General features: G+C 49.6%; 3 protein-coding genes across 14 annotated transcripts; 2 read left to right on the top strand and 1 right to left on the bottom strand.

Moving 5' to 3' along the window:
* Positions 1-635: 635 nt before the first annotated feature.
* Positions 636-23,094, top strand: SKP1 (S-phase kinase associated protein 1). The gene is made up of 6 exons (XM_003829280.4): positions 636-3,746; positions 6,582-6,678; positions 13,367-13,440; positions 19,432-19,575; positions 21,972-22,112; positions 22,799-23,094. Exons 2-6 carry the CDS (start codon positions 6,582-6,584, stop codon positions 22,832-22,834), a joined length of 492 nt encoding a protein of 163 aa, XP_003829328.1. The 5' UTR covers positions 636-3,746; the 3' UTR covers positions 22,835-23,094.
* A 9,235-nt stretch (positions 23,095-32,329) lies between these two features.
* Positions 32,330-71,917, bottom strand: TCF7 (transcription factor 7). 12 transcript variants are annotated; one of them, XM_055112684.2, is made up of 12 exons: positions 65,364-65,810; positions 65,132-65,198; positions 64,486-64,610; positions 42,334-42,439; positions 41,460-41,547; positions 39,610-39,702; positions 38,201-38,320; positions 37,622-37,784; positions 37,405-37,512; positions 36,865-36,913; positions 35,636-35,708; positions 32,330-34,332 (listed from the first exon to the last, which is right to left on the bottom strand). In XM_055112684.2, the coding sequence occupies exons 1-12, from the start codon at positions 65,610-65,612 to the stop codon at positions 34,035-34,037; spliced, it is 1,539 nt and encodes a 512-aa protein (XP_054968659.1). In that variant the 5' UTR covers positions 65,613-65,810; the 3' UTR covers positions 32,330-34,034. The 12 variants fall into 12 exon arrangements, with proteins under 12 accessions (XP_054968659.1, XP_063460296.1, XP_054968666.1 ...); XM_055112687.2 differs by having other exon boundaries at positions 34,190-34,355; positions 65,364-65,815; XM_063604226.1 differs by lacking the exons at positions 35,636-35,708; positions 65,364-65,810 and adding an exon at positions 66,166-71,917.
* Positions 71,918-98,287: 26,370 nt separating this feature from the next.
* LOC117980380 (short transmembrane mitochondrial protein 1) lies at positions 98,288-98,641 on the top strand. Its single transcript, XM_034960506.3, has one exon. It carries the CDS (start codon positions 98,480-98,482, stop codon positions 98,639-98,641), a length of 162 nt encoding a protein of 53 aa, XP_034816397.1. The 5' UTR covers positions 98,288-98,479.
* The last annotated feature ends 19,012 nt before the right edge of the window (positions 98,642-117,653 follow it).

The raw sequence follows: 117,653 nt of genomic DNA, 5'->3' as shown, positions 1-117,653 counted from the left end.
ATCTGGGGTCCTAATCCCTCCCTATCCCTGGGTTGAGGGGATGGGAGAATGAGAGAGAGTCCCTTCTCAGAGACCCACACTAGAAGCTAACAGCATGCAGTGTTCTCCTCCCCACTCCAGGCCTGGCATCATACCTTCTTTCCAACTCTTTCAACAGAGGAAGGTGAGGCCCAGAGAGGTGAAGTAAGTTACTCAAGATCACATAACAGAGGCAGGTGGTCTGACTTCAGAGTGGCTATGCTTACCCCTGTATTAGAGGACCAAGACTGAGAGAGTTGACACACAGCAGGATGCAGCCAGGGGACCCTTCACCATGTGGACTGAATACTTCTAGCTTACATGCTGTCCTATGGGATGGAACACATGTCTAAGTCCACAGTCTGTCCCATGGATGGGTGCATAAGAAATGGAATGAGAACTGAATTCTGGGCTGCAAAGTCTTGTTTGTTTGTTTACTTTGAGATGGACTCTTGCTCTGCCGCCCAGGCTGGAGTGTAGTGGCGTGATCTCCGCTCACTGCAGCCTCCACCTCCTGGGTTCAAGCAATTCTTCTGCCTCAGCCTCCCAAGTAGCTGGGATTACAGGCGCCCGCCACCATGCCTGGCTAATTTTTTTTTTTTTTGTATTTTTAGTAGAGACGGGGTTTCACCATGTTGGCCAGGCTGGTCTCAAACTCCTGACCTCAAGTGATCCTCCTGCCTTGGCCTCCCCAAGTGCTGAGATTACAGGCGTGAGCCACTGCGCCCAGCCGAGGGTCCCGTTTTAGATGCACTGACAGGGTTGCTCCTCATAGGAATCCTCCTGTGAATGCTTTATAGCAATGAAGACTCCAATGAAGACTTAAAAAGGGAGATCATTTCTGGAACTGAATTCATCATAAAAACTGGATTTTCCCATCTGGAATATTTGAATCCAAGGCTTTAGTTTCCCTGGAGGTAGTATGCTGGGAACAGTTGTAAAGTAGAAAATGTTCCTGCATTTGAGGAATGGGGCTAAGATTGACTGCCTGGCCTGTGATGGCAGATACGTAGCTGGGGCTGGAGTGACGGCTGGGAAAGTCTCTTTGGTTTTGTTTCCTTCCTCTGTAGGACAAGGGGTTCTGATTACCCCTTGGTGTGGAGCATGTGGAGTGATTGGAGTAAGGGTGGAGCCGCAGCTTCCTCAGGGCCAGCTCTGGAAACATAGGTACCCCTGCTCCTCACACCCACACATGTATCCACACGTACCAAGGGGACTCTGTGGGGGCCAGTCCTTTCTGACCTGGGGTGATCACTGTGGATAAATGAATGGAGAGGAGTCACTCCCAGCCTGTCCCACAGTGCTACAGCTACCTTGGCCCTCCCAAGTGGAGGTTTGAGAGAAGGTAGGGTTGATCCAGAAAGTATGGCGCTAAACTAGTCACCTCTGACGAACACTCTTGGCTCCTTCCTGGCAGTGCTTCACCACTGATACCCTACTACACAGGTTTATGCACTTACTCTGGGCTTGAGGATCACCTGGAGAACTGGTTTAAAGGGCAGAAAAACCTGCCCCCAGGGAGTTATTAGATTGAGAGTGGACCCAGGAATCTGCATTTTTCTTGAGCCAATTTATTTTTAAAGTTAAAAAATTTGAATATGTAATACATTCATGTGAATTGATACCCAAAAGATACAAAGGGGTATAAGGTGAAAAATTATTCTAACCCGTCCCTCAGTGACCTAGTTCCCTTCCTCTGAGGTGACCAATTTCTTGTGTATCTTTCCTGAGATAATCTATACATATAGCACCATATACAAGCAAATGAAATATGTTTTATTTATTTTTTTGAGACTGGGTCTCACTCTATCACCCAGGCTGGAGTGCAGTGACACCATCTTGGCTCACCGCAACCTCTGCCTCCTGGGCTCAGGTGATCCTCCCACCTTAACCTCCAGAGTAGCTGGGACCACACGCTCACACCACCACACCCACCTAATTTTTGTTTTTTTGTAGAGACGGGGTTTCACCATGTTGCCCAGGCTGGTCTCAAACTCCTGAGTTCAAGTGATCTGCCCACCTCGGCCTCCCAAAGTGCTGAGATTACAGGTGTGAGCCTCCACGCCCGGCCCCAAAATCTGTTTTAAAAGCAGACATTTCTTGGTGATTCTAATAAAGGGGGTTCTCAGACATATTTGGAAAAACATATCCCTACTTTTATGCCAGACCCTGTGCTGGGTCCCCGGGCTGTGTGACCTGACACTGCACAGTCCTGCTTAGAATGCTTAAGGAGAGTTAATAAGGTACCACCTTCTATGCCATAGGCGGGGAGCAAAGGGGCTCCAGTGGGCCCTGCCTAGGAGGCCTGAAGCTAGAGTTGCTGAGGGCAGGGCTGTGCTGCAGATAAAATGTCTGAGAGCTGCAGGCGTTTCATCTTCTGTCATCAGCTGTGGCACCTGGCAGACAATGGATAGTCTTGTAGACAAAGACCTGGTAACTCAAGGAGCTGCTTGGCCTTCCTGCCCAGTCCCATCCCAGAGGCACTGTACATCTCTGGTTTCTTCAGGGGGCCCTGTGTGGAAGTATCTTTTGTCTTCCTGGTGTCAGGGATATGATCACGTGCCTGTTGGCTAGGCGAGCCCGGCGCCCAGTCTCCTAGGATGGGGAGAGTAATGTTCCCGAGCAGAGCAGGGTGGGGCTTTCAGACTACTCCCTTTCCTTTACAGCTGGCTTCATTCCATCGACCTCATCAAAGCCTTCCTGGGAGCCCCCTAGAGAAGAGTTACGTCCAGGCCGGGCCCTGGCTGCCTGGTTCAAGGCGGAATCCCCAGCACCACGCCTCGCACGTCGGGCTCAAAGCATGTTTAGTGAAGGAGTGGGTACCTACTGCTAGATGGAGCCATCTCTCTAGACTTGGGGTTTCCCTATAACGATGGCTATGTTTGGCATGGAAGCCTCTTTAGAAGTCAATAGTAGGAAATAAGGACTAACAGCACCTAATTGTGGAGTAAGGTTCAAATCCTAGCTCTGCCACTTAACCGTTCCGAACCTGTTCCCTCACTGCAGAGGCGAAAAGGCTAACACTATTTCACCTCGGAGGGTTACCGTGGAGAATGGAAGCTGGACAAGCTGTATCAGTTCAGTAGTAAAACACACACACACAAGCGCCACCCCCCCACCCCCACCCTCACCCCAGGAATGAACACACACACCCGCGCGCGCACATACACCTCACGAATGAACACACGCGCGCACACACACACGCAGCCCCCCCAGGAGTGAACACACACACACACGCCCCGTTCTGTTGTTCCCAGGAACACACACAGAGACGCACACACACGCCCGGTTTTGTTTTTTTCCAGGCTTTTTAACTGGGGTCTTTCACTCGGCTTAGGGCACCGCTGCCTGAAAGACCTTTCTAGGCCAGTTGGGGTCCGGCACCCAGTTGACGAGACAGCGCGGCGCTTTCAGAGCTGGGGAGAGGCGAAAGCTCTTCCGGCCCCCCGATCCCCCGGCCAGCTGCCCCCGGCAGCTCCTTGCCGCCTCCCGGCCTGGGCCCGCCCAGCCGTTCTCGGCCTGCCGTCAGGCGATCTCGGCGGCCAGCCCAGCCGCGATGTGACGCCGCGCGCCCCGGGGTCCTCGGCGCCTGCGCCCTCTCCTATAAAGCAGACGCCGCGCCGCGTTGCGACGCTGTAGTGGCTTCGTCTTCTGTTTTTCTCTTCGTTCGCTAACGCCTCCCGGCTTTCGTCAGCCTCCCGCCGGCCGTCTCCTTAACACCGAACACCGTGAGTAGCCGCCCACTGAACTGGAAAGGGTCGTGGCTACCGGATTGCGTGCCGGCTGGCCTCACCGCTGCGGTTTGGGCCTGCCCGCGGCGGGCGGTGACTGGGCCTGGCCTTCTTTCGGGCCCGGTGGATCGCGTTGTCGACCCCGTTCTTCGGGAGACACTACCAGGTTCCGTTCACCCGCCCCGCCCCCGACTCAGCGAGGCCTCCTCTGGCCGGGCGTCCTCACGGCGCTCCATAAGTGAGCCGAACCCCGGGCTGGGCCTTCTCTGCACCGGCCGAGCGTTAGCCGGCGCGGAGCTCGGCTGCAAGGCCCAGGCTGCGGCCGGGGGCCTCTCTTGGTCTTAAGCCTGCTGTCCCGGGGACCAGGGCGGGGGTGGCGGCGGGGTTGTGAATGGGGGTCCCTTGGCTGTCGTGAGCGTGGGCGTGTGTCGGTGTCTGGCTTTTGTTGTGGTCGGGAGGGAGAGCTGCGGTGGTGGTCTGAGGCCGCCCGGTTCTTGGCTCCCATCCTTTCTCCACCGTGTCTGGCGTCACTAGCTACCGGTCGGTCCTGGCTAACCGTGTGCGGGCGCCGGCTTTCTGCACATAGCCGCCTGCTCCATCTGAATATTTCTTAGCGTTGTTTTGCCATGACTTGGAGTCGTTGAGCAGATACCATCGTCAGAGTGGTGTGACTTGTAGGAGCCTTAACTGTGTATAACTTAACTCTAGGTGTCTGGCTTTTAAAGAAATAGGACGTCCACCTGCTTCGATTCACTTTTAATGGAAACTTCACGTTTGGGTTTTAGGGACACGCATTTTTCCTTTAGAGCGTGACAGTAGAATGTATCCGTTTCATAGAACAATACCGTCTCCTCCACTGTGCAGTCTAAAAAGCAGTGTCAGAATTTCGGGTCACTTAAAAGCGCAGGGGTTTTTTTCCTATATGATGTGATAGAACCCGCTTTATGCTGGCCATGGAGAATTATTTACAAGTGCAGGAGCCTTTAGGCCTCTTTCTTTAGAATGGAATTGTTTTGAAAGCATTTCAAATAAATATTTCATCCATTATTACTTAAAAATTTTGCACTTTATTCTACTGTAACACTAAAACTTACCTTTGAGTTTAGTATTACCAAGTGCATCGAATTACAGATTAACCGATTGACCAGCTGCTATTTAGTAAGGTCTCAACTCCCTTAAGAGTAACCCAATCCACGAACTTGACTATGACTAAGCGCTTATCTTGAGTTATTTGAAAGAAATATGAAACGGTCGTCTTGCTTTTAGAGTAATTTAAATCAACTGCATTGTTAGATTTGTGATTCTGCACTGTTCATTTCAGTACTATCTAATATAAAAATTACATGTTTAAATGTTTTATAATTAAAAATTGGGCTCACGTTAAAATATTTTCTTTTGGAGATACCTTTTGTTGTGGTCTTGTCACAGGAAGGGTCCTCTACTCTGCATCCTTCTCCATTAAGCAGCGACAACTGCATTATTGGCAAGCGCTAAGCAACATGGAGAAGCAGACATGTTTGTGAATCGCAAAGTGAAATCTGATTCTCTCCAACTATGGATGAGTGAGAGTAGGATATTTCAGTGGCTGGTTTTAAAACATGCTTTACTTTTTTGCTTCCTTTGCCTAACAACCTGTTTGCTTTGGGGTTGGCGACAATTGTCTCAGAGCAGCTGAATGAATATTTTAACCGATGTAATGGGTCATAAGTCTTTGAACATAAAATGGGTGTGATGCATGTTTTAAATGCCAAATGATACACTTTTGGGAAAATATATGCGATTTGTAGTACAACACACCTAGAAAACTTCAGAGGTGCCGTAAGTTAATAGTGACATCACCGGATTATGAATACTTGAGAAGCATGGGCCTTTTAAAAGTTGTATGTGAGTTTTAAGAGGCCTTGAATTAATCTGTACCAGGTATTGCTATTCTTTTTGTTGTTGTTGTTTTCCTTGTTTGTATGTTTTCTTTTTTAAAAAAAGAATTTGAAGATGGTAAGAAATTGTTGGACTTTTAATTTTAAATGCCTTTTTTTTTTTTTTTTGCCAGAACTCAAGTCCTTTGAAATTAAATGCTTAACTTTTTATGTAAGATTATATCTTTTTCCTAACGACTCATAATTAATCCGAATTAATAAATGCGTTTTCAGAGCAAGTAATAGGTTATTATTATGGAGATCTTGCCAAGAGATCTCAAAGTTGGTCACCTGGACAGTCAGTACTGAAAGATAAAAAGGGCTCTGAAATGAAGCTTTTAACTAGATTTAGAGAATTGTACTCACATCTGCTTATCTTTAAATCATTTTATTCTCGTGTATATGGTCTTGCATTGCCTCAGACATAAATGAGCATATTCTGATGTACTCTTTGGATCTGAACTCATCTTCACAGGTAGGACTCAGCTGTGGGGAAAATTTCTATCTTATTTGGTAGCGTTGTTTGTTTTGGACTGACCTTCCTCAGGTTTGCATGTAGTTAATTGTGGCAGTTAACTGTTCAGATGGAGTCCAGTATTCAGTGGGAGACGAAAGGCAGGCAGAAAGCAAATACAAATATGTATGTTTTATTAAATTCATACCAATAGTGAGTTCAGTAGGGCAGGCCTTAAAAGCTTCTGTTCCTAGTAGTTATACTTTGAAAAAATTTTAATAGAAATACTCGGAGACTAACTTGTGAATAACTGCTTACAACAGTGCTTTACAGGGTTATGTATTGTAGGTTCTTAGAACTTTGTGGTCAATAAGTTAGAGCCTTCTGATGGACTGTAGTTGATGAAATGTCATGTAGAACTCTCTCTCTTAAATTTTACATTTAATGTCCTTTTTTTTTTAGATGCCTTCAATTAAGTTGCAGAGTTCTGATGGAGAGATATTTGAAGTTGATGTGGAAATTGCCAAACAATCTGTGACTATTAAGACCATGTTGGAAGGTAAGTTCATTGGAAAACCTGGGTGGGAGGAAATGTGTAATTTGAGATAGTTTGTGAATATCAAATTTATATGAGCAGCAGCCTGTCATAAGGTGCTTGAGAGTATGAAGAGGTAAAGTTTACATTTTTTTCTTTATAACTTACATTTTTCTGATACAGGTCATCCTTTCTGCATTGTCTGAATTAGTGAGGGTCGTTCTCTCATTAAATGGATAAAATCATAAGGTAAAATAAACATTGAAGTGATTGCCAAGCCTTAGGCAATGGTTAATTTCTGTTCAAGTAAATTTGGATTCATAAGTTCCAGTGATAGAAATTAAGGTCTTTGGAAAAGAGATACCATCCTATAATGGTGGCTGAATAGAACACCTTATTTCAGTGGAGGGAGTGAGCTCTGTGGATTGCTGTGTAGATTTTATTTATTGATTGATTTATTTGAGACAGAGTCTCACTCTTGCCCATGCTGGAGTGCAGTCTGATGCAGTCATGGCTCACTGCAGCCTCAACCTTCTGGGCTCAATCAGTCCTCCCACCTCAGCCTTCCGAATAACTGGGACTACAGGCACGTGCCACCACATCCAGCTGATTTTTTTTGAGACGGATTTTTTTGCTCTTGTTGCCCAACCTGAAGTGCGATGGTGCAGTCTTGGCTCACTGTAACCTCCATCTCCCTGGTTCAAGCGATTCTCCTGCCTCAGCCTCCCGAGTAGCTGGAATTAGAGGCATGTGCCACCAAGCCCGGCTAATTTTGTATTTTTGTTAGAGACGGGGTTTCTCCATGTTGGTCAGGCTGGTCTCGGACTCCCGACCTCAGGTGATCCGCCCACCTCAACCTCCCAAAGTGCTGGGATCACAGGCGTGAGCCACCGCGCCCTGCCCCAGCTGATTTTTTAATTTTTTTTTTTTTTTTTTGAGACGGGGTCTTGCTCTGTTGCCCAGGCTGGTGTGCAAGTGGCATGATCTCAGCTCACTGCAACCTCTGCCCCCCGGGTTCAAGTGATTCTCCTGCCTTAGCCTCCCGAGTAGCTGGGATTACAGGTGCATGCCACCATGCCTGGCTAATTTTTGTATTTTTTAGTAGAGATGGTTTTACCATGTTTGTCAGGCTGGTCTCGATCTTCTGACCTTGCGATCCACCCGCCTGAGGCTCCCAAAGTGCTGGGATTACAGGCGTGAGGCACCACGCCCAGCCTAAATGTTTTTATAGAGACAGGATCTCCCTATGTTACCCTGGTTGTTCTCGCACTCTTGGACTCAAGCCATCCTCCCACCTCGGCACCCCAAAGTACTGGGAAGAGCCACATTACAGGCATGAGCCACTGTGCCAGGCAGAATTTTTTTTTTTTTTTTTTAAAACAAGCTTTCTCTTTTGTCTGTTTTGTCTTTCCTCTGAAACTACTACAAAGTATATATGCAGCATAAGGAAGTGAGTTAGAAAACAGGTCTTGAAACTTTCACTAGTTAATGTGGATCTCTTTTTAGTATTACCAGTGGGGTGATACAAATCAGTGTCTGGAATTGATGAAAAAAACTTAGTAGTATTGAGTGTTCTTTAGTACTTAAATGTCAGAGGTTTTTTATGTAGGGAAAGATCAGTAGATTATAAATACTTGAACGAAGAGAAGGGTTATGTGCCAAGCTTTGGTGCTGGTGAAAAGAAGGTAAGTGAGACATGGCCTTTGCCCTTGAAGAATTTATAAACTAGGAGGGAAGTCAGACACAAACAAGGCAAACTTGTCACATGGTGTAATTAGTGCATTAATAAAGTTGCGCGCCAAGTGGCGCTGTGGGAACATCTTGGCTAGTGTTATTCTTGAGTCTTGAAGAGATTGCACTATGTAATACTGGTGAGGATATTTCTTTTATTTATTTATTTTTTTGAGACTGAGTTTTGCTCTTGTTGCCCAGCCTGGTGTGCAGTGGTACGATCTCAGCTCACTGCCACCTCTGCCTCCCGGGTTCAAGCACTTCTCCTGCCTCCGCCTCCCAAGTAGCTGGGATTACAGGCATGTGCCACCATGCCAGGCAAATTTTGTATTTTTAGTAGAGACGAGGTTTCTCCATGTTGGTCAGGCTGGTCTCAAACTCCTGACCTCAGGCGATCCGCCCACCTCAGCCTCCCAAAGTGCTGGAATTACAGGCGTGAGCCACTAAGCCCAGCCGAGGTGATATTTCAAATCTAGTAAAATTAGAATGTTTTGGGAGATCATTCTGAAGTAAAGTAGACAGGGTGTGCTAGGGAAAGTGAAAATACGGTTTTTAGTTGGGGTAGGATGGAATTGTGATACTGTAGTTGGTAGAGCTGAAAATGGGTTTGAGAGGAATGGAGAAGAAAATGACTTTGAGTTTAAACCATGTTTGAGATTCCTTCAGAAGATCTACTAGTAGCAGTCTACTAGGTGATTGAGTTTGTGGATATTGGCCCCAGAGTTAGACTGCTAGAGATAAGTAGACTTGTTTTATATATTGGGTTATGGGAGTTTAACTCTGGAAGATGATGATGTTGGGGCTGGGGTGCTAAGAGTATAGAAATCAGTAGTAGAGAATTAGTAGAGTAGGATTTGTGGAAGCCAAGGGAAAAGGGGACATTTCTAGGTGACTAGAGTGATTGCCAGATTTATATACTGTAGACTGGTCCTTAGGATTTCATAGTTAATAAGTTAGAGGACTTCTAGCAGCAGATACTTAGGTGTGGTAGAGGCAGAAGCTGAATTGCAGAGGATGTGTCTTCTGTTTTGTTTTCTAAGTGAGTGACTTCTGTTTTCTGATAAAAGCTTAGAATTCTCTTTAGTAATTGGTACCAATCATGGTGGCCCTTAAAGTCCTGTATTCTGGTAACTTAAGATAACTTCTATTAAGTTGTAAACTCCTTGGTACATCCCACAGTCACTGTTCATCAAGTACCTATTGAATGAAGAAGTATGTTGTGCTCACTAAAAAAAACTGAAAGCAATCCAAGTGTCCCTAAAAGGCAGGTGAGTAAGGTTTTATCCAGAAGATGTAGAAACTGATACCCGAATTGCTGCCTAAATACTTGCTTTGGCATTGAAAGTGTTCTTTATTTTATCTTGGTGCCTGACACACTAATCTGTCCTGTGCTGCTTCAAGGAAGCATTTGCCAATTTTAAGAACGTAGGGCATCTTGAAGACTTACCATGCCAGCTTTGATCACTGAAGTAAGTGGATGGATAGGCAGTTAGCAACAATTAAGTTATTCTTTTACTCCGTTGTCTTTGGGAATCAGAAGTGAATGGTTTTATCTTAAGTACCAATGGCTTACATAAGATTCTAGCCTCTTGAGGGCTGGAGTCTTTTGAATTTGGCAACTTTCTGCTTTTTTTGTTTTCCACCTGCAGTATCTCTGGTTATGGGTTTTATGTGACTTAGAAAACAAGAATAAAACCTTTTAATCCACAGGACAATCAGAAGTGAGACTCTTGGCACATTTACATGTGGATTGAATGATTAGTTCAGGTCCAGGGTACAGTATCAGGATACAAGTGTCTTTCAGAAGTCCCTGAAACTAAATAGCTTAAAGGAATGACTGTTGCTACTTGTGCATTTAGTCTGAAAGCAAAAAATATTGTACATCCTTACTTTAAATGCTAGAGGATTTAAAGAGGATTACTTGAGCCCAGGAGTTCAAAACCAGCCTGGACAACATAGCAGGACCCTGTCTTTACAAAAAATAAAAAATTAGCTTTACGATCCTTTACAGTCATAAAAGCCTTTATTTTATTTTATTTTATTTTATTTTTTTGAGATGGAGTTTCACTCTTGTTGCCCAGGCTGGAGTGCAATGGCGCAATCTCGGGCTCACTGCAATCTGTGCCTCCTGGGTTCAAGCAATTCCCCTGCCTCAGCCTCCCAAGTAGCTGGGATTACAGGCATGCGCCACCACACCCAGCTAATTTTTTTTTTTTTTTTTTTTTGAGATGGAGTCTCACTCTGTCACCCAGGCTGGAGTGCAATGGCACAATCTCGGCTCACTGCAGCCTCCACCTCCTGGGTTCAAGCGATTCTTCTGCCTCAGCCTCCTGAGTAGCTGGGACTACAGGCATGCGCCACCACACCCGGCTAGTTTTTTGTATTTTTATTAGAGATGGGTTTTCACCATGTTGGTCAGGCTGGTCTCGAGCCCCTGACCTTGTGATACGTCTGCCTCTGCCTCCCAAAGTGCTGGGATTACAGGCGTGACCCGCCATGCGTGGCCAATTTTTTTGTATTTTTAGTAGAAACGGGGTTTCACCATGTTAGCCAGGCTGGTCTCGAACTCCTGACTTCAGGTGATCTGCCTGCCTCGGCCTCCCAAAGTGCTAGGATTACATGCGTGAGCCACTGCACCCGGCCAAAAGCCTAATTTTTAATGTGAGTTAAGCCTCGTTCCAAATTACATTTGGATCTAAACAAGCTGGTCTTCTGTATGTTTCCTCTAATATCTTAGTTCTCAAGATAAAAGTATTTTACATTTTATAACTTCTTTCTCTCACCTGATTAAAAAGATTTCATATTTGTTCAGGAAAGACATAAGTGACTTGTTCCACATAGAGCTTTACATGAGACATTGTCATTTTACAGTTTCACTCTAAGCTGAGATAGGATCAGGGATAGGCATTGGTGGGAGGGAGAAGAGAGGGGAGATGAGTGAATCCATCCATGCAAGATAACATGAATTATTTTTGAATCTACTTTCATCTTTACCACTCCACTGGAACTGCTTATAAAGCTCAGTGAACCCCATGTCATCAAGTGCATTGTCTGTTTTCAGTTCTTATCTAGACCTGTTGACATCATTTGATGCTTGCTTATTCCCCTCTTGACTTGGTTCCCAAAATTCCACTTACTGCTTACCTCACACCCTTCTGTCTTCCAGTCTTTAAAGCCTGCAGTTCCCCAGGGCTTCATCCTTGGACCTCTTCGCTATATCTACACACAGCCATTTGCTTGATGATAGTCTCATAGCATGATAAACCATCTATACACCAGTTCCCAAACTTACCTGCAGTTGTGATTTCTTCTCTTGATTTCTGGACTTGAACATACAACTGCCCTTGGATATCTAGTATTTTACATTTATGAAACTAGAGCTCTTGATCCTCTCTTCCTAAAAATAGTTCTTCTGACAGCCTTCCCCTTACCAATTGGTGGCAACTTCATCCTTTTCATGCCATAAACCTTAGTGTACCCTGACTCTTTTCACATTCTACTTGCCATCTGTTGGCAAATTCTGCTGTCTGTACCTTCAAAATGCAGACAGAATTAGGTCATTTCTTACCACCTCCTTAGCTACAAACCTTGTCCAGGCTATCATCTTGTGCCTGGATTATTGATAGCCCCATAATTGTGTCCCTTAACCCATGTTCTTTAACTTCCTTACCCATAATATTGTTAACTGTTCCTCATATATCCTGTTGGAAAAAAGTGTATTTCTGTTTTTATTCGGATAATTTTCTTTTTTAACCTACTTTAAAAACTTTAATCTTAGGATCATACCATTATGTTTGGAGCTCCCTGCCTTGTTTTTGTCAGTGGCTGCATGATCTGTTTTGTGTGTGTGTGTGCGCATTTTTAGTATTTTTAGTGTGTATATGTATACACATCTCTAGGTTTCAGATTTGAATAGGTTGAGATTTTATTACCTGTAATAGTTTTCATTATTTTACTTTTTAAAATACAGTTCATCTGGAGAATTTGATATAAAGGGTAAGGAAAGGGTCCATCTTTAATTTTTTCAGATGGCTACCCAGTCATTCAAGCCCAACTTACTAAATCACTTTTCCTGCCAATTAAGAACTTATTTTATGTAATATTCCTTTATTTGTGTACTCACACAAGTTTATATAGTTTTGGGTGGTCATGGACTCCATCGTTAGGAGCCACCAATTTTTAAATGCTCCTAAGAGAGCTGTTCTAAGTAAAGTCCTTTTTATATTCTTTCAGACATGTCTTATAAGTTACAGTCGTCCCTTGGTATCCATGGGGGATTGGTTTCAGGACACCCCTGTGGATACCAAAATCCACCAATACTCAAGTCCCTTATAATAAAACAGTGTAGTATTGGCATATAACATATGCACATCACTGTGTATACTTAAAATCCTCTCTAGATGGCTGGACGCGGTGGCTCACGCCTGTAATCCCAGCACTTTGGGAGGCTGAAGCGGGCAGATCACGAGGTCAGGAGATCGAGACCATCCTGGCTAACACGGTGAAACCCCGTCTCTCCTAAAAAATACAAAAAATTAGCCGGGCGTGGTGGCGGGTGCCTGTAGTCCCAGCTACTCGGGGAGGCTGAGGCAGGAGAATGGTGTGAACCCGGGAGGCGGAGCTTGCAGTGAGCCGAGATGGCGCCCCTACACTCTAGCCTGGGCGACAGAGCAAGAATCTGTCTCAAAAAAAAAAAACGCTCTCTAGATTACTTACAATGCCGGATACAATGTAAATGCTATGCAAATAGTTTTTATACTGTATTGTTTAGGGAGTAATGACAAGGAAACAAGTCTACATGTTTCGTGCAAGACACAGCCATCCATTTTTTTTCCCAATATGTTTGATCTGTGGTTGGTTGAATCCACAGATGTAGAACTCATGGATATGGGGACTGACTCTTACGTTTTGAGACATAGCCTGGTTGGTATAAGTATTATAATGGAATTAGGAAATAGAAACTTTCTTCTGGTTTTCTTAGATTTGGGAATGGATGATGAAGGAGATGATGACCCAGTTCCTCTACCAAATGTGAATGCAGCAATATTAAAAAAGGTAAGGTCTTTAAAGAGTTTAAGTTTATTCTGCTTAATATATAACACCAATTGATTAATACAAGTAATTCAACAATCTATGTTAGAATTTTATAATTTACTGCTTAAAATTACATTTAAATTTGAATGTTCTTAAACACTTACTTGAGTGATGTTTGTATGTTCTTAAAATATACAGAAAAAAGTTCTGTCTGCTTTCTTGCCACAGTTGACTATTGTCATTTATGGGGCATCTGTACTGTGTCTACCTATGCAAACACTTCCCTAGGAAGGATGATCTACATGTAGAATATCTGGATCGCAGGTTGGCTTATATACCTAAATTTTGATAGATACTGTTAAATAGTCTTCTGTAAAGATACCACTTCTAGAGCATGGTGGAATTGAATCGTGACTGTCTTTCTTAGATTTATAATTTTGAAACGGCTAAAGTCAAAGGAATATGTAACACTTTGTTCCCATTTCTGTCCTTATCTATTCCAGTCCCCTTTCAGGTAGCAATTTATCCTTTCAGTATTTTGTAATACAGGTATTAACAAGTAAGTATATTTTTTTCCCACATTCTTTTTTTTTTTTTTTTTTGAGACCAGAGTCTTGCTCTGTCGCCAGGTTGGAGGGTAGTGGTATGATCTCGGCTCACTGCAACCTCTGCCTCCTGGGTTCAAGTGATTCTCCTGCCTCAGCCTCCTGAGTAGCTGGGACTACAGGCACATGCCACCATGCCCAGCTAATTTTTGTATTTTTAGTAGAGACAGGGTTTCACCATGTTGGCCAGGATGGTTTTGATCTCTTGACCTCATGATCTGCCCACCTCAGCCTCCCAAAGTGCTGGGATTACAGGCGTGAGCCACCGCGCCCGGCATTTTCCCCCATTCTTAAGGTAGCAAACTATACATTTCTATGTTTTTTTTTTTCCATATAACAAAATGAAAGGTGATATGTCTATGTTAGTTAATATATAGCATCTTTTTTTTTTTGAGATGGAGTCTCGCCCTGTCGCCCAGGCTGGAGTGCAGTGGTGTGATCTCAGCTCACTGCAGCCTCTGCCTTCCAGGTTCAAGTAATTTTCCCTGCCTCAGCCTCCCGAATAGCTAGGATTACAGACGCCCGCCACCACACTGGCTAATTTTTATATTAGACAGGTTTTCACCATGTTGGCCAGGCTGGTCTCCAACTCCTGACCTCAGACGATCTCCCTGCCTTGGCCTCCCAAAGTGCTGGGATTACAGGTGGAGCCACCATGCCTGGCTAACCTGAATTTTTTTGTGTTTGTTTTTTTGATCTCACTCTGTTGCCCAGGCTGGAGAGCAGTGGCACAGTCGCGGCTCACTGCAGCCTCCACTTTCCAGGTTCAAGCAATTCTCCTGCCTCAGCCTCCCAAGTAGCTGGGATTACAGGCACTCGCCACCACGCCTGGCTAATTTTTGTATTTTTTAGTAGAGATGGGGTTTCACCATGTTGGTCAGGCTGGTCTTGAATTCCTGACCTTGTGATCTGCCCACCTTGGCCTCCCAAAGTGCTGGGATTACAGGCATGAGCCACCGAGCCTGGCATTTTTTTTTTTTTTTTTTTTGAGACAGACACTCTGTCGCCTAGGCTGGAGTGCAGTGGCACGATCTCAGCTCACTGCAACCTCTGCCTCTTGGGTTCAAGTGATTCTCCCGCCTCATCCTCTCGAGTAGCTGGGATTACAGACACCCGCTACCATGCCCAGCTAATTTTTTTATTTTTGTAGAGATGAGGGTTTCACCATGTTGGCCAGGCTGGTCTTGAACTCCTCACCTCAGGCGATCTGCCTGCTTTGGCCTCCCAAAGTGTGAATGTTTTTACATGTGTTACTGGCCATTTACATTTTCTGCATTGTCTGTTTTCATTTCTCTGTTTTCCTAATGGTCTTAGAAAAATAGTGATAAAATATACATAACATTGATCATTTTCACTTTTTGAAAGTGCACCATTCAGTGACATTAATTACATTCACAGTGTTGTGCAGCTATCACCACTAAGCATTTTCAGAACTTTATCATCCCACACTGAAACTCTGTACCCATTAAACTGTAACTTCCAATTTCGGTACACCCTCCCCCCTCAAAAAAAAAATTACGCTAGGTAAACACTATTCTACTTTCTGTATCTGAATTTAGCTATCCTGGATACATAATATATGGAATCATACAATGTTAGTCCTTTTGTATCTGGCTTATTTCACTTAGCATAATGTTTTCAAGGTTCATCCATGTTGTTGTCTAATGAGCTTAAAAAATTGTGGTAAAATACACATAACAAAATTTACCACCTTAACCATTTTTAAGTGACAATTCAGTGGTATTATCTAATAGGCTTTTTATAAGAACTCTTTAAAAGTTTCTACCAGTTTGCTTGTCTTACGTTAATTCATGTTACGATTTAGAGGCTTTATTTTATCTAGTTAGATCTCATTCTTTATGACTTCTGAATATGTCTTGCAATTAACATATTCTATTTTATACTAATGAAAAATGTTTCTAAAAGGATCTTTGCTTGTAGTCGAATGTCCGGTACATTCAAATGCCATCCAAAAGCTGGGGGTATAGCAGTGAACCAAAGAGACAAAATCTCTGCCCTTATGGAGTTTATGATCTGAAGGGGTGGGGAATATGCAACATAAGAAATACATCAAATGGAAAAACTATGGAGAATAAAGAAGGGAATGGGGAATTTAAAGGGGTGAGTAGGTGAACAGTTAGCTGTTTTTAAAATAAAGATGGTCAGGAGATGTCTTACTGAGAAGATAATCTTTTTTTTTTTTTTTTTCCTTGAGATGGAGTTTTGCTCTTGTTACCCAGGCTGGAGTACAGTGGCACAACTTTGGCTCACCGCAGCCTCTGCCTCCGGGCTTTAAGCAGTTCTCCTGCTTCAGCCTCAGTAGCTGGGATTACAGGCGTGCGCCACCACGCCCGGCTAATTTTTTGTATTTTGAGTAGAGATGGGGTTTCACCATGTTGGCCAGGCTGGTCTCGAACTCTGGACCTCAGGTGATCCGCCTGCCTCAGTCTCTCAAAGTGCTGGGATTACAGGCTTGAGTCACCGTCCCTGGCCGAAGATAATCTTTTAAACAAAGACGTGAATATTTGGGGGGAAAGAATTCTGGGATTTGGGAGCAAGTACAGTGACCTTAAGACAAGAGCATGCCCTGCCTTTTTAGGAAAGGCAAGGAGTTTAGTGGAAGCTAGAGCAAGAAGGGAGTAGATAAGGTCAGAGTTAAAGGGTTGGGTGATGTAGGGCCTTCTGAGAATGAGAAGTGCTTGGTTTTTGGGGTTTTTTTGTTTGTTTGGTTTGTTTGTTTGAGATAGGGCCTCACTGTGTTGCCTGGGCTGGAGTGCAGTGGTGCAGTCATGGGTCACTGCACCTTCTACCTCCCGGCTTCAGGTGATCTTCTCACCTCAGCCCCCCGAGTAGCTGGGAGTACAAGCACATGCCACCACACTTGGCAAATTTTTGTATTTTTTGTAGAGATGGAGTTTCACCATGTTGCCGAGGCTAGTCCGGAACTCCTGGGCTCAAGCGATCTGTCTCCTTTGGCCTCCCAGGGTGCTGGGATTATAGGTGTGAGCCACCACACCCAGCCGAGAAGTTTTTTTTTTTTTTTTAAGCCTGTTTTTATTGAATATATATCATATTTTGAAGAATAATTACATGATGCCAAAACTATGGAAGTACAATAAAATCTCCTTTCCCTGTCTCTTATCTGATTGGAAACTGCTCCCCCCACAAAGTAATGTGGCATTTTTTTGTTTTTCTTTTTTACTGGCACCACCCGTTGTGAACCTAGGCATTAGTTTCTTTATATATCCTTTTAAGAGTTTTTTATTTTTAAATTTTTATTTTTTGTTAGTAGTGGTAGTGATTTTTTTTTTTTTTTTTGACAGAATCGCACTCTCTTGCTCAGGCTGGAGTGCAGTGGCACGATCATGGCTCACTACAGCCTCAGCCTCCTGGGCTCAAGTGATTCTCTTGCCTCAACCTTCTGAGTAGCTGGGACCATAGGTGTGCACCACCAGTCCCATCTCATTTTTGTATTTTTCATAGAGACAGGGTTTCACCATGTTACCCAGGCTGGTCTCAAACTTCTGGGCTCAAGTAAGTCACCCACCTTGGCCTCCCAAAGTGCTAGGATTACAGGTGTGAGCCACAGTGCCCAGCCTATTATTATTATCATCATTTTTTGTAGAGACGGGGTGTCTCTATATTGCCCAGGCTATTCTTGAACTTCCGGCCTTAAGCAGTCCTGCCTCAGCCTCCCAAAGTGCTGAGATTACAAGTATGAACCACTGTGCCCAGGTTTAGAGTTTTAAAAATGCCTGGATAAGCAAATATTGGCGTTTTTAAATTTTCTTATATAGTTGGAATACTTCTTAAAAAGCTATTATTTATTTCATTAAAAACCCTTAGCTGGGTGCAGTGGCTCACGCCTGTAATCCCAGCACTTTGGGAAGCCAAGGGGGGGGTGGATCATCTGAGGTCAGGAGTTCGAGACCAGCCTGGCCAACTAAAAATAAAAAAAAATTAGCTGGGTGTTGTGGCAGGCACCTATAATCCCAGCTACTCAGGAGGCTGAGGCAGGAGAATCGCTTGAACCCAGGAGGTGGAGGTTGCAGTGAGCTGAGATAGCGCCATTGCACTCCAGCCTGGGCAACAAGAGTGAAACTCAGTCTCAAAATTAAAACGAAAACAAAAACCTTTCGCTGGCCAGGCACGGTGGCTCATAGCTGTAATCCCAACACTTTGGGAGGGCAAGGTGGGTGAATTGCTTGAGTTCAGGAGTTTGCAACATGATGAAACCTTATCTCTACAAAAACAAAATACAAAAATGAGCCAGGTGTGGTGGCATGCACCTGTAGTTGCAGCTACTTGGGAGGCTGAGGTGGGAGGATCGCTTAAGCACAGGAGGTCGAGTGAGCCATGATCGCGGCACTGCATTCCAGCCTGGGTGACACAGTGAGATCTTGTCTCAAAAACAAACAAACAACCCTTTGCTTGGCTTTTCCTTATTGAAATTGTTCTTTCTTTCTTTTTTTTTTTGTATCCTGGCAATGTTTCTTGGCTCTGCCATTTTCTCTCAGCATTGTTTACTCCTCCAACATTTTGCTATGAAAAAGTTTTAGCCATACAGAAAAATGGAAAGAATTACACAGTAGACACCCATGTAGCCACTGCCTAGATTCTACAACTGAAAACACTTTCAGTATTGATTTTGGTCTTTATGCTGGTATGTATAGTCTAAGTAATCAGCTTCCTGAAACTTTATGGAGTAATTATTCTCCTATTAAGGGAATTTTGGGGCTTTTCCTGCTTTGTTCCTACACCAAATAGTCTCACACATGTGTCTGGGGTATTTGGAATTTGCTGGTTACAATATATGTACATATTCAGCTTTTCTGAGGAGTGCTGGATTAGCTTTCAAAGGGGTTATACCAATTTATACTCTCTAGAAGAGTTTGTGTTTCCTTTCTACTATTGCCCAACAATTAGTATCAGTTTCTTGATTTTTTTTCAATCTAGAGAAGTATCTGTAGTGTTAGTTTTGCTTCTAGTAAAGTTGAGCGTTCCTTATGTTTGGCTATTCAGATTTCATTTATTGGCTGTACATATCATTAACCCATTTCTCTTTAATGATTTTTGAAAGATTTTATATTCTCTCAGCTAATCATTGTTGTACATATTGCGGGTATCTTCCAGTCATTGTCCTAACTTTTCTTTTTGCATAGAAGCTTTTTAATGTAGTCAAGTACAGTACTCTGTCTGCATGGCTTGCTTTTATCTAATAAGATCTTCTCCCTTCTAGGGTTATAATGATTCTTCAAGCTTCATTTTTGTTTTTCAAGCTTGGCTGTTAATGGCTCAAGTCAACCTCTAGCTAGTTATTATTCCAATACAGGGATAAGTTTTCCCAGCAGTGGAGTGAGTACCTTGTGACAAAGTGCCACAGAGGAATGAACTTTTGTTGTTGTAGGTCATTCAGTGGTGCACCCACCACAAGGATGACCCTCCTCCTCCTGAAGATGATGAGAACAAAGAAAAGCGAACAGATGATATCCCTGTTTGGGACCAAGAATTCCTGAAAGTTGACCAAGGAACACTTTTTGAACTCATTCTGGTAAGTTTTTAATGTGTAAGATAGCTCTATTCTAGAGCCTTTAAACACTTCTTATAGATTTAAAATTTGCTAACTTCATTGACACTGAATTTTAATACTCTCTAAATTCAAATGTAACGCCATATTTAAATCCACATATCAGTAACACACTAAATGTAAATGGTCTAAACACAGTTAAAAGGCAGAAATTACCAGATCAGAAAAGCAAGCTTAGCTGTGCTGTCTGTAAGAAACCCGCTTTAAATATATAGACAGAACTAGTTTTAAAGAATGGAAGAAGATACAGTACACTAACACGAATCAAAAGAAAGCTGGAGTGACTATATTAAAATAGGTTTGGAGGCAAAGAATATTACCAGGGTTAAAGAGGATTATTTCATACTGATAAGGGGATCAGTTTTTTAAAAAGACATAACAATTATAAATTTTTATCTGGCTAGAAGCAGAACTTCCAAGAAGTGAAACAAAACCCAATAGAACTCAAAGAAGTCCACAAAGTGACAATCATAGAGATTTCAGCACCTCTCTCAATTAATATAACTAGACAGAAATCAGGATAACTTGATATAACACTATTGACCAAATTGTCTTAATGGACATTTATAAAATATTATATATATATATATTTTTGAGACAGAGTTTCACTCTTGTCACACAGGCTGTGGTGCAGTGGCATGATTTTGGCTCACTGCAACCTCCACCTCCTAGGTTCAAGCAATTCTCCTGCCTCAGCCTCCTGAGTAGCTGAGATTACAGGCATGAGCCACCATGCTCAGCTAAGTTTTTGTATTTTTAGTAGAGATGGGGTTTCACCATGTTGGCCAGGATGGTCTTGAACTCCTGACCTCAGGTGATCCACCTGCCTAGGCCTCCCAAAGTGTTGGGATTACAGGTGTGAGCCACCGCGCCTGGCCTAAAACATTATATGTAATGATAGCAGAATACATATTCTTTTCAAGTGTATATTACCAAGATAGACCATGTTCTGGGCCATAAAACAAGTCTCAGCTGGGTGCGGTGGCTCACGCCTGTGATCCCAACACTTTGGGAGGGCGAGGCGGGTGGATCACTTAAGGCTAGGAGTTCAAGACCAGCCTGGCCAGCATGATGAAACCCCATCTCTACTAAAAATACGAAAATTAGGCCGGGCGCGGTGGCTCACGCCTATAATCCCAGCACTTTGGGAGGCCAAGGTGGGTGGATCACAAGGTCAGGAAATCGAGACCATCCTGGCTAACATGGTGAAACCCCGTCTCTACTAAAAATACAGAAAATTAGCCGGGTGGGGTGGCAGGAACCTGTAGTCTCAGCTACTCGGGAGGCCGAGGCAGGAGAATGGCATGAACCCGGGAGGTGGAGCTTGCAGTGAGCCGATATCGCACCACTGCCCTCCAGCCTGGGCGACAGAGCGAGACTTCGTCTCAAAAAAAAAAAAAAAAATCAGCTGGGTGAGATGGCACCCACCTGTAATCCCAGCTACTTGGGAGACTGAAGCAAGAGAATTGGCTGAACCTGGGAGGTAGAGATTGCAGTGAGCCGAGATCACGCCACTGAATTCCAGCCTGGGTGACAGAGTGAGACGGTGTCTTAAAAAAAAAGTCTCCATTGTAAAAGGATTCAGGTCATACAAAGTATGTCTTCTGACTGCAGTGGAATTAGAAATCACAAACAGAAAGGTATCTGGAAAAATCTGCAACTACTTTTAAACTAACACATTTGCAAGTAACCTATGGGTCAGAGAAGAAATAAAAAGAAAGTATTTTGAGCTGAGTGGAAGTAAAACACATGAAAAATCGGTGAGATGCAGCTAAAGAAGTACTTAGAGGGAAATTGATGGAATGAAATACGTATATTATTAGAAAAGAAGAAAAGTTTCAAATCGGTGATCTAAGCTTCCACCTTAAACAAGTAAAAGATGAAATTAACTACAAAGTAAACAGAAGAATGAGAATATTAAAGGGCAGAAATCAATGAAATAGAAAACAGGTAAACAATAAAGTCAATGAAACCAAAACCTGTTTTTTAAAATGAGATCAATATAGTGCTATAACTGCTTACGTTTGAACTCTTTAAGTGTGGACAAATATTTTTGCCAAGACCTGATGTGGTATTTGTGTGCATGTGTACACACATACACAACAGTAGTGGCCGTTATTTCACATTTGAGCTAGTATAGTTTGGTTAAGGAAGCAGAAGGATTCAACATTATAGAGGTATAACAAAGAAGATCACATAAAAGTCTTTCACAGAAGAACTTAGGAGTGATTTATTCTTCTCCCTTTAATTTCTTAAAATTAGCATTTTAAGCTTTATTAGATACGGAGTGTCAATCATTAACTTTGGATTTAGTTTAAAACATCAAGTATACTTTAAGGAAAACAACTGTCTCTTTACAGGCTGCAAACTACTTAGACATCAAAGGTTTGCTTGATGTTACATGCAAGACTGTTGCCAATATGATCAAGGGGAAAACTCCTGAGGAGATTCGCAAGACCTTCAATATCAAAAATGACTTTACTGAAGAGGAGGAAGCCCAGGTAGGTAGCACACAGTTTTGTCTTTGATCACATGCTCTTAAAAAGGGACTAACACCTATAACATGCCAGGAAAAGAGGTGACTGTATCAAGTAGTCTTGATACTTTAGGGATAATATGTACTTTATGTGTCTTAAACATACTCTTACTGTTCTGTCTTTATGAATCTGAACACTTAGATGATACTGCATTTTAAGCATAAGAACAATTAGTTTTCAATGAGAAGAGCTCTTGTTAATGTATTAACAGTTACTAGTTTTGGCACCTGCAACTTTCTGTATAGACCATACATATCTGACATCAGAAAAGCAGGCCCTAGAGAGAAGTATATACTAGGGTACTTTAGAGCAACTTAATGAGGGGAGGAAATGAAAGAATAGATCAGAATGATTTTGTTGACATGACTACAGACTGAAATAATGTGAATGAATTAACTGAATTTGCTCTGTCAACTTTAGTAAATTGCCCATTGCCTTTGCTTTGTTCATAATTTCAGCAGGGCAGAATAAAAACCATGGGAGGCAAAGAAAGGAAATCCGGAAATATAGTCTTAACCTGGTGTTGTTCTAATTTTCCATCTGTTCTTCTGACTCAACTCACTGGCTATCGATGAATCAGTAGGTAGTATTTATAAGTCTTAGGAAAGACTACTCAAGTTAAGGTACTTCCCTATATCCATCTCTTTTAGGTACGCAAAGAGAACCAGTGGTGTGAAGAGAAGTGAAATGTTGTGCCTGACACTGTAACACTGTAAGGATTGTTCCAAATACTAGTTGCACTGCTCTGTTTATAATTGTTAATATTAGACAAACAGTAGACAAATGCAGCAGCAAGTCAATTGTATTAGCAGAATATTGTCCTCATTGCATGTGTAGTTTGAGCACAGATCCCAAACCTTATGGCCAAGTTTCTTCTAGTATGATGGAAAGTTTCTTTTTTCTTTGCTCTGAATAAAACTGAACTGTGGGTTCTCTATAAGTGGCATTTTGGGCTTTCCCTCTTTTTTGTAAACCAATGTCTGCCTAGTTTATTGTCCAGTTAACTTTAGTGACCTTTTAAAAGTTGGCATTGTAAATAAAACAACTTGCAAAAAAGTTTTCTGGAATAGAATTAACAAAATACTATCTTTATTCATGAGTTGGAAACTGGTAAAAGGCTTCTTGAAGTAAATGTTCTGAGTGGAGCTACTAGGATGTCTTCCAGCCTCCTGCAGTCAAGGAGTACCACTGTATTGATTAGCCTGTATGTAGCAGGGCTCCCTTCATTGCATCTGAGGACTTGTTTTCTTTTTCTTTATTTTTAATCCTCTTAGTTTTAAATATATTGCCTAGAGACTCAGTTACTACCCAGTTTGTGATTTTTTGGGAGAAATGTAACTGGACAGTTAGCTTTTCAATTAAAAAGACACTTAACCCATGTGGGATGTCATCTTTTTATAATTAGTGTTCCCATGTGGAGAAAATTATTCACACTACTTGCATGTAAAGAATAATTTAACTTTTAAAATATGTGGTAAAACCCAGAAAGCATCCATCATGAATGCAAGATACTTTCAATAAAAAGTAAGTTATATAGTAGGTAGTTAAGTTTGCTTTTGTGGACTTAAATGTGTCTCTTCACTTAAATGGGTTGAATGTGTATATATTTGTTCAGCTTGAAAAGACTTAGTTTATATCCTAGCTCACTGGAGGCTGCTGACATAACCATAACTTCTGTCCCTTCTAATTGTCATTTATATGCCTAACTGGAGCTAGTACTTTAATTCTTAACACAAAATTACTCTGCCATTGTTTCCAGCTTCCCTCCTACAATAGAATGAAGTTTTTTTGATGGCTTGAGATGGCTCACAAATTTTGATTTTTTTTTCTTCCTTGTGCTCCCTTTTTTTCTCCTTCCTTTTCCAGTTAACATCTATATTCACATGTAATCTTGTTTTCTCTTCACATTCACTGAGTTGTTCAGGCTCAGATCATCCCTTGACAGTAGTTTGCCTTCATCTCACCTTTCATTTGTCCCAAATTCACCTTATTTAATAAAGTCCCATATGTTGTCTCACTTAATTCCAATTTGTTGTCTGTACCAGAGATAGGAAACTATAACGTGTGGGTCAAATCAGGCCCATAGCCTGTTTTTGTAGTCTTTGAGCTAAAAATGGTTTTTACGTTGTAAAGAGTTATTTAAAATTCTCTCTCTCTCTCTCTCAGGAGATAAGCTTGTTTTCTGTTTGTCCTGGTTTTAGTGGGGAAGGTAGCGGTGTATAGTCCTGGCTGAATTGTGTCATCTACCAATTCCTGCTATTATAAGATCAACTTCTGCAAAAACCTTATCCACCTCAAGTATCCTTAGCAGCTGGGCATGGTGGCTTATGCCTGTAATCTCAACATTTTGGGAGGACAAGACAGGAGGATCGTTTGAGCCCAGGAGTTCAAGACCAGCCTGGGCAACACAGAAAGTCCCTGTCTCTCCAAAAAAAAAAAAAAAATTAGCAGTCATATGGTGCATGCCTATAATCCCAACTACTTGAGAGGCTGAGGTGGGAAGATTGCTTGAGCCTGAGAGGTCGAGGCTGCAGTGAGCTGGCATTGCACCACTGCACTCCAGTCTAGGCAGTAGAGCGAGACCTTGTCTCAAAAACAAACCAGAAGTATCCTTAGCAGTATTATGACAAACAAATCTTCACTGAAGGTCCAGGATTACTGCCATATGCCATGTTTAACTTGTAAAGGAAGTATCACCTTCTAAGAAACTGGAGCTTGTTATTACCACTTGATCTGTATAATACTCAGCAGTAGTTAGAATTATATGAGTAAATAACGTCACTATCCGTATTTGAAGGATAATGGGATCTTTCAGAAAGATTGGATGGACAGACAATATAGTAGTAATTTAAATTTTTGTTTCCTGACTTTCTGTAGTCCCTAAACAAACAACAAAAAATCCTAGTAATCGTAAACTTTTACATTAATAGAGATCCAAGAGAAAATAAGCCATTTTTCACCATTGTGGACCCAAATAAATCATAGACATGGTATTAAGAAGCCCTTTTCAGTCTGGTTGCAGTATTCTTTTCCTACCTTTCTTTTTCCTGTTCCCTGCTGTATGCCCACTATTCCTTTAATATATCTACTAGAACTTTTCTAGGCTTTCACCTGGAGTGAGTGGTCCTTTCTCATTATCACAGTAGCCAAACCTCAGTCTTCAAAACTCCACTCATTTCTGGCTACTCTCTTACTTCCCAACTATTCTTCTAAACTAATATTGTGGCATTAAGTCATACCTTGAGGCTGGAGTTTTAGTGTCTTCATGGCCTTGGGCAAGTTGGAAATAGGTACTACGGTTTTATAGATCTAGTGCAGTCTGCTTTATATTAGTTCCAGAACTTCATTGGAAGTCACTTGACAGCAGGATTTAACTTGTATTTAGCAGCACTACTCCATGAATTTCAGTATAAGTAACAGAAGTGAAAAGTCCTTGTGAAATGCAGGTACAGGGCATAATGAAAACAAGAAGAGTAGTTTTAATGCATGAGAGGGGAGAGCTTGATAATAGCTGATAATAGCCTTGGTTTGGAGAGTGGTTACTGATGAATTATGAAGACTTTCTCTAATTACTGTTATAGTAGTAAAGGAAAGAAAACCCTTGTTGATAAAGTAAACTTAGGGATTAATTAGGAAATGCCTTTTATTTCACCAGGAAAGAGAATGAGAGGAAGAAGGTATTTGGCAGATTTGGGTGACTGAAGGATGTTTGTCGGTTTCCTCTGTAAACAACATGCTGCTTTCTGCAGTGTGCTGCTTTTAATGATGAAGTCCTTTCAAGGACTCCATGGCAGTCCTTTGGCTTCTCACCTTTTCATTGATTATGTCACTTGTGATCTAAAAGTAAACCAAAACCTTCCTGAATATTAGCTTATTATTTTCTCCTTAACATTGTCATAGGCTAAAGATGTGCCCCCTCAAATTCTAATAATTTTTTTTTTTTTTTTTTTGAGACAGAGTCTCACTCTGTCGCCCAGGCTGGAATGCAGTGGTGCGATCTCAGCTCACTGCAACCTCCGCCTCCTGGGTTCAAGTGATTCTCCTGCCTCAGCCTCCCGAGTAGCTGGGATTACAGGCACATGCCACCATGCCTGGCTAATTTTTTTGTGTTTTTATTAGAGATGGAGTTTTACCATATTGGCCAGGCTGGTCTTGAACTCCTGACCTTGTGATCCGCCCGCCTTAGCCTCCGAAAGTGCTGAGGTTACACGTGTGACCCACCGCACACGGCCCTAATAATTCTTATGTTGTAGAAGCAAGTTACTCTTTTGAAGTGCCATGTGTTAGCTTGCCTTAATCTATTCTTGGTATACAAAATAGATACTGCTTTACAGTTCTTATATTTTCTCAAAGATTCACAAAATCATCCTGTAGCTCCTTGTGTGGGATTATAGCTGTGACTTTTTACTCTACAACTGTCAGAATACACCAGCTCCTGGAATTAAGCAAGAACTATATTGTGACTTGGTTGGACAGGTAACTGCAGCCTTGTAACATGACATCATAGTAATGCTGAGCTTATCTTAAAACTAGCTGGGGAGGGAGGATAGTAACAGTGAGTCACTGTGGGCATCTGACTTAGGGCAGGCAGATATTCCAAATCACATTGATTTTTCAGTTTACGTAAAAATTGACCAATCCTATGGGCCGTGTTCTGATCCCAACATAAATTTTGTTTAAATTAATTTGCCTAGGCTCTCAATAAGGCAGTTTGGGAATATAAAGTGATTTTCCACCAGAAAAGAGAAAATTGAGAGAGCAGCAGACCTCTTGCTCTAAGCACCCTTTACAAGCTTAACTTTTGCTTGCCACCATTAGCTTTTGAAGATTTTTTTTAACTGCTCCTTGCAGAGCAGGACTACCCCATAGGCAGTGTGCCCAGAGTAGCCCGAAGAGCTTTTTGATTCTTCTTTTAAGAGACAAGGTCTCACCTCTGCCCCCCAGGCTGGAGTGCAGTGATGGGATCACAGCTCATTGCAGCCTCGAACTCTTGGGCTCCAACAGTCCTCCTGCCTCAGCCTCCTGAATAGCTAGGACTACATGTGTGTGCTACCATGCCTTGCTAGTTTTTGTTTTTTTAAATTGATTTTTATAGAGATGAGGTGTTCTCATGTTGCCCAGGCTGTTTTCGAATTCCTGGGCTCAAGATCCTCCTGCCTCAACCTCCCAAAGTGCTGGGATTATAGATGTGAGCCACAGCACCCACCAATTTTTCCTTTTCTAAAGCTCAGTGTACATTCTGGTAGGAAGGAATCAACCAAGTAAATGTTCTCCCTACAAAGTTGTTTGAGGATTTGAAAAGTTATTCTTCAATTATCTGGATTTGAAACCAGTGTATAACTTTTTAAGCTAGGAAGAAGTCAAGAATAAGAAGATTGCAAGCAAAGGGAAAGCTTACAAAATGGCTGAATCCTTAAAGTGTAGCTCCTGGCTTCTCCTTGGTAGGAAGCATTAGACATGGTTTCCCTCTAGGGAGCTGGGAGCTTTTGGTGTAGTTCAGGAGAGAAGGCATAAATACTGCTGGGAGGGAGTGGATAACTCTAATAAAAATGTTCCTGGGCTGGGCACGGTGGCTCACGCCTGTAATCCCAACATTTTCAGAGGCTGAGGTGTGCAGATCACGAGGTCAAGAGATCGAGACCATCCTGGCCAACATGGTGAAACCTCGTCTCTACTAAAAATACAAAAATTAGCTGGGCGTGGTGGCACATGCCTGTAGTCCCAGCAACTCGGGAGGCTGAGGCAGGAGAACTGCTTGAACCCGGGAGGCGGAAGTTGCAGTGAGCCGAGATCACGCCACTGACTGCAATCCAGCCTGGCGACAGAGTGAGACTCCGTTTCAAACAAAAAAAAAGTTTCTGGACAGAACAGATTAATGAGCCAATGGGGGGCTACAGAGCTGAAAGGTGCTATGAAAGGTTTTGTAAAGTGAAACTAATTTGGTTTCAAGAATCGAGTTGGATTTGTTTGGGGGTGGACAGATGCCAAAGTGAGGAAAAAGCAGTGCACAGTCAGGAACTAACAGCAGAAGGTTGGGTGTTGGTACATTTCCCTGAGAATATAGACTTAAGAGAAATTAGGGCAGGATTAGTCACAGTACTTTGCTGACACTCAGTAGTATTTTATCAGCATTTATTCATCAGACCCACATTAGGCAGGGCAATTTTTGAGTGTTTGAGCTAAATTCTAATTTTTTTAATTTTAATTTTTATTTATTTATTTTTTTGCTGTTCAACTAAACCAGTCTTTTGAATGTTGGGGGTTTTACAGTTAAGAGTCCTGATGACTTTTTCTTGTTTACTGTTGTTAAAAATCACTACCTCCAGTGGTCACAGAGAATGAGTAAGAGAACTGGCTGTGCATATCAAGATGAAGTATGGTGTAAGAAATATTTCAGAGCATGTCCTTTGGCCCAAGATTGAGCCGTTTGGACACCTAAGCGGGATTGGCTGAATGTTATCCTTTCTGCTGAGGCATCAGTGGAGATGATCATTAGTGGTGGCCGAAAAGTGTTGTCGAAGGTGCTCTTGCTTGACACACTTCCAATGCGGGACATAGTTTGAGTGATAGATGGCTAATTCATTGATAATGTACTTGTTGCCTTGCAGTCTTGTGTACTGCTGGCTACCTCTGGTCTGTGTGCCAGTATTGAGCAGCATTCTATGGGAGGAATGTAGTTGCTCATAACAGTGTCTGCTTCCACATCTGTAGTTCTTGTGACCTTCTGATATCTGTCAACTTTAAATTTTCTGGAAGTATTTAAGTATATTCAGACCTTCTGATATCTCTTAACTTCAAATTTTCAACCTGCTATATAGCAGCCTCTTATTGCACACTGAGGATCAGCTTATTTCCTTAAAGTGCTCTCACTTTGAATACCTCCCACCTATCTGGTGAAAATTCTTATTTGTCCTTTCTTTCCTGAATGTACCATTTCACAACCTCTAACTGCCTTCTTCAGTTGCTTTGCAGATTTTTCTGTTCCAGGAAGCTTACGGAAAGGGGTGGGAAAATAGAGAAGCTGTACTCTATCCTCAAGTACTCAAGCAGGGTTTCCAGAGTGGCTTTTTAAAAATTTTTATTTATTTATTTATTTATTTTTGGTGAGTGGAACCTGGCTTTTCCTCTTCCCTCCCCAAGCCCCCAACCCCGCTTCCTGACATTGCACATGCCTGAAAGAACTAGGCTTCAGATAAAAGAATGAGAACACTTGAATGAAAAAGGAAGACTTGGTCCAGAGCCCCTGGTGAATATGAAAGAAGTGTCGGCCCGGACTATCTACCGCATAATTCACAGCTGCTATCTTGTCTTCAGAAGTGAAACATGCCTTACCAATAGTGACCTAACTTGTGAGGACTGCTTGTGATAGTATAGTTCCCACCCCCAGGACATAAGTTTTCCCTTTCCAGTTAACATGCCTAATCCCATGCTATCTTTAAGAGCTTGAAAATCCTTCCTGACCTGAGCTAGGCTTTTATTCTAAGGGACTGTGTATGTGAACATCCCCACCATCTATGTTTCCTGTTTTCAAACTCGGTGCTGTTTTGAGTATTTTCAGATGCTCACTGCCAGTAATGGTTTGTTAGTAGCTCCAAACCATTAGAGAAGAGCTCAGGAGTCAGAATTTGAAAGATGCCCACAGGGTGATTTGAGATTTGGAACAAGGTTATCACAATAAGTTGGGATTGGAGTTGACACAACCAGGGTCTGCTTGGGTGGGCAGCTGTTTCAGAAACCCTTGGTGAACTCTTAAAGCCCTGAAGAGCTTTAAAAATGCTCTGAAGAGATCTGAGAGTCGCAGTTAAGGACTCTCAAAGAACCTCAAAGAAAAGCCAACTTAGCCTTTTTATACAATTAACTAGATTTGGGTCTTAAATTCTACTTTGACATATAGGCCTAAGAAGTAGTTTAACATGGCCTTGTTACCCTTACCCCTTCTGTTCTGTGCTGTTTTCTGAGAAACGGATGCAGGAATTGATTCCCTTTCTTCCTCTCTGGAACAGGATATAAAGAACCCTTCCGCTTCCCTTTACTTGTGGCCTTCCTGGCCAGGCTTATGTATACTGAACAAAGCTAGGGTGCAGTGCTTCTGAGCTAGCTGTTGGGGGTCCACAGCCAGAAGGAATGGGAGACCACAGGAGCCATTCAAAAGATAATTACATGTCAGAAGAGAGTCCATCCATGGGGTTCTGTTAAAGTAGACACCTTCACGTTGGGAGACATAGGCTTTGTCTGCTTGCTGGGCTGAACCCTCACCATATCCACTGAGAACAAAATGGGGAGCAGCTGTACCAGGGGAGGGATGAACGTCTTTCACCCAAGTTGCCAGTCTGCTAGTTGTCTGGAAATGTTCAAGGGAGGCTAAGGTATCTTGTCTTATGATGTCTCAGGAAACAGGGTTGGTTCTCAGCTGGCAGTGAAGGGGGACTGGTGTGGTATTAGAAGTTGAACTTGAGGTTGCAATCTCAAGTCACCCTCTGGCCTCGCAGGAATGCACCAGGGTGATTTGGGAGGATCTGAGTTTCCTTTATGAAGTCAGATTAAAAAAAAAAAAAAAAAGCTGATCTGATTTAAACAGAGTTGCCAAAGACTTCCCCGCCAATACACAAAGACTGCATTGTTCAGGTACCCTGTGTACTCTAAGTGAGACACCAAATCAGATGCAGCAACCTGGTCTTGCATAAGCCCTGGTTAGAATGTAGGTTTTTTAAACAACTAGGCCAGTAGCCAGAACAGAATTCTTTAAAATGGGACAGATGTCCAGAGAATGGCTAGTGTCCTCTAGCACTCTCTCAGAAGCAAAAGCAAGTCTGGGGTTACAACTTCCAGTGGCCTACTTTAAATAGACGCTGCTCTGGAAAATGACTTTCTTTATACTTTAAACACAAAATCCAAAAAATAGAACTCAGTGGAGTGACAATGACAATGCATGATGGTGGCACAGTGGCTGTCCCATGTGAAATACTTCTTGCCTGATGTGTATCATCTACTTGTTGACTGACCTGTTGAGGTGCCTTCATGACACCTTTTACATTCATGATAGGTCTCAGGAAGACGGCAGTGTACTTGGTGGAAACTCATGTAAAAAGTGGGTTGTAGGGAGCTAAACAGTGAGTACACATGGTATATGGATACGGAATGGAATAATAGACATTGGAGACTTCAAAAGGTGGGAGATGAAAGGGGGATGAGGTATGAAATCCTACCTGTTGAGTACAATGTATACTATTTACGTGCACAGTACACTGTTTGGGTGAGAGGCACACTAAAAGCCCGGACCTCACCGCTACCCAATATGTTCATGTAACACAGCTGCACTTGTACCCCCTAAATGTATACAAATAATCTAAAAATAGCCCGGACCTCACCGCTACACAATATATTCATGTAACACAGCTGCATTTCTACCCCCTAAATGTATACAAATAATCTAAAAATAAAGTGGATATGGTGGCTGTCGTGTCCACCAACAGCGTATGTGACTTTTTAAAAAGTGGGTAATAGATTTATCAAACTTGAAGGCTTGTGTGAAAATATGAAAAATACTTTGTGTCTTAACAGATGCAGTCTTTGGGTGCAGCGCACCAGCATGGCACATGTATACATATGTAACTAACCTGCGCATTGTGCACATGTACCCTAAAACGTAAAGTATAATAATAATAATTTTTAAAGATGCAGTCTTTGGGAGGAAGGGGTGCTATTAAAAAATCCTCCTTTAGGATTTTGTGGTGCTAATAGGTTATAAAAGACTCCTGTTTGCTCTTGTTTTCCTTGAAGTAGGATATGCACTTGTGGAATGTTTTCTTTTCTCTCTGCCCTCAGAGGAAAATGGAGCCTAGTGGTCATGTGTACCTACTTCAGGTTGAATTGTCTTGTCAGCCTTTATGGACGGCAGTTGGCGACTCATTTATTCTCATATGAGCACTGGGGAGCAGGCTGGCCTGCATCATTGTGGGGTTAAGAGCAAAGCTTGGAATGGGAGTATAGGCATAGCTCTCAGGTGAGGCAGGCAGGGCCCACACCCCTTTAGGGGAGATGACAAGTGTAATCCCTGGTTTCTACAGGCTGGAGGTTTGGGAACATATGTACCATAGGAAACAAACTCCAAGTTTCCTGACTGTGGAGAAGAAAAGGAAAGAATATCATGCTCTGTTACTGAAACAGCTTATTCCTCAGGGTCAGGCTTTGAAAAACAAACCCAGTAAAAAGTATCTTTATTCTCATGTTTAAAACAGTTTTTCTATGATGATGCATTAACAATACAAAAATATTTTGAACACTACAATAATCTTTTTCTCAAGACTTCTTGCAGTGTTACACTAGAATATGTGATCTTTGGATTCTGAGAAACCAGTGGCTAAAGTAGGAACTAAAGGCTTTTTTTGAGGGGTGTGTGAGTACATGGACAGCCCTTTTTTTTTTTTTTTTTTGAGATGCAGTCTCCCTGTTACCCAGACTGGAGTGCAATAGCGCCATCTCGGCTCACTGGAACCTCCGCCTCCCGGGTTCAAGTGATTCTCCCGCCTCAGCCTCCCGAGTAGCTGGGATTACATGCGCGCACCACCACGTCCGGCTAATTTTTGTATTTTTAGTAGATACAGGGTTTCACCATGTTGGCCAGGCTGGTCTCAAACTACTGACGTCAGGTGATCCACCTGCCTCGGCCTGCCGAAGTGCTGGGATTACAGGCGTGAGCCACCGCGCCTGGCCCGACAGCCCTTTTTCTTTGGATTTAGGCAAAAAACAAAAATTAAATTTAAAAAGACTTGTTTTTCAAGGCTGAGGGTTGAAGCTTGGCTCAAAAATGGGTTAACGTAGGCTATGGTGAAAACCTGTTGTCCACTACTGGAGGTTTTCTGGGCTCCTTGATCTAGTTGTAATGGTCCTCTGTCCCGCAGCCCCATGGGGAAACTGGAGCCGGCCTGGACTGAATGCTGAAAGACAGGCTCTGGCTGTCGTGAGGTTTTGGGTTTGCCCTCTCAAGCTGCCCAGGAGCTGGCTGGACTGCCATAGATGAACTGGAAATGGAATTGTGAAAAAGGCTCTGTGAATGGGGAGGGGTGCACACTGGATTTGGGCCATGACTTCTTTGAACTATTGACTGTAGCTGCTAGTGACAAGCCTGGGGCCAGAGCTTCTTAGGCTGGTGGGTTTCTCAGGGAACACTTCCAAATTTGAACTAGAGCTAGATACACCCTCCCCTCCCCAATTTGCCTGATAAGGTAGTGTCAGATTATTTCTGTTGCTTAGGTTGATAGGCCTAAACTTAACCTATTCCATTCCCCTTCCTGCTTCTTGCAAGCTCCTGAGATCATAGTAAGGGGCTTCCTCTGGTCCAACTTATGAGTAGCAGCTGGTTTTGTTTTTGTTTTTATAAACAGAGCTTCTCCATTTCCTTAGAAGAACTGTCATCTTGAGCTTTGTGGTTGTGACCATGCTCACATGTTGTTTGACAAACCAGCTCATTCTTGGTCCATGAAGTGTCTGAATGGGGAGGGTGTGGCAGTGGGGGATGGGGGAGATGGGTAGAGAAGGTAGCTAGGCTCAGTTCAGCCCATCTCTGACCTACAGCAGAAAAGCTAGGGAGGCAGAGGCTTCTGGCTGGCAAGACAGATGGTACAAAGAATAGATGCAGGCAGCCATAGGTACAAGGGATTCCCTTAATTAGATGACACATCAAGACAGATCTGATTCCCACCACTTGGAGCAGTTTGAATCGATGACCCCAGGTTCAGGCAGAAGTTCTGCAGCCTCTGAAATCTTCAGGGTCTGGACCCTGAGATGACGTTAACAGGACCCCTGGCCAGTTTCCATGAGATCTGGGTCTCTGTCACTTTCTCTCAGGGGGTAGGCTCCTGGATGTGGCCAGGTGTCTTGTGCCTGCTAGGCCACCTGTCTCTGAGATTCCTGTTGCTGTACCTGTGTGCTCTGCAGGGTGCTGCGGGGGGCCTGTGGGGGCCCTGGGGTTGGGAGGCTGAGAGCAGTGGAGAGACCTGGGGATGTAGGTGCCGGCTCCGCAGGGCTAGTAAGCAGTTCTGTGGGGAAGCGGGGCAGCAGATGGTATGAGGGTGAGTCCTGGGGAGCTGGGGACCCGGGGCAGCCTAGAGCACTGTCATCGGAAGGAACGGGGCTGGGGCAGCGGCCTTCTCCGGGTAAGTACCGAATGCATTTCTTTTTCCTCCTAGGAATAGTGAAGAGAGTTATCTGTAAACAGAGGGTGAATTCATAGTCATACACCACAACCAAAAAATGCTGCCTTTGCACAGGCCTGGCTGATTCCTTGTCCTCTCTTCCTGGGACTTGGGTGGTAAGTCAGTGTCCTCAGACTGCCATTCTGCTTGGTCTGGCCCAGACCTAGGACAGGTGCAGTTCCCAGAACAGCCACAAGGTGGCAAAGGGGCCTTTTGTCACTAGGCCTATGGGCTGTCACCTGTCTTCCAAGGGAGTCATCTCCCAGTCCCGGCCTTTGAGCTTCTCCAGGTGTGTTTGTGGGACTCACATCTGCACCAAGGCAAGGGGCCGCAATGCCTATGGCTTCCTTGCCCAGCCATCCCAGTCCTCAGGCTGGGCTAGAGGAAGAAGACATGGACAGTGACTCTTGTCCATTACCATCCTTGAGTTCTCTGGGCCAGTTTGTCTCTGATGGAATGAATGGAATAGAACTTCCCCTGAAGACAGGGTTGTTTCCCACCGTGCATATGTATGTGGATACACAGACACACCCCAAACTCCTCCTTGCCCTTGGACAGGGAGTGTGGTGGGTACACTGAGAGGCTGGACAAGTGTTCCTTAGAGCCAGTGGCCTTACTGCCTGGAGTACCCTCTATCTTAGCCCTGCCAGGCCTGGCCTGAAACTGACTGAGGAAACTTTAACCACTTGTTGGGTAAACCTTGTCACACCCACAAGTATTTCTCTGTTGTATGGTGAAACGCATGAGCCCTTTCCCTCAGACAGCCCAGGGTACCCCCTGGGTCCTCTCCCCCAGCCTCTCCAGCCCTTTGGTATCAGTAGGTACAAGATAGCAAGTCATAAGGCTACCTGGCAACCAGATGGTTCTGTGTTGTTGTCACCTTGCTTTTTCAGATTAAGGGCTCAGGATGGTACAGGCAGGGATCCCATGGGCCATAATGACTTTGAGGCCTGGTAGAATGGGCTCCAGGCCCCCTTAGTGGTGGCTGAGCTGTCTGTTTGCTGAGGACCTGCTAGGCCCACTGGCATCAGAGCTACCTTCTTGAGTCTGTCCTTCCTTTCTGGAACATTCTGTGTCTTTCTCTCCAATCCTCCTGCACTTAGACCCAAGTGGTCTTCTCCACACGCTGTGTTCAGTATTTACTACTATTCTCAGGAGGCCTGGGCTCCCAATCTGCTGAGTATGCTAGTGGGCTGAGGGGCCAAAGGAGTGGGCTGCAGGCCCAGTGGAACATGTGCAGAGTCAGGGAAGTAGCTTAAAGCAAAGGGAGAACGATGGTGGGGACAAACCCACCTGCACGGACCACACCAATCCGTCTGCTGGTTGAGGCCAAAGCGAGCACGGCATTTCTTAGGCGAGCCAGGGTCTGCTCACAGCCATGCCAGAGGGGTAGAGCAGGGCAGAGGGCGAGCAGGCAGCGGGGCAGAGCAGGGCCCAGAAAGAAGAGGTAACATCAGTGTTAGCCAGTTATAGACACCCTACAGCCCCCATAGGCAGAGTGGGCCTCTCCATGGCACAGCCAGCCCCAGTGGGAGCCCAAGAGCCCAGAGCCAAGATATCAGGAAAGGTGGGCACCCAGGTACGCAGTAGAGGCAGTCGGAAGAATGGGAGGGAGGGAGTCCTGTCAATCTGGCTCATCTCTGTGGCTTGTGGGGCCCTTGCAGCATGGAGGCTGCAGAGGGGCCCAAGGAAGACCATGGAGATCCAGCCTTTTATGCCCTAGGGCCACCCACCTCCTCCCCACCTCCCTACCCATTTTATCCAGTTTTTCTTCATTCTTGACCTACATTCCTTCAAGGGATAAGGCTGAAGGCTATACCTTATGCTGTTCTACACACTTGCAGATGGAAGGAAGGGCCTATTCTTTGCCTTGGAAAAAGGGCTAGGAACTCTGCCCTGCTCTGTCCCAGTCCTAGCCTCCAGCTTCCCTGTGTGGGGACAGCACGGCTGAGGTGGTCAGGGATGTGGAGTCTAAGTTATCAGAGGGGCAGGAATTCACCCATAGGAAGGAGGCCTGCAGCAGGGTGTGGGCTTCTCTACATAGAGCACTTTGCACTGCCATGAAAAATGTTGAAGTGGGGGTGATAAATTGCCAGGCTCCAGCCAGTAGGCTGTGTGTCTACTGGGCCTAGTCATGGGGCCTAGCTCAGCCTCTCCCAGTCTCAGCAGAACTAGCCAGGACATTGTTTGGGCTAAGCATCAAACCATACAGTCAGTTCTTTGCTGGTTTCTCTGGTGAGTGGAGCTAGCAAAGGTAGTGGGTGCAAGGCAGAGGAACACACCATCTACTCCAATTCTACCCAGCAGAAGCCAGTTCTGCTGGGTTTCCCTGGGACTTAGTATAATATAGCTGTTTCTTGCATGGGAATTTGACTTGTGAGATGCAGGCCTTGTTTTCATAGGCCCCAGGCCCTGAAGGCTCCTGGCTGGGTACCGTGTTCCTCCCTTTGGGTCAGAGGAGGGCTGTTCTTGAAATGGGGACATGGAGAGGAGCCTCCACTGCTGCTGAGAGAAGGTCTCACCTGTGGTGGATTCTTGGTGCTTTTCCCTCGACCGCCTCTTCTTCTTCCCCTGCAGGGAACAAAAGGAGGGATGCTCAGATCTGGGAGGCAGACACTGGGATACCCACAGCCTGCTGCCTAGCTTGGGTAACTCTGGGATTCTGGGCGTACAGGCCCCTCCTACCTTGGGGTGCTGGTGTTTCTTGATTGCTGTTCTTGCTAGGCTGCTATGGAGTGCATTTAGAAGCTCTTCCCTCACCCCAATCTGGTCTCCAGTTTGAATGGAAGGAGGTGACTTCCAGACCCCTTTCTCCCCTTCTGCCCATGTGGCCCAATCAAATGTTGGGTAACAGCCCATGTGTGAGCATATTCTGGAGTGGAGAATAGGATGTGGGCTTGTCCTCTTCTGAGGCAGCCATGGGAGGCCTTGGACCCTCCGTGCCCTTCCTTATCGGTGCCTTCAGGACAGTAGTTCTGCGTTCCTTACTGAGATTGTGGCCTGGGGCATGGTATCTCGAAGGGTCCCCTGCCCACCCCTGCTGTGTGTCACTAGGCACTCACGTAGTTGTCCCGCGCTGACCAGCCTGGGTATAGCTGCATGTGCAGCTGCCTCTCTTTGCGGGCCAGCTCATAGTACTTGGCCTGCTCTTCTCGCGACAGCGCGTGCCACTGCAACAGGGAAGGGGGGCAGGTGGGGTGCATCAGGGAGTCAGCAGGCTGCACCAGGCTGAAGATGGTCGGGGAGCATCCCTGCCAGCCCACCTGCCCATGGTCTCACCCTGCGGCCCAGGATCTGGTTGATGGCAGCGCTCTCCTTAAGTGTGCACTCTGCAATGACCTTGGCTCTCATCTCCTTCATGTACAGCATGAAGGCATTGAGGGGCTTCTTGATGGTTGGCTTCTTGGCCTCCTTCTCTGCCTTGGACTCTGCTTGTGTCTTCCTGAGGGGCACAAATCCAGATTGTTCAGGAGCCCCCCGAGTGCCCACCTAATGGCAGCCTCCTCCTCTAGTGTGGGCCTAGAGTGTGTGTAAGTGTATGATACCAGAGTTTTCTAAGTGGAATCTTTCCTAGCTGCCCCCAAATGGGTGAGCAGACAGCTAAGTACCTGTTCCTTATAGGAACACTACAGACAAGTGGGAAAAGCATGTGTTAAGGACTTCTGAGCCCCTCCTCTGTTGGCTCAGAAAAATCCTTGTTCCCCATCCCACCCACCCCCTCCTACTTCTGAGGATCAAAAACATAGCCAGAGGCACAAAACAGCTTAGCCAGGGACCTCGTGGCAGTCCTCAGGCCTGGTGGGGAGGCATGTGTATCCTGACTGACACATCCCCTGCGATCATTGTCTTTTCACTCACAGGTTGCGGTCGAAGGGCTGCAGCTCCTGCTTCCCTGAGGGGGGCACAATGGCCGGGTGGGGGATGGCTGCTGGGTGACCAGGTACACCAGAACCTAGCATCAAGGATGGGTGGGTGAACCTGGAGGCAGGAAGAAAGTTAACACTGAGCCAAGAATTATGGGCCAGACCTTTGGACACACACGGAGGCCCCTGCATAATACATAACTTGAGGACACAGGTGAACAGATAGATACTCTATCCTACTGGCCTAGACATAAGTACACAGAGATAAATACAAATACCTGCTCCCAGCACACTACACAGACACACTGCAAAAATCTACATAGATTGCCATTCAGGTGGTTACTACATAGGTCCCAAGTAGCTTTTGAATCTGTCCCTTTTTCACGTCCTTCCCCTACCAACCCAGCCTCAGGAGCCTGTGGCTGCCCTGTGAGGCCTCATCCCTCTCCTGCTTGACCCTTCCAGGCCTCTCTCCACACAATAGCCAGAGTAACCATTAGAGACACCTGAATGTTCCTGGCCTGCTTCGGCTGAAATTCCCCCAGCGTCCAAAGAATAGAACCCAGGCTGCTCCCAAGGGCCTGCACAGCCCTGCATGAGCATCCTGCTGCTGTTGCTAGCCCCTTCTCTTCCCCTCTGCTTCCTGTCCCTCTCCGTTCCCCGTCAGCCCCAGTTATGGCTGTTCCCTTGTTTTCTTCTCGCAAAAGATCTTTCCGCGAAGCTCTCCCTGACCCATCAGGCCTGGTGAGGTCTCCCTGGGGCTTCCCCATCACTCAGCTGGCCCATTAAGCTGCCGGTGCCATGTCTACACTTGCTATACTGGGCTGTGAGCTCCAGTGGGCAGGAAATGTCTGTGGAATCCCCTGCCATTGCATATTTGGCACTGAGTCTGTCACTGAGGGAGTGACCTAAGTGAAGGGATCCATGTACACACACCTCCCACTTCACTTTCTTGCTATTCTGTGGAGACCATTCTGCCCCTTACTGCTTGCACAGGTATTGTCCCTGAGCCAGCAGCCCCTAAGGGTCAGAGGTTGGGGACTTAGGTAAAAGGTGCTGTCTCAGCTTGGGCAAAGCTCAGGGGATGCCCAGGAGAGTCCTTCTAAGTAGGGATGAAGAACAGAGGTGAGTGCACACACATCTGCACACGGGCTGAGCCACATATGCATGTACTGTCCTGGCCTCTGTGGTGCTCTGCTGCACGGTGTGGCCCAGGCTGAGGCCTCTTGGCACTTGCACTAGCTTCATTCTCAGGCACAGGACAGCAGGGGGCTGCAAAATGACAGACGGACAGATGGACAAACGACTAACACAGGGCAAGCACTGGCCCGGGCATGGCCTTGTGTGGGCTCTGAAGCCTGGGCAACAGGAAGCAGGAGCCTAGCTGCAGTGTAGGGGACTCACCTGGGGTAGGGGGCGCCAGGGGCTGCAGTGGGGGCAGGGAAGTGCTGTCTATATCCGCAGGAAGGGGACAGGGGGTAGAGAGGAGGGCTGGGCCTGTGGTTGGGAGAGATAGCTGTTAGCAGTCTGGCTGCTGGCCAGACACGAGGAAAGACTTCCCTACCTTGCTAGGCAGGCCTTGACCCATCCTGTGAGACAGATGGGCCTCCGCTGGAATTTCAAGCATCTGCCACCAGAGGGCAGCTTGTGCGGTTTCCCTCTATAAACTTGTATGGGTGCCTGAGGGATGGAAATGGTATCCTTCTCCTGGGACCCAGCTTAGCAGGCCCCTGGGCCCCTCCAGCCTGCTTCTGTTTCTTTGACGGTATAGGGCTGATATCTGTCCTGGGGCCATTGCAGCCACTGTTAACACTGGATTGTTTTGCACCACTTTGCCTGCTTCAACTCCTGGTCATCCTTCAGGTCTTCCTTGGCTAAGTGACCCTTCCTCCTCAAATCCCTGAGATTCCAAGCTGGATGAGGTACCTCTCTGGGCTCCTACAGTCCCTAACAAGAGCACTACCAACAGTGCCCTGTAACTGTCTGGTTTTTTGCCTGGGTTGCCCACGAGGTAGACTGAGTTCTGAGAGGGCAGGGACCTAACGATCAGTTGGCTTCAGCAGTGCCGACTTCCCTGGTGCCCAGAACCCTGCCCGGCACACAATAGGGCTCAGTGGAGAGATGGCTTAAATACCCCTACTTCTTTCCTCACAGCCAAGTGCCACCGGGTGGAAGCCGAGAGCACAGGGCTGCCTGAAGTCCCCTCCTTACAGCCTTGGTGGGTAAAATCTGCTGTAGGCTCAACTCTCTTGGTCTTCAGCACTGCTGGCCTAGGGGATGCTTTTGAAAGGCTGGCCTACAGATTTGCATCCACGGAACCCTGGTCTAGTCCAGTAAGGCTGGGCTCTTGAGCATCTTGCCACGCTTTGATCCTAGGGGTATTCATGGTAGTAGTCTTAATTTGTATTCAGAATGGATTGTCCAAGGAGAAGCTGGAACGGAGGAGGGTGCTGACCATGGGTAAAGGGCAAGTGGGCCACAGGTTGGGCCTCTGGCCTGCCCGATCTCCTTGGGGAGCCAAGTTTTCCTGCTGTTGGGTGACTGCCACAGCCCAGCTCTCTGAAATAGGCTAGAGACCTGCGCAGCTCAAACTATCGTTGATGAGTAAAGGGCCAAGTAGCCTGCCAAGGCCCAACTCCAGCTGAGGACAGGCCCTTTGGCCCATAGTCAGGCCTACTGGCTTAGGGGGCCAGGCTTCCTTTTCCTGGTCCAGCCTTAAGAATCTCCAAGCAGGCTGGTCAGAGGCTTGGGCTTAAGCAGGCACCACAGGGGCAGGGAGGGACACTGCCCCTCAAGCAGCTCAGCCAAGGAAAGGACCAAAAGCAGTAGGCACTGAGGCCAGTGAGCTGAGAAGCAGCAGCCTCTCTGGTAGCCACTCATGCTGTCCCCTCCCTGCTCGGGCCCACCTTTCTTCCTCAGTTACTCATATGGCCCTGGAGGTCCCTTAGCAGCCCAGAGTTCTCCCATCTAAGGGGATCTCTTGGACACTGAGGGAGACAGGGCTGGGACCAGGGACCAGCTCTCCTGCCTCTCCAAAGGGAGTATGTCAGGCTCCCTGGGGAATGCAGGCCGGGGTACATGAGGACCCCTAGCTCAGAGCCAGGTTAGGACAGAGTTGCTGGCCAGCCCCTGGCATCTAAACAGAGCTGGCAGCAGGGTGGCCAGCCAAGAGGGATGGAGGAGGAAATGGAAGGGCAGGCAGGTCTTGGTCTGACCAGCACACGGTACCCCTTTCCCATTGGGCCCACACTCACCAGCTCACAGTGTGGGGGAGCTGCCCCATGCTGCCTGAGGTCAGGGAGTAGAAGCCAGAGAGGTCAGGGGTCTGCAGAGGCCTGTGAACTGCAGAGGAGAGAAGCTGAGTGAGTGGGCTAGCCTGACCTGGCAGGCCACATCAGCAGTTACTGCATCCTAGAACCTCCTACAGGGGCCCTAAGATCCCACCAGCTTTGCTAGAGGACCAGACATAAACTAGTTTATTCAGGAGGATCCCAGTGTGATAATAGTGCCCCTTTGACAGACAAGGGAACCCAGGGCAGAGGGCTGGGGTGACTTGCCTAAGACATTAGGGGGCCAGTAGGCAGAGCTGAAGTCACTCAGGCATGGAGGCATTGGGGCATCTCTGCTCGGGGGACTCCAGCCTAGCTTTCTGGGCAGGAGGCAGGCCCCTGGTCTAGGGGAGCCCAGCCTGGGGAGCCAAGGCTCCACCTGCCCCCCAGGGTTGAGTCAGCAGGTTTCCCACAGCTGACAATGAGGGATTTCAGAATGACTTTGCCTGAGGCTGAGGTGAATCAGCCATCACAACCACCACTTTCCATTTTCTCACTGAGAGGAGGAAAGGCTACAGTTTTACAGTTCTCAGCAATGCTGCCATACTGGCAGCGGGGTCACCCATGGGATTTAGGCTTCAACCTGAAGCCTTCACATTTTGACCTAGCACCACCTTTTCCAGTTTTCTGATGCCCTTATACCCCCAGTCCATCTTTCTGGAATTTTCTTTGGGCACTTAGTTTGCACAGCCCCAGGTTCTCCAGTTATAAAATGGACCCAGCTACCTGGTCTCAGAAGCTGGGGTCTTGGCCCTTAGGCTCTGGTTTCACTGGGCCCCTCCCCATCCCAGGCTTGTACCTTGCTTCTGGCTGATGTCCGCAGGTGCAGGGGTGGGATGTGGGCTGTTGAAATGTTCGTAGAGAGAGAGTTGGGGGACACCGTGGGGGGGCTGATTGGCCTTGTGCTGAAAAATGAGGAGGAGGGTGGGTGAGTGTGGCGAGTCCTGAGGGAGGAAGGCACTGGGATGAGGGTATACAGGAAGCCCAGCTGTCAAAGAAAAGTGGTGGCCAAAACCACAGGCCTCAGCGAAGGGGGTACCACTCAAGTCACAGTGTCCAGTACCCCTGCCCACTAGCCCCCAAGACTTTGCCCAAGCAGTCCCACCCCCTAGAAAGCCTCTTGGTCTTTCTGGGCACTCAATTCCTGGAGGTGCGTCTCCCCTGTCCAGAAAACCCTTATTGGCCTCCTCATCTCAGGTTTGGCTCGTCTGGGAGGTTGCTTATAGCCTCCAGCCCCCTAAAGCAGGGTATGGCCTGAGGACCCAGGCCTACCCCAGCACACCCTGGAAGAAGCACAGCTATCTATCTTTCCTCATCTTCTAGCCCCCAGTCTGGGGATTCTGAGTCTGACCATTTGTCTTAGCTCAGGCCTAACAGGATTTTCTGACACAGGGAAGGGCCCTCCTCAATCCCCTAAATCAGGGGAGATGGGGCCTGGCTTCCTCCAGGGCCATCCTTGCCCAGCCCCCGTACTTCCTGTTTCCTCAGCACCGCAGGACTCTTACTTTTCTTTTTTCTCTGTTTTTTTTTTTTTTTTTTTTTTTTGAGACATTGTCTCACTCTGTGGCCCAGGCTGGAGTACAGTGGCGCGATCTCGGCTCACTGCAACCTCCGCCTCCTGGAAGTTTAAGCGATTCTCCTGACTCAGCCTCCCGAGTAGCTGGGATTACAGGCACCCGCCACCACACCCGGCTAATTTTTGTATTTTTAGTAGAGATGGGGTTTCGCCATGTTGACCAGGCTGGTCTCAAACTCCTGACCTCAAGTGATCCACCTGCCTCGGCCTCCCAAAGTGCTGGGATTACAGGCGTGAGCCAACTGCGCCCAGCCAAGACTCTTAACACTAGTTGCATTGCTCTATCAAGAGATGATTCAGTCAGCAGGCTGGAAGGAGGGGCTCCCCAGGAAGACCTGGCTGCAGGGAGTCACTGCCAGGGCCAAGGCCCAGCTCTATAGTATTCTCAGTGCACATCTGCACGGGTCAGGGCCCTGGAGACATCATCTGCAACCAAGGTTCAGCTTCCCACTTTGAAAAGCCCGTTTGCAAGGATGCTGTTGGCTGGGAGCATGGATGAGTGATCTCTGACTCCTGGCACAGAGGAAACGGGACATCTTTGGAGCAAGTCAGTAATGAGGGGCTGTGGCCTGGGTTCGTCCCCACTCTGTGAGTGCAATTCCTGACTGGGTGAATTTAGCCAGACTCCTTAAGAGCTTCAGGCATCTCTCCTAGTAGTGAATAGGGTTCATGGCCCCTTTATTACCAGGCCTGGAGAAGGGTGGCTCATGGTGAGGAGGCCTTGCACAGTCCCTCGGCACTTCGTTATTGGAAGCCCAGGGCAAGCCTAGATGGAAGGCTGGGTATAAGCCCTGCTGTAGCCAAGACACGAAGCTCCCAGCTGGGCACAGGCTCCCACACCTGCCAGCAACAGCCCTGTTGCTGGCATCTTTCCTCACATTCCTGCCTCCGGGCTACAGCCTTCACCCTTCCCCTCAGGTCTTGGGGAAGGTGCTGACACTGCCACCTGTCAGGGCCCTGCTCATCCATCTGCCCACCGGGAGGAGCCTTACATAACAGGGCTTCACAGGCTTCCTCCTTTCCTCAGGCAGACAGGGGCTGATGTCCCTATAGGTGGCTAGCAAGGAAGGAGAGAGGCTGGGGCAGCTGCAGGGTATGTGGACACATGTGCACTCCTTCAGGTATCTGGTACCTGCCACATGCCAGGGACTGTGTCATGCACTTTGTAAACCCTGTCTCATTCCCATCAGGGTACAAACAGGCTGCCATTTCTCCCATCTCTAAATCCTCCCCCAGCTACCACCTCCTGTCTCACTCCCTTTTACAGAAACCTCAGCAGACCTGTCCCCATTCACTGCCCCTAGTTCTCAGCCCTCATTCTCCCTTCAACCCAGCCAGACAGTCTCTTGCCCCATCCCTCCACTAGATGACTCTTGTCAAAGTCCCAGTGACTTCCACCATCCTGAACTCAATGGTCAATTCTCAGTCTTCATTTTACCCAACCTCTCTGCAGCATCAGACACAATTGGTTTCTCCCACTTCCTTGAAAGAGTTTCTTCACTTGGCTTCCAGAATGCCACACTGCCTGATATTCCTCCAGCTTCATGGGCCACTCCTTCCTGACCTTGTTTCTGGCTCCCATCTTCCTCTCATCTGGGTTTACAGCTTTAAACATCTTCATGTGATGACTCCACATTTCTTCTCCAGCCCCACTTCTAGGAACTCTACTTTCCAAATGCTTACTCAACTCTACTTGGTGGTCTGAAATGCCCCCTAAACTCAACATATCCAGATCGGAACCTCTGACTTCCTGCCCCAAACGCTCCTCCCTGTCTTCTTCCCCAGTTAGTGGTAACTCCATCCTTTCAGCTGCTCAGACTAAAGATCTTGGAGTCATCCTTGACTCCTTTTTCTCTGATACTCCATATCCAATTTGTCAGCAAATCCTAATGCTCTACCTTCAAAATGTATCTAGAATCCCACCACTTCCTCCTTGCCCCCACCCAGTCCAAGCCACCATCACTTTGCACCTGGATGACTGCAGCAGCTCCCTCCTTAGACCCATGCTTCTCTCCTGCCCCTCCGCCAGTCCTCAATCCAGCAGCAACAGGAATCAGATCGTGTCACTTCTGCCTAAAGCTTCCAGTGGCTTCCCACGGTATCTCCTGACCTGGGGCCTACAAAATTCTCTGTGGGCTGGGCGCAGTGGCTTCATGCCTGTAATCCCAGCACTTTGGGAGGCTGAGGGAGGACTGCTTTAGGTCAGGAGTTCAAGACCAGCCTGGGCAACATAGCGAGACCTTGTCTCTACTAAAAATAAAATAAAAATAACTAGCTGGGCATGGTGGTGCATGCCTGTAGCCCCAGCTACTCAGAAGGTTGAGGGAGGAGGATCATTGGAGCCCTGGAGATCGAGGCTGCAGTGAGCCGTGATTGTGCCACTGCACTCCAGCCTGGGTGACAGAGTGAGATGCTGTCTCAAATAAGTAAAGCTCTACGTGATCTGGCTCCTGCTCCCTCTGTAACCCCAGCACCTTCTACTCTCTTCCTTGTTCACAATGCCTGGGGCTTCCTATGGGTGCTTTAGCCTCCAGCATCCTTCTTCATTTACTCCAGTGATAATGCTGAAAGTGTGCCATGATGTGAGGTAGGTTGGGAAGCCTGGCTCTAGGCTTGCTGACCTTTTCACTGACCTTTTATTGGAGGATCCTGGGCCAGTCTCATCCTTCTCTGGGGCTGCATTTTCTCTCCTTGTAAAACGGAGATGAGAATACCAGTCCTACTCACCTCATTGGTCACAGATGCAAAAGTTCTGCTCTGTCCTAAAGTTCCAGGGAGAAGGAGCCAAGGGCCTGTTAAAGTAGGAAGTTTCCTGGAAACCCCTGGGGTGTTTTTATCCTAACAGGTTCCTAGAATAACACCAGCCAGCCAGACAACATCAGCCCTGACCAGGCCTCGTGACAGCTGAGGGCACAGAGACTGAGCCTCAGGGCCTACTCCTTCAGGAACATTGGATCCTGCCAGAAAGCATTCCACCATTCACCACCTTAGGGCACAAATGCCTGGAGCATGGGGGGCTTTCGAGTCTAAGCTCCTGCTTCAGAGGAGGCCTTGCCATCCAGCCTTGGCTCTGGCTCTTTGACCCTTGGGATGGACCGAGCGCCTGGCTAGCAGAATAGGCAGGGAAGCCTAAGGAGCTGAGCCAGGGGTCCACGGTGCCAGCTCTTGGAAGACAGTCCCAGAGTCTCTGCTCTGCCCAGAGTTGGGGCTCTGCCCCAAGGTAGTGAGAGCATGGCTCCATGGTGAGTTTCTCAGTAAACTACCCTTCCCCTGGGAGTAGGTGGTTTACTGAGAAGCTATCCACAGGAGTTTTGGCCAGGAAGCCATGGAGAGTCCTCCTGCCAGGAGCGGGGAGGCCAGAGCTGACCCTCCTTGGCCATGCTGGGCCTGGCCCAGGTCCAGCTTTGCCACCTGAGCCCCAGGTTGCAGCACAGCTCAGGCTGGGCCTAGGAAACCTCCAAAAGAATCCAGCCCAGTCTACAGCTGCTGGCCTGGTACATATGCATGTGATGGGCAGTGCTGCGGGGTGTTGCCTGGCAGGCTGTGGGCTCATTCTGTCTATCAGCCTTCCTTGGGAACTGGGAAAAAACGCACTAAACAGGAGTCTGCTGTCAGACCACAGGAGAAGTGCTGGATGGGCAGGGGTGGGGCAGAGAACTCACTGGCAGCTGGAGGTCCTGGGGTGGCCAGGGCTCCAGGGCAGAGCATCAAGGGCCTGGCCAGTCCCTCCCACATTCATGCAGGCTGCCTCTTAGCCTCAATCCCCAGCCCGCTTTGCGCCCGGTGGTAGGAGCCAGGGGAAACCGTCTAGCACAGGGCCTGGCACCCATGTCCCCCTCGCCCAGTGGAACGTCCCACTCCAGGGCCTCAGCACAAGGCTGTCTCAGGGCCAGGCTGCCTAGACAACAGGGTGGGGTCACCTGGGGCCTGGCATGTATATGGGGAGCCCGGTGACTGAAGCCCCCCTCCCCTGCTCTCCCTGATGGTGACTGTGCCCAGCCCTCAATGGAAAGAGGCAGGCCTAGGGTGATTGTCCCCACCAGGCCCTGAGCATTTCAATGGCACACCATCTCTCTTGCCCTCATCCTCTGAGGACAGAGTACCAAACCTAGAGCTGGGTGCACAGTAAGTGCTCAAAGCATGCTGGGATGTTTAAATGCATTGATGCCTCACCAGCAGTCCATACTGCTTGATCAGCAAACCCCAGACCCATGCTCTTTGCCTTTGCCCCTCTGTCTCCCCCACCATCCCAGACACCCCAGGGCTACCCTGAGAGTCATCTCTGTCCCACCAATGCCTGTCCAGCCTTCTACTGGATGCCTGGTGACAGGGCTCACTCCCAGCAAAAGTGGTCCTTCCTGCCACTGCATTGCTCTTACTGCTCAAAGACTTCCTCAGACCACTCCAGTCCACTGTCCCACAGGGGCTCCTCGCCCTTCTGGACTATTTCCTTAGCCCATGGCTAGGAATTCCTCATTCGGGTGCTCCAGCGTGCCTTCTTGTTTACCAGACAGGAGCCCAGAAGACAGCCAGGCAGGGCCAAGCAGGAGGAGATGGAAACGGAGACTCCTGAGGTAGTTCTCCTCTGTTCTGAAGTCAAGCTTGGGCCTGGCTTGGCATCCCCCTTCACCACCCCCCCAACCCGCCCCCCCCAACTTCCTGCAGGCTCAGGTGAAAAATAAACACAGTCGGCATTTTCCCTGCAGACCGCAGCGGTCTGCTCGCAGGCTGTGTGCACGCTGACAGCCTTTGCCACCGCCAGCAGAGAAACTCCCTCGCCTCTGACGGTTGACTCTGAAAACCCCCAAATGCTTGAGCCCCACAACACTTTCCCAGCGAAGAAAGTTGCTGTTTCCTCTGGCCTCAAGCCTGTGGGGGTAGGGGATAGGTGAGGCCTGTTCAGGCCCTCCCAAGAACGCCTCCCAGTGGCAGGGGACTGTGCCAGCAGAAACAGCCCCCCAAGAGATCAGGATGCTCAGCTGGTCGCTATTGGTACCATTTGGTCAGGGTGTATTTATGAGCTCCTATTATGTGCCAGGCAAAAAAATGCTTCAGGCCTAGAGAAAAGCATGTGCTAATGTGAGCGGAGTATTTCCCATGTGTGAGGCAGAGTTCTGAGCACCGTGCAGAGTTGAACTCAGATACTCCTAACACAGACCTATGATATTAGGTACAACTACTATGCCCACCTGACAGATGGGGAAGCTAAGGCACAAGGTCACACAGCTAGTAAGTGGCAGAGCTGGGATGACACCCACGACACTGCAAAGGGCGTATGGTTATTGTGCACAGGACACTGTCCCAGTTCTAAACACAGTCTCTCCCTTTCCCAGCCTGGCTGGTCAGGGTGACCTGAACCAGTGCTTCCCTAACCTGAAAAATGCTCCAAGTTTTAGGACCCCTGGGATGGGGGTTCTGGCTACACTGGCAGCCTGCCTGGTGGCAGTAGTTGAGCATGACCCCAAGGCCCCAGCCATGTCCCCTGCTCACCACGGCACAGCCATGTCAGCCTGCTCCTCCGGCCCAGGTGCCTTCCCTCTGCAATGTTCCATACTTCCTCCTGCTCTGGGCCAATCTGGCCCACTCTCATCCTGACCTCAGTCTAAGGGTCACTTTGTGGAAAGGCCTGTGGCCTGGCTTGGGGTGCCACCAGCCTAGCTGGCAGAGAGGTTGGCCTGGGGGTCCTGGATGGCAGGGTCTGCTGGTTAGTCATCTCTGTCTGGGCTCTGCACTCAGCAGGCTTGTTGCATGAAGGCCTCTAGAATCCCGGTGCCTCCAGAACCTCTGCATGCCTCCCTCCTCAGCCACAGGGCTGTGACTTCTTCTCTCAGGTCCCTCAAGCAGAGGGCTGCTCCTGAAGCCTGGTCTGGAGCTGGGAGAGGCCTTGGGGAAAAGCCCATGGAAGGAAGGGCAGATCTCCACCTTGAGCCTTGTGCTACCTCCAGAGCAGAGGCTGACCAGACAGAAAGGTGGGCTATTGCTATGGTTACTGTTCTGTTTGCCAAGCACACAGAGGTGACACTGAGTAACATAAATGCCACGTGTGACAACCCACTTGAGGTGGGCATGATATATTCTTCCCATTTCGCACATGTGGGAAGCAAGGCTCTGTAAGGTGAGAAAGTCAGTCGTGGCCCCACAGCCCTTCCTCCACCAGGTCAGTGCCAGGGCCCTTTATGGGCTCTCCAGGTCTTCAGTGGTGCCAGCCTCGTCCTCCCCTTCTCACTCTGTGCTCCAGCCACATCACTGGCTCTGAGGGTCATGATTCCCTCCGCTTGGAGCACTCTTCCACCACTTGGCTTGGCAAACTCCTATCCATCTTTCAGGACTCACATAAATGAGACTTCCTCCTAGAAGTCTATGCTACCCTCCTCATCTGAGGAGGAAGGGGTCCCTTGCCATGCTCACATCCCCAACTCCTTCTGTAGCACCGATCCACTGTGCTATAGTTGACTGTTATCTGTCCTGCCCTTCCTGTGGTCTGGGATTTTGCCCTGAGTTATTTATATTGAATGTATTAGAGCTGGGCCCTTGAAGTTGAGTCCAGTGCAGGTGGGGTGAGAGGCGTGTGTAAGCCAGTGTTTAGGGAAAATGTGGCTGCACTAAATAAGGCACCCTGGCTGGGGCTGGGCACAGGGTCACTGCAGCATACAGGTTAGGAAGGTGGGAGGAGCTGGGGCCACTACTTGGACTCAGGACATCCTACCTGGTACCTAAGACCCTTTGGCCTCCTCCTACCCCCGTCCTCTCCTGCCTGCAATACTTTGGGAGTCAGAATGACCAGTCAACATCAGGGCTGCCATTAATTCACATGGGGCATTTGTGCTAATTAGAAAAAGCACCCCTTCTTCTGGACAGACACCTGGGCCATGCCATGCCAGGGCAGTGGCTTGGGAAGCACAGTGCAGGCTGGTCTCAGCCCTTGGCCCAGCTCCCCTGGCACAGCCCCTCCGGTTCTCACTTTCCTTCTTTGCACTGCTAGGGCCCACCAGTCAGCCCCACAGCTCCCTAGGCGTCTGTGTCTAGAGCTAGAGCCCCACTGTCCAGCATCAATGGCGCTTTAGTGCCGAGGAGTCTGCCCAGTTGCTGAGCAGGATGCCCCTCAAGCCCTCAGACTATAAGAATCGACTTCCTGGGGGGCGGGACAGGGCTTGCCTGCAATATGGACCAGGCCTCGATTTGTGGACTTTCGCAGACCCCATCTCTGCAGATATACTCCAGTAGGGCTGAGAGTGCCAGCCAGGCTGGAGGCGCCCCTGCTCATGCCCTTTTATCCCTAGCCCCCGCTCCAGGCACCACTGCCCAGGACACGGTGCTCTCCAAAGGACGGCCCGCAAGCTCCCTGCCCACAGCGTGCTGGATGCCCTGTGCCAGACGCCCACCACAAAGCACAGAAAAGCACAGAGTGTGGCTGCGTGGCCACCTGAGCTGGAAGGGGTGGGGGATGGCAAGGCCACACCCTCCTGGACCAAAAGGCTTCAGTCTCCCCTGCTGGCACAAGGCTGTTGCCACAGTTGCACAGAGCTCTGCTAGGTGCGTGTGGCCAGTCCACCCACCGCCTGGCCTTGACATCAGATAAAGGGGCCTGCCACAGCGGAGGTGGGGACTGGAGTCCCTGCATGCCGCCTTGGCAAACCACAGGCCTGCTCTAGGCCCAACCCGGCCCGAGGCACCCTCGGAACTCACTGAGCCCCACTTAGCCGAGTGGCGAGTGGCGTGGCCCATGGCCTCCAGTGGTTTCTATGCATTCGTTTACTTGCATTTTCCTTCCTCCACTTTGAGGTGAACGCCCCTCAGGACAGGATGTTTTTAGAGGAAAATATAAGCTTCCGGGAGCTGCTGCAACTGAGCTGCTAGTTGATGCTACCAACACAGCCTGGAGACTACACAGCAGCCCTGAGACTGGGCAACCCCCAGCCCAGGCAGTTATTCATGCAGCTCCCCATCAGTGCCCAGCCATCCAGGAGCCCACCGTGGACCGAGGCAAGGCACAACCTCATAGCTCCGCTGTCTTTGGCAGTAGGGAATGGAAAACAGGGATCTGGGGAGGGAGGTGTTTGAGGAGTTCTGAGGCTGTTTCCCTGGGGGCTTTGCAGAAAAGGCAGGAAAATACCAGGTGCAGATTTAGAGATGGCAGCCCCCACTAGTAACAGCCAACTGAGTGTCTCAGTCTGCAGAGCTCCACCCCTGCCGGAATCCCACCAGTCTTCCCAATCACTTTGTGCTGTGCATACAGACTTCGCAGACGAGGAAAGTGAAGCACAGAGAAGCTAAGAATCTTGCCCGAGGTCTCACAGCAAGCAGTGATGGATCTGGATTAGAATCTGGCCCTTTGGGGTTCTTGGCCACAGATCTTTACCATTCAGTGACAGGCCTCAACAGGCAGCACTTCTGCTGGCAGCAGCCTACCAAGAATTTTTCTTGAAACAAATTGGCTAGCAGTGTGGCTCTGACCTCCCCCTGGCCCTAGGTGAGGGCACTCTGTCCTTGAAGGAGGTGATTTTGATTCTCAGTCATAAATGACCAAAAGAAAAGCAAGAGGTCATCCTTCCCACCGGGTCTGGCTGGTGCTCCCTGGCCCCATGTGTGAGGAGGGGTGGGACAGCCACCGGAGGCTGGGGTGCTCTCGCCACGGCTTGTCCAGCTCCAAGCCCGAGAGTGAGAGCTGAGAGCCCAGGCAAGGCCCAGAAAGGCAGGGGCTTAAGGGCAGAGGGAGAGAGCCTTGGAGATCACCTCCCCAGCCTTGGCCCTGCATTCTTGCCCCAATTTAATCTAGTAGCCTCTGAGGAGCAAAGACAAGACAGGGGTGTCCGAGTCATGTGTTCTGTCCCGCAGCCTGCACCAGCCCTAGGAGGACAGTCCTGCCCTGAGGCCGCCACGGTCATGAAGCGCTCACTCCCCCGGCTATAGCCAGTCAAGGCCCCTGGGGCTCTGTCTGGACTGTCTAGCCATTTATCCAAAGGGAAACAAGGCGTGGAAAGGAGCTCCTGGAGGCACCAGGCCCTGGGGTGCTGCTGCCCGAGCCCTCACACCCAGTGTGAGCAGAGGGAGGAGGCTGGGCAGTACCAACTGCATGGGAGCCTCAGGAGAGCCCTTCATGAGGCGAGTGAGGGAGGGTCACACAAAACTGCCCCAGACAACTCTCAGAAACACACCTGGGTGTAGCATTACGCAAACAGGGTAGAGAGTGAAATACCAAACTCCTGGGGTTGAGGAGTGGGAAGGGATGGGACGGGGGAGCCAGGCACCCAGCTGTGGCTGCAACACACGTGCGCAGCCAAAGACGCAATGGAGTGTAAGGGGAGGGACAGCGAACGCCGAGTCAGATGTCTGGGCTCAAATCCCTCCTCCAGTACCCACCAGGCGCAAGTCTCTCTATGCCTGGGGGTCTCCACTGTAAAACATCCAGGTCTCATGGGGTTGCTGTGAGGATTAGATGAACTAATATTTGTGTTTTTTTTTCTTAATATTCCTTTTTTACTTAAGAACAAAATGAAACAAAAGGAGAAAAATCAAAAGCAAGTATGTCCCAAGACAAAGGCTTTTCAGGAACGCCAGCATTGTGCCAGGTTGGGGCCGCCAGCCCTTGATTTCCTCTGGACCACTGCCTGATTCCTGTCAGGCCAGATCACTGAGCTCCTGGCTGGCCCGCGATGACCAGAGAGGATGGGAGGCGGCGGGGCAGCGAGAGAAGAAGAAACTGCCCTCAACGTGCCCCAGTGGGGCTGGCAGCGGCTCTGGTTCCTAAGTGGCTTTCCCATGGGGGAATAAGGTGGGCGGGCGCACCCATACCCTGAGACTCCCTCAGCTGCCTCAGTCCAGCCATTTCCCATGACTCAGAGCCTAGGAAACCCCCTAGCCCAGCCCGGGACCACACAGAGGAGGGTGCCTGGCCCAGGAGTCCAACAGCAGGCACTGAGCTGCATCAGGACCAACACTAGAAAGAGGAAGTGATCCACCTGTAGATAGGTCTTAACTGTCCTTCCATCAGGCACCAAATCGGAATCAATCCTAATGTCATTTACGGATACTTTTCCATATAACATTCCTTCTAGAAGCCCTGGGCACCTGCCTTTCAAGTAAGAAAGACAGCCCTTTTGGCCCTGGGAGCCCTGAACTTGCCAGGTGTCTGGGGAGGAAAGGGGTCATCCCTGACCCAGGCCCAGAGCTATGAGGTGCCCCTGGAGAGGGAGTGAGAGGACTATGGCCTTTCTCTGGGGCCAGAGGAATCCAGCTGGGTCCAGCTTATGAACCTGACAGTGTGCTGGGGGTACCACCCAGCTTCTTGGCCCGCAGTGCCCCCATCTCCACACATTGTACAGCAAATGGGATAGAGCAGGGAGGAGCATGGGTTTCAGGGTAAAACAGACCAAAGTTCAAATCCTGACTCTGCCAGGTATCAGCGCATTCCTTATCCTCTCTGAGCCTCAGTTTCCCCATCTGCAAAAAGGGAGGCCACAATAATACCTACTTTCTTGGCTTGTACAATCTTTTTTTTTTTTTTTGAGATAGAGTCTAGCTCTGTCGCCCAGGCTGGAGTGCAGTGGTGCAATCTTGGCTCACTGTGACCTCCACCTCCCAGGTTCATGCGATTCTCCTGCCTCAGCCTCCTGAGCAGCTGGGATTACAGGTGTGTGCCACCGCACCCGGCTAATTTTTGTATTTTTAGTAGAGACGGGGTTTCACCATGTTGGTCAGGCTGGTCTCGAACTCCTGACCTCGTGATCCGCCTGCCTTGGCCTCCCAAAGTGCTGGGATTACAGGCGTGAGGCACTGTGCCCTACCGACTTGTACAATCTTGATATGAGTAAAAGCCCCTGGCATAGGCCTGGCGCTTGGGAAGTGCTTGACACATGAACTACTGTAGTTGTTGTTACTCTTTCAACAACTGCTTACTGAGCACCTACTGTGTGCCAGGCCCTAGGGTGGGCACTGAGAGCCTAGTGGTGAAATGAACAGATGTGGCCTGGGCCCCACAGATCCTCTCCGGCCCTTTCTGATCCCAACTCCATCCCTAACACCACCCCCTGCAACATGGCCATCGACCCTGTGGCCTTGGCTCTCCCAGGTTCATCTGTCCCCACACCCCCGCCCATGGGGCTGCCCACTGCCTCAAAGGCTGCCAGCGAGCTCTGGGGTGGCTGCTGCAGCCAGGCACGCACTCGGTGGCCAGCCCGCCTGGACCTTGGCTGTACCCAGCCAGCAGAGACCTCACTGCTGCCACTGCCGCAAGGCTCTCCACAGGCTGCCTCTCAGCATCTCAGAGGGCCCACCCACCTCTGCCTGCCTGGCCACCACGCCAGCCACAGAGCCATCTGATTTGAATGAAACTTCAAACTTAATGACTTTCATGCTGGTTATTTAAAACACAATGTAATTTTCTAAAACACCCTATTATTTCCTTTGATAGCTACAAAGCTTCCCCCAGTCCCATAAGCATGTTTATTTTTAGGGAAAAGAGTGGTTTGCAGTTGGTCATAGAGACCATAAGGAGAGGGAACCCACACAGCAGGGCAAAGAGTCAACCTTAGCAGCTCAGAGGCCTGTGCTGCCCTGCCTCCTGCTTAGCGGGTTTTCCACCGGACACCGGGGTCTCCCGGGCAGGCCCTGCCCTACTCTCACAAACATGTTGGCAGTGACTCTCTCGTCCAGCATTGGACAGTGGCCAAGTAAACACCAGACTAGCACCCTCCCAGTGCTCCCCCTCCTTGGGGCCACTGTGTCCTCTTCTGTAAGATGGTTCCACTAGCTTTCCAATAAGGTTCCTACCAGCATTCCAGGCATGACAAGCCTGGGGAAGGGTCCTGAGACCACCACCTCAGCCTCAGCAGTCTCCTCCTGGCTCTCCCAGACATTCTGCCTTGGGTACAGCCACAGGGCCTGAAGCTTTCACCAGCTGAGTGAGACCTGTGCCCAGATAAATTGGCTCCAGGCAGTGGCTGCCCACACTGGGAGGGTGAGTGGGTGGGGCCCTGCCAGTCGGGGCTCCCTGGCAAGGGAGGTGGCCTGGTGGTGGGTGGGTGTGCGTGCAGAGGTCAGCTGAGCCCCACCAATGCGGGGCGTCCTCTGGGAGCAGCTATTTTTAAGTCCCAGGCTTTCATGTGGCCAAATGATGTGGAGTTTACAAAGCATCAGTAATGCGTTTCAGATGGCGGCCCAGCAGGCCAGGAGGCTGGGCCCGCTGCCACCAGAGCCAGGTCAGAGTTAGTCAGAATCCCTCGGCCTAGACTCCCATCACCTGTCCCTCCCTCCCCATGACCCCTTCTTGCCTGGTGGGGAGGCTGGCTCTGGAGCAATGCTTGCAAGGAGCTGCCCAGCAGACCCCGGCTGAGGCCCACCCAGCACACAGGCCTCTCCATGGCCAGGGATTCCTACCCCATTTAAGAAACTGAGACCTAGAGAGGTTCACAGATTTGCGTGAGGTCACACAGCAGGGGGAGGGATGGCTTCCTTCCCATCACAGCTCCCTGCCCTCATGGGAAAACTGGGTTTCCTGGGAGGAGGTGATTTGCCACCACTGGCACCCAAACCAGCTCAGACATGGTGGAGTGGGGGCAGCCCTAACCGTGTAAACCCCCAAAGTCCACACCCACTGTTCCCTGGGGCCACGTCCTGCCCATCCATGCCTGGAGCCTCTGCCGCACACTCATCATTTGGAAGCACATGGTGTGGGGCCCAGACAGCTTTCCTGCCCTTGAAGAGCAAGCTAGTGGTTTTAATGGGGGGCAGGGCGGGGGGGTTAGGAGGAAGCTTATTTGGCAGAGTGTCTGCTCCTCTGATCTCTAGGGAGTTCTAGCTATGGAGTCGGGGCTGCGGAGTGAGGGCTTTGTGTCCCCAGGCTTGCTCCGGCTCTAGCGTAGTCTGCTAGCAGAGCCCAGGCAGGTGACCTCCTCCCAGGAGAGGGCCAGACTCAGGCTCACCCCAGGCCAGAGTCCCTATCCAGCAAGGGACAGAGACCCTCTACTCCCTGGGGAACTGGCCAAGAGGAGCCCCATGTTCCAGCAGAAAGCAGGGGAAGGGGGAACCCTCTGAGGAGGACAAGCCCACCCAGGCTGTAGACAGCTTGTGTGCAGCAGCAGAAGCGGGCCACACATTTTTAAGGGAGGAAGGCGGTTTCCCAGGTCCAGACCCCAAGCATGACAGGTCTGCGAAACAGGACAGCAAACTGCCTGAACCAAGAAGCTGACAATGTCCTGGTTTCTCAGAGATGCCCACCCTCCACCCATGCCAAAGCCCCTGGGACCCTGGAGCTCTGCTAGAGACAGAGCTGGTCAGAGATGCTCTCCACACCCTGGCTGAGTCACCAATGGGCCTTGGGACCTGAGCGAGCCACTGACCTCTGGGGTAGAGTTCCCCTCAGTAATCAGGGGGCCAGACCCTAGGATCCCGAACCCCGAGAGAGCATGAGGGTCAAATGGAAGGATGGGAAAATGGAAAGTTCTCACCTCTGAGGTACCCCTGCCTTGCACTGCCCAACACCCTTGGGTCTTCTCCACCCAAAGCCTACCTCTCCCTTGGCTCTGTTCGAGTTCCTCCCATGATCCCCATGCCTCCTAGCATCCACCCTGCCCCAGAAGCTGGCTCTCCCCGCCTTTGTCCGCCATGTCCAATTCACACCATCTGCGGGTGGGTACCGCCTTGCCCTACCATGATGCCAACATGCTGCATGCGCCCATCAGCTTCTCCCAGGCTCTGGAACCAGCGCTGCCCCAGCACCAAGGTCACAAGCTGGGACCTTCTTCTCCAGCCTCACCGCACATCCTTCGTAGACCCTGGGCCTCTGTCTGCCCCTCTGCTGATGGAGCATGCCAGCCTCTGCCTCTCTCCTCCTTTGTTCCAGTGGGGCCCCCACCCAGAGTGTTCTCCCCCTCTCACCTGTGCAGGCCCCTCTCTCAGGAGCCTCCCCTGCTGCCCCCACTGGCCTCTCCCTCCTCTGTGCCCTTTTCCCAACTCCAGCAGAACCTCAGAGCCGACTTAGAGTCTCCCAGTGAAAGTCTCTTTGTCTCCCAGGACTGAGCTCTGGAAGGGCAGAGGGAGCCCGCCACATGCTGAGCCAGGCCAAGTATAGAGAAGGGGCTCGGTCGGGGTATGGACCCAAGATTACAGCAGAGAATGTGTAGTCTATCCACAGGCTGAGGGCCCAAGGGTAGGGTAGGCCAGAGGGCACTGCCCCAGGGGAGCTGGGAAAGGAAAGTGCAGCCAAGGCCCCAGTCCCACCTCAGCCTTTGGAGCACTCACACTCCTGGTAGAGGCCTTCCCTCTACCAACGCTGCCACTCAGGAGGCACCTACTGTGTGCTGGGTGTTTCACACACTGTCTCTTTCCATTCCACACTGACCCATACAGGTGAGAACCCTCGTTATCCTCAGTTTTAGATAAGGAAACTAAGGCCCAGAGGGCTAAGTAACTCACCCAGGGCCACCCAGCCAAAGAATGGCAGATACAGTGTCAGAGGGTGCATCGTGCAGACTCAACGCCTTCCCTCTGACCACTCCTCTAAGGGGCCTTGGATAAGTCCCTTCCCTGATCTGGCCTCCCTGTCCCCACCTGCAGCAGGAGGATCTGTGCACTGTACCATTGGGGGTGGGGGCCCCTGTGACCTGATAAAACACCTGTTTCCTCCACCAGAGCCTTGTTTGTACACAGCAGCAGGAAGCACCAGTCACAAGGTGTGAGGGGTGTGACTGTATGGCTTTGGGACCACAACAGCCTGCAGAGGCTCAGGGGGGCTGCGGCTTGCCTTGCACCTCCAGGAGGCTCTGGGCCCACCCCTGACCTGCCTGACCTCAGCAGTTAAGCGACTTTAAACCAGCACCCCCAGAGCCCTGCTTAAGCTCAGCTAAACCTCCCTCCTTGGAGGGGCTGGGGATGGGGTATGGTCTCCAGAGACCCAGAAAGGGGGCCACCCTCATCTGCTTCAGCCCCACTCACTTGAGTCTCAGAGTAGCTGAGGAGGTGGCAGTGCTGGTATGAATATTCCTGTGTGCTGCCGTGGAAACTGGCTTGGTGGAACCTGGTAGAGCCTGGGGGAAGGATCCCAGGTCTCAGCAACCAATCCAGGGCTCTTTGCCAGCCCTGGGCCTTGGGAAGGTCTTTCCTACCCTGCTGAGCTAGTACTCACCCCGACTTTCCAGAGGAGGGGCAAACCGCCCTAAATTCCCGGCCATCCCTCCCTGACCCCAGGACAGGGTGGGGCAGGAAGCCTGGCTCTAACCAGGGGTCTGCAGGATTGGCCCCCTTCATGGTGCTCTCCTGGCTTTGAAAGGCATCAAGGCTTTGAGGGAGCCACCCTCAAAGTCCCACCTTGGAAGCAGCAGAAAAGAGGCTGCAGATTTTCCAAATGTGATAGCCAATACTACGCAGCCTTCCAAGGAAAGAAAGGTAATTCAAAATAGCTCACAGTCGCACTGCCCACCACAAACCTATTCAATGCAGAGCAACAAAGGCAGAACTCCATATCAGCTGTGCTGAGCCACTGTAAGCATGGGACTCTCACAGCTCAGAACCTACAGCGCACTGGGGCACCAGGGAAGCAAAACGCCTCGACTCTTCCTGCCTCTTGACCCCATAATTCTGTCTGGGTATTATGCTTCAGGAAAATAGTCAAGGTGGAAACGAAAGAGTGATGTGTACAGAACATCATTCACACTGGGAAAGAAGGCAGCCTGGGAGCAAGCCAGAGCCACAGGGGAGGCTGCAAGCAAGGAGGCTGCCCACACCTGTGGCATCGTGGCAAGAATGAGGGGCACGCACAGGGTGGCCATGGCTTCCCAGGCTGATGGCCATGAGGGTTTTTTGCATTTTTTTTTTTTTTTTGAGGAGTCTGGTTCTGTTGCCCAGGCTGGAGTGCAGTGGCGCAATCTTGGTTCACTGCAACCTCTACCTCCCGGGTTCAAGCGATTCTCCTGCCTCAGCCTCCTGAGTAGAGTAGCTGGGATTACAGGCGTGTGCCACCATGCCCGGCTAATTTTTGTATTTTTAGTAGAGACCCGGTTTTACCGTGTTGGCCAGGCTGGTCTTGAACTCCTAACCTCAAATGATCCACCCACCTTGACCTCCCAAAGCGCTGGGATTACAGGCATGAGCCACCGCGCCCAGCCAATCTTTTTTTTTTTTTTTTTTTTTTTTGAAACAAAACAGCTTAAGCTTCTAACATCTCATGTAAAGGACTTCTACATGACTGAGGAAGGGGAGTCTCTTTCAGGTCAATCTTTGGGGTGGTAGGATAGAATTCTGAGAATGCAGTGAGTGGCTGTGGCTCCCTGCCTGGCCCCAGGGATAGCACTTTCCCCTCCTAAGAATCCTGGGTCAGGCAGGGCAGTGAGTAGGTGGCCTGTACACCTGAGTCCCCAGTCCCAGGGTTCAGACCTCCAGACCCCTCCGTGCCCAAGTCCACGTGGGGCCCACAACTGAGCAACCACTGGCCCCAGGGGAGCCAGGCCAGCAAGGGACAAGGGTTCAGTCATGGCTGACTCCCCCTGGCCAGGCCGCACTGGCACCTCCCTGGGCCCCTCCCTGGCACTGCTGCTGGTCCTCACTCCAAATCTGGGAGGAGGGCTCACCACTCCCATTGTGCAGAGGAGGAAATGAACAGCCAGGCTTTCTTAGGGTTAAGCATGGTGAGTGCATTGTAAAGCAGTGCCAACCGTTTGAGCCCGAAGAGTTGCCAGGGCTGGCAAGGCAGCTGGAGCCAAGGGATGAGGAGGGTCCTACTGGGAATGGTCAGAGGAGGCTCCCTGAGGCAGAGACATCTGACTTGAGCCCTGAGTGAGGAACGAGAAGGTGGCGGCTATGTGCAGGGCTGGGGAAGAGACTTCCGAGTGGAGGGAAGCAGTGCAAGAGTCCTGGGGTGGAAAGAAGTTGCTGGCTGTAAGACCCCCTAGGACAGGGAGGGGACTGCTGTCAGGGAGACAGCAAGAGGCTGGTGCAGGTGATGAGGGGCGGCTGGCGGGGGTCCACCCAGGCACTCGGCTGTGATGAGTGGCTTGGACTTTACTGCAAGAGCAATGGGAAGCGAATGTGGGGTCTAATCAGGTGAGAGATGTGATCTGACTCTGTTTTTAAAGGACCCCTGTGGCTGCTACGTGAAGCCTGGACTGTGATTTAGGATGGGGGTTGGGGTGAGGGAGGGGTCCCCTGGAGGCTGTTGCTGCTGTCTGGGTGAGAGATGGCGATGACTGGGGCTTTGGGTGCTGACTGCAGAGTAGTGGGGAGGTTTGGGATGTGTTCAGAGGGAAGCCTGGGGCCTGCCAGTCCCTCCTCTGTCTTCATCTGTTGGACACCCTGTGGCCTTCAGAGTGCTCCTCAGTGGGCCCCCCCTTACAGCCAGGGCTGGGGCCGGCTCTGCCCGGGACACCTCAGTGACAGCGCTCCTCTCGCCAGCTCTGCTTCAGGTCTCTATCTGTCTCCTCGGCTCAGCTGGGCACTCCCGGGGTAGAGCCTGGTTCCAGTCTGGGGGCCCAGTACCTGGTACCAAGCTTGGTGCCAAATTCCCTCCTAATAGGCTTCACTGCAGCCAGGGCTGGTGCTCAACACCAATAACTGACGCTTCCCAGCAAGGCCCACAGCTCGCTCTGGGGCGTGTGGAGGCCGGTGGGTGCTCCTGCACCTACTCATCTCTGCAAAGCTCCTCGGACAGGCTGGCCGTGCATGAGCAGCACTTCCTTCCTCTGCTGGAGCCTTGCTCATACCCTCACCTCCTGCTCCCCCAGGCACGCTCTGGACCTGCCGGGAGCCCCAACATGAGTCCACTGCCTCAGTGAGGCTCCTTCTGCTGGACCTGACACCTGATGCCTGACCCCCTGGCTTGGGGCATCCCCAGGCACCTGGACAACTGTGGAGATCAGGGACAGGGACACATGGCCCCAAGTCTGCAACAGCCAAAGGCCTCAGCCTTTTTATTTAATTTGAGATGTAATTCACATATCATAAAATACACTGTTTTAAAGGGTATATAATTCAGTGGCTTTTAGTATATTCATAAGATTGTGCAGCTGCCACCATGATCTAATTCCAGAACCTATTCATCACCCCAGAAAGTATCTCCATACCCATTAGCAGTCGCTCCCTGGGCCCCTCTTCTGTCAGCCCCTGGCAAGCACTAATCCTCTTTCTGTCTCTATGGATGTGTCTATTCTGGATATTTCATCAAAATGGCAAAAGGCTCGGCATCTGTCTAAGCTACAGACTCCAAGTAGAGCTCATAGAAGAAGCCACAGCTCAATGCGGCCTCATATCAATTTTGGATATGACAAGACTGACTACACTGAGTCTGAGCCTGAGTTTGCCTAAGGAATGATGCCTTACCCATCCCAGAATCCCCCCAAAGTACAGCCTAAGATCAGCTCACTATCTCCCCACTCACCACCTCCACCTACTTTCAGGTCTCAGAGCAGAGCAGAGAAAACCAAACCAAAGTCCGGGCAACACAGTGAGACCCATTGCTACAGAAAGAAAAACAAACTTAGCCGGACATTGTAGTGCATACCTGTAGTCCCAGCTACTCAGAAGGCTGAGGTGGGAGGATGGCTTGAGCCCAGGAGTTTGAGGCTGCAGTGAGCCAAGATCACACCACTGCACTCCAGCCTGGGCAACAGAGTGAGACCTTGTGTCTAAAAAAACACAAACAAACACAAACACAAAACAAAACAAAAAAAACCCTGGTTACTGGTCTAGGCCAGTAACTGCCTGCAAGCCTACATCAATCAGGTGCCTGACAGTGTTCATGGAATAAACTTTGACCTAATTTTTTCTTCCTCAAACAAGCTTAAAAGAAGCCAACTACCAAAAAGAAGGAATCTTTTTGGAAGAAAAAAAAAATGTGTCCCGTGGCAGTTGGCTGTGGGGTGGTCATTCAGCCTATTGCTCCAGGCAAGGTTCGAGCTGGCCTGTTTTGAGGTCTCTAACACAGTAGCCACATGGGCATCCTATCCACACATGGGCAGAGCAGGTCCCTGGTATAGGCTTTCCCTGCTCTTGAGGGAGGTGCAATGACTGGCCTCAAGCCTCTCAGCATAAGTGTTGACCACATAGGTGCCCTCAGAGAGGGCCGGGCAAAGGGCAAGGGGGCCTGGATCTAAGGCCTCTGGCAGGGCCTGAGCAGCAAGCTGTCTGTCCTTTAAAGATGGGCTTGGGAAAGTGACCAGCTTTGGAAAAATCTTCCAAAGGCAGTTTTTCCTCAGGGCCCTTGCAAGGGGCTCCTGACCCAAGAAAAGAAGATCATTCCTGGTTCCAGACACATGAACCTTGAATCCAATAATAAATATGCTTCTAAAATGTGGGGGTGGATTCACTTTGCTTGGTAAAACCCAACCACATTTTCAATGCCCACACGTCTTCAGGTAATGCAAGCAAATGCTCTGACTTGCTATGTGTTTATAACTGGCAGGTTTGCTTAAAAGAGGTTCTCCTACATTCACATACAGCTTCCTCACCGAGTGTCACTCCAACTTACACCTCTGCCTCTGTCCTTTTCTGCAGCCCCACAGAGCAGCTGAGGCCAGGGCACAGAGAGCCAGTCTCACAGCCCGTCCTTTTCCTCCTCCTGTGTGGCCAGAAGCCAGACAGTGGAGACTGTGGCTGCGCGGGGAGGAGGACAAGGGGATTTGTACCTATAGGAGCAGGTGCGATACATAGAAATGTATCTGCTGTAGCTTGAGAAAGACTGAAAGGTGAAAAATAAATGACCCAAGCCAGTGGTGGTGTGCCTCCTCCACTGTCCTGTTAGAGCCTACTCTTGACCCATGTGGCCCAAAGGACACCAAATGGTCCCATCACCCATACCCTGACAGCAGAACGAAGCCCTCCCTGCTCCAGATACTCTCCCAGCACTTGCCCACACCATGAGATGACCTCTGAAAGGAAGCCTTTTCCCTGTGCTGCTGTGGAGCCCCGGGAGGCTGGAGTAGAGCCTTGGGCCTAGGCCTTTTGTCTAATCATGGTTCCACGGTGACCCCAGCCCCTATGCAAGTGGCACACCTGTTGGAAGTTTGGCACTGGTGGGTTATGTCAACCTAGTCCCAAATCTAAGGGTTTATTTACATCTTGCAGGGATCCAAAATGCATCTTTGTTAAGCATGGGCTCACACAGGGTGAGTTCTCTGGATATCACTACATCAGCGGGGGAATGCTGGGGGGGCACACCCCCCATCTCACAGACTTGGAAGGAAGTGAACCACCTCATATACCAAGCCACCCCAGAGCAGAAAGTCGGATACAGAGACTACTCGGAAAACATACTCATTTTACAGATAGGGGCCCAAACGGCAAGGAGCTCATTTCTAGAGCTGGCCATAGAATAGGTTTTCCAGCCTAGGCTTCTGGAAAGAAGCCTATATGTCTTCTCATTCCCACTGGCTTGGCATGCAGCAGCTCTCAGAACTACCCTCTTCACTCCTGGTCTGAAACAGCCTAGCACTTAACTCTCCTCCCTCTGGTGACCCCACTGTAGCCATGTGAGCCTCCAGCCTGCCAGCCCCACCCGCACTGGGCTTACATTCACACCCAACACTCGCTTACCACAGTCCTCCAAACCTTCCACGTACCTTCACCCCAACTTGGACCAACTGAGAAGAGTGTGAAACACGAATTTCTTTAAAAGCGCAGCTGTACTGCTCCAAAGCACTCAGAATAGGTTCTTCACACTTTAGGTCATCTGTACCAATGGGCATGGTTTGTAAAGATCACGAAATCTTTTCAAAGCACTGGGACTTAAAAATATTTAATTCACGAATTAATTAAACTGGTCCCTTCTCAACATCACTGATTTGTAGCACCTTTGCCAACCCTTCCTGGTATGTCTGAGACCAAGCCAGTTTCCTAAGAACCCACTTTCCACACATGGTGTTCAGGGTCCTTCTTTGGCAACGGTACACTCACGCCCGTAAGGACACAGCCGACCGAACACAGCACGTTTCTCCTGCACAACCAGGGGACCTGAACAGATCAGCTTTCCTGCCCATTCCTCCAAGCGCCAAGGAGGCTCAGGGTTTCCTGGGCTAGTTAGAAAGTTAATTGCAAAGCTCTGAACTCAGATCAGAGCAGCGAGGAGCAAGGGTGGTCTCGGCTCAAAAGTTCTCTAAGAAGACCCCCACCCTGGCATCACCCAGCACCAGGACAGAGCCTGCACCTGCTTATGAGCAAGCTGGGAAGACAAAAGCCAAGAGCCAGAGGGCAGGGGGGTGCCCCAGGGCGGCCCCTCCTTCCTTCAGCAAAGTTCTCCTTTTGGTTCAGATCCCACCGGGTGTGTATGGGAAAAAAGACCAGCACAGGAGTCTCGTCTATTTTGTTCCAGGCAGAAGTCTCTTGCCGGTGCCTCACCTACCTGGTCAAGGAGGCTGCAAGCACAGGGCGACACTGGCTGCGGGGTCCACTTACCAGCGGGGGCTGCGGCTGGGGGTGCTGCCCTGCTCCCGAGGGGGGTGGGTAGTGCATGAGCAGATTGAAGGCGGAGTAGACGGTCTCTTTGTACATGCCGCTGGTGCACTCCGGGGCCTTCAGGCCTGGAAAAACCACAGCTGGGTCAGACACACCAGCCCTGGCAGCGGCTGGGACTGAAGGCTGTCTGCTCTTGAGAGAAAAAGAATTGCCAAGGGGTCCCCTGCAAGTTCCTGACTTGGGAAGGAACGGGCTGGGAGTATCGGCAGTGCCAAGTTTTAGGGGAAGGACCTGGAGTGCAGGCCTCCCCGAGGTGGCCCCTACTTGACCTCCCACCCCCCGCCCTCCAACCAAGAAACCTTGGCCAATTCTGTCTCCTGAAGACGGCGGATTAGTCAGTCACCTGGGCAGGAGGGGAGGCGGGGATGGCGGGGGTCTGTTTACTCCTATAAAGGTCAGGGCACCGGAAGTGACTCGACCCGGCGGCGCCCGGGAAGCCCGCCCCCCACTCCCCACCCCTGGGTTCTGCCGCCTCTTGAGCTGCGGTGGGGGAGGCACCCGGCTCCCCGCGGTCCTCGGCGTCCCCGTCCCACCGAGGCCAGGGCCTGAGCGCGACGAAGGGAAGCCGGGCAGGGCAGAAACTCACCGTCCTCCAGGGGCTCTGGAAGTTTGTCCGGGAAGAGTCTCTGCGCAGCGTGTTCCCGCCCGAGAGCCTGGAGGGAGAACCGGAGGGGAGTGAGGGGCGGTGGGACCGCGGGGGTCGGGGCCGACGCCGGGGCAGGGACGCTCTGCGCGCTGGAGACCCCGAGGGCCGCGCGCAACTGGGGCGGCGGGGCGCGGCGACCGCGGGGGAGGAGCCGGCGCCGGCGGGGGCTCACCTCGGCCTCGCCGCGGGCCCCGGCGCCGGCCCCCGGGACCCCCGGGATCCCTGCGCCGCCGGCCGCGCCCTCGGACTCGTTCACGAGCGACGACTTGAGCTCGGCCAGGTCGCGCTCGGGACCGGCGGCGCTGTCGCGGCTCTTGTCGTCCTGCTCCTCGCCCTCATCCTGGAAGGCCAGCAGCTCGTCCGGCGCGCCGAGGTCGTCGCCGCCGCCCGCGCCGCCCCCGCCTGAGTCCAGCTGCGGCATGGTGCACTCCGCCCGCCGGGGCGCGGGGCGCTGGGCGCCGGGAGTGCGGGGCGCGGAGCCGGCCCGGGGGGCGGCGAGCCCGGAGTCCGAACCTCCGAGCCCGGATCGCAGCGGGCGGAGCGCGGGCTGACTCCGCCTGGGCGGGCTGCAGGCGCGGGCTAGGGCGCGGGGCAGAGCGGCTCCGCGAGCTGGCGGGTCGGAACATCAAAGGCGCCGCCGGCCGAGTGCCGGGGGCGGGGCGGGCACTGGGGGCGGGCCCGGCCGGGGGCGGGACACAGGTCCGCCCCGCCTCTCCTCTCCCGGGAGAGGCCGGGACGCGCCCACTCGGCATAGCCTTAAAGGGCTCGCTCTTCCGGAGCGCACCCTGAGCGAGACGTCGGACAAGCCTGGGAATGATCACCTTTCTCCCGAAACGCAGAGACTCTAAAGGGAACTCCTGACCCCGCTTACTCACCTACAACCAGATATTCCCCCTGCTTCCTGCGCCCAGGTTTCTCCTCCGGCTGTGGAGGGCGGGGGTCCCCTAGGCCCTTGGGACTTGGGCGTGGCTTACCATCGCGGCCGTGGTGTGAACTGTATCGTGCCCAGGCTCCAATGCGCCCTGTGCTTTGAACTGGGGGCTTCCTAGGGCTTGAGGCTGCTTGAGGCTGTGCTCGTACCCCAGGGAACCGGCAGCGTTGGAACTCCGCGGCGCTGTTGCGGCTCTTGCCCCATCCTCCATCCCTGTGCCAATCAGGGACTTCCTTCTAGGCCGCCTGCATACAGTGCGAACATAAGTATACCCCCCTTCGCACATTTATTGAGCTCCTGTTGCGTGCAGAGCTTATACATCACACATCTGTGACGGGCCTCTCAGTCAGGCGACGGCTCCGAGCCGCGAACACAGCCAAGAGCACCAGACCTCAGCCGATCCTCCAAGTCCCAGCCCCTATGACTCTCCCAACTCGGTTCCGTGACTAGAACCTGCAGCCCGGAGACTCGGAACTTTGGGCAGCCACGTGGGCGCGGGATTCCGACATGGGTCGCTCGTCCACAGCAACTCAACCCTAGAAGTCGCATTTAGGGAGCCCATGACTCTGAAGTTGACCCTGGCCTGACTAACCCTCTAACCCTCGCTCGATCCAGGCTGAAACATCTAGATTTGCGGAGCGCGGGAAAGTGCCTGGATTCCAGCACATCTGTATGGCACCCGGGTCTGCGTCCACGCGGGCCTCCACGGCACGCTTGGCCTGGCTCAGCCCCTGCATCTACAAAAGACGCCGGTCCTTTGGATCGCGATGCAGTCAACAGCAGCCCCCCTAGCAGGTTTCTGTGCTGGGTTCACTGTAGACGCTCACGCCTCTTCTGAGAGCAGTTGGGATAGAGGGTATTTGGGGGAGGGCCGGGTATTGGACGCCTCTCCCTCTGAGGGCCCCACAGGACCCCTGGCAGCGGTGCAAAGCCGGGCCGGAAGACAGCCGTGCCTCCCTCCGGGTCCAGGCCCAGCGTGGCTGGCTGTGGATCAAAGAGCTAGGCCATGCTTCCCTGTGTTCAGATCCTATCTGTGCCCGCCCAGCCGGGTGTCTCGGACACCAGCCCCCACACCCCCCTCCGCTGCCACCTCCGGGCTAGGGTGCCCACTTTTCCTCCTTTCCCCAGGCTGGGGCTGGGGGGTGGCATGGGCACGAGTGCTCAGCTTGGTGATGGAGATGAGGGGGACCCTGCCCATTAGGTCTCCCCAGCCTCTTCCCAGGGTGGGCTTGCCGCTCAGTCTCGCCTCATCTGCTCCGGATTGGCGGGGAAGGGGGGGCTCGGCCCTGCCCGGAGGGGAGAGGTACAGGGACGGGAGTTCAGAGCCTCCGCCACCTCAACTCCTGAGGTTATAGGTAGGGTCTGGCTTAGGGTGAGCCTCCTCTGGGACAGCTGAAAGGGAATCCGGATCTGCCCAACCCAATGGCTTTAGGGGTCCTCATGTGTTTGTAGGGAACCCTGGTTCAGCAGGAACCTCCTCCAGAATAGCTGTCCCCAGACCCATGAGTTCCGCCGACACAGATCAGTGGAGGCTGAAGTGTTCTCCAGTCCTTGGAGAAAGGAGAAAAGTCAGAACAACAGTGAGGTTCTTTTTGTTTTGTTTTGTTTTCTCAGTAAGGTTAAAACTTTCCAGCTTCGTATTAGCCTTTAATCAAGGATTATGCCCTTACTGCTTTATTGGTGTGAAAACATCCTTTCTTTACTAAAATGGTGGTGGGACAAGTGTTTTTTTTCATGTCTTTATTTGGTGAAAGAACATAAGGAACATTTTTTTCCCCATCTGTTAACTCCCCCACTCTCAAGTTTCTTTGGACATTTTATAGTCTGGGAACAACTGTCCTATGGGGTCATAGCTCCAACTCCCCACCCTGCTGGCTGGAACCAGAGGAGAGGGTGGGTGAGTAGGGAGAGTGGGACTGTGAGGAGGCGTGAGGGAGAGAAGGGCTGAGTCACAGGCATCCACAGCCACACTGAAATCAGTCTGAAGGCTTGCTAAGGGATCATCTACTGTGTACCTAGCCCTGGCTTGGGCTGTGGAGAGGGAAGGGCTAGAGGTGTCTGCCTTCCAGGAGCCATTGGCTGCTTTGAGAAGCTGAAGAGTTATTAGAGCCGATTTAGGTGCTAGAGTAGTCTATACAGATAATGGACAGAAAGAGCTCAGATATGGTGAGATCAATGTGGACTAGAGTAGTCAGGGTGGCTTCCTGAAGGAGGTAGATTTCATGTGGGCCTGGATGGCTTAGGAGGGTTTGGAAAGCTGGAAAGGAACAAGAGCTCTGATTTGTTCCCCAGAAGTTGGTGCGGCCCCACAGGAGTCCCTGGTCTAGTCAGCACTGATTCCTTCACCATCGTCTACACAACGACCAACCTCATATACTGAGTGATTACTATGTGCCAGGCATCCTGTCAAGAGCTTCACACACATTATCTCATTTAATCATCACACCAACCCTGTGACATAGGGACTCGTATCCCCATTTGACTAATGAGGAAACTGAAGCTCAGAGAGATGAAGTCACCTAAGTTCTCACAGCTTGAAAATGAAGGTGTCAGAATTCGAAACCCAAGCAGTCTGACTCCTGAGCCCACATCCTAACTATCACACTCTAGTGTTCCATTATAAAATTCCAGAGGGAGTCCTTATTTGCTTTGTGGTCTTGGCAGACAAATGCTGACAAATAAGCTGTCACTAATCTGGAGCCCTGACTTTCTGGGTGGCTCATGTTGCATGAAAGGGGCCATCAACAGGATTAGGGAATCATCTTGGTGGTCTGTATAGGGGGCCCAAGACCTTTGCTGGCAGAGAGGGCCTAGAACCTCTCCCTTGAACCAGACAGATCTCAGTGTGTACCATCTCTCTCCTGAGCCCACCCGAGGCCACCTGTTCTGGGAATTGGCTCAGATCACATACACAGATGATAGACACTGGGGTTCTTCCACAGGGTAGTGAGTGCAATCTGCTGTGGTTGCCCCCCTGGAGGTGACCGGGGAGTTTCAGGACCAGGACCAGCTGCAAGGAGGCCCCAAAGTCTTCTGGATTCATCCAGACCAGGCCAGGGCTGGTGATTTAATAAGGCTTCATCTTCACGCAAATGAGCTTGCACTAGTCAGATGCTGCAAACAGGACTAAGTCAGGACTCCCAAGGCTTGAGGGTTGTTGGAGCAGATGAGCTCCAGCTTTAGATTTGGGCAGTCTTAAGTTTCCATCTCTGCCGTGCCACTTACTAGCTGTGGGACCCCAGGCAGATTGCTGACCCTCTCTGAGCCTCAGTCTCCCCATAGGTTAAATGGGTGTCATACGCAGGCCTGCCCTGCTCTGTTGGAGTGCAGTCGAGATGAACCACAGTACCCTAGTGAAGAGCTTAGAACAGCAGCCTGGTGCATTCCAAGTGTCTAATGGGTGCTCTTGAATGAGATATTTTTCGGAAGCTGTTAGGCTAATTGGCTCTTCATGTAACGTCATGTAAATCATCTGAATGTTCTCATGGCCTGAGCCCACTTAATCATGGCTAAAGCTGAAAATATACATTTCCTTTCCTTTTCTTTCAAGCTCCTTTAACATGAAAGGCCCACGTGAACTCTGACCTTTTCTAACAGGGAGACCCTTGAAATGTGGCATTTCCAGAAAACGTCTCAAAGGAGCCCCAGATGGATTTAGTAAATTACAGCAAGGAGAGGTTGTGAGCGGCGTCTCTTCCTGCTCACCAGCCCGCCTGGCATCCTGTTGGGGCTTGCCCAAAGCCGCCGGGAGGCTGGGCTGCTGGCTCTGGGCAGGAGCACTTCCCATGGAGCATCCTCTCAGGGCAAAACCCGGTCACAGGTCCTAGAGGTAGACTGTGGTTTGTTACTAGAAACACGGTTTGCTTTCTGGAAACTCTGTGTAGTTTCACTGTTTGTTGGGGCGTGTGTGTCCATGTGTGTGCATGTAGGTGGTTGTGACCTACAGAAAGGCAAGCACACACAATTGCTGGGATGCTGCTACTCTGCATCAGGTACCAGGCAGCTGCCCTTAAAATGAAGCAAGGGGGCTTTGGGGTCAGTTCTTTCTTCATAAGGAAGGAAGGACTCTTCTGTGGGTTCTCCCCTCCTGCTCCATCCCTCGGACTTCATACAATAACCAAGAATTGTTATTAAAATAAAGACTTAATAACAAAATTGGCAGTTCATATTTCCTGATGAAATCCTAAGGAAACCTGGCCAAATTGGCTTGAGAGGTGATGGGCAAATTATGAGAAGAGCTGCCCCAGAGCTTCACAGGGCTTGTTAGGACTATTCCCATGGGTTATTTTTCCCACATTGTGCCAGCCATTGTTCCTGATGAATGGGTTTGGGGTTCCCTCACCAGAAGGAAACATTAGGCTTGAATTTCCCCAGGAAGGGGTCTAGAGTCAGAGACACCAAGGTGGCGACAGCGAAGGCAAACGTGGAGTGGCCACTGTGTGCCAGGTCCTAGGCTGCCAGGTGTACCAGTTGTCCAAGGGGTCGGGAGTGCCAACCTATGTCCTAGTCCCTGACCCAACACTGGCTTGCCGAGTGAAGTCAAGTCAGTCCTCTGCCTTCTTTGGGCCCAAATTCACCTGGAAGCTGCAGATGCCTCTAAGTTCTTTTTTTTTTTTTTTTGAGATGCAGCCTTGCTCTTATTGCCTAGGCTGGAGGGCAGTGGCACGATCTCGGCTCACTGCAACCTCTGCCTCCCAGGTTCAAGCAATTCTCCTACCTCAGCCTACCCAGTAGCTGGGATTACAGGCACCTGCCACCACGCTCGGCTAATTTTTGTATTTTTGGTAGAGATGGAGTTTCACCATGTTGGCCATGCTGGTCTCGAACTCCTGACCTCAGCTGATTCAACCACCTTGGCCTCCCAAAGTGCTGGGATTACAGGCGTGAGCCACCGCACCTGGCCAGGTGCCTCTAAGTTCTAAGGATGCCATGAAGAGGTTATGGCCTTGAGACCAGAGGTGAGAGACAAGCGGCATCACAAATGCAGCAGAAGGTGGAGCACACCAAGTCCTGGTGTTCACGTGGGAGTCACCTGCAGCTTCACAGAGGAATACGCCTGCACTAAATCCTATGTGGCCTGGGGAGACAGCCTCAGACACACTGAGAGAGGAATGTCTTATTGAGAAAGAACTATTCAATATCGCTTTTTAAGACATGGCTATACAGGGCTTTGTTGCTTATCCCTAGGGCCTGGCACAGAACTGGCAACCTGCAGTGCTCAGAAGTTTTTGGATGGATGGCTGAATGGAAGGATGGATCATCCATAGCAGTGATCACTTAGAATCCAGGAAGTAGTTAGCAGGCCCCGTACCTGCCGTCAGGCAACTCACCATCTTGTGGAAGACATCAGGCGCTAAAGAGGCTCTGGGAGCCAGGGGTTCAGAAACCCTCCTGGCTGTTTTATGCATGTCATGGCACACAACATGGCAGTTAGGGAGGGCTTCCTGGAGGAAGGAGGTCCTAGGTCAGCCTAGGAGAGAAGAGGGATTAAAGAGGATGTGGCCTTTTCCAGGTGGGGCAGTAAGCCACACTCTGGGTGATGGTGGACTTTGACCCCATAGGGTCCCTGGGACCTAGGTGAACTAGGCCCTGGGGGAGAGTTTGGCCATCCATTGAACCTTGCCTAGAATGGCACCTTATCATGTCTCAGTTCCTGCAGTCCTCCAACCCTTGCCACCTAGGACAATTCCTCCAAGTATTCCCTCCCCAGGACACTGGCTCTCCCTGTCTGCCCTCTCTCCTAGAATAGACTACCTCCCAGTATATGACCCACTGCCTTGCATGGGGCTTCAAGACTTTCCTGGCTCAGTGCCCCGAGGAAAGCTCACCCTCTTATTCCATATTCACCCCTCTCCAGTCCAGGACAACAGGGGTAGTAGGGGAAGGAGCAACGGGATGTGGTGGGCAGGGTAAATTTGAAGAGGACCTGTACCAGATCCTGTAGTCACTGCTCACCACAGCTCTAACCAGGCCTCCCGCCTGCCCAAATGGATTCTCACTTCTTGGGATCATGGCACCTTCATCTGTGGCCTTGCTGGATACTAACATGGGCCAAGCATACTGTGGCACTTAATAAATGCTTTCTGCCCAGGGGATGGGGCTGTTGCATAATGGTCCAATGTGTTTCCTCAGGCTCCCAGGGTGGGGGTTGGGAGTGGGGACGGACGGGTTTCCAGTTCCTTTGTTAGCTGGGCATTCTGCAGTCTGAGGCGTCTTTTTCTTTTTAAGGCCATTCCTGGTCTCTTCCTAATCCAGGAAGCCTCCCCGCCTCCCCAGGTCTGCAGAGATACTTTCTCCTTTCAGGAGTCCCATTGCCTTTAGAATTGAAGCCACCATCATATCCTGAGCTGTTGGCCTCTGTTTCCTGTGAGTGAGTCTCCTGTCCCTCTGCTACTGTGTCTTTGTTTTCTGTTGGTCAAGAGCTGAGCTTGAAACTCACAGCCTGGGTGTGAAATCAGCTTCTCCACTTACTCAGTGTGAGCGGGACCTTGGGCAAGCCACCCGCTTCCTGGAGCCTTCTTTTTCTCATCTGTTAAGTGGGGGTAAGAGTAATATTTGTCTCAAAGAGCTGGGAAGAAGTGGGGGTAAGAGTAATATTTGTCTCAAAGAGCTGGGAAGATGGGATGAGTTCCTGCTTGTAGAGTACTTAGCCCAATGTCTAGGGCAGAGTAGATACTTGCTGAGTGGTGACTGTTGTCACTTATTGTTCCCAGGCAGCAGGGCTGAGCTCAGGACCAGGCCTGTCATGGTGCTTAGCATCTGTTGCCTGAGCAAGCAGCTGCCTTTGCAATCCTGCAATCTTGCAGGGGTCATGGGTGGAGAGTGGGGACCAGGGTGGGGAGGGCACCAGGAATCCTGCTTTCTGAGGCCAGGCTGAGGCTGCCAGGACGTTCAGCCTGAGTGGTGACTCCTCTTGCCAAGAGATGGCCATCTCCAGATGTCTGCAGGTTGGAGGAGCCGGCTGGCCATGTAGGGGCCTGGGGGCAGAGACAGGACTAATGGGAGGAAATTACACAGAGAGATTTCATCTTGGCTTGAGGAAGCACGTCTAGCAGTCAGAGCTGGCCAGCCATGGCCCAGCCGGGCTGCAGCAGAGGCAGCGAGCTCCCTGTCACCAGAGGTGTATGAGCAGAGGCTGGGGGCTCTCTAGGAAGGGAAGCCACGGAGGGGCTGTCTGCCCTCCTGGCCCCTCTGAGGCTGTGAGCAGTCCCTTCTACTTCCTGTGCGGCTCTGCCCATCGCTTGGCCCGGTTGAGCCTACTGCAGGCATCTGACCAGCTGCAGGCTCTGAGGTGAGTGTGAGGGCAAAGGTTTGGACACCTCTGGCTCCAAAGTGGGGCTGGAGGCTGGAGCAGGGGTGGTCTCTGTAAGAGTCTGATCTCGAGGGGGCCTCATACCAACAACATCACCTTCTTTTTGGAGAGGCAGCCTAGTGGAGTGGCTGGTAGCCTTAGGCCTTCTGGGGCCAGGGAGGACAGAGACCAGAGGGAGGGATTATTCTTAAGCCAGCCACCCCTCACAGGCTTCAACTTTTTCTAAAACCAGGAACTGGAAGGAGAAAGATGGGAAGAAATAGGAGAGAAGAGAGCCTGGGTTTCCATTTTGCTCCCACCACTTGGTAGCTCTGTGGCTTTGGCAGGTCACTTACCCTTTTTTGGTTCGTAAGTCACTTACCCTCTTTGTCACTTACCCTCTTTGGTATCATCTGTAAGATAGGATGACGGGCCAGGCGCGGTGGCTCACGCCTGTAATCCCAGCACTTTGTGAGGCTGAGGCGGGTGGATCACGAGGTCAGGAGTTGGAGACCAGCCTGGCCAACATGGTGAAACTCCATCTCTACTAAAAATACAAAAATTAGCTGGGTGTGGAGGCGCGCACCTGTAATCCCAGATACTCGGGAGGCTGAGGCAGGAGAATCGCTTGAACTCAGGAGGCAGAGGTTGCAGTGAGCTGAGATCATGCCACTGCACTCCAGCCTGGGTGACAGGATGAGACTCCATTTAAAAAAAAAAAAAAAAAAAAAGATAGGATGACAACACTGCCTGTCTCACTGGAATCTTGTAAGGATTAAATGGTTACTGTTTTTAACGTAGTTGGAAGAGTTTGTGGTCCTGTGTTTGTTAAATATACACAAATTAACTTCCCAGCTCACCCATGCCTAGTATTATGCAAGGGGCTTCACATCAATTACCTTGTTTGGTCTTCACCACAGCCACATGAGCTTGGAATGACTATTATTAGGGAAAGTGGACCCAAGAAGGTCAAGTTCCTTGCCTGAGGTCACACAGCTAGTAAAAGGCAGAGCAAAGGTTGAAACTCAGGATGGTCTGTCTCCAGGACCGGGGCTCTCCACCACTCGGCCCTGCCTATTCCAGGGCTGGCAGCCTCTCTACGGAGGTGAAGCGTCTACTGCATCACTTTTGACCAACAACACATCAGCCGGCAGAGGAAGGAGGGGTGGGCCAAGAAGGGCTCCTTCCCTCTCAGGCTGGAGAGATTCCTCTGACTAATTTGCTGAGTGACTTCGATGGCAAACTGCAGCCCTGTTCCCTCCAGCTGAGTAAGCTCCATCATGGGGTCCTAGAAAGAGGGAGTTTCTAGTGTGGGCACCTCCCAAAGTCAGATGAGGGGTTGGCTGTGTTTGCCTGGGCAGGGGCACTGCCAAGGGAGCAGGGCCACCCCAGATGGCCTCCAGGAGCAAGGCACAGGAGCTGGGAGACCCGGGTCCCCATGCAGCTTCCCTGGGTGTGGGTGGTGGCTGCAGCCTAGGGTGTTTTGCTCACTCTCATTTTCTGTTTTGTCCCAGCAGGACTCCTCCGTCTTGCTCATGACTGGGTCCCCTGGGCAGAGCCAGGTCCTGGCAGAGAGCAGATATCCAGTAAATACCTCTTGGCCCTAAGAATGACTGGGAACACTCATGTAGCGAGAACACCTTCCTGTGTGTTATCTCATCTCATCCTCACAGCAGCCCAGAGAGGTAGGTCTTTTAACCCCATTTTACAGACGTGGAAACTGCGGCTCAGAGAGCGGAAGTGACTCGCCCAGGTCATAAAACTCAAACTTTTGGGCTCCAAAGTTTTGGGGCTCCAAACTGACTGTAGTTCTGCAGCCTACAGAGAGCTCGCCCTGTTCCTTTTGTGAGGATAGTGGGGGGCAGCAGGAACCCCAAGTTATTGGAGGCCTCCCCTGGCCTCCTTTAACACAGAGGAGCTCCTGGGATATCAATGGGGGTGGTGTTATCAGCCAGCAGGGGAACAGAGCCTGGGGCTGCAGAGCTTCTGGTGGAGGTGGGGCATCTCAGGGTTGCTGATGGTCATCCATTCACGGAGCAAGTTCTTTCCCAGCCTCTGCTGGGTACCAGGGCTAGACAGGGCCATGCTCTCAGGAGCTCTCGGGAGGTAGGCTAGATGGGTCCAAGTCACTGTCCCAAGGCGGGGGCGTCAGAGTGCCGCCTCACTTGCAGGGAATAGCATGCTGTTTACGGGAGACAGTATCAAGGAACCGCTTGGGACCCCCTGCCCCCATGACTGCAGCCTTCAGAGCTGTCTGGGATTGGGCGTGGCAGGGCAGCTCCTCCGAGTGCATCCGTTGTGAGTGGTGAAAGTATATCCCCTCGCTTTGGGGTCACTGGTGGGCCCCTGTGGTTTTCCTTGTCAGCTTTGCTGTTTTTAGTCTTTGTTCACTGCTCTGTTATTACCGACATCTTAAAGGGTTTCCCCATCGTGGTCAAGTTGGTCTTTTGTTTTTAGAATTTTAGAATTTCTCTCCTTTTCTCCCCTTTCTCCTCCTGGCCCATGGTTTTGGAAAAAACTGAAGCAGGAGGTAGGTGGGGGAGGGAGGTTAAAAGCAACCCCACCCTGCATCCCTTGCCTCCCTCTCCCTACCCCCAGCAGGCCTGAGGGGCCCCCAGGGTGGACCTAGCTCAGAGGGCAGCATCTCGGGCAGAGGGCACCCTTATAAACTGGAGATTCTTGTTCCTGTTCTAAGCGGAGCTTTGGTGCCTCTAGCCCTGCACGTACAAGACCCTTTGTGCAGTGATCCAGCCACTCTCCCTCCCTCCGGGATTCTCACCCGCTCAGGGATGCCCACCCACTGTGGGCAGCCGCCAGCACCCCTGCACCCACTGAGTGTGAGCAAGTCACCTCCCTTCTTGGGGCTTGTAGTGGCCTGGGAAAATGGGTACATGGCAGAGACAGATGAGGGATGAGGGGAAGGGCTTTCATGGGGCCTCTCTGCTCATCCCTGATTCATTGTGGGACTGGTTCTGTGGCCAAAAACTCCCCTTCTGAAATTCACAGCCCCTTGGTTGGGGCGGGGGTTTCCTCATTTGCAGCAGGCTGGGCCCTAGTGACGTAACTTGCCCATCGTGGTGGATTTCGGGACCCAGGCCAGGGCTCAGGGTGGGCCGGGTGGGTCCCTCCAATCTGCCCCTGGGGCTGGTGCCTGGCATCTGGTTCTGAGAAGGTGGGAACTGAGGAGCTGAGGAAGCCCCAGGTCCTCAGAGATGAGCCTGCCTTTCTACTTCCACCTAGGAGCCGAGCAGCGCTCCTAGTGCCCCTTGCTCAGCCCTGCTCCTAGGACCTCAAACTGGGGAGGGACAGAAGTCCCAAGGCTTTTTGCCCCCGCTCCTCCTGCTACAAGATAGTGTGGTGTTCTGGCCTGTGCCTGAACTACTCACGCTTGTGTGGCGGCGCTGGTAAACATTTCGTTTTATGTTTGAGGATGAGATTCAAATCTGCAGGGGGGAAGCACTTAAAAACAACCCTTTGGCTGCTGGGACTCATACCTGAGACAGGCTCACAGTGTGTCTGCATTTCCAAGCGTGAGAAATGCTGTCTGGGCCTTTCCTTTGCGCCCACAGAAAGTCTCGAAGTACTCAGGGCACCAGCTTGAAGGCTGGCGGAGAGCTAAACTATGAGGCCCTTGCAGAGGGGAGTCGATCTCTCCTGCCATGGGAGGTGCCAGAGCACCCAGAGAAACAACGGTGTCAGTTGGTGTGAAGTTAAAGAATGACACCAGCCTGGCACAGTGGCTCATGCTTGTAATACCAGCACTTTGGGAGGCCGAGGTGGCCGGATCACTTGGAGCCCAGGAGTTTGAGACCAGCCTGGGCAACATGGCAAAACCCCATCTCTAGAAAAAATACAAAAGTTAGCCAGGTGTGATGGTACATGCCTGTAGTCCCAGCTACTCGGGAGGCTGAGGTGGGCGGATGGCTTGAGCCTGGGAGGTGGAGGCTACAGTTAGCTGAGATTGCACCACTGCACTCCAGCCTGGGTGACAGAGCCAGACCCTGTCTCAAATAAATAAATAAATAAAAGAATGACACCGTCTGGACAGGGCGTGGGGTCATGACATGCCCCAAATAGCAGAGACTCTGAGCTGAGCCGGCCCTCAGAGGGGAGGGAGGACAGTGAGGGCTCCTGCGGGAGGGGCAGAGGTCTTGGGAGCAGAGGCTGAGGTTTGGTCCTCCCTGTCCCACCTTCTCTGGGACCAGCTTTGAACACCAAAGAAAGAGACTCTAACAACTCCCTGAGAACTCAGGGAGACTCAGGAGAACACTAGGACCTCCAGACATGCACCCAGGGGAAACTGAGGCCCAGAGGCAGGGACCCTCCTCTGCCCCATAGCCCAAACTCAGGAAATCTTGAAGCATGCAGCTAAGTAAAACAAACCAGAAAACCTAGAGCACCCATGTCATGAATTGACCATGAATTGCTTTTGTAATTAAAAAAATATTATTTAATGTTTTTATTTTATTTTATTTTTTTGAGACAGAGTTTCACTTTTGTTGCCCAAGCTAGAGTGCAACAGCATGATCTCGGCTCACCACAACCTCCACCTCCCGGGTTCAAGCGATTCTCCTGCCTCAGCCTCCCGAGTAGCTGGGATTACAGGTGTGCGCCACCACGCCTGGCTAATTTTGTATTTTTAGTAGAGACGGGGTTTCTCCATGTTGGTCAGGCTGGTCTCGAACTCCCGACCTCAGGTGATCCGCCCACCTCAGCCTCCCAAAGTGCTGGGATTACAGGCTTGAGCCACCGCGCCAGGCCTAATATTATTTTTAAAATGCAGGTGGAAATAAAAGCTTTGGGGTGGGGGGGTAGAGGGTGGGGGGATGGGCTGGGGAGTCTGCTCCATTCAGACCACGAGTGCACTCACTGCACTGGCCCCGATGACCCTGTGGCCCGTTCCTCAGCCTCCTCCCCTCTCAGCCCAGGCGAGGCCCAGAGTCCCCCCAGAGCAGCGGGGGCTGCTCACAGACCCCCCCTGGTGGCTGGATTTGGAAGGGGCCGTGCCTCTCAACTGCAGGAGTGGGAAGTAACCAGGGTGATGTTTGGACCCGGGACCCTCAAAAGGAAACCGCTCCCCTGTGCCTCCCATCACAGCTGCTGCCGCTGAATAGTGGAGGATGGGCATGCGGTCTCGTTCCAGTCACCAGGGAGCTGCGACAGCGTTCTCGCCTGGACTCCGAAGCTGGCCTAGTGGCCAGCATGTTGGTTCCCATGACTCCTAGAAGGGTGTCTCTTGGAATGTAGTCGCTAACACGGGGCCTAATGGGAGGGTCAGGCTGCATCTGAGCCCTGGCAGCTGCTCAGCAGTTCTGAAACTCCTGCTGGAGCCCCACATCAGTGTTGGTGACAGCTGTGACACCCAGCTGACGAGGACCCCAGTGAGGGATGGCACAAGGTGTCCCTGAGAGTGATCCAGCAGTCAGGAGTCCCGACCCTACCCTGACTCAGCTACTCAGGCTGGTGGGATAATAGCAATAACAAAGGTGACAGGAACAATGTTAACTCACATTTACGGATTACCTCCTGTGCCGACACCAGTGAAGCTCACAACAGCTCACAGGCCAGGACTCTTTTTTTTTTTTTTGAGACAGAGTCTCGCTCGGTCACCCAGGCTGGAGTGCGGTGGTGGATCTCGGCTCACTGCAACGTCAGCCTCCTAAGTAGCTGGGACCACAGGCATGCACCACCACGCCCGGCTAATTTTTTTGTATTTTTAATAGACATGGGGTTTCACCATGTTGGCCAGGCTGGTCTCGAACTACTGACCTCGGGTGATCTGCCTGCCTCAGCCTCCCAAAGTGCTGGGATTACAGGCGTGAGCCACCGCGCCCGGCCAATCCTGTGTTTCTTAATTAACAGCATCATCTTCTAGGTGAGAGAATTAGGGGCTCGGAGAAAGGAAGTGCCCAAGTTCAGGCCCCTGGAAACTGAGAGGAGCAGGATTTGAAGCCATGCTGGTCCCTTGAGGGTGGCAGAAAATCCAGACATGTGTCAGGAGCTGAAGGTGGCCTTTGTCAAGGACTTCAGGGCATCCTGCCATCACACAGAATGTCTGGTTTCTGTTGGGATTACTCCTTGCAAGCAACAGAAATCAGCTCTGGTGGTCTTGCAGAATAGTTTGCTGCATGTGTATGGGTAGCTCAGAGAATGGATCAGAAGGAGGAAGCCAGGCCAAGAAAAATATGAGCATGGAGCCCTGGGGCCTGCAAGGCAGCAACTGCTCCCAGGTCCAGTTCCAGCTCTGCCCCTGGGATGAATCCACTTCTGCCTCTTTCTCTGCTTAGATGTAATTTCTGAGCCCAAGAACCCAGAGAGAAAGTCAAGGGGCCTGGCTGAAGTGCCATGGCCCCTGCCCATCCTGGATGGGAGGCACAGCACTTTCTTGGAGGGTTCTAGAGTGCTGGGCCATGGCCAGGGCTTTTTAAAGGAGTGAAACAGAGAGGGAGCTGGAGGGGATTCCCCGATGGAGTCTCGGCCGGCTCTGGTTTTTCACACTGTAATTCTGCTTCTGGTCCTTGGTGTGAGTCACATGTGAAAGTACCTTGTTTTGCTAGGCCTGCGTCTGGTGCTGCCACCCCCTTCACAGGAGCTGCTACCTCTAGGCAGGAGGCTGCAGGCTGGGTCCCAGGCTGCAGGGAGCCCAGATCTAGATCACAGGCAGGACCCCCTGTCTGTCACGGGGTGCCGCGGTTGTGGGAATAAAGTATTAGAGACTGTAATCTTGGGGCTAAGCACTGGGGGAATTTTCCATTCTTTGCATCGTATGCAAATCAAATGTGAATGTATGTAAATGAGGGGGATACTCTCAAAGCTTAATGCCTGGGTAAGATTAGAAAGGAAGGTAGCTCTGGCTGGTTTGTGTCTCCTCTGCCCTAAAAATATTTAACCCCAGCTTGCTTTCAGGGAGAGCCCTGACTGCCTCCTCCTCCTGGAGACCAGCCCAGGCCACTGCTAGGGTCTATACTCCTGGCACTTAGTACGCCCTGAGGGGCCTCCACTCCTTGTGAGAAGGAGGTGGGGCATCAAAGCTAGATTAACAAGTAAAAAGCATCCTGCTGCTTCTGTTTTCTCTGCCTGTGCCTATGCACAGGGCCAGCCACATAAGGCTGGGCTCACAGGGCGTGTTTGGATTGACCCCATACCAACCAAGGGGCCAGGCTGTACCAGCGAGGCCTGGGAAATGTGGGATGGACCCCTTCCCACTCTGTCTCAACCCTGGGCCTGGACAATAGGTTCTGGGGAGATAAAGAAGGTAGTTGGGGCCAGGCGTGGTGGCTCACACCCACAATCCCAGCACTTTGAGAGGCCGAGACTGGAGGATTACTTGAGTCCAGGAGTTTGAGACCGGCCTGGGCAACTTAGGGAGACCATGTCTCTACAAAAAATAAAAACAAAATTAGCTGGGGATGATGGCATGCGCCTGTAGTCCAGCTACTTGGGAGGCTGAGCTGGGAGGATTGCTTAAGCCAAAGAGGTCAAGGCTGCTGCGTGTTGTGATTGCACCACTGCCCTCTAGCCTGGGTGACAGAGCAAGATCCTGTCTCAAAAAGTAAAAGTTAAAAAAAGAAGGTGGTTGAGAAAGGTGAGAAAGGCTGCCTCCAGGAGGCCGTGCAGCATGTTCATTATGACTCCCCAGACGTGATGCTCTGACCCTCTGCAGCTGTGCCGGACTGCGCCAGGCTGGTCAGATAAGGAGCATGAGCCAGAGGAGGAAGTGGAAAGGAAGGGGGTGAGAGGGACCCCATGGGCTCCAGCCCCCTCTAGCATCCCCAAACGGCACCTTTAGGGCCCTGAGAAGCAGAGGGGCTTTCTGGGAATGTAAAAGGCTGGTCCCATTGAAGAGCAGTTCTGCAGTGACAGAGGGTAAGCCGGAGCCACCCTCCCCAAGCCAGACCCAACCAGATGCTGGCTTTTTTTGACGGCCTAAATCACAGTCCACCGAAAGCCCTACTTCTAAGAGTCTGTGCTCGACCTGAAGCACACAGGCTGTGAGCTGGTAAGTTTCAATGAGTCCTGCCTTTCCTGCCTGTCCACCTCTCTGCCCACCTTCCTTCTCTCCTACAGTGTCTCTCTATGAGTCTCCGTTTCTCCTCTGTGTCAGAATTTTACCCAGTATTTGTGCAGCCCCAGCAGCGCCTGGTCTCCCTTCTCATTGCTCCTTCAGGATCAGAGCCTGGAGTCCAGCCTGGCTTGCCCACTGCTCCTGAACAGGTTCGGCCTTCAAAATTACAGGCCTTCAAACATGACTTTGGATCTGGTGCAGCTGAGCTGGTTTGTTTTCCTACCCATTGTGGACTAGAACTTGGACCTTTTGCACTTTGCTCCCTCCCCAGGTGACTCAACCCTCTGGGAGGGCCCCTCAGGGTAAGAGTAGGAGCTGGACTTGCCCTGGTCACCGTGGCCTTAGTCCCCTCACTTGTGCAGGCTGCAGACAGCCCCAAGGAAAAGATCAGGCCCAGCTCATGCAGAAGGCCTCAGAGGCCTGGGGCCAAGGGTCTTCATGTTATAAAGATGGAGCTGGTGGTCAGGGCCACCAGGACACCACCACCTGTCCAGGAGGTTGAGAGGGGAGCATTGTCAGAGGTTAGCAGAGGACTGGTCTGAAAGAAAGGAATCCTTGGCCGGGTGCGGTGGCTCACGCCTGTAATCCCAGCACTTTGGGAGGCTGAGGCAGGCAGATCACCCGAAGTCAGGAGTTTGAGACCAGCCTGGCCAATATGGTGAAACCCTGTCTCTACCAAAAATACAAAAATTAGCCAGTCATGGTGGTGGGTGCCTGTAATCCCAGCATGGTGGTGGGTGCCTGTAATCCCAGCTATTTGGGAGGCTGAGGCAGGAGAATTGCTTGAACCTGAGAGGTAATGGAGGTTGCAATGAGCTGACATCGTGCCACTGCACTGCGGCCTGGGTGACAGAGCAAGACTCTGTCTCAAAATAATAATAATAATAATAATAATAATAATAATAATAAGCAGGGCATGGTAGCTCACACCTGTAATCCCAGCATTTTGGGAGGCTGAGGCTAGTGGATCACCTGAGGTCAGGAGTTTGAGACCAGCCTAGGCAAAATGGTCAAACCCCGTTCTCTACTAAAAATACAAAAATTAGCCAGGCATGCTGGTAGGCGCCTGTAATCCCAGCTACTCGGGAAGTTGAGGCTGGAGAATTGCTTAAACCTGGGAGGCAGAGGTTGCAGTGAGCCGAGATCTTGCCGTTGCACTCCAGCTAGGCAACTAGAGCGAAACTCTATCTCAAAAAAAAAAAAGAAAGAAAGAAAAAGAAAAAGAAAGGAATCCTTGTGTTGGCAAGACTTGTACTGTGAGGGTCCCAGTGGAAAAACCTTCAGAACCTTGAGCTGCAGTTGCAGGCAAAATTAGACGTCTGGCTCCTTCTATGTCTGTGGGCCTCATTTTGAGAAAACACACACTCTTCTATTCTCCCCGCCACGTCCAGAGGAGCATTTTCACCACCTTCACCAGCAGCCCCTCCACCGTGGGTGAGGGCTGCGGGACCAAGCACCTTCCAGCCATTGAAATGACCTCTACAGGGTGAACCGAGGTGGCCGAGGGCTTCCAGGAAGAGGCTCCCCTACGCCTGTGCTCATCTGTGATCAGGAAACATGCCCTCACCATTTCAACAACCAAAGGCTTTTTGAAAGAGTTTTGTGTTGTGGCTGTTCTGGATGAAGTTCTTGATGATCTAATTTTAAAAACCTTTTTTTCCCTGGACCCTCTGTGAGTTGCCATAGAGATAAGTTAGAGGCAAACAGAGCTAATGAGCTTGGTTGGGTCTTTTGTGTTCCTGAATGTTTTCCATTCTGAGTCCTTAACATGTAATTAGACAGATTATTTAGTGAGGAGTTTTTCTTTTATTGTAAATTAATTTCAAAACCAAGTTCTGAGGTTAAATATTGATTGTATTTGTTAATCAATCCAACCTGGGTTTCCTTCCAAAAGAAAACAGGGTGCTATTATCAAAATGTTGGAAACAGGATGTTTGAGACTGTGGGGTTCATTAATTGCAGTGATGTGAAGGGTCCTGACAGCACTAATGCTGATATCTTTTTATGAGACAGGCATGTGCTTTGAGAGAGGCAACACTGGAGACGCTGGTAGGGATGTGCGCCGGGACCACGAGTCTCTAGCAATAGGCTAAGTCCCAGGAAATCCACGGCTTCCCCAGAGGGGGCTGCAAGCCCCTTAGCTAGGCCTTCGTTTGCCTGCTGGAGAGCCCATAACTGTCCATCTAAAGATGGGGCTGGTGCGGTGGCGTATGCCTGTAATTCCAGCACTTTAGGAGGCGGAGGCAGGCAGATTGAACTCAGGAGTTCAAAACCAGCCTGGGCAACATGAAAAACCCTCTCTCTACATAAAATACAAAAATTAGCCAGGTGTGGTGGCACACACCTGTAATCCCAGCTACTTGGGAGGCTGAGGTGGGAGGATCACTTGAGCTCAAGAGGTGAAGGTTGATCACGCCACTGCACTCCAGCCTGGGTGACAGAGTGAGAACCTGTCTCAAAAAAACTAAAAAATAAAAAAAGAAGAAGAGAAAAGAAAAGAAAATATAGATAAGCATAGAAAGGGGGAAGGCAGGGGTGTGAGAGCAGATCATCCTTAGTTGGCTAGATAAAGGAGAGATCGTGTGGCCCACAGCCCCCTTCCCCAAGACTGGGATTGGATAATGCTGAGAGCCCTGGCAGAGACAGCTCCTAGAAGCTGCCCTAAATCCTGCAGCCGGGGCTGCTCAGTCAAGCTGTGGGCCCGGTCCCTGGCTGGGGGCAGAGGCAATCTTTTAGATGCCTTGTCACCTGGCATGGAGGGTGAGGGCACTCTGGGACTGGGACTCCACAAAGGAGCACTGGAGAGAGGAGCGCAACTCCTCCCTTCCCTCTTCCAGGACTCATTGCCCTCGGCAGTGTCAGTGGGGCCTGGGGAGGGCTGAGGAGGAAGCCCCTAGGAGGGAACCAAGGCGGGGGAGTCAGGGGCTGCCCCGCACAATCCCGGGCCCTGGGGAAAGGAAACACGCACTTCCTTGCAGTTTCAGTGAAACTCCTCTGGCACGCGGGATAGAGTCTGACTCGGTGGCTGGCGCCCATGGCTTATCGGTCTCAAGGGAGCTTGGTTCTCAGATTCTGAAGCCGAGAGCGGGAGGGTGAAGCTGGTTTGGCTCTTTCCTAGAATTTTTCTATGGCTCTGGGCTTGTCTCCCAGCCTCTCTAGAAGCTAGACAAGCACCATTCCTCCAGAACTTTCTGCAGTGATGGAAATTGTTCTCTGTGTTGTCCAGTACAGTAGCCACTAGCCACATGTGGCCATTGAGCGTTTACAGTGGGGCTGGTGTGACCGAGGAACTGCACTTTACGTTTGATTTAGTTGCAGTGAATTTAAATGTAAATAGCCACGTGTGGCTGGTAGCTGCTAAACTGGGCAGTGCAGTCCTAGAGTCCTGCGCCTCAGCTCGCCTCTCCCAGCTCACTAGGATCATTGGGCAGTGGGAGGGGATGGCAACGTTAGGTATAGAGGAAGGCCACCCAAGGATTCCAATAAACCCCAGTCTTGTGATAGTCTATGAGAGAAAGTTAGATTACATCTGGCAAACAGTCCACTCTGTCTTCCTCTTGGATTTATTTATTTATTTATTTATTTATTTATTTACTGAGACAGAGTCTCACTCTGCTGCCTAGGCTGGGGTGCAGTGATGCAATCATAGCTCACCGCAGGCTCAATCTCCTGGGCTCAAGCAGTCATCCCACCTCAGCCTCCTGAGTAGCAGGGACTATAGGCACGTGCCACCATACCCGGCTAATTTTAAAAATTTTTTGTAGAGATGGGGTCTCCCTGTAGTGCCCAGGCTGGTCTCGAACTCCTGGCGTCAGATGAGCCTCCTGCCTCAGCCTCCCAAACTGCTGGGATTATAGGTGTGTGTTATTGTGCCCAGCCTCCTCTTGGATTTTTGAGACGTATATTTGCATGTTAAATAAAGGCACTGAGATATTCTGCTTAGAAAACAACCATTTTATTTAATCTCAGATTTTCCAAATGTATTTGACCACACCACCTTTTTTACATGGCATGTCTATTGGCATTTTGTGGAGTTCCCCTTGGGAAATGCTAGAAAAGGAAACTGGACATGTGGAGGAACTGATGCTCCCAAATGGGGTGACTCTTGGGTTCTGCAGCATGTACGTGGGAAACTCAGAGTTCTTGGTTAAATTGAAGACATTTCCTTGGGTTTCCCCAGGCCTTTGCAGTCTGGGCAGGAGCCCAGCAGTGGCCCTGGCAGCCCCATCAGTGTGTACTTTGCCCTGGACATGGCAGCTGTGGGGCCCAGGGCAGCTCCTCCCTACTCTGCAGGCTGCTCGTTGGCATTAGGGCCTCTCACTGGGGAGCACAAAGGCAGCTGCCCCATTTCATGTCTTTTTTTTTTTTTTTTTTTTTTGAGACGGAGTCTCACTCTTCACCCAGGCTGGAGCGCAGTGGCACGACCTCAGCTTACTGCAAGCTCCGCCTCCCGGGTTCGCGCCATTCTCCTACCTCAGCCTCCCGACTAGCTGGGACTACAGGCGTCCGCCGCCACGCTCAGCTAATTTTTTGTATTTTTAGTGGAGACGGGGTTTTATCGTGTTAGCCAGGATGGTCTCGATCTCCTGACCTCGTGATCTGCCCGCCTCGGCCTCCCAAGTGCTGAGATTACAGGTGTGAGCCACCGCGCCCGGCCATTTCATGTCTTTTCATTCTGTTGCTCCTCTAACCGACCAGAGTTTGATATGGAAGAAACTCTGTCGTTGTTCCGCTACCTGGGCTGGACCCTGATGGGAAGACAGACAAGGCAGGGCAGATAGCCATCAGGCACTCCCTCTGACTGCCCAGGTATGCAGTGTGGAGGCCAGGGCCCAGAGCTGCCTGGAACGCGAATGACCTGCACCTGCAGGAAGGATCCAAGCGCTCTGGCAGGAATAGCTTCATGCTTGCTTGGATGAGGCAGTGCTCAAGCCTGTTGACTTTGCATTAAGCCAAGAAGCAGGGCACCTGCCTTCCACCCACCGCCCCCCACCACCCTTCACCGCTCACTGGCCTCATGGAGTCCAGGATCACACAGCTCTGGTCTCTGGGGTATTTCAGTGGGGTTGATGCTACAGATTGCAGGAAAGTAACAATTACTCTCAGATGAGGCAGACAGGAGACTCACAGCTGGGGGACATTCAAAGGTATCTCACAGTGCTTCCCAGAATAGGGAAAGGCCCACAAGAGAGGGGCTGCCTTGGCCACTTTCCGTCCCTCTCTGGGGAGTATCAGCTCAGCAACCTGTTTCTTCCTGGGCTCAGTCCTCTGGGCAGCAGAGAGTGGTACCCTCGCCTCCACTCCCCCTAGAACTCTGTGGGTGCAGGTGGAGCCATGTATGCTCAGGGCTGACCTGTACCCAGCCCACTGCTTTGAGCCTGATCGAAGAACCTGGACGGAAGATCTGGAATGCTTCTCTCTGCCGGCTCACGCTCTTGACACCAGTGCACATCTGAAGTCACATCTGGGAAGCCTGGTCAGACCCTGTGGAAAGACATCACCAGCCAGCCAGGAAATTACAGGTCTGTTGGGCTTGGCCAGAGATGGGATTCTTTGCTTTGCATCATGAGGGGACAGCCTGCCCTGGCCTGGAGTGCATGGCCTGGTCTGTTTTCCTGTGGACATGCTATAAACATATGCATGGCTACCATGTTGCACAGCTCTGGGACACCGCTCTAAAGGAACACAACCTGGGCCATTCTGGACACACACACACACACACACTTATATGCGTGTGTGTCAGTCTTGCCACTGTGCACACCTTCCTCACCATACCTCACACTCCCAATACATCAGTATATAACTGCACTCAAAAGCCAGGCAGTGGTATTACCCATTCTAGGAAGCCAAGGGCTTCCCCCAGGGCATTTGAAATGAGGTTCTCTTTACATCTAACCTTTCAGGACCCATATCCAGTTCTATCAATTGAAATGCACCTGTGCTCAGATGACTCACAAGTACATGCAGGCTTGCCAAGGGCCAGAAAGCTGCTGTTTCCAACTGCAGCAGATTGCTGGTAGATTTATGACTCAGGGTCATGAATCCACAAATCACCTTTATCCCCATGGAAGGATGATTGTGCATTAGCTTGAAAGAGGCCTTTGCTGCAGGTGTCTTTGGCAAACCTTGGTAAAAGCTGTGAACCACCAGACAAGGAAATTCTAGCAGCTCCACTGGTCCCTGAGAAGTGGCAAGGGTTGCAATGGAGAGGGAAGACTTGTGTGCAAATCTGTAGTAACCTAAGCCCTAGCATTTACTGAACTGTGTGTCAATCCTATAAGTATAATACCTTTGTTCCTTCTGTGTGGGGGATCGCTGGGGTTTTGGGGTAATCTGACACCAGTGGTTCCAGAATCAGTGTCAGAGGTCACCCAAGGAAACCAACACATCTTTTTTTTTTTTTGAGACGGAATCTTGCACTGTTGCCTGGGCTGGAGTGCAGTGGCACGATCACAGCTCACTGCAACCTCTGCCTCCCGGGTTCAAGCAATTCTCCTGCCTCAGCCTCCAGAGTAGCTGGGATTACAGGCACCCACCACCATGCCTGGCTAATTTAATGGATCCAGAAATGTCAAGACACTACCCCAGGATTCAACGGCACATGAGGGACAAAGCGAGGACCCCACCCTTATTCTTTCAAGGCTGGCCTGTGCCCCGGAGCTCTTCCATACACCTCCCTCTCCAAAACAGGGAGAAGCCCAAGACAGTGACTCAGAGCCCCCTTGGCAGTTTTGCTGATAATTTTTTTGTTTTGAAGTGAGATGTTCTGCCTCTATTAAAGTCTTTAGGAAATTATAGTGATTTTGACTTTTTCAGACATGTTTGAATTACTCACAGTCTGGAATTCCCAGGCAGGGGGTGAGATTTAGAGAGGCCTTAGAATACAGAAGTTAGGGGCACAGGATTTGGATTAAGGGATCTGAGTTCAGATCCCCACTCTACCACTTAGTAACTATGTGAGTTAATCACAATGAGCCTTGGTTCCTCATCTGGTTTTGATAACAAACACCAGGACTTAGTTCAAGGGTTGCTGGCAGACTAAAGGAAGCAACGAGCAGAGAGTGGCACAAAGGAGACCTGAGTACATGGGCACTGGGGTTATTCCCTGGACACCTGCTGAAGCAGGAAGGCCAGGATCTGACTTACCAAGCACACACCCAGCCTGCATGAAGGCTCGAGTGCAGCCTGCGTGGGCTTATTCATCAGGAGCTGGATTGCATGATTTCAGATCTGGCTCTGTCACTAATCTGGGGCCAAAGAACATCCCCTCTCTGAAGCTCTGTTTCCCTCTAGGAAAAATGTGGACAATGACAACTCAGTTCTGTTGTCAGGACCCACGTGGTCAGTGCTTAGAACGGCGCCTGGTACACAGTCTGTTTATAGATGATCCTTTTATCACTGTCTCTGTTTTTTCTGCTTGTACCTGTGTTTCCAGCAGGGCAGCAAGAGCTCATGTGTCTGCAGACCTAGTGGGAGAGTTTCCATACTTCTATTTCTGCCAAATATGGTGTGCATTTGTGCTTTTCTTGCTCAGTGTGGCCCAGCCTTTGCCCATGCTCTTCCCTTTGCCAGGAAATCCCTTTACTTCTCTGTCCCCATCGATCGACATCCTTCCAATGTCCAGTTCACGATGTTGTGTGAAGAACTTTCCCCATCTGCTCAGTCGTATATAATCTGACCACGCATGATGATTCTGTGGTGTTAGGGGATAGGCAAGTTAGGGGGAAAACCTGGAATGTTCTAAGTGGTTACCCTACGTTGGAATAGTGGTAACCTTCAGTGAGGAAGGGGGAAGGATGTGGGTGGGACAGGGAGCATTTCCAGGGCACAAGCCGTGCTCTATTTCTTGATCTTCATGAAAAGTTCAACAAATACTTATTGTCTGTGCTGTCCAGGGACTGTGCTAGAGTTAGACCCTCCATTCCTTTTTCACAGCCCATTTCTGTGCTTGAGCACTGATTTTATTCTGCCCTACCCTATGGCCTTAATTTTTCTCCCTAGAGTGCAGATAGTAAAGGGCCTTATAAACTTGCATAGTGTTCCGTGGCCACTTTGTGCCCTGGAAGCCTCTCTGTTCTGGACTTTTCTTCCTGACCACAGATCAGGGGTAGGACCAGCTGTATGAAGTCTCTGAGCCACTGCAGTTGGATCTGAGCATGCTCAGAAGGACCATAGGTTACCACCACCCAGCTGGGGATTCAAAATCCTTGAGAGGTAGACCCCAAAGGAAGATGAAGGCTTTAAACTGTTATTGTAAGTGTGTCTTCTCCTCCGTGGGTTGCATGGAGATCAAAGCCTGAAGGAAGTAGAAGGTTGCTCTCTGACAAAAACACCATATTTTTAGAAGCATTCGGTGGTTTAGGATGTTTGCCCCAATGCTGCCTTTCAGTGGCAGGGGGTGGGGCTGGGGGTGGAGGCCAAGGGCTGCGACCTTGAGCGGAGGTTGGTGGGAGCAGGTTTGCTGGCACGGGGCCCAAGGGTGGAGGCTGAGGGTGGGAGGACAGCCAATCATCACTTATCTTTCCTGAAGACCAGAGAACCAGGCCAAAGCATTTCATGGTTGTGGGGAAGGGGGCTTATGGAGTCTCTGTGCCATCTCCTTCTTTCAGAGATGGAAAAACTGAGGCCCAGAGAGAAGCAGAGGCTTGGCTTAGCTCCACCCTCACCATCCACGCACCCTTCCCATCTGGGGATTTGGGGCTTGCACATATGAAACTGTTAGAGAACAATGCGTCCATTCTGTAATCAAGGCTAATTGGTGTGGTTCAGAAGAGGAGAAACGCCAGGCGTTTGGGGGCAGAACATCAGTGGGTCTCTGAACCAACCACCCAGGAATATTCCACGAAGAATTAGAGTAGCTCCTGGGGCCTGGGAAGGGCAAACCTTGGGTAGGTGAGAGGACATTCAGGCAGCATGGATAGTGCTCGGAGGTGGGACCTAGCTTGGCCTGAATGTGGGGACTGATGGAAGGAGGAACTGGGGCAGAAATTTGGGTCCTCCCCAGACTGGACGAGGCCTGAGAATGAACAATTTGGCGCCCACCTCACTAATTCCTACTGAGCCACATTTTCTTTCTTTCTTTCTTTTTTTTTTTTTTTTTGAGACAGAATTTCTCTCTGTCACCCAGGCTGGAGTGCAATGGCATGATCTCAGCTCACTGCAACCTCTGCCTGCCAGATTCAAGCCATTCTCCTGCCTCAGCCTCCCAAGTAGCTTAGATTACAGGCATGCGCCACCATGCCTGGCTAATTTTTTTGTATTTTTAGTAGAGACAGGGTTTCACCATGTTGGCCAGGCTGGTCTCGAACTCCTGACCTCAAGTGATCCGCCCGCCTTGGCCTCCCAAAATGCTGGGATTACAGGCATGAGCCACTGCACCCAGCCATGAGCCACCGCACCCGGCCATGAGCCACCACACCCGGCCATGAGCCACATTTTCAAAGGTACCTGGGAGAGGTGAACTGGCTACTCTGCATGCAGAAGGGAGCAGGGAAAGGCATGTTGGGGGGTTGCCTGGCTCCCCCCACCTCTCCTCAGTGCCTCTACCTTTTAATCAGGGCGGCCCTGCCTTAATGTTTCTTCCAATATCCTAAACAGCCAGGCTGGGATGGCGAGCTGTAATTTCTATCATTTTTCATATGGGTTATAGGCTCCTTCAAATGGGAACCACATTGGATAAGGGGCAAACCATAAGGGCAGGATGTTGAGAAATATGGTCCTAAGAAGCCACCTGCTTCTCATTTGGGATGTGCCTGGTTTATTGCTTGGTCCCAGTGCCCAGCTGGTTTCGGAGCTGGCAGAGCAGCCATGGATTACTGTCCTCATCAGTCATCTGCGCTGAGGCTGGGGCGAGCAGCTCAGAGCCTGGGGTGTGCCCCTATGCAAAGCTTTGCAGAGACGGTTGGGAGCACTCTGCTCTTTGTCCTTGCCTGTCCCTGCAGGTGGCCATCTGGAGAAAAGCAAGTCCAGGCAAAGCCCCAGAGCCTGTGGCAGCCTGGGCACCCCTGGCTGGTGCAGGCAAGGCAGGACTCTGGGCTCCCACAGTCTTAGCTTCTTGCAAACTGAGAATTAGGGCATCAAAGTAGGCAAAGGGGCCAGCTGCCATGATGATGAAGGAACCATGGCTGCATGCAACAGCGTGGATGAACCTTCAGCATAATATGTGGTGCAAAAGCTGAATGGATGTGTGTGATTGAGTCCATTCGTATGAAGTTCACAACCGGACAGTCTATTCCATGGTGTTAGGGGAGAGGTGAGCTTGGGGAAAAACTTGGAATGTTGCAAGCAATTACCCTAAGTTGGAATAGTGGTAATAGTGGTAACCTTCAGTGAGGAGCAAGGGGGAAAGATGTAGGTGGGACATTTCCAGGGGACAGGCCATGCTCTATTTCTTGATCCTGGAGGTGGCTACGTAAGTGTTCACTTTGTCATAATTCATTAAGTTATACATTTATGCTTTATGTACTTTTCCTGAGTGTTTTTCTTTTCATAATAAAAAGGGTTAAGAAAACAAAAACAGGCATTGAATGATTGAGCCTGGCACCTTCCCCAGTTTGCCTCCTTCTCTGTCTCATTTTTGGCCACTGGTACCCCTGGAATGCTCTCCCTTGCCTCCTCCATGCCTGTGGTCAGCCCCCTTCCAGCTGTCTCTCCCAGCCTGGCTCAGGCCTAGGCCTGCCCTAAGACTGATGGAGTCACAGGCTAGTGGGGCTTCCTGACCCCCAGAGAGCTTGGAAGCTCAGTAGGCCTTGGGGGCCCCCTTTTCAGTAGCACCTGGCCCACCCTGTGCCTAGTCCAGCACTGGGACCTGTGATGGGTTTCGTTGGGGGCTCTGGGGACAGGTTCCCTTGCTCAGAGATTTTCTGCTTTTTCCCTCATCAAGTAGTTGTCAGAGCTGCTTGTTTTTATTGTTTTGTTTTGTTTTGTTTTGTTTTTTGAGACAGGGTTTTGCTCTTGTCACCCAGGCTGGAGTGCAGTGGCATGATCTTGGCTCACTGCAACCTCTGCCTCCTGGGTTCAAGCGATTCTCCTGCCTCAGCCTCCTGAGTAGCTGGGAATACAGGCACGCACTACAACGCCCGGCTAATTTTTTTTTGTATTTTTAGTAGAGATGGGGTTTCACCATGTTGGCCAGGCTGGTCTCAAACTCCTGACCTCAGGTGATCCGCCCGCCTTGGCCTCCTAAAGTGCTGGGATTACAGGTGTGAACCAACGTGCCCTGCTTGTTTTGTTTTTTAGGGTCTCACTCACTCTATCTCCCAGACTGGAGTGCAGTGGCGCGATCTCGGCTCACTGCAACCTCCGCCTCCCGGGTTCAAGTCATTCTCCTGCCTCAGCCTCCTGAGTAGCTGGGATTACAGGCACGTGCCACCACACCCAGCTTATTTTTGTATTTTTAGTAGAGACGGGGGTTTCACCATGTTGGCCAGGCTGGTCTTGAACTCCTCACCTCAGGTGATCCGCCCGCCTCAGCCTCCCAAAGTGCTGGGATTACAGGCGTGAGCCACCACGCCCGGCCGCTCTTTTTGTTTTTAAGAAGAACTATGGATACATGAAGGCGAGTACTGCCTTTCAGTGGGTGCAAGGAATCCCTGGGTGTTGATGTTGAAGAAACCATTTGAGAAAGTGAGGCTTGTGGGGTCGGGGTTCCTCGGTGGAGGGGGTTGGGCTGTGGGCTGGCTTCCTCTCCACTCCCTATTTTTCTGGGGTAGATGAGTCTCCCCAGCACCCAGGCCTCCTGGCTCTTCCCCGGACCTTTCAGGTGAGAAACTTTCCATTGTTGCCTTATCTCAGCAATCCGCCTCCCCTCCTTGCAGCGACCGCAGGTGCACACAGATCTGAGGGCCTGATCTGTTCCACTCTCTTTATGCCAAACAGAGGAGGGACGCGAACCCCAGCATGAAACGGCGCCCACAACCACAAGGCCCGGTGTGCGCCCTCTGAAACCGTAGGTAAAGACAATTACCGGCAATTTCCACAGCATGGTTTGTTTTTTGTTCAAAGGCCGTGGAGGCATTCTCAGCAGCAGGCCCAAAATGTAGTATTCCCACCGCACGCCGCCCTCATGAATTTGTGATAAAAGCTGTGGTCGCTTTGTCCCGGCTCTTCCTTTCAACAGTCAAACCTTCAGGTTTGATGTTGAAACTGCTTTTTTCTTCAAGTGTACTTTGATGGTGCAGATAACGCTCCATGATAAGGAATCTGCCTTCAAAACCACTCACTGTACCTTGTGCTCACCATTAAGATGAACGTCACAAGGGAAAATCAGGTACCCGAATTTTTGAGTAGTGGGATGGGAATGTGCTGAGTCTGTGAAATTCTCCTCTGTGCTGCCCGTACTGGAGATTTGGCATCCCCCAACACCCAAGAAAAGAAGGAGAAGGGGAAGGGGAAGGGGAAGGAAGAAAGAAAAAGGAAGAAAAAGAAGGAGAAGAAAAAAGCACCAGGCATTGATCAGAAGGAGGTCCTGGGACAGGAGGAAAATGGTGGGAAACGTCCTAGAAACAGCTGTTTTTCCTTTGGCAAAAGCTGTCAAGAATCTGCACGTTCATGCCCATCTGTTTTCCTTAATTAAAAAGACTCTGCGAAGCTGATGCTAAGTGGCCCAGAGTCTCTAAGAGCTTGTGAATATCCGAGCACCCTTGGGGAGGCCTCCCAGGTTCCAGGTTCCTCAGCTGCTGCATCTCCTGTGGTTGTGTTTAAGTTCTTCCCTTTGCTCATAAATATTTGCAATCTCCCAAGGGCTGCCTACCCTTGGAGCCATTACATCACAGTAGGAACAGGCCCTGTGTTGCTTTGTGTAAGCGATGATTGTTTTTTCTTTCTAAAGCAGTTTCATGTCTATCATCTCCCATCCTATGGAGAAAGTATTTATTATTATTATTATTTGAGACAGAGTCTTGCTCTGTTGCCCAGGCTGGAGTGCAGTGGAGCAATCTTGGCTCACTGCAACCTCTGCCTCCCGGGTTCAAGTGATTCTCCTGCCTCAGCCTCCCAAGTGGCTGGGATTACAGGCACACGCCATCACACCCGGCTACATTTTTTTGTATTTTTAGTAGACACAGGGTTTCACCATATTGTCCAGGCTGGTCTTGAACTCCTGACCTCAAGTGATCCACCCGCCTTGGACTCTAAAAGTGGTGGGATTACAGGCATGAGCCACTGCACCCAGCCTTTTTATTCTGTTTTTCAGAGATAGGGTCTTATTCTGTCACCCAGGCTGATCATAGCTCATAGTAACCTCAAATTCTTGAGCTCAAGTGATCCTCCCATCTCAGCCTCTCGAGTGGTTGGGACTATAGGTATGCGCCACCATACTCAGCTAATGAAATTTTTTTTTTTTTTTTTTTTTTTTTTTTTAGAAATGGGGTCTTGCTATGTTGCACAGGCTGGTCTCAAACTCCTGACCTCAAGTGATCCTCCCACCTTTGCCTTCCGGAGGGCTGGGATTACAGGCGTGAGCCACTGTGCCTGGCCCTGTGGAGAAGGTTGACCAATATGGCAGCCCATGCAAACCCCTGAGGTGTTCTCTGCCCATTTTACAGATAAGGTAAGAACGATTTGAGCAGCAGCTGCAGAAAGAACCCTGAGGCCAAAGGAGGGCTTCTGGAGGAGGTCCCATAATTGTGTCTGAAGAGACCAGGCATCTTCAAAGACCTCCAAGCTTTGTACTGAAATCAGTGGCTTCCCAGGTTTCTTAAGAGAGATCATCTCAGGCCACACGCGGTGGCTCACACCTGTAATCCCAGCACTTTGGGAGGCCGAGGCAGGCGGATCATGAGGTCAGGAGATCGAGACCATCCTGGCTAACATGGTGAAACCTTGTCTCTACTAAAAATACAAAAAGCTAGCCGGGCGTGGTGGCGGGCACCTATAGTCCCAGCTACTCGGGAGGCTGAGGCAGGGGAAAGGTGTGAACCCGGGAGGTGGAGCTTGCAGTGAGCTGAGATCGCGCCACTGCACTCCAGCCTGGGCGGCAGAGTGAGACTCTGTCTCAAAAAAAAAAAAAAAGAAAAGAAAAAAAGAGATCATCTTGGCTCTTGATTTTATTTTTCACTTTGTCTTGTGCCCAAGGACCCCAGAGATCCCAGGCCTGTGAGGTAGAGAGGTGAGAGCTGGCTTACATTAGTCAAACCGTGGGTTGAATCCTGGCCTACTGGCTGTGTGACACTAGGTCAGCTACTTTAGATCTCTGGGACTCAATTTCTTCATCAGGAAAATGTCAGTGTCACAGTAAAATCTCTTTAGGGTCCCTGCCAGGCGTGACAGTTCATAGTTCTGTTATTCCCTGGATTGCCCTGGATTTGCATCAGCCTAACACCTGGCAGGTTTTGAAGCCCATTCACATGCTTTCAGCAGCTCATTCAATCCCCACCACAGCTCTGTGGGTTGGGGAGGCAGGCAGGCCTGCCATGTTTTCCCATTCCCATTTGAGAGATGGGGAAACTGAGGCACAGAGTGTTGAAGTGGCTAGCCATGGGAACCACAGCAGGCTGGGGGTAGCCAGGACCTGAGCAGGCATGTGGGGACCTCTGGACCACTGTCTTGTGGGCAGCCCCATCAGCAGGGACCCCCCACCATGCCACCCTGGAGGGCCAAGCATTCTAATGGCCATGACACCTGCTTAGACCAAAGTTCGGGCCAGTTTCAGGGTCTGGCTTGGAGTGTCTGGCCCTCTGAGCCTCCTTACCCCATGCAGCTCCAGTAGCTCAGCTCTCGGCCCAACATAGAACACTGGGCAGGATTCAGGAGCTGCTCCCGGAGGCCCCTACAAAGGCCTTTCAGAGGAGGAGGCCCTGGAATCAATACTCCAGTAGACTCTTCCTACCTCGGCACCTCCCCTCTGTGTCCACACTCCCTGCCTTAGATCAACAGGTTTCCTTTCTTGGGATCCTCTCATTCCTCCTCCCTGCCAACCTGATTCCTAGCTATCCTTTAAAGCCCAAGGACACTGTGTTTGAGCCAAGTGCTCTACATACATTTTCTTATTTAATCATCTCTAAGTTTGTTTTCTCATCTGTAAAGTGAGAATAAAAATACCGCTGATAGCATAATTTGCCCCCTATTTTACAGATGAGGAAAATGAGGCTCATGCCACATGCCTGAGATCACACAGCTCATAAGGACTGGAGCCAGGATTGAACCTTAGGGCTTAAAAAGCCTGGGACCTCTGCACCACTCCACTTCGACTTATTTATCCTGGTCACAAAGCACTGGAGGACTGCTCAGGCCCGTGGCCACTCTTCCCTCGCTGGAGCATTCCCGGCCTCTGCTAAGTGTCTGCCCTCTGGGTCTCTCTTGTCTCCCTCTCTGGACTCTGAGTCCTACAGGCCAGAGACTGCATCCTGTCTGCTCCACACCCTAGCCTGGCACATAGTTGCTTTTGGTAAGTCCTTGCCAGTTGAAGGCTCATAGTGGAGACATCTGTGCAGAGGGGTACCACGGCCAGCTGAGGCCTGGAAGTCTGGAGCCTGGACATTCCAGAGCTCTTTGACATAGCGCTTAGAGCACAGAAGTACAGTTTTCCCCACTGACCACAAACTTGGTCATGATTCTTCTAACCATGCAGGATAATGCAACATTTAAAAGCATAGGCTTGGCTGGGCACAGTGGCTTATGCCTGTAATCCCAGCACTTTGGGAGGCCAAGGCTGGCGAATCACTTGAGGTCAGGAGTCTGAGACCAGCCTGGCCAACATGGTGAAACCCCCATCTCTGCTAAAAATAGAAAAATTAGCCGGGCATGGTGGCAGGTGCCTGTAGTCCCAGCTACTCGGGAGGCTGAGGCACGAGAATTGCTTGAACCCAGGAGGCGGAAGTTGCAGTGAGCTGAGATTGTGCCACTGCACTCCAGCCTGGACAACAAAGCAAGACCCCATCTCAAAAAAAAAAAGAAAAAAAAAAGCACAGGCTCAGGGTTTGACACTCTGTCTTCCATCACTGTGTGACCCAAGGCAAGTGACTTTATGTATTTCATAAATCTAAATCTTATGTATTTCATAAATCTAAATCTGCATCTGTTGCAAGGTTACCATATTTTATGTCATACCACAAAAGGAAAGGCATTCCTTGCCAGTTTAGCTATAAAAGCCATCAATTGTAAGATGCATCTCAGTTTCAGAGATGCTAAGATTTATACAGACATTTCACCAAAAAAGTTTTTATATATATAGATGTAATATTAATTTGCATTTCCCTGATGACATATATATAGGAATGGCTGACAAGCACATGAAAAGATGCTCAACGTCATTAGTCATCAGGGAAATGCAGATTAAAACCACAATGAGGTACCACTACTGCATCCATTAGAATAGCTGAAAAACAAAATGAAACAAAAGAAAACCCGAACTGACCATACCACGTGTTGGCAAGGAGGTGAAGCAGTTATATTGCTGATATGAATATAAAACCAATTTGGATAACAGTTTGGCAGTTCCTTGAAAAGATAAACATGTATCTATTATATGATCCAGACATTCTACTCCTAGATATTCACCCAATGGAAATTAAAACATGTCCACCCAAAGATTTCTACACAAATGTTTATAGCAACTTTATTTATAATAGCCCAAAGCTAGAAGCAACCATAATGTCTACCAATAAATGAGTGGATAAAGATATTGTGGTATATCCATGCAATGGAGTAGTATTCAGTGATCAAAAGGAATTCACTATTGGTATGTGCAACAACATGGATAAATCTCACAATAATTATGTTGAATGAAAAAATCCAGGCAAAAGAGAGTTCATAGTGTGTAATTTAATTATACAAGACTCTAGAAAACATAAAGGAATCTATATCGACAGAAAGCAGATCAGTGGTTGCCTGAGGATTGGGGTGGAAGGAAGGAGGAATGCATTACAAAGAAGCACAAGAAAACTGTTGGGAGTGCTGGAGATGTCTATCATATTGATTGTAGTAATAGCTGCACGGGTGTAAACATGTTCAAACTTATCGACTGGAGGCTCAGACCAGCCTGCAGAGCTGCAGCCACCCTTCATGCCCTCCCTACCCTCCCTGCTGACGATCATGCTCCAGTTACTACTTGGATTCACTTTGGCCAACATGGTTGGAATGTATCTGGCTCAGAACTATGATGCACCAAACCTGGCTAAAAAAAAGGACTTGATGCCAGGAAGAAAGAAACCCCCTAGTTCATGAGGCCGACTCCAGCACTGCCTTCTGGATACACTGATTCCACCACTCTTGAGGGCCTCCTTTACCATCTCAACCAAAGCCTTTTGTTTTTATCTCCAGCCTCAGTGATTTTCTTCCTTGCTAGACCCTGTGTTTTTGCCTTAGAGGAAGCAAAATGGGGCCCCAAGTTGAGAACTATCATTATGTTTCCTCTTACCATATCCTTCTTCCAGCTGAGTGGGAGGTTCTAAGACTGGAATTATGGTGCTAGATTAGTAAACATGACCTTTAATGAGTAGTCTCTTATTTATTTGGGATTTCTACTACCTTTTGTCAAAAGAAAAATTGATGAGTTTTGTATAGCAGGTCAAATACAAATAATACTTTTATTTCACAGTTTTTAGCAATTAAAATAGGTGCTTGTTAAACATTTGGTACTAAATTGTGTTGTTTTGGCTGGACACAGTAGTTCACACTTGTAATCCCAGTACTTTGGGAGGCTGAGGTGGGTAGATTGCCTGAGGTCAGGAGTTTGAGACCAGCCTGGGCAACATGGTGAAACCCCGTCTCTACCAAAAATACAAAAAGTTATCTAGGGCTGGGTGCGGTGGCTCACGCCTGTAATCCCAGCACTTTGGGATGCCGAGGCGGGCAGATCACCTGGTCAGGAGTTCAAGACCAGCCTGGCCAACATGGTGAAACCCCATCTCTACTAAAAATACAAAAAATTAGCCGTGTGTGGTGGCGCATGCCTGTAATTCCAGCTACTTGGGAGGCTGAGGCAGGAGAATCACTTGAGCCTGGGAGGCGGAGGTTGCAGTGAGCCGAGATCGCGCCATTGCCCTCTAGCCTGGGCAAGAGTAAGACTCTGTCTCAAAATAAATAAATAAATAAAATAAAAAATTTATGTAGTCTTAAAATAATTAAAATTAATATCTAGAGAAAAAACCTCTTGTCAGTTATACACTTTATGTATAGCTCAGTAGACTTCGATTATACCTCAATAAAGTTGAAAAATATGAACAAATGTTTGTTTTAGAATAGAACCATGTCCAGGAATATTGTTGTGAGACTTAAATGAGATACAGCACTAGCCCAGTCTGGTGGGTGGTAAGAGCACAATAAATGTCAACTCATGTTGTTGGTGCCCCAACACTTAACCTGCCCATCATACTGTACCTCCGCGACTTAACCTGCCCGTGGTACTGTACCTCGGTGACTTAACCTGCCCGTGGTACTATACCTCAGTGACTTAACCTGCCCGTGGTACTGTACCTCCGTGACTTAACCTGCCAGTGGTACTGTACCTCCGTGGAGGCTTGCAGTTTTTGTTTCACTGCAAGGTCCCATTACAGACAGGGGTCTGGGGCTGGGAGAGACCAAGGGCTCTGCCCCAGGTCCCACAGGGAGTTCACGCAGTGCAGGCCAGCTTTTCTGGCCCAGAGTGAGTCCTGGGCCCTGGCATCTCTCACTGGCTCGACCCCAGGCCGGGCAAAAGGAGACAATCCCAGTGTCCAAGGGCCTAGAAATAGTCTGTTTTGTGGGAGTAAAGGCCACTAGGGACTGTGAAAGTGGCCACCGGACATGTGAGAAATCCTTCGTGTCTGACGATGGGTTCTTATCGAGGGCAAATGACCACAGTGAGTGGCCTGAGAGAGGCCAATGCTCAGCCGGCTTTGATGTCACACATCTTGTGGCCTCTCTACATGGATGCAGTGTTTCTCTATGCAGCACCCACTGGCCGGGCCTCACGTCCCCTGTAAGCAAATTCTTGAAAGCCACTCTTGAGAGCAATTGTGAGAAGCCCCCACCGCAGGCCGCCTTTGGGGCAAGACAAGATTCAGCATTACTCAGAGCTTCCAGTACCTGCATAAGTTCAAACAGGAAGCCTGGTTTTTCCTCTTATGTCAACAACAGCCTGTATTCTCTGTTCTGGCCTCTGAGCTCCCTCATGGAGTGGGTTTCTTGGGGTGAAAGTTAGGGTATCAGTGGCCCTTGAGGCCCCACCAGCAGATGCCTCCGCCAAAAGCAACTCACCTGGGAAGGCCTGGGGCTTTGTGCTGCCAGGCCTTGGAAATGATCTAGCAATCTAAGGCTTTGCAAACAAAGGGAGGATCTGGCTGGGCACATGGTAGGTCTCCAACTAATTTAGATTGAAATGCAACCTGTCCCAAAACAAATGCCACTTCTCCCAGATTCCTGGCTCAGCAAATATCACCTCCACCTGCTCCCTTGAGCCAGACACCCTGAAGGCACCTCCCAGGCTTTTTTGTTCCCTCATTCTCCACCCCCAGTGGAGACTAAGTCCATCTGTGCTTCTCCCTCAGTGTTTCCCAAATCCTCCCCCTCCTCCCCCTGCTCTCTGTGATGGTTTTAGTCCAGACCCCTGGCCCCCATCAGATGGTGATGCCACTCTCTCCTCACTGTGTCGCCTGGTCCCATTCCACGTATGGGCCACACAGTGGCCAGAGCATCTTTCCTAGATGCTTGAGGGGGCCAGGCGTGGTGGCTCATACCTGTAATCCCAGCACTGTGGGAGGCTGAGGCGGGAGGATCCCTTGAGCACAGGAGTTGGAGATCAGCCTGGGCAACATAGTGAGACCTGGTCTCTACAAAAAGATTAACAAAATTAACCGGGCATGGTGGCATGTGTCTGTAATCCTGGCTACTCTGGAGGCTGAGGGAGGAGAATCAGTTGAGCCTGGGAGGCAGAGGCTGCAGTGAGCCAAGATGGCACCACTGCACTCCAGCCTGGGCCACAGAGTGAAACCCTATCTCAAAAAAAGAAAAAAAAAAGTGGGGGGGGGGTCAAAAAAAATAGACCGGGCACAGTGGCTCATGCCTGTAATCCCAGCACTTTGGGAGGCTGAGGTGGGCAAATCATCTGAGGTCAGGAGTTTGAGAGCAGCCTGGCCAACGTGGTGAAACCCCATCTTTACTAAAAATACAAAAACTAACTGGGTGTGGTGGTGGGCACCTGTAATCCCAGCTACTTGGGAGGCTGAGACAGGAGAATTGCTTGAACCCAGGAGGTGGAGGTCGCAGTGAGCCAAGATTGTGCCATTGCACTCCAGCCTGGGCGACAAGAGCAAAACTCTGTCTCAAAAAAAAAAAAAGATGCTTGAGGGACGACATCACAAATGGACCTTCTTACTTATTATCTTGCACACCTGCTATGTGGCAAATGTAAACGCCCTACTGGGCTCAGGGTGGCCTTCCATCTGTCAGAACTCATCCTTGCTCCCCAGTGTGCTCTCTTTGCTCATTCTGTGAACACCCAGGTGCCTTGCGGTGGCGGGTCCCTAAACAAGCCCCAAGTCTTCCTGTCCTCCTGGGCCTTGTGTAGTGCTCTGAATAGGCACCTGCTCCCAGCTGCTGCCTGCCCCTGGACCGCACAGTGCACCAACTCTCAACTTTCAGCCGAATCCCTCGCCTCCCCCCTGTCCTGCCCCACCCACTTCACCTTTCCTGACCACAGCTGGAGTGGGTCTCCCTCCTCTGTCTGTGTGTGCAGCTCAGTTTTGCATGCACCTCCCACGGGCATCTCTAGCCTCTCTGAGGGCAGGGGTCCAATTTGGCTCTGTGTCTGCAGGCCAGCCCAGCCCAGCCCTGCTCAGTCAAGGATGGTCTGGCATAGAGCAGGTGTTGGGCAGTGTGTGCTAGATGGCCACCTCTCTGTGCCTTTCATAACCTCAAGGGATCAGACTGGGCCTGGAAGCAGCTTGTAGCATGTGACAGACTCCACCTCTCCCCTGCCTCCCAGGCTCCCTGATGCGGCTTGCTTTAATAAGGAAAAAGTCCTGTGGCATTGATAATTAGTGGGCAGGCCCAAAGGGAAGGGTCTTTTTTCAGGGAATTGCTCTGAACATGGAATACCTTTCATATCCTTCTCTGGCTTTAGTAGGAGAGCTGACCTGTGGCCAAGGCTGAAACACTCAGGCAACCCACATTCCATTTTTGTGGAGCTCTGAAGAACATATTATTGGACTCCTAGAGAAATGCCTTCCCTGCCCCAGGCTGGGTAGGTGCTTGGGGGGCAAAAGGGAGGCCTAGCTCTTCTCTGTGCCTCAGTTTTCTCATTCTGTACAATGGAAAGTACCTGCCTCATAGGGTTATGGTGATGATTAAATGAGCGAGTATGCATTAAGCTCTTAAACAGAGTTGGACACACATTAGTTCTGATCATGATGGTTTATGGGGCATGCCAGCGTGATGGGAATTGTACAAGTCACAGTTTGGGAAGGTCAGATCCCATGCACATGAGAACAGTTCATAGATCCCTCTCTCCTGAGGAGTAGGCTCCATGAGGGTAGAGGCTGCATCTGGCACATGGTAGGTGCTCAGTAAGAGTTTGCTGAATGGATTTTCAGACCAGGCTGAGCTGAAGTTTTTTTTCCTGTGCCAGGGAACAAAGGCTTTGGTAGGCAATTGGGAGAGTAAAGAGGTTTAAGGGTGAATGTTTAATCCCTTTTTTTTTTTTTTTTTTTTTGAGATGGAGTCTTGCTCTGTTACCCAGCCTGGAGTGCAGCGATGCAATCTCAGCTCACTGCAGCCTCCACCTCCTGAGTTCAAGCAATTCCTGTGCCTCAGCCTCCCAAGTAGCTGGGATTACAGGTGCACGCCACCACGCCTGGCTAATTTTTGTATTTTTAATAGAGACGGTTTCGCCATGTTGGTCAGACTGGTCTCGAACTTCTGGCCTCAAGTGATCTGGCCGCCTCAGCCTCCCAAAGTGCTGAGATTACAGGGGTGAGCTACCGTGCTTGGACTTCTTAAATGAAGAAATACTTAAATTGCTTATTTACAAGGATAGTGCTAATTAGTAATAATTATTATCTGGTCATTAAATTAGACCTGCCTCCGGATCTCCTGTTAGGTACCACAGAGGCCCACATCAGGTGAAGAACAGGCAAACTGTACATGTTTAAAATAACCTGATCAGCTCCCAGAGAGCCAGGTGGTTGTCTCTCCTGCCTCTTCAGCCTCCTGTACCTAAGGCCTCTGGAGTCTTTGGATGGTATGATATTCTATCTGATCCAGCCCCTTGCCTTACAACTAGATGCACACAGCCACTGGGAGGAGGGCCGTGTCTTGAGCCCTTTGAAGGCTGTATGGTATAAGAACTGTCAGCCAAGGATGAGCCTGCCTGGGTATGGAGTCCCTTGCACACACCATAGATCTTCCTGGGACCTGAATCCACTGGGTACTGGGCTGTGCTGGGTGCTGGGGCGAGAGCAGTGAGCTAAACAGACTTAGCCTTGCCAGTACAGGACTCAGGGTCTGGGAGGGGAGATCGGGAGACAGACATGCACAAACTTTAGATACACCGAAATACATATGGCAACAAAGGAAATGTCTGAGGTGACAGTGAAGGCTGACCTTGCAGAAAGTGACTTGTGAGTCTGGGGGACTCAGGAAGGCCTCCACACGATGTGAGGATCCAGCAGAGATCTGAAGGGTGCATAGGAGTTATCAAGGTGAGAGAGGGCTGGGCATGGTGGCTCACGCCTGTAATCCCAGCACGTTGGGAGGCCGAGGCAGGTCGATCACCTGAGGTCAGGAGTTCAAGACTAGCCTGACCAACATGGTGAAATCCTGTCTCTACTAAAAATACAAAATTAGCCAGACATGGTGGCATGTGCCTATAATCCCAGATACTTGGGAGGCTGAGGCAGGAGAATTGCTTGAACCTGAGAGGCAGAGGTTGCAGTTAGCAAGATCATGCCATTGCACTCCAGCCTGGGTGACAGAGGGAGACTCCATCTCAAAAACAAAAAAACCATGAGAGGGGTTGAGAGAGAGTGTTGCAAGCTCAGTAGTGCATAAGTAGTGTTGTGAAGAGTATTGTGAATAGAATGAAAATGGTAGCATGGGCCGGGCACGGTGGCTCACACCTGTAATCCCAGCACTTTGGGAGGCTGAGGCGGGCGGATCACGAGGTCAGGAGATCGAGACCATCCTGGCTAACACGGTGAAACCCCGTCTCTACTAAAATAATACAAAAAATTAGCTGGGCCTGGTGGCACGCGCCTGTAGCCCCAGCTACTCGGGAGGCTGAGGCAGGAGAATCACTTGAACCCGGGAGGTGGAGGTTGCAGTGAGCCGAGACTGCGCCACTGCACTCCAGCCTGGGCAACAGAGCGAGACTCTGTCTCAAAAACGAACAAACAAACAAACAAAAAACCAGTATCGTGTATAGTGTGTGAATAGTAGTGAGTAGTGTATGAATAGTAGTGTGAATAACAGTATGAAAGTATTGTGAACATAGTGTCAATAACCATGTGAATAGCAGTGTAAATAGTGTGTGAATAGTAGTCTGAATAGTAGTGTGAGTAGTGTGCTAACAGGAGTGTGACTAGTGTGTGGATAGTATTGTAAATAGCAGTGTGAAAGTAGTGGGAAAAGCAGTGTGGATAGCACTGTGAATTGCAGTGTGAATAGTGTGAATGGCAGTGTGAATAGCATGCAGATAGCAGTGTGAATTGTATGAATAGTAATAGCATGAATAGTGTGCAAACAGTGCAAATAGAAGTGTGAATGGTAGTGTGAACTGTGTGCAAATGGTATATAAATAGCATGTGCATAGGAGTGTAACTAGTATGTGGCCAGTACTGTGAATAGTAGCAGCGATGGTAGTATGAATAGAATTATGAATGGTAGTATGAATAGCATGTGAATTGTGTGCAAATCATAGTGTGAATAGTGTATCCAGACTGTGTGCATAGTGTATGAAAAAGCTCTGTGGCCTGCTGAGAGTCCAAATGGCTGGACGAGCTGTACCACTGAGCAAAGTTATGAGTAGAGAGGAGGGCTAGGACCCAGGTCTGGAGTCTGGGGCAGTCAGTGTGGCATCCATGACTGTGCCATTTGCTCTGTCTAGGTTTTCCTGGCAAAGGAGCCTTTGATGGTGGATGTCTTCATGGCACATGTGAGGACCATCAATACCAAATCTCCCTTCATCTGCTTGGAGTTCCCTGCATCAGCACATGATCCCATATAGGGCAGGGTAAGCATTGTTCTTCAGGTTTCTTTTTAAAACTCTAAGCGCTATTGGGAAAGGGAAGCCAATGGTCCTCCCACCACTGAGTGACTGGGGCTGGGTGGGCTAAACCTGGAGGAGAAGAGGCCTGGGAAGGGTGAGGCTGCCACGGGTACCTCATAGGTTGGTTGACCAGGCCTGACTGGTGGCCTGTAAGGCTGCTACCTGGCAACCAAACCTCTGCCCTGGACTTGCACTGTGAGCCCCTTTTCCCTCTTCTCGGGGTGATCTCGCATTGGTGAGTCAGGGTCAGTTCCCTGGGGCCCAACTCCCACCCAGGCTCTGTGTCTGACATGAGGTCACAGAACACCCCCATGCTAGCATGTTTGCTCCCAAGTTTAATGTCCTTTTTCAAAGTAGATGTCATTTCAAAGCTTTTATTTATTTATTTATTTATTTATTTATTTATTTATTTATTTATTTATTTTTTTGAGATGGAGTCTGGCTCTGTGGCCCAGTGTAACGGCAGGATCTTGGCTCACTGCAAGCTCTGCCTCCCGGGTTCACGCCATTCTCCTGCCTCAGCCTCTCGAGTAGCTGGGACTACAGGTGCCTGCCACCACACCCAAGTAATTTTTTGCATTTTTAGGAGAGATGGGGTTTCACCATGTTAGCCAGGCTGGTCTCGATCTCCTGACCTCATGATCTGCCTGCCTCGGCCTCCCAAAGTGCTGGGATTACAGGTGTGAGCCACTGCGCCCAGCCAGCTTTTATTCATTCTTAGGCTGACTTTCAGTGACATATATAATACAAATAATGGGAAAAAACATAACATTTTTAAAGCTAGAGTTCTCCCATCTCTGTCCCCCACTTAGGGTTATCAGTTGGATGTGTCTTCTTCCAGTCTTTTTTAAATGCATTTTCATTGTGAAGTATGTAGATACAAAAATAATTTTGTTTGGGATACACACACACACACACACACACACAAGTCTGAGTTATATGTATTATTCAGCAGCTTCCTTTTTCAGCTACTGGTACATGTTGGAGATCTTTGCACATCAATGTATGTAAACCTACTTCCTTCTTTTTAAATGACTGCTTAGTATTCTCCAGTGTGTATTCCATGGGTTATTTGCCATCCTCTCTCTGATGAACATTCACATTGTTTCGATATTGTCACCATGACAAGCAACACTGTAGCAAACATCCTTGTGTGTGACTCAGCTTAGCTCAACTCAAGGATGGCTGTTTTGTTTGGTGATGAGGTCTGCATCAGAGGAGGTATTCAAGTAAAGGGTAAAATAATATGTCTTCCTCAACCCACAGCAGTGATGCTCAAACTTTGTTGGGTATGGAAACTACCTGGAGAGCTTTTTAAGCTATACATTGGTGGGCCAGACCCCTGGAATTTCTGATTCAGGAGGACTGGGATGAGGCCTGAGAATTTGCATTTCTAGCAAGTTCCCTTGCGATGCCCCTGGTTTAAGGACATGACTTTGGGAATCGCTGCCTCAGGGTGTTAGCTGCTCAGCCTCTACTTACTTGAAGAGTCACATCATCCTAGGAAGACAATATTCAAGGAGAATTAATCTTGGGTCCCTCCCTCTACTAAGAGGTAGGTGCCCTACCTGGCATCCCTTTGGGAGGCAGGGGCTTCAGGGCACTGGTGATAGGTCCAGAGGTCTGGCTAGCAGGGCTGCCGGGTCAGATGTTCCAGCTAGGCCTAAAAGCCTAGGACCTCTTGACTCTTGACATAGCCTGCAGGACCGTCCTTTTCTTGGCATCCAACCGCCCACCCCCATGCAGTGAGCGACTCACCCCATTCTTCCCTTTGGAGCTAAATGAAGGGTTCTGAGGCTGGCAGCGAACTGTTTACACAACATGATTGGGAAGTGCTCTGGGGTTTTCATAACAGAAACAATGGGAGACCACATCCCCAGAGAAGGTCTTCTAAAAGTCTTGAGGTTTCAAGACCCTGATGTTCTCTTTGTTCCCAGCTGGACTGCAGGAGGTCACAGTGGGGTTGGAGGAGACCATCACTGGGGCAGAGGTAGGAGGAACCTGGAGCTGGGACCCTTGGAACTAAAGACCATCCAGAAAGACTTACTGCCCTTCCTGGGCTTACTTGGTGGCTTGGACACTTCTGCACCTGAGGATGGTCCAGTTGCAGGCTGAGGGTCAGACCCAATGGGCATTTGTCTGGTGTTTCTGCCCAGAGCAGAGCTGTGTCACCCTGCAGTTCACAGAACTCCTGGTCCTTTCCCCCCAGTGTGCTGTCCATGAACATCAGCCACCTTGATCATGAGAAAGAGGATTCCCGTCAACTGCAGGTTCCTCTGTTTGTTGCAGGTAGCGAAGGGAGGTGGGAAGGAGGCTCTGTTACCTACCACAAAGTGACCACAAATCCTGTGAGATGGATGGAAGCTCCTTTGGAGCTCCTGAGAGCTGCAGCAGGTCCTGCCCCTTCAGTGGGGCAGAGTCTGGCTCCAGTTTTAATCCTGGGCAGCAATGTTTGGGGTACCCTCTCTCTCTGGTTGGGTAACGTATAAAGTCCTGTCTCTCTTGACTGGTTATTTTTCATGGTTGTAAGCCCAACATCTAATATATAGTAGGTGCCTAACAGTCCCTGTTGAATAAATAATGAGATGAAGTTCTTAGAAGGTGTCTGCAAGATGGACTACTAGCCTTTGCATTCCCTGGAATCGGTGGGCTGGACCCTAGGGCGAGCTGCTCAGCTACTTGAGAACCCCTTTGCATCGCTGCTGCTGTGGGGGACTGGATTCCACTACCAGAAACAACTTCCACACAACCTCAGATGCCAAAGGAGCCCTGGGGGGAAACTCCAGCCTCCTATCCAGGGGTTACCCTGGGACAGGCCCACCACAGAGGAGCATGTACAGAGAGGGGAGACTGGCTTCTCCCTTCCCAAGCAGGAGGGGTGGAGTGGATCTGTGACCATTATGTCAGCATTTCGCAGACCCCAGGTCCGCCCACACAGGCTAAGGGCAAGGCCATGCTGTGTCCAGGATCCAGCACCCCACCCCTCAACCCACAGCCACCCTCCAACTCCGCACTAATACTGGAACTGGGTGGGGGTGGGGGCAGAGAATTTTAATTCTTTCAGACTCAAAACTTAACTTCTCATTTCTTTCAAGACACTCACCCCTCACCCAAAAAACGAAAGTCAAGGCTAAGGGGAATTCTGCGTGGTGGAAAAGCTTAAGGTGTTACTTTTGGTCTGGGTGAAGCTGGTCATCTGCATTTACCACACGCAGCCAAAAGTGCCGGAGGCTGAGAGCCCTGAGGCTGAGGGTCTCTAGGTGGGAATGACAGGGTGGGTTGGAGGCGTGGAGAAGGGCGCTCCCCCGAGGCTGGGGGAGGAGGATGTCGCCACCTGCACAGCTGGCGCGGCTGGGCCCGGGGTTGGGGGGAAGGGGCGAGTCCCTTTGTGGGCCTCCAAGTCCAGCCCTTCCCCTGCCGCCCTACACGTGGCGCTTTGAAGTGGCCGCGCTGGCTGCCCCCTCCCGCACGGCGCCGCCCCCGCTGCGTCCGCACCTTGGCAGTGGCTGAGCGCCTACCAAGGGAAGGGGAGGGTGGCACCCGCTGGGAACTCTTTGTAAATTCATCCCCCAGGAAGGCTGGGCCGAGGATCCCCTCGGGGGAATCCGCCTCCGGGGTCGCGGGGTCGAGGTGTGTTGGGTTAACCCCTAACACTGCCTGAAAGATTGGTCACCCCTCGGGACTCAGGGTGGGACGTCAGAGCCCCCACCCCTAAGTTCCTCTGCTGGGCGGGGTTTACGCCCCTGGGAAGCGGCTGGGGATGGTGACGCTTGGACCGGTTTCCTGTGAAAATCCTACGAGCCATTTTGGCAATAAATTTGTACAAGTTCTTTAAAACTGTGCAGACCTCTGATCCAGCACCTCCTTGCTGCCTAGAAAATAATCGCAGATACGTGCAAAAAGGTATGTGCTATGACGCATTGGAGCATTGCTTAGAACTGGGAAACCGTGGGAATATTCAGCAGTAGAGATTATTATATTCACTAATAAACTAATAGTTTACCACCGGCCAGACAGCATTGGGGAAAATCCGAGACTTCAAATCATGAGTAATGATGACATAGAATATTTACTATGAACAAAAAAAATTGCTCTTGACATTGTTAACCAATAACTATATAAGCCTGTATGGAAAAAAGACTGGAAGGAAATAAGACAACACATTCTTAGTAGTGGTTCTCTCTGGGTGCTGGGATTAAAGGATGACTGTGATTATCTTAGGCGTTTCTGAAATGTTTAATACTCTACGCCATAATCATGTATTTAAAAATAAATGTTGTTTAGATAAAACCTTAGTTCAGCCAGGCGTGGTGGCTCAAGCCTGTAATCCCAGCGCTTTGGGAGGCCGAGATGGGCGGATCACGGACAGCAGCCTTAGCTCTTGGACTAGGGTGACTAGATAGGATGAAACCCCATCTCTACCAAAAATAAAAAAATTAACCGAGCATGCTGGGAGGCACCTATAATCCCAGCTACTCGGGAGGCTGAGGCAGGAGAATCGCTTGAAACTGGGAAGCAAAGGTTGCAGTGAGCGGAGATCACGCCATTGCACTCCAGCCTGGGCAACAGAGTGAGGCTCCACCTCCAAAAAAATACGAAAGTAAAGGAATAAAAGAATGGCTACTTCACAGACAGAGCAGAGGGCTGCTGGTTGCCCATTTGTATGGCTGTTTTTTTTAATCACATGCTAAACAAGGGGTGGATTATTCATGCCTCCCCTTTTTAGACCATATAGGGTAACTTTCTGATGTTGCCATGGTATTTGTAAACTGTCAGGGTGCTGGTGGGAGTGTAGCAGTAAGGATGAAGATAGGTCACTCTTGTCGCCATCTTGGTTGTGGTGGATTTTGGCCAGCTTCTTTGCTGCAATCTGTTTTATCAGCAAGGTCTCAATGACCTGTATCTTGTCCCGACCTCCTATCTCATCCTGTGACTTAGAATGCCTTAATCATCTGGCAATGCAACCCAGTAGGTCTCAGCCTCATTTTACTCAAGATGGAGTTGCTCTGGTTCAAACACTTTTGACACATCCATCAGCATGCAAACCAGCCCTAACCCAACCCGAACCCTCAAAGGTAGAGAAATAAAGAGAAACGCTGAGAAGCAGGAGTGAGACCCCCTCACTCTCCAAAGGCCATAGTGTGGTCTCCTAGAGGCTCCGGGTCTGATGATTCAACCTTTCTTCGATGCCATTCAGGAGGCCTGGGTGGTAGAGGAAGCTTCCAGGACTTGTCAGACATTCAGCTTCCTTCCTAATAGGTGGTGATCAGCTGGCTATGGGAGAGACCCCTCACCTCTGAGGGGATCATCATTCCTTCCTCCTGCCCTGCTCCACCTTCATATGTTCCTCTGATTAAGAACAGTCCTGAATTATTAGGTGATGGCTGGTGGAGAAGTATTGAGAACTATGTTCTCCCAGGATTTATTCAGAGGGTTGGGACTATAGCCCATTGAAATGGGCCCCTCCAACCTGCACCATAAGGTTTAGAGAACACTAAAAAAATTTCCCTTATCTCTAGTCAGCTCTGGTGATCCTTTGAACTTTTTGTTTCTAATTTGGCAGATTATTACTGTAATTCATTTTGTGCTTCTGATTTCTTTAACATTCACTTTTTTTCTTCTGAAAGCACAGTAAAACATGGGGGGTGGCTGTATGAGTGGGAGTCTTGCTGGGACTCCCAGAGAGGACTGCTACTAAGTAAACTTTGCTTTTACTAAAATGGGCACGCGAACACACACACACACACACACACACACACACACACACACACACACACACAGTCACCTCCCAGAGAAGTTTTTTTCTGTTCTAAATTCACTTTAGATAAGTGTACTGATTCAGCTTAGAGATTTTTAAAACACTGAAAAGAAATGAGAAAAGACCAAGATGCACAGAGGATAGAGTAAGTGGAAGAAACACCTCTACTATTAATTTCGGCAGAAGACAATGGAGAGAATGGGGAAGAAGCAATATGCAAAGAGCTGACAGCTAATAATTTTCCAGAACTGTTGGGTCTGTGACTCCTCAGGCTGAAGAGGCACAGTGGTTTCCGAACAGAGAAAATATAAATCACTTTATACCTAGCCACGTTGTAGTGAAACTTCTTGACACCAAAGACAATGAGAAAATCCTAAAAGAAACCACAGAAAAAAGAAAAATTACCTACAAAGAAATCATAAGTAAACAGCCTTCTCATTAGCAACAAAAGAGATCCGAATAATATCTTCAAAGGGCTGAGGGAAAATAATTGTTTTCCCCAAATTCTAAACTAAAATACGTGTTGTTCAAGAATGAGTGCAAAATAATGACGTTTCAGACAAAAAAAAAAAAAAAACCACTGAGAAACATTTTCACATACATCCCCTCATTGAAAAAATTGCTGAAGAGTATTCCTCAAAAAGAAAAAAAAAACCTGATAGGAGTGGAACGGAAGACACAATACTAAGGGGAAAAAGAATATATGTTGGGTAAATCTCATAATCCTTGTGTATAAAACAACAACAATAATGATAGCAACTAATTGGGAGGGTTTAAAATGAGAAAAAAAAATAAACTGATAGGTAACAATAATTAAGAAGATGGAGTAGAGTAATTGAAGTGAAGCATTCTGTTTTTGTTTTGTATTTTTTTTTTTGAGATGTAGTCTCCGTCTGTCGCCCAGGCTGGTGTGCAGTGGCGCGATCTCTGCTTACTGCAACCTCCACCTCCCAGGTCCAAGTGACTCTCCTGCCTCAGCCTCCCACATAGCTGGTATTACAGGCTCACACCAACACGACCGGCTAATTTTTGTATTTTCAGTAGAGACAGGGTTTCACCATGTTGGCCAGGCTGGTCTTGAACTCCTGACCTCAAGTGATCCACCTTCCTTGGCCTCCCAAAGTGCTGGGATTACAGGCCTGAGGTATCATGCCCGGCTGAAGTGAAGCATTCTAAGGTTCTTTTGTTGTTTTGGAAGAGAGTGTAACAGAAAGTGAATTGATCATGAAGCTAGGGAAGTATAAGCTGCAAGAGTAATTTCTGTCTCCTTCTCCTTCTCCCTCTCCTTCTCCCTCTCCCTCCCCCTCTCCCCCTCTCCCCCTCCCCTTCTCCTTCTCCTCCTCCTTCTTCTTTTTTTTTTTTTTTTTTTTTTTTTGAGACGGAGTCTCGCTCTGTCGCCCAGGCTGGACTGCAGTGGCGCTATCTCGGCTCACTGCAAGCTCCGCCTCCCGGGTTCACGCCATTCTCCTGCCTCAGCCTCCCGAGTAGCTGGGACTACAGGCGCCCGCTACCACGCCCGGCTAATTTTTTGTATTTTTAGTAGAGACGGGGTTTCACCGTGTTAGCCAGGATGGTCTCGATCTCCTGACCTCGTGATCCGCCCGCCTCGGCCTCCCAAAGTGCTGGGATTACAGGCGTGAGCCACCGCGCCCGGCCCTTCTTTTTTTAAAAAAGAGAGCTTCCAAATTGAATAAGCTTCAGATCCCATAAAACCTGGATCTGCCTCTGAGGTAGCATTAATATTTTATATTTGGACTTTATTAAGACAGTTCTATGAGTTAAAAATGTAAAGACAACTACTAAAAGTATAAAAAACAGAATATATAACTTTTTTTTTTTTTTTTTTTTTAGAATATGTAACTTCTAACCTGCTAGGGAAAATAAAGATAAGAACATTTGATCTGGCTGGGAGCGGTGGCTCACGCCTGTAATCCCAGCACTTTGGGAGGCCGAGGCGGGCATGTCACCTGAGGTCAAGAGTTCAAGAACAGCCTGACCAACATGTAGAAACCCTGTCTCTACTAAAAATACAAAATTAGCCAGGCATGGTGGCATATGCCTGTAATCCCAGCTACTCGGGAGGCTGAGGTAGGAGAATCACTTGAACCCGGAAGGCAGAGGTTGCAGTGAGCTGAAATTGTGCCATTGCACTCCAGCCCGGGTAACAACAGTGAAACTCCGTCTCAGAAAAAAAAAAAAAAAAAAAAAAAAAGAACTTTTGATCAAAACAATCAAAAGCAGGAAAAGAGGGGGAAAAAGAAGCAAAGAAAACACATTATAAACAAAAAATACAAACTAGAATGGCAGATGTGGCAAAATTTATTACTTAACCCTAGATATCTGTTCTCCCTTTCTAGCAAGGGAATGGATATTTTTTGCCAAGCAGATTTAAAATCTATTATACATCCCTCAGCCTCTCTTACAGATAGATTTGGCCAGTGGTATGTGACCAGAAGTGACGTTGCAATTTCTGTGTTGCCATTAAACGGGGAAATTCTCTTCTATTCCCTTCTCTTTCTCCTTTTCCTCTTCTAATTGGTTGGAATTCAGGTGTAATAACAGGAGCTACATCATCTATCTCGCACCAAAAGATGGAAGCTGTGTATTGAAGATGACAGAGCAATAAGAAAGGAAGAGACTGGGCCCCTGATAATTTTGTGGAGAAGAGCTATCACACTAGCCAGGACTTTTATGTAAGAGTTAAAAATGTCATCTTGTTTAAGCCACTTTTAATTTGATTTCACTGCAAAAGCAGCTAACCAATATACTAACACATGTAGCAGGTATAAATTATGTTAGAAATTACAGTAAAAGTAAATGGAGTAGACTATTTAAAAGACAGTGATTTTCAGGTTAGAATAAAACAAAAACAAAACAAAATAAACACAGACATGCTCATTTGTTATATATTGTCTATAGCTGCATTCACACCTTACTACCAGAGTTGAATAGTTACAACAGAGACTGTAAAACGTCAAAAATATTTACTATCGGCCGGGCATGGTGGCTCATGCCTGTAATCTCAGCACTTTGGGAGGCTGAGGTGGGTGGATCGCAAGGTCAGGAGTTTGAGACCAGCCTGGTCAGTATGGTGAAACCCCATCTCTACTAAAAATACAAAAATTAGCCAGCACTCTCCAGCCTGGGCAACAGAGCGAGACTCCGTCTCAAAAAAATAAGTAGATAAAAATATTTACTATTGACCAGGCGCGGTGGCTCACGCCTGTAATTCCAGCACTTTGGGAAGCTGAGGCAAGTGGATCATGAGGTCAGGAGTTCGAGACTAGCCTGCCCAACATGGTGAGACCGCCATCTCTACTAAAAATACGAAATTAGCCAGGCGTGGTGGCGGGGGCCTGTAATCCCAGCTACTCGGGAGGCTGAAGCAGGAGAATCACTTGAAACCAGAAGGCGGAGGTTGCAGTGAGCCAAGATGGCACCACTGCACTCCAGCCTGGGCAAAAGAGTGAAACTCTGTCTCAAAAAAAAAAAAAAAAAAAAAAATTTACTATCTGGCCCTTTACAGAAAAAGTAAGTTTGATGACCCCTGAACTAATTCATAAAGCAAATTTTAACAAATATCAAAGAATAGCTATCATACTGACTATATTATCTCATCTTAATGAAATAAAACTAGAAGTTAAAACCAAAGAGGCAGGGCACAGTGGCTCATGTCTGTAATTCCAGCATTTTGAGAGGCTGAGACAGGTGGATAACTTGAGGCCAGGAGTTTGAGACCAGCCTGGCCAATATGGCAAAACCCTGTCTCTACGAAAAATACAAAAATTGGTTGGGTGTGGTGGCGCACGCTTGTAGTCCCAGCTACTCGGGAGGCTGAAGCAGGAGAATTACTTGAACCCAGGAGGCAGAGGTTGCAGTGAGCCAAGATGTGCCACTGCACTCCAGCCTGAATGGTAGAGTGAGACTCTGTCTCAAAAAAAAAAAAAAAAAAAAATTAAAATTAAAACCAAAGAGATAGCCAAAATAATCCCATTATATTTGGATGTGTGTCTAAATAATTCATAGGGAAAAGAGGAAACCACAGAGAAAATTACAAAACATTTGGAAGTGAAGATCATTAAAACATCATATAAATTTTTTTTGGAATCTTGAAGCTAGAACAATGATTAGAGAGAAATTTATATTCTTTAAAGCATATATTAGAGAAAGAAAAAGACTAAAAATTAATAAGCTGAGTATCCAGTTCAAGAATTAGAAAAAGAGTAACAGGATAGCCTGAAGAAAGTAGTAAAAAAGGAAATAAAAAAGGAAACTAAGGCCGGGCATGGTGGCTCATGCCTATAATCCCAGCACTTTGGAAGGCTGAGTCAGGCAGATTGCTTGAGCTCACAAGTTCAAGACCAACCTGGGCAATATGGCAAGACCCCATCTGTACTAAAAATACAAAAAAATAGCTGGGCATGGTGGTGCATGCCTGTGGGTCCCAGCTACTTGGGAGGCTGAGGTGGGAGGATCACTTGAGCCCAGGGAGCAGAGGTCACAGTGAGCTGAGATCACACCATTGTACTCTAGCCTGGGTGATAGAGCCAGACCTTAGCTGAAAAAAGAAAAAAAAAAAAAGAAGTTACAGAAAAATTGAATAGTTCTATGTTAGTTCTATATCCCTTGTATCAGTTATCTATTGCTTAGTAACAAATCACCCCCAAAACATAGTATCTTAAAACAATAATCAGACCAGGCCCAGCGGCTCACACTTGTAATACCAGCACTTTGGGAGGCCGAGGTGGGCAGATCATCTGAGGTCAGGAGTTCGAGACCAGCCTGGCCAACATGGTGAAACCCCATCTCTACTAAAATACAAAAATTAGCCAGGTGCAGTGGCAAATGCCTGTAATCCCAGCTACTCGGGAGGTTGAGACATGAAAATTGCTTGCACCAGGAGGCGGAGTTTGCAGTGAGCCAAGATCGCACTACTGCACTCCAGCCTGGGTGACAGAATAAGACTCTTTCTCTCTCTCAAAAAAAACCCCAAAAAACAAAAAAACGATAATCAGTCAGCTGGGTATGATGGCTCACGCCTGTAATCTCAGCACTTTGGGAAGTTGAGACAGGAGAATCGCTTGCCCAAAATTACAGTGGAAGAAAAAAATTGCAATTTTATATTCAAGATGGCATGATTGTCTATATAAAAAATTCATGGACTGGACACAGTGGCTCTTGCCTGTAATCCCAGCACTTTGAGAAGCTGAGGCAGGAGGATCACTTGAGCCCAGGAGTTTGTGACCAGCCTGGGCAACATAGGGAGAACCTGTCTCTAAAAAAAAAAAAAAAAATTAGTACAGGTGGTATGCGCCTGTAGTCTCAGCTACTGGGCAGGCCGAGGAGGGGGAATCGCTTGAGTCTGGGGGTTTGAGGCTGCAGTGAGCTCTAATTGTGCTACTGCACTTCAGTCTGGTGACAGAGAAAGACCATGTCTCTAAAAATAAATAGATAAGTAAATAAATAAAAATTAGACAACAATCATTTTATTTGCTCATGATTCTGTGGTTAGCAGTTCAGGCCAGGCACATCTGGACAGTTCTTCTGCTGGTCTTACCTAGGGACACTCTGGCAGTGACCACCATCTGGCAGCTCTTCTGGCTCTGGACAATCCAGGATGCCCTCCCTCACGTGTCTAGCAGTTGGTGCTGGCTGTCAGCTGAGTCACATGTCTCCGTCAGGTTATTCCAGACTTCTTGTGTTAGCAGAAGGATTCCCAGCAAGCAGCAAAATAGAGCAAGCTCCAGTGCACAAGTGTTTTTCAAGCCTCTGCTTGTATCACACTTGCTAATGTCTCATTGGCCAAATTATAACAAATCTTGGCCAAAGCAAGTCACTGAATCAATGTGGGAGGGATTATACATAGGTAAGGATACAGGGATAGAGACAGGGATGGGGGTAGGGAGGCTGTTACTATAACAATCAACCAAGACTGTTAAGTAAACATATAAATCAACCCTCCCTAAATACATTGTGGTAGTCCACACTGGATGTTGGAACGGAAAAAGGACATTAGTGGGAAAACTAATGGTGGTGGTGAAATCCAAACAAAGACTGGAGTTTAGTTAATAGTAATATATCAATGTTAATTTCTTATTTAGACAAATATACCATGGTTATATATTCATATATTAACTTGAGGGGAAACTAGATGACAGATATAGGGAAACTCTGTTTACCATCTTTGAAACTTTTTTGTAAGTCTAAAATTATTCCAGAACTAAAAGTTTATTTTA

The sequence above is a fragment of the Pan paniscus genome, chromosome 4 (genome assembly GCF_029289425.2).
Source record: "Pan paniscus chromosome 4, NHGRI_mPanPan1-v2.0_pri, whole genome shotgun sequence".
In the NCBI taxonomy this organism is placed as follows: Eukaryota; Metazoa; Chordata; class Mammalia; order Primates; family Hominidae; genus Pan; species Pan paniscus.
The sequence above is the reverse complement of the archived record's forward strand: the minus strand, read 5'-3'. Positions and strand labels throughout refer to the sequence as shown.

Bases quoted from the DNA above. Each gene is read 5' to 3' on its own strand.
- SKP1 (XM_003829280.4), top strand. From the start codon at position 6,582: ATGCCTTCAATTAAGTTGCAGAGTTCTGATGGAGAGATATTTGAAGTT. The intron at 13,441-19,431 runs GTAAGGTCTTTA...TTGTTGTTGTAG, and splicing joins ATGCAGCAATATTAAAAAAG to GTCATTCAGTGGTGCACCCA. The intron at 22,113-22,798 runs GTAGGTAGCACA...CATCTCTTTTAG, and splicing joins CTGAAGAGGAGGAAGCCCAG to GTACGCAAAGAGAACCAGTG.
- TCF7 (XM_055112684.2), bottom strand. From the start codon at position 65,612: ATGCCGCAGCTGGACTCAGGCGGGGGCGGCGCGGGCGGCGGCGACGAC. The intron at 65,199-65,363 runs GTGAGCCCCCGC...TTCTCCCTCCAG, and splicing joins GGGCCCGCGGCGAGGCCGAG to GCTCTCGGGCGGGAACACGC. The intron at 39,703-41,459 runs GTGAGTGTGGGC...TCCCAACCACAG, and splicing joins CTCCCCCACACTGTGAGCTG to GCCCAGCCCTCCTCTCTACC.
- LOC117980380 (XM_034960506.3), top strand. From the start codon at position 98,480: ATGCCCTCCCTACCCTCCCTGCTGACGATCATGCTCCAGTTACTACTT.